This window comes from Chiloscyllium punctatum, chromosome 44, assembly GCF_047496795.1.
Source record: "Chiloscyllium punctatum isolate Juve2018m chromosome 44, sChiPun1.3, whole genome shotgun sequence".
Taxonomy (NCBI): Eukaryota; Metazoa; Chordata; class Chondrichthyes; order Orectolobiformes; family Hemiscylliidae; genus Chiloscyllium; species Chiloscyllium punctatum.
The window spans coordinates 57,086,423-57,230,601 of NC_092782.1; the positions used below are offsets into that span (position 1 = coordinate 57,086,423).

The 144,179-nt window shown below is 41.5% G+C and overlaps 1 protein-coding gene across 1 annotated transcript; it reads left to right on the forward strand.

The window, feature by feature from the left end:
• The first annotated feature begins 1,016 nt into the window (after positions 1 to 1,016).
• Positions 1,017 to 62,902, forward strand: itih5 (inter-alpha-trypsin inhibitor heavy chain 5). Its single transcript, XM_072563002.1, has 13 exons — positions 1,017 to 1,136; positions 1,429 to 1,473; positions 14,377 to 14,540; positions 17,492 to 17,584; positions 24,608 to 24,855; positions 30,662 to 30,825; positions 33,238 to 33,354; positions 39,698 to 39,869; positions 48,006 to 48,851; positions 49,509 to 49,562; positions 51,871 to 51,987; positions 55,084 to 55,461; positions 62,242 to 62,902. The coding sequence occupies exons 1-13, from the start codon at positions 1,032 to 1,034 to the stop codon at positions 62,547 to 62,549; spliced, it is 2,811 nt and encodes a 936-aa protein (XP_072419103.1). The 5' UTR covers positions 1,017 to 1,031; the 3' UTR covers positions 62,550 to 62,902.
• The last annotated feature ends 81,277 nt before the right edge of the window (positions 62,903 to 144,179 follow it).

A 144,179-nucleotide genomic window follows, 5' to 3' on the forward strand; every position in this document is an offset into this window, starting at 1 on the left:
ATTTATTCATTTTGTGGGAAGTGGGTGTCACTGGTTGGGTCAGCATTTATTGCCTATCCCTAGGTGCCCTTTGAGAAATTCACCAAAGATCCTCACGCAGCACCTTCCAAACCCACAGCCATTTCCATCTAGAAGGACAAGGCCAGCAGATCTATGGGAACACCACCATCTTCAAGTTCCCCTCCAAGTCCCTCGCCTTCCTGATTTGGAAATACATTACCATTCCTTCGCTATCGCTGGTTCAAAATCCCGGAAATCCCTCCCTAAGGGCATTATGGGTCTACCCACAGCACATGGGCTGGAACAGTTCAAGAAGGCAGCTCATCACAACATTCTCAAGGGGTAACTAGGGATGGACAATGAATGCTGGCCTAGCTAGTGATGTCCACACTCCGTGAGTGAATAAAAAAAAATTGAAAATGAAATTAGATGGTCATCTGAAAAGGAAGAATGTGCAGGATTATGGAGAGAAGATGGGAGAACATGCACTAAGCAGATTGCAGATTCAGAGAACTGGTGCAAACATGATGGGCCAAGTGGCTTCCATCTACACTGGAAGGAGGCTGCAAAGCCTCCATTTGCCCTTCCAGTTTCTGAGGAGACACTGGCTGATTGAACTATTCTTCCTGGTGGGGACCAAAGAACCAGACAGGACAGAAGGCGACCATTTGGCCCATCCTGACTGTACTGGTTATTCGAAATAATCCCAAATACTGCGGCTGCTGGAGAATCGAAATAAAATGCTGGAGAAACTCAGCCGGTCCGGCAGAGAGAAACACAGTTAACGTCTCCAGTATAGTATGAATTTATTTCAGGACATATCCATTTTACTCCTCCCTGTCTACAAGATTATCTCTGCAAACGTTTTGTTTTTGAAAAATAAAAACCAGCCTTCACACATATTTTAAACTCAGCATTGCATTTTCCAGCTCGGGGAGTGAATTGGACTGAGACTGGGGTCCGTGACTCAGTGAAAACTGGAGCTGCCCAATGTCATTCTAACCATTTATCTCCAGCAGAGAAGGTGCGCAATGATCGGTCTGCTGCTCGTTTCCTACTTTTCTCTGGCCGTTTGGGGACAGGAGTTTGGGGATTTAAGGGACGATGTCGATTACTTGGACCCAGATCCCCGTTCTGTAAGTGAACAACTTTTTGTCCGCATTTAAACGGATTTACATTAAACTTTGAACTCCTGAGAATTTACTGAGATAATTAAGAGCAACGGGAACTCAGTCAAATATCAGCAATGGGGGGGAAAACAGTAAATATTTAGGTCATGTGTTAAATTTATTGTTTGCAGGTTCTGTTACTTTTACATCTAATGCCATTTATAAAAGCAAAAGTTTCGTTATAGTTACACAAAGCTCGGAAACGCTGACAAAATGACTCGATGAGCCTTGTTCTGATCTCATGTGGTTTCACTTTAAGGAGTTTCTCCGCGTTCCGAGACAGGTTATCACGTCGCAGAGATCGGTAAGTGCCCAAAGTTTTATGTTGTTTCTTGCGGTTTTAAGGAGGGAAATCTGCCGAGCTGGTGCAGAAATTTGCAACCCTTGCCCTCAGCTCCGAGTGGTTTACCCGAGAACCCCCCCCCCCCCCCCCCACCACCCTTGGTTTGCAAATACTTCATGAGAAATTGTTGACCTTACACTGTCAGACATCTGCACCAACAGTTCTGTAGGAGCCCACAGAATATTGCCTTACCTGTATCCAAGACATGACTTGGAGATGCCGGTGTTGGACTGGGGTAAACAAAGTTAAAACTCACACAACACCAGGTTAAAGTCCAACAGGTTTATTTGGAAGTACAAGTTTTCGGAACGCTGCTCCTACATCCAAATAAAACCTGTTGGACGATTACCTGGTGTTGTGTGATTTTTAACTGTATCCAGGCATCATTGCACGTTTCTTCATCTTTTTGTTGCTCGGGACCAACGCCATCTGCTGGATGATGCCAATTCAGAAATAGTTAAAAATCACACAACATCAGATTATAGTCCAACAGATTTTTTTGGAAGCACTAGCCCCCACAACCTGGGGACACAGACAGACTTTAACCTCACACCTTGAAGGCATTGTCTGAGCTGAGATGGCAACTATTGTTAAAAAAGCTAAAGCTATTTTGAGAATGTAACCTGAAAGGAGTTCTGGGATTTACATATTAAAGAACTGGAACTATCATTCCCCATTCTAAAAGATGAAAGACTTAATCTGAATTTGTTTAATATATCATTACAGCTCGATGACACTGTAACGCTTTTGGTATAAATTCTGTATCTTATGATTCTGCTCCACAACCACCTGATGAAAGAGCAGTGCTCTGAAAGCAAGTGCTTCCAGATAAACTTGTTGAACTATAACCTGGTGTGAGATCTTTAACTTTGTCCAACCCAGTCCAACACCGGCACCTCCAATTCAGAAATAAGTAGCATTGAAATCTCTTGGATATGATTCAGATCTATAAGATTATCATCAGGGGTATAGATGGGGGAGACAGGAAGAAGCTTTTCCCATTAAAGGAGGGATCAGTGACCGGGGGCATGGATTTAAGGTAAAGGAGCAGGAGGTTTAGAGGAGATGTTTTTCTTTCAACCAGAGAGTGGTGGGAATATGAATTTCACTGTCTGTTAGGATGGTGGGAGACAGAAACCCTCATAACATTCAAGAAGTACTTAGGTGTGCACTTGCGATGCCACGGTTATGGGCCAAGAATTGGAAAGTGAGGTTAGAATAGGTGATTGTTTTTGACTGAAATGGGCATGATGGGCTGAAGGACCTTTTTCTGTGCTGTTGATTTCTCTATCTCTAAGGCATTCAAAAATTTTGAAAGTGCAATTGTTGAATTATTTTTTATAGACAAGTTTAGACATACTTCAAGTCCCTTCATGTCACTGGGTTAAACATAAAGAAGTGGGCCATTCAGCCTATTTGATTCCAGCCTCAAGTGACCATCTGTGTGGAGGTTGCATATTCTCCCCGTGTCCGTGTGGGTTTCCTCCAGGTGCTCCTGTTTCATCCCACAGTCCAAAGATGTGCAGGTTAGGTGGATTGGCCATGTTAAATTGCCCATAGTGTCCAGGGATGTGCAGGTTGGGTGGATTAGCCATGGGAAATGAAGGGTTACAGGGAGGTGGAGGTGCGTGGGTCAGTATGGACTGGTTAGGCCAAATGGCCTGCTTCCACACTGTAGGGATTTTATGATTCTGTGGTTGAGCCTGCCCTACTCTTTCAACATGATCATGGCTGATTGAACAATTCAATACCTTTTATCTACCGCATTCCCATGCACCACAGGTAATAAAAATCCAAGAATTCCCCACCCAACAAGGAAGGGAACACCATTACAACAGAAACTGGCATGTGTCACTATTTAACTGGAAACATGCTCATGTGACCCACTGTTCTACAAGCCATCACAAAATGTGAGATGTTCCAATGCGATCACCAAAATTTGCTCTGTTGACTGATAGTCAGGATAAAAGCAATTCACACGAGGTTTCATTCATAACAGAAAATAAGTATTTATTGTTTCATACATAACTTTAACAAGACCAGTAAGAAAGAAAGTTTTCTAATTTATGCAACTTACCTATACCCTTGCAAAATCCCAAACATATTCACATACTCGATCATGATTAAGGCAAACAAAAGCGAACAGTTTGAAACATACCATGAGTGGGAAATGAATACAAACAAAATCCCAAAGATCAAAAGTCCAGCCAAGAAGGCAGAAAGTTATTTTTCGCAGTGTTTTTGATTTTCATGCCAAAAGATGATATGCTTTTATCAGTTGTGTGGCTTTTGTCTTTTATTTCGACGGTCAATCTGGTGAACTTGGGTATTTTCCTGTATGAATGGTCTCTTTGTAGCTTGCTTTGTTTTTGCTGTCTTTATCCCACATGGAAAGAGCAAGAGAGTGAGATGGATGTCTTCTGTCTGCTGGCTCTGGATGTTTCTTTTGCTGCACTTGCCACTTGGAGCTTTTAACTCTATAGCTCAACCAATCAGAAGGATGTTGTCAAGCAGAATTTAGTCATAGAGTCAGCAATATACAGCATGGAAACAGACCCTTCGGTCCAACTTGTCTGTGCTGACCAGATATCCTAAATAAATCCAGTCCTATTTGCCAGCATTTGGCCTATATCCTTCTAAAACCTTCCTATTCATATGCCCTTCCAGATGCATAATGATTCTTGGTGCTTCAAATTCTTTTTCCTCCAGCTCCCGAAAAGCAACATTGTATTGTACAGCTACGTGATATGCAACACTTGATTTTCAAGTTCTGAAACTCCCCTGATTTTCCAATTATAGCAGTCCAATGTCCATTTCAGTTTTTATTAAACTATAATTGGAAATTTTTGTTCATAATGAAAGGTATGTGGTCTCTTACAAGCTGTTCAAGGAGTCAGCTCACCGCCAACTACTTTGGGTTGGGTCGCAAATGCCACCCATTTCAGTGGCAGTGATCCCCACAGTCTGGGAATTATCAGCTGTAAAATGTAGCCATCTTAGTACAGCAAGATCCCAGAAAGAGCAAATAAGAGGAATGGCTAATAACTTGTATTGATGGTACAGGTTGTGAAAAATTGAGGCTGACACTCCAGTGCAATATGGAGGAAGTACTTTACTGTCGGAGATGCTACCTTTCAGACCAATCTGTATGCACTGATGGACGTAAATGATTCCTTGCCATTTCTTCAAAGATTCCTGATGAAGAGCTATGCTCCAAACATTGACTCTCCTGCTCCTCGGTTATTGTCTAAATGGCTGTGCTTTTCCAGCACTACACTCTTCGATTTTTTCAAAGAAGAGCAGTAGAGATCTCTCTGATGCCTTGGTCAATATTTATTGTTAAATCCACATTACAATAGAACAGATTATTTGCTTATTACCATATTTCTGCTTCTGGAAACATGCCCTGAACTAACTAGTCGCCATGTTTCCTGCATTTACAATATGGATGGCATTTTATTGGCTATAAAGTACTTTAAGAGATCTGGTGGTTGTGAAAAGTGCTTTGAAGTCTGCCTTTCTTTCTGTTAATTATGAATTGTTATTCATAGAGTCATAGAGATGTACAGCATGGAAACAGACCCTTTGGTCCAACCTGTCCACGCCAACCAGATATCCCAACCCAATCTAGTCCCACCTGCCAGCACCCGGCCCATATCCCTCCAAACCCTTCCTATTCATATACCCATCCAAATGCCTCTTAAACGTTGCAATTGTACCACTTCCACCACTTCCTCTGGCAGCTCATTCCATACACGTACCACCCTCTGCGTGAAAAAGTTGCCCCTTAGGACTCTTTTATATCTTTCCCCTCTCACCCTAAACCTATGCCCTCTAATTTTGGATTCCCCGACCCCAGGGAAAGGACTTTGCCTATTTATTCTATCCATGCCCCTCAAAATTTTGTAAACCTCTATAACGTCACCCCTCAGCCTCCGGCGCTCCAGGGAAAACAGCCCCAGCCTGTCCAGCCTCTCCCTGCAGCTCAAATCATCCAACCCTGGCAACATCCTTGTAAATCTTTTCTGAACCCTTTCAAGTTTCACAACATCTTTCCGATAGGAAGGAGACCAGAGTTGCACGCAATATTCCAACAATGGCCTAACCAATGTCCTGTACAGCCGCAATGAACAGCTGAAACAATAAAAGATCAAAGCACCAAACTAGCTTCTTCTGGAGATTGGTATCACCTCAATGTTTGGAGTCTTACCTGATCTTTCCTTCTACCCAGGAATAGTTCTGCAAAGCTTCTCCCTGGCCTCAGAAGTAAATTAAACAACTCTACAGAATTCCTATCTGTCCATCATACACTCTGAATGGGTTGCCTTATATTTCATGATATTTCCACAGGATTAGAATCTCAGTAACACCCATCACCACAGACATTTCATCATGATAGGTGGAGCCATAAATTGAGCAGCTATAATGGGGCCATAGTAGAGTTCTTGTGCCAAGGGCAAATCAAAACCACAAAATCAAACTTATGTCTGTTTTCTTCCTGGTGGATAAGTTTAAGATCCCCATTCCCTCACATCCAGAGCATTTGTCTATGCTGGTATCATCGTCAGTAATGATAGGAGAACTAGAGATTGTCCATTATGTCCAATTTGGACTCCATCAAGAAGCGACTTCAGCAAGACTTTATGGAATATATTTTAATGCAAGGAGCCTGAAGAACATGCTAGATGAGCTGAGGACAGAGATAGGCACATGGGAGTCTGATATCATTGCTATGACCAATGTTTGGCTGAATGATGGGTTGGATCAGCAGCTCAATATTCCTAGTTATAGGGTATTTGGATAAGGTGAGAGAGTGGATAGAAGAAGGGGTCACAGATAAAACCAGGTCAGAGCAGGAAATAGGAAATTCAAGGAGGAAATAGTGAGAGTACAGGGCACATGTTCCTTAAAGACAAAGAGTGGGACACTGCTAGAAAACTGAGGTCAACGAGGGGCATAAACATTGGGATTATGGGAAAAAGGGAAACTTATGGGAGTTACTGAGGGCTCAATACAACAGAATTCCTTGAAGAATCTAAAAAGTGCTGGGGAAGACAGTGCTTATAAAGGAAATTAAGAAATCAAATGAGTGAATGAGAAAGCACTGGTGAGCTGAATAAAGGATTGTAGAAATTATACAAAGAACAAAAAAAAATTAGAGAAAGAGTAGGGGCCATTAGGGACCATAGAGCTTATCTTTGCATGGACACAGAAGACATGGGCACAGAAGACATGGGCACAGAAGACATGGGCACAGTCCTCAATGAATGTGTTACTCTTCACAATGGAAAACGACAATACTATGGACAGAAGGGTGGTGGACTGTGAAATATTAAAAGTAATTAACATTTTAAGTGGAAGGAGAGGAAGGAGAGGAAGTGGATGGAGCAGCTATAGAAGTGGATAAATCTGCAGGTCTGGATAAGGTACGTGTTAAGCTAATGGGAGCAGATGTTAGGGTCCTGGCAGTAATCTTCAAATAATCTCTGGCCAAATTGGCCCACTATTAAAGTATGGAGGAAACAATAGACCAGGAAGTACAGGCCAGTCAGTTTAACCTCAGTGTTGAGAAAGAATTCTGAGGGACAGAATATATTTGCACTTGAAGAGAGGAGATTAATCAGGGATAATCAAGATTAATTTGTTAAGTGTAGGTCATGTTTGACAGCTGTAGTTGAATTTTTTGAGAACATAATGAGAAGTGTTCATGTGTTTAATGCATTTGATGTTATTTACATGGATGTTACCAAAGCTTTGATAACGTTCCTCATGGCAGCTGATCAAGTAAGAGCTCATGGGAACCAAGGCAAAGTGGCATGTTGGATCCAAAGTTGATTGAGAAGCAGGAAGCAGAGGGTGATGGCAGAGGGATAGTTCTATGACTTGAAGTTTGTTTCCAGTGAAGTTTGTTACCTCAGAGTCCAGTTCTGGGGCATTTGCTATTCGTGGAGCACATTAATGATTTGGACTTAAATGTAGTGTCTGTGAGCAAGAAGATTGCAGAAGAGAGGAGTCAAGAGGGATCTGGGTGTGAAAGTACATAGATCCCTCAAAGTTGCCACCCAAGTGGATAGGGCATATGTTAAGAAAGCATATGATGTTTTGGCTTTCATTAACAGCTCTACAAGTCCCTGGTGAGACCACACTTGGAATATTGTGTCCAGTTCTGGTCGCCCTACTATAGGAAAGATACAGAGGCTTTGGAGAGGGTGCAAAGAAGGTTTACCAGGATACTGCCTGGAGTGGAGGGCTTGCCGTATGAAGAAAGGTGGAATAAGCTTGGACTTTTCTCTCTGGAGAGAAGGAGGAAAAGAGGAGACCTGATCGAGGTGTACAAAATAATGAGAGGAATAGATAGAATCAATAGCCAGAGACTTTTCCCCAGGACAGGATTGACTGGTATGAGAAGTCATGGTTTGCAGATATTAGGAGGAAGGTATAAAGGAGACATCAGAGGTAGGTCCATTACACAGAGAGTTGTGAATGCATGGAATGCATTGCCAGTTGAGGTGGTGGAAGCGAAGTCATTGGGGACACTTAAGCGACTACTGGACATGCACATGGATAGCAGTAAGTTGAGGGGTGTGTAGGTTGTTATTATATTTTACATTAGGATTAAGTCACGGCACAACATTGTGGGCCTAAGGGCCTGTTCTGTGCTGTACTTTTCTATGTTCTGTAACATGAAATTGGAAGGGTGGTATATAGTGAGGAAGATAGCCTTAAACTTATAGAGAACAACAACAGTGGGTATTGCAGTGACAAATGAAATTCACCTTGGGAAAGTGTGAAGTGATGCACAGAAAGAGGGCTATTAAAGCAGGTATGACACTGTGAAGAGTACAACCTTGGATAGTACCGAAGATCAGAGGGTCCTTGGTGTGCATTTCCACACATCTCTGAAGGTAGCAGGGCAGGTAGGTGAGATTGTTGAGAAGGCTTATGGTACAGTTTCCTTTATTAGCCAAAGCATAGAAACTAGAGGTTCTGCTGGAATTTAAAAAAATGTTGACTAGGCCATAACTAAAGTACTGGGTGCAGTTCTAGTCACTGTAAAGACTGTTCATTTTTCAGAATATTTTGATCGTGGATTGAAATGGGAAAAAAAGACCACTTAAAAGCCAAAGATTGTTGCACTTTTTAAAAGCAAGTCATTCAGTGTAAGTACTGTTTATTCTGTTGATTGTTGACGATGTTGGGATATTTTATCTGCAGTTGAGCAGGAGCCAAGAACTGTGTATTAATGGAGGCTTCGCTGGCAACAGTTAGCTGATTGGTCTGGGGAATAGCGATCCTTTGATGATGACAAAGACCTTTTGCCTGCCAACTACTTTGTGATTGGCTTCCAGGGGGCTGATCAGTTTGTGGGTGATCCTTCCACATCTGACAGAGATTTTCCTGCACCTCCAATCACCTCTGCTCCTGTGTCTGTTGCTCTCGATGTGGTCTCCACTACATTGGGGACACAAGACACCAACTTGCTGAATGTTTCAGAGAACATGTCCGGGACACACCCCCAATCAACCCCACCACCCTGTGGCTGAACATTTCAACTTCCTGTCCCACTCTGCCAAGGACATGCAGGTCCTGGGCCATCTCCACCACCAAATTCTAGCCACCTGACACCTTATCTTCCACTTTGGTACCGTCCAACCACACAGGATCAATGTCAATTTCACCAACCCCACCTTAACCCAGATCCAACACTCCAAATTGGCACTACCCTCTTGAACTGTCCTACCTGTCAATCTTCCTTCCCAATGATCTGCTCGACCCTCCTGTCCGACCTATCACCATCACCCCCATTTTCATCTAGCTATCACATTCCCAGTTATCTTCCCCACCAGCTCCACCCCTCTCCCATTTATCTCTCAGCACGCCTCCCCCCCACACACGCGCATTCCTGATCAAGGGTTTATGTGCGAAACCTTGACTGTCCTGCTCCTTGGATGCTGCCTGACCAGCTATGCTTTATCAGCACCATACTTTTTGACATTGTGGATGTGAATGTTTGGGTTAGAAGCCATTAGAACTCTGGAAAGGAAGGAGCAGTTAGGAAAAAGCACCCAAAGCCTGAAGAAAGGCAGTTTATATTCTCTCATCAGTTGCTAAAAACTGTGGCTTTTAACCATACTTTCGAGACTTTATAAGTTGTGAACCAATCACCCTGTGCCTCCTGCAAACAAGTGAAAGTACTTGGAAAAGGAAGGTCATGGAGTAGCAAAATAGGCAAGAAAGGATGATCTCAGTGCACACAATAAACAGGGACGATTGAACTGCCTTCCCGATCTTTCCCACAGCTAATAATGCCCATGTATTTGTGTGTATCTGTGTTGGCATGTGCATGTAGCAGGCATATATAAGGGGGTTAAGCATTTTGATCAGGAGAGTTATATGTCAACGGTTCGAATCCACTTAGTTGTCATAAATAGTCATTCTTGTTCCGTAAATAGACCTGCTCTGTGCTTACTGTTATCCTGGGTGCAAACAGACAGAACAACATGGAAGTTTGTGTGGTCTTGCAAAATCTTTAACTTTTGTTATGATTCTGGGAATAGCAGGTCTTGGTTTCCAGTGGTGTAACATCATCATATTGCAGGAATGATGTGATTGCATGAGAGAAAGTGCAGGGGTGATTTGCCAGGATGCTGCCTATGCTAGAGGTGTATGAGCTGTGTGGAAAAATTGGATAGGGTGAGGTTGTTTTCCTTGGAGCAGTGTCCATTGAGGGACACTTAATAGCGGAAGATAATCTTATGAGAGGCATCGATCAGGTGGATAGGAAGGTGCTTTTTTTCATTAGTAGTGGGGTGAATAGTCAAGGCCATAAATTAATGAAGTAGAAGGCAAAAAGGAGAGTTGAGGAGAATGTTTTCACCCAGAGGATGGTGGGGGTCTGGAACTCACTGCCTGAAAGTGTGGTTGACTCCGAAACTCTCGTAGCATTTAAGCATTAGTTTGATATTCACTCCTGTTGCTGTAGTATCCAGGGCTATGGTCCAAAAGCTGGAAAATGGGATGGGTGTAGCCAGATCTTTGTCGACTAGGATGGACATGATGGACCGAAGGGCCTCCTTATGTGTTGTAAATATCCATGAGTCTATAATGATAGAAAGACATTTAAAGTAATGAGAGTACCAAAAGGTTCATTCATTTCTCACAAGAATGCAGATTGAAATATTTGCATTTCACTGACATTTGTTTTGAATATATTTCAGTTTTAACAACAAAGGGGTACACAAAATTCCATTGCAGAAATATATAGTAGGTATACATAATAAACATATTGATGTAGAATCATTGAATTTTACAGTGCAGAAGGAGACCATTGAGCCCATTGAGCCTGTACCAACTCCCAAAAGGGCTACCAGCTAGTCCCACTCTCCAACAGTGCTCTGAATTCATCACTTTCAAATAGCTATCTAAGTCTCTGTGGAATCTGCCTCCATCATTCTCCCAGGCAGCACATTCTAAATCCGATTAACTCTGAGTAAAGAAGCTTCTCCTCATCTTGCTCCTAGCTCTCTTGCTGACAGTCATGACATTTGACTTTGTTACTGACATGCCAACGAGTGTCACTGTCAGACTTGTTCATAATTTTTAACATCTCAATAAGGTCTCCTGTTAATTTTTTCTGCTCCAAGGAGAATAACTCCAATTTGTCTAATCTTTTCTTGTGTCTACAATCTCTCATTCCTGATATTATTCTAGTAAATCTCCTTCACAGTCTCTTCAGGGCTTTAACATCCTTGCTAAAATAATATTCCTCAAGTCAGCTTTCACCTATTCTTTCTTTGAGTGAGCTCTCCAACTCATTCACATCTCCTACACTTTCCTCAGAGCCATGAAAATGTTTCCCTTCCTAGTATTTATCCAATTTACTGCTGTAATATCTTGTAATATTCTTGCTTCTGAGTCAGAAAGTTATTGTTTCAAGCTTTTGGATTTAAGTACTTAATGTAGACTGACATTCAGACCCAGTCACGAGAGTTTGTTTTATTTATCAAGTGTTTAACTGAAACCATTGCTAAGTTTGACTCAACACATGGTCCCAGGACATTATTCCGGGAAAAGGAGAATGCTAATCTATTTTCGAGTCCAAAAGTCTTCCCTCAGGAGACTAACTAGCCATTACTTTTATTGCTGATGTTACCTTCTGCTGTGTGCAAAAAGCTGTCCACATACTAAAGTCATTGCATACTTCAAATAGAATAGAATCTCTTAAGTGTTGAACCGGACCCTACAGCCCAACAAGTCCACACCAACCCTCTGAAGAGTAACCCACCCAGACCTATTCCCCTACCCTATATTTACCCCTGACTAATACACCTAACCTACACGTTCCTGAACACTATGGGAAATTTAGCTTGGTCAATTCACCTAAATTACACACCTTTGGATTGTGGGAAGGAACAGAATACCCAGAGGAAGCCCACACAGACACAGGGAGAATGTACAAACTCCAGACAGACAGTTGCCTGAGGTTAGGATTGAACCCAGGTCCCTGATGTTGTGAGGTAACAGTGCTAACCACTGAGCCACTGTGCCACCCCAAAGCTGGAGATATCTTTGAGATGTCCCTGTAAAAGCATGATGTGGAGGTGCTGGTTATAGTCCAGCGGGTTTACTTGAAACCGCCAGCTAGCTACCCGAGGAAGGAGCGGGGGGATCCAAAAGTTAGCGGTTCCCGATGATCTGTAAAAGCAAACCTTTTGTCTTTGTTCTGAGATGTATACTATGCTGTTGTGAGGACCTGGTGGTTAAATATCAAAGTTACTGGCATGAATATATAAACCATTCAGTTCTGAATACAGCGTTCTATGTGACCCAACCTATTCACTGAGAGGAAAATACAATATGGCAATTATTGTGATAAGCAAATTAATTGCAAGTGTAAATGAACATCTATTCTATTAGGAACATACTGAACAGCAATAGGTGCTCAAGCATGCTTTGACATTTCACTAGATTATGACTGAATTGTGTTGACCAGGCTTGGCTTTATTTACCTCAATGTGCATTACTCACAAAATATATTGATTTTTAACATTCTAATTGTTGTCCTAACATCCACAACCTATTGGGAAAATGATTTCCAGATTTTCATTGCTGTTTGTGTAAAAGAAATGTCTGATTTTGTTCTGAAGCTACAGCTTTAATTTTTGAACTAAATCCCTACAATAGCAAAGAGTTTTCAGACATCTGTCAAAACTTTTGATACATTTTGATGAAGTCTTCAGTATGCCATTTGATAATGCTGATATTTGCTTAATATTTACTTAAACATTAAAGGCGGTTGCAGTATTTTAGCTTTTTAGAGGATTTCCTATACATTTTAAAACTCTTTTAGGTACAGGTTCTGCAGTCATAAAAATCAGCTCAGATAAAATAACTCCATCTTCATGTAAAGTTCCAACCATTAGATTTATAGCTCTTTGGTGAGATCCTGGAGTATATTTAAATTATATAATAGACTCAAACAGGCTGAAACCCATTTATGCAAAACGCAAAATCATTGCCAGTAAAGTAGATCTAGATCACGATACAAAGTTGTGCCGGTTGTAGTAAAAGTACTTGTTCGATCGTAAGCATTTGTCAGCATTTCATTTTCAAAGTTAAATCCTCATGGCTAATATTATTAATTTTGAAAGTTGGCAAAATTGTCAAGCTCTACTGGTGAGTTCTCACTGTCAGAACCATTCAGAGTTAAGAAAAATTGTGGGCGGCACGGTGGCACAGTGGTTAGCACTGCTGCCTCACAGCGCCAGAGAACTGGGTTCAATTCCCGCCTCAGGCGACTGACTGTGTGGAGTTTGCACGTTATCCCTGTGTCTGCGTGGGTTTCTTCCGGGTGCTCTGGTTTCCTCCCACAGTCCAAAGATGTGCAGGTCAGGTGAATTGGCCATGCTAAATTACCCATTGTGTTAGGTAAAGGGTAGATGTAGGGGTACGGGTGGGTTGCGCTTCGGCGGGGCTGTGTGGACTTGTTGGGCCGAAGGGCCTGTTTCCACACTGTAAGTAATCTAATCTAATCTAAAAAATGTGCACCTGCTTCTGTTGAGCCGAAAAGCTTTGCTTGCTCATTTACTAGAGACCACCTCAAGGTGAAGGTGAGATTGTGTTCGTGCACTGAGCTGTCTAACTTGGTAATGAAGGTGAGAACTATCTAATGTATAATTGCTTTCTGTCTATTCTATCTCACAGTGAAGGTGTGATATGACAGACAGACATTTTTATATGTTTTCTGATAGACTTCATTGTAACACGGAGAAACCGTTGAAACCCACAGCTAGGACTGTAGTGAGCATCTGAAGTAGCAACCCTACATACTTAAAAAAACCCACATATTTAATCTTGGCCTTTAAATGCTGACTGATACCGTAAAGAAAAATAGAAACATAATCTATCTCTCTAATTGCCATCACAAATTGCCATATGAATATTTAGATCAAAACAACATCCCTAAGTTGCAGATCAGGTCAGAAATGAGGAAAGTACTCAAAAGTTGTGAATACATTTTAAAATATTTTACAGTCATCATTGCTCGTATTGAGAAGCTGATGATTATTGGTAAAATAGACCTGAATCAAAGTAGAAAGTTGCCCAACAGGCCATCTGAGAACCATCTTGATTGCTGAATGCACTACCAACTTCCAGCACATTAGAAAATTAACAAGAAAGATTGTTATATTTCTGATGTGGGGATGCCGGCGTTGGACTGGGGTGGACCAAGTTAGAAGTCACACAACACCAGGGTATAGCCCACTATAATCTGGTGTTGTGTGATTTTTAACTTTGGTATATTTCTGTTCAGGATGTGTCAGGGTACTAAAGCTTTGCTCTTGTGGTTTCTCTCTTTTGCAGGACAGAAAACCCCATGTGACAGATTTCATAGTGAAATCCACTATCTTCTCTCGCTATGCGTTCACAGCTGTTTCCTCAACTATGGTCAATCGAGCTTATCAGCCCAAAAATGCTGTTTTCCAGATGCAGATTCCAGCTCGTGCCTTCATTTCTAACTTCACAATGTGGGTAATTGTGCAAACCTGGTTGCATTTGTCAGTGGTTGCAGCTTTTGAGGTTCTGGAGCAATTTTACCAGAATGATCAATGATGAGTGAGATTTTGATCTAAAGGGCCATTGTTATTAGTTACACACGTCATCCAGGAACATTTTTGTTCTCTAAGTTTCAAGGAGTGTGAGTAGAAAACATCACAGTGAGGGAAACAGTGAAAGCACCAGGGTATTTTCTTGTCCCTTACTGTGTCCCTCATGATTTTAGATACCTGAATAAGATCACTGCTCATTGTCCTACATTCCAAGATATGAAGTCCTATCCTGGCCAACCTCTCATTATAACTCATCCTGGTAACATGTTCATAAATCTCTGTTGCACTCTTTCCAGTTTCATTATGCCCTTCCTTTAACAGGGTGACTATTACTTATATATAAGTAATTCCTGATGAAGGGCTTTTGCCCGAACTATCGATTTTCCTGCCCCTCGGATGCTGCCTGACCTGCTGTGTTTTTCCAGCACACTCTAATCTTGATTCTGATCTCCAACATTTGCAATCCTCACTTTCGCCTATAAGTAATGACCACTCTATTCAGCCAGTAAATTCATGCTCAGAGTTTTGAGTTGTGCAGAAGATCTTTAATTTGTGTTTTATTTTAGATACACTAAATAAAACTGGTTTTTCATACTTCTGTTCTCACTGTCAGCTTGCTGGAAATCCACCATTTTGGTTTCACAAACAAAGTAAAAAAAACTGATCTGATGTGATTGCAGGGAGCTTGTGTTTCTCCCAACACTGTTACTGTTATAATATGTTCTGGCATTGCTTGTCCCAGATGTTATTTGTGAGGAAATAGTGGGACAATATAGACTGGCTGAATGCTTGGCTCATCCCTGTATTTTTTCATGACCGACAGTAGGTCCAAGTTCAGATTAGAATTATTTGCAATTTCTACCAATTCTGTGTGGTTCTGTGTCCACTCACAGTTCTGTATTGGGGGATTAAGAAAGATCTGTCACCACATTCCAAAACCATTTGATCCGAGTTGGACCCATTCTGTTCTATTCTTAGATGGAAGTTTAATGGCAATTAACACTATGTCCCAGTAGCAGTCAAAATGAAAGGTTTGACTAAAAATAAAGAGTGATTATAAAGAAACATCCATCTTTGATTCTAATACAATCCAACACATATTCTGACATTCAAAAGCTTGAATGAATTACCTACCAGTCAATCGACCTAGCTCTGTATGATATGCTATTTTATCATGGTTCACTCAGAATGGAGAACTCATGTAAGGAACCCATCTAATACTGTCCCATCATTCTGCAAAACGTGCTTTATGTATATTTTACTAAGACAGAGAAAAGGAGAAAGTGAGGACTGCAGATGCTGGAGATCAGAGTTGAGAGTGTGGTGCAGGAAAAGCACAGCAGGTCAGGCAGCATCTGAGGAGCAGGAGAATCGATGTTTTGGCATAAGCCCCTCATCAGCATCCTGATGAAGGGCTTATGCCCGAAACATCAATTCTCCTGCTCCTCAGATGCTGCCTGACCTGCTGTGCTTTTCCGGCACCACACTTTCGATTAAGATAGAGGAAAGACATGGATTTCATTTTAATTCTTTTCATGGTTTCTGAGCACTGCTGGTACAGCTAGCATTTACTATCCATTCCTAATTGCCCTTGAGAAGATAGTGGTGAGACCCCTTCTTGAATCTTTGCAGCCCTTGTGGGTGCACCTAGCCCCCTCCCACCAATGCTGTTAGGAGGATGTAGTGATTGGAACATTGACTATATGGATCTCACTGAGTATGCGATCCATGATTGTGGTTGTTAACCTGGGCCAGTCAGGGATCTCGTATTCATTGAAGTTGAGGGGGGACCTGATTGAGGTCTTTATCCACCTGGCTCTCATTCCGATCACTACAGAAGGGAACCCTGGGATTTTAACTCAGCAACAGTGCAGGAACATCAGCAAATCAGGATGACCTGAGACTGGGAGGGCATCCTGCAAGTGGTGCTGTTCCTGTGTGTCTATTGCTCTTGTCATTCTGTGAGGTGGAGGTCACATGTTTGGGAAGTTCGGTCATAGAGATGTACAGCACGGAAACAGATCTTTCGGTCCAAGTGGTCCATACTGACCAGATATCCCAACCCAATCTTGTCACCTGCCAGTATCTGCCCATATCCCTCCAAACTCTTCCTATTCATATACCCATCCAGATGCCTTCTAAATGTTGTAACTGTACCAGCCTCCACCACTTCTTCTGGCAGCTCATTCCATACACGTACCACCCTCTGCTTGAAAAAGTTGCCCCTTAGATCTCTTTTATATCTTTCCCCTCTCATCCGAAACCTGTGCCCTCTAGTTCTGGACTCCCTGGAAATGTAGCAAAATGCAGTGTCGCATGTAAATGAAACACTTTGGTACTGTGTCAGTGATGGAATTTTAAGTTATTGGATGAGATGCTGATCAAGTGGGCTGTTTGGTTCTGGATTTTGTCCAGACTTTTGAGTGTCATTAGAGCTGCACTCATGTGATGCATAAATATACAGATAGGAATTACTTCTTGTTCAATCATTATTCTTGAGAATGATTAGTTAGATCCCCAACGCGATTTCCGCAGCTTTAAATTAGAGAAAAGTTATTGTTGTCCAGGTTTGATGGTGAGCAAGCCTTAGGTGGCAACCATGCATGAGAACTTTGTACAAAGTTCCTTTCCTTTGAAGTGAATTATAAAGTAGAACTAAAAGAATATCTGGCAGCATGCAATGAAAAGTTTCCCATCCTGGGCTTGTCGTGCAGAGAGCCTTACTTAGGCTCTCTGTCCTGTAATGAGATTTATGGGAGACCTGTTAAACACTGGCAGTTATTCAATCGTGGAACACAGTCCCAGAAAACAATGATAGACTTTGCTGTGATTTAACAATCATTCAGTTTGTTCTTCTTGTTTCTGTCCAGGATAATTGGCAAAAAAGTACATCAGAGTGAGGTGACGACCAAAGCAAAGAATTCCAAAGACAAAATCAAAGAACAGTCTGGAAAAAATAGCAGGTAAGTATTTTTTTTTTAAATCGATATAATGCAAGACTTGAACATTTCAAGCAGGTACCAGTTAATTAATTAATGGGTATTTTGCACTTAGAGTCGTAGAGATGTACAGCACGGAAATAGACCCTTAGGTCCAACTTGTCCATGTCAACCAGATATCCTAAATAAATCTAGTCCCATTTGCCAACACTTGGCCCATCTCCCTCCAAACTCTTCCTATTCATTTACCCATCCAAATGCCTTTTTAATGTTGTAATTGTACCAGCCTTCACCACTTCCTCTGGCAGCTCCTTCCATACATGCAACACTCTGCATGAAAATGTATCCCCTTAGGCCCCTTTTAAATCTTTTCCCTCTCTCCTTAAAACTATGCCCACTAGTTTTGGACTCCTCCACTCTGGGAAGAACACTTTGTCTATTTACCCTATCTATGCCCCTCATGATTTTATAAACCTCTATAAGGTCACCCCTCAGCCTGCAACGCTCCAGGGAAAACAGCCCCAGCCTGTTCAGTCTCTCCCTATAGCTCAAACTCTCCACCCCGGCTACATCCTTGTAAATATTTTCTGAACCCTTTCAAGTTTCACAACATCCTTCCTATGACTGGGAACCTAGAATTGAATACAATATTCCAAAAGTAGCCAAACCAGTGTCCTGTACAGCTGTAACATGACCACCCAAATCCTATACTTAATGCATCAACTAATAAAGGCAAGCATACGAAATGCCTTCTTCACTATCCTATCTACCTGTGACTCCACTTTCAAGGAACTATGTTCCTTGTTCTTCATGTAATGTGAATGGTTTCATAAGCTATTAGTGTTAAATAACAGTGAGTGTGAGCAGCATATCAGAATTCAGTCACAGTGACCGCGTCTTTACATTAACACCCAAAGGAAAATAAATGGCCCACTATTCAAAATAATTGCTTTCATCTTCAAAAGACTGGTAGAAGAGACAGCTGTAGTCACCATGTAAAACAATGGAACCCAATGCGGAGGATGACTAAACTAAACTACACGTTTTGATTTTGCCCCTGTGCTTCTCTCATAGTGAATTGCCAATCATAGATGCGCTCCTAAGATGGGAGGCACAGGGTGAGAACAAATCCTCATTGTCATAGGTACAGAGAAAGGGAAACCAATTGGTGAACTTGGTCTATCCTAGTGACTATGTGAAAACTGCAGTCACAGAGCTTTTACAGCAAGGAAAAAAACCTTTTGGCCCATTTTGTATGTGCTGGTCATTAAGCATCAATCTATTCTAATCCCATTTTCCAACAGGTGGCCCACAATCTTGTATAGTACGGTGTTTCAAGTGTTCATCAAATCCAAATATTTCTTAAATATCTTGAGAGTTCCTGCCTCAACCATCATTTCAGGCATTGAGTTCCAGATTCCCACCTTTTGCCTCAAATTCCCTCTAAACCTCCTGTTCCTGACCTTAAAATTGTGTTCCCTGCTTATTGACCCCTCTACTAAAGGCTTTCCATATCAATCCCATCTGTTTTCCTCAGAAATATGTACTCTTCAATATGTACTCATCTCAACTTAAAACTCTAGCTTACTCTCTCTCCATGGATGCTGCCTGACCCTCTGTGATCTCCAATATTTGTTGTTTTCAGTACAGATTGCAGCATCTGCAGTATTTTGTTCCTAAACTGTGCCTCCCCTCAGCCTTCTTTGCTATAAGGGAAACAACTAATTTTCTTCAAAGCTGAAACACTCCAGCCCAAGAAACATCCTGATAATCTCCTTCACACCTTCTCTGATACAATCACATCCTTCCTGGAGAGTGGTGGCTAGAACTTGAGTTGAATGTAAATAAATCTGGCATCCCTTGAATTGTGGCGTTACATTATGCAGACCAGACCAAAAGAAGACTGCCTCTAATTGGATAACACAGCTGTCAATAATAGGGAAGAAGAAGAAGTTCAAAGTTTGGGAGAAGATTTGCAGCTCGGGTGCTCGTTGTTGTGGTTCTGTTCGCCGAGCTGGGAATTTGTCTTGCAAACGTTTCGTCCCCTGTCTAGGTGACATCCTCAGTGCTTGGGAGCCTCCTGTGAAGCGCTTCTGTGCTGTTTCCTCCTGCATTTATAGTGGCCTGTCTCTGTCGCTTCTGGTTGTCAGTTTGAGCTGTCCGCTGTAGTGGCCGGTATATTGGGTCCAGGTCGATGTGTTTGTTGATAGAGTCTGTGGATGAGTGCCATGTCTCTAGGAATTCCCTGGCTGTTCTCTGTTTGGCTTGCCCTATAATGGTAGTGTTGTCCCAGTCGAATTCATGTTGCTTGTCGTGAAGTGCAAGAAGAAGAAGTGCCCAGTTTCAATGACACTTGAAGCACAGACTTTAGAAAATACAGGGCCCTCTTCTGATGTAGTGGTAGCATCTGGACCGAGAGACTCAGGTTCAAGTCCCACCTACTCCAGAGATGTGTAATAACATCTCTGAACAGGCTGATTAGAACAAAAAATAGGTTTAATTAAAAGAAAATGTGAGCAACCTGCATCAGGAAAGCAATTGACAAATGTGGCCATTTGATAGCGCTGTCCCCTCTGAACTCTCAGGTTTCATGATGAAACTCCACTCCTGTGTCTGCACACATGACACTCTCCAGCGCAGTACTGATGGAGCACTGCACGTCAGATGTATGATTGTTTGTGTAATCTATAAAAAGCAAGGACTTGTCTTCCAATCACAGAAGATGTAACATTTTGAATACACGTACAAATAGATTCAAGAACAGCTTCTTCCCAACTGTTATCAGACTTTTGAACAGACCTCTCAAATGTTTATTCTGATTTATCTTTCTGCACCTTCTCTGCAGCTGTAACATTGTATTCTGCACTCTGTTCTGCTACCCTGATGCACTTTGTATGGTATAACACACAAAACAACATTTTTCACTGTATCTTGGTACATGTGACAACAATAAATCAATCAATCCTGCTCATGTGTGTGTAAGAGATCCAATGTTACTGTCTTAAAGTAAGCAGGGGAGTTGATCTCCTATGTTCGGGCCAATACATACTTCTCAAATCAGTGAAACAGGTGAGCTAATCATGATCATGGTCTTAAAAATATTCATGGTAAAATAAACTGCTGGCAGAATATGGATGTTAGTCTGTGATATTGATGCAACTAATAGGAAACAAATAAACCCCCCTGAATTTTCTGCTTAAAACATCTGTTTATCTGCATCTGTGCAAACTGCCACAGTTGTCAACAACAAGAGTTTGCTTTTGCATCTTAATGAACTGTGGCTCAGTGGTTAGCACTGTTCACAGCACTAGGGACCCAGGTTCAATTCCTGCCTTGGGCGACTGTCTGTGTGGAGTTTGCACATTCTCCTCGTGTCTGCGTGGGTTTCCTCCGGGTTCTCCGGTTTCCTTCCACAATCCAAAGCTGTGCAGGTCAGGTGAATTGGCCATGCTAAATTGCCCATAGCATTAGTCAGAGGGAAATGGGTCTGGGTGGGTTACTCTTCGGAGGGTCGGTGTAGACTGGTTGGGCTGAAGGGCCTGTTTCCATACTGCAGGGAATCCAATCTAAACTGTTTACTTTCTGAGAGATGTGACTGTATTATCTGCATTTACTTGTCAAAGACACCAGTCAGCTGTGGAGGAGCTTGGTTAACTGATTTTGTCAACAGAAAATATTAACAAGTGGCACTAGCCTTCTCAAGGTGATCCCAGACAAATAACGTCGCACAGGCAAGAATGAACAGTGCTGGGAAAAGGTCCATGGGCAGAGCGCATTCAGGGAAAACTCAAAAAATTCCAGTCAGATGTATTTCTTCAATTTGCCAGAGGACAGAGTAAGTGGCGATGTAATGCTGTGGAAATGCCAGGCTTGGATATTTAGACCCTGTGACATTTCAGAGGAAGGGAAGATTAAAAAGTTAGAACATTTCATAGTTTTGATAGAATGGAATGTGATTGAATAGAAGCATTGTAATGGGGTAAGATGTTGGGGCTGCAGAGTGGCTCAGTGGTTAGCACTGCTGTCTCACAGCACCAGGGATCTGGGTCTGATTCCAGACTTGTGCAATTATCTGTGTGATGTTTGCATGTTCTTCCAGTGTCTGCTTTTGGTTTCCTCCCACAACTCAAAGATGTGCAGGTTAGGATGGATTGGCCATGCTAACTAAATTGCCCATAGTGTCTAGGAATGTGCAGGCTGGGTGGATTAGCCATGGGAAATCGAGCGGTGGGTCTGGCTAGAAGGATTGGTGTGGACTTGATGGGCTGAATGGCTTACTTCCACACTGTATAGAATCTATTTTATCAGTCTTGATAAGGAGACAATGGTGTAGTGGAAATGTCATCAGACTAGTTCTGGATTACTAGTAGCAGATAGTGAAATTTGAATTCAATAAAATGCTGGAATTAAAAGCTGGATGACCATGTGATTATCACTGATTATTGTAAAAGTCCTTCTAGTTCATAAAGTACTTTAGAAAAGGAGATTGCTGTGGGTCCTAAGTCACATGTAGGCCAGGCCAGGCGAGGATGGACAATGTAGCTGACTCTTAACTGCTCTCTGCGCAAACAGGCAAAAATGCTGGCCTTGCCAGTGATGTTTTAATTCTATAAATGAATAAAAAACAAATTAGTGAAGGATGGTATAGGATGCAGCTCAGAAAGATCGAGAGAGGAAAGCTTGGAGGGAGGTATGTACAGTGCAAATGGGCAGGGCTCAGCAGAGGAGGTATACCAAGGTCCAATGGCTGGCGCACAGGAGGTACGCCAGGGTCAAGTGGCTGTGGCACACGGGGTATAGCAGGGTCCAATGGATGAAGCACAGGAGGTACACCAGGTTTGAATAGCTAGGGCACAGGAGGAAAACCAGCGTCCAGTGGCTGGGACACAGGAGGAACACCAGGGTCCAGTGGTTGGGGCACAGGAGGAACACCAGGGTCCAGTGGTTGGGGCACAGGAGGAACACCAGGGTCCAGTGGCTGGGACACAGGAGGAACACCAGGGTCCAGTGGTTGGGGCACAGGAGGTACACCAGGGTCCAGTGGCTGGGACACAGGAGGAACACCAGGGTCCAGTGGTTGGGGCACAGGAGGTACACCAGGGTCCAGTGGTTGGGGCACAGGAGGAACACCAGGGTCCAGTGGTTGGGGCACAGGAGATACACCAGGGTCCAGTGGCTGGGGCACAGGAGATTCACCAGGGTCCAGTGGCTGGGGCACAGGAGATACACCAGGGTCCAGTGGCTGGGGCACAGGAGATTCACCAGGGTTCAGTGGCTGGGGCACAGGAGGAACACCAGGGTCCAGTGGCTGTGGCTGTAGTGGGTCCACTGAGCTGGGGTCAGGGAATGGAGAACAGGAACAGGAGGGTGCCTGTTCTTTCTGTCAATGCCACTGCAAATGGGTAACCTACCTGTCTTTCCTTCCATGCCCTTTAGGGCCTGTTGGTATTTATCTGTTTTGCAAACTGATTTATCTAGTGCTCATTTGGGGGTGGGGTTGGAGACCCAGAGGAGGTGAAGTGCTTTCTAACCGTAGAAAAGGGGCTATACTCTTACATGAGATGTTTTTTGACTTTGTGAAGATCTATGTTTTTAAGTTCAGGACAGCCAATATTCCGAAAGAATGTTCCACTCCTTTTTTGCATCTCTTAAACATTCCACATTCCCACCCTAGTTCCTCACAAACAATTTTTTTTAAAAGAAGTAAAACAGCACAGCTGATAAAAAGATTTTTATTGGGTCTCATGCTGTACACAGCAGCTGCAACACAATCCTCACTCACTTGAGTTTCAAACCCATGAGAGTATCCACTCCCTGAGGGAACATTTATCACAGTCTGGCCCACGGAACAACTGATCATCATATTATCACTCGGCAACTCGTCAACTTCCTGTAACCGATCAGTAACCCGCCATTTCTCACTGGCTGAGTGAGTTCATCCAATGAGTGGCTAAGTTATCGAGGTTAGGAAAGCTCCAGGTCTCGGGTATGTGACAATAGGTGGTGTGTCAAGTGAGGATGAGATAACTTTTGACTGTAAAACCATTAAGAAAGCCCAGAAAGCTTATCAACTTGTGCGCTTGAGGCCAGTTGGTTGAGGTATTAGCAATGGCCTGGGCAAGGTGCGAAGGAACCCAGAAAATCTTCAGTGCTTTCATAGAATCATAGCAGTGAAGAAAGCAGATCATTCGGCCCATCGAGTCCACACCCCGCTCCTCTGAAGAGCATCCCATCCAGACACACCCCTTACCCATATCCCCGGAACCCTCATTCCCCATGGCTAATCCATCTGATCTGCATATACGTGGACACTATAGAACAATTTCATATGGCCAATCAACGTAGACTGCAGATCCGTGGACACTATGGGCAAGTTAGCATGGCCAATCCACTTAGCCTGTGCATCTTTGGACTATAGGAAGAAACCAGAGCATCCAGAGGAAACCCACACAGACGCAGGAAAAATGCGCAAATTCCAAACAGTTAGTCATTTGAGGGTGGAATCGAACACAGGTCCCTGGTGCTGTGAGGCAACAGTGCTAACCACTGAGTAGAGACAAAAGGCAACATTATCTACATGGAATATCTGTAGCTAAACCTTGCATTTTGGTTGGATTTAGCTAAGTTTGTCCCGTGCGATGTTTTATCTCATTGACAAATGTAGGCTGTTACTTTGACCCTTTCCTGGTTACTTTTTAAAATTCTAATTGTGTTCCGCCATTTATCTGACAATTGGCATTGACGTCTTAGCTGCATTTCTGTCTCCAAATCAACAGTGATCCTATTGATTCTGTTAACAATGAAATTATCCCAGATTAATAGTTAGTCAAGAAATCATTAAAACACAAAATGTACTGATTGTGATATGGTCTGTACAAATACACTTTAAATTATTGTGGTCATAATTTCTACTCACATGATAACACAGGATAATCTCTGTAGTCTTCAAGCAAAATCGTTAATCATTTCATAGTCCAATGCTACAAAACAATGCAAGGCTCAGACTGTAGATTATGCTAACATATACTGTTTTGTTCCCTAACACAGGGACAATGAAATGGAAACTTTCTCTGTTACTGTAAGTTTGCCTGCAAGGACCAAAGGACTATTCCTGTTGACTTATGAAGAACTGTTGGAGAGACGTCTAGGACAGTACAGACACGTGATCAGTGTCAGGCCCATGCAGATCATTCTGAAACTCCTGGTAGAGATCCATTTGACAGAACCTTCTGGGATCACTTTTCTGGAAGTTGCACCACTCAGAAACAGCAAGAAGAACAGTCAACTCCTTGAAGGTACAGAGAATCAAGGAAGGATATTTACATCTCAGTGACAAGTTTGAAATGAACTTTTGTTAAGTGACGTGTATTAGATTTATATTCAAATTCAGTTTAATTATTGCATTTTGCCATAATGTTTGTAACATCTAGCTGCTATCATTTTTCTGAAAGCTGTTTAGTAGGTTTCTTAATCTGTCATGTATTCTCTATACTGTTTCCTGTTGAGATCCTGTGGTGCAGTGGGTATTGTCTTTAACACTGAACTAGAAACTCCAGGTTTGTGTCCCACTCCAGGACTTAATGGCCAAGGAACGTGTTTTCATTATGCAGCCAAATAGGATGAGTGCAGACTTGAAACTCTTTCTGACACACACCACTGACAGGCGGTTAGACTGGGAGAGATCCCTGTTCTATCATGTAGTCGAAAAATATTAGAATGTTTACCATTGCTATTCATACTCCAGACTACAACATGCAGTCAAACAGGCAGAAGTGGGTACTGCAGATACTGGAGATTAGAGTCAAGATTAGAGTGGTGCTGGAAAAGCACAGCAGGTCAGGCAGCATCCGAGGAGCAGGAAAAATCGACATTGGAGCAAAAATCCTTCATGCAGTCAGACACCCACTTCTTGATGAGGGGATGGTCAGTGTGGAGCATGTTGGTGTGAACAGCATGAATGAGATTCTGGTTTCAGCCGGGGTGTATCTGGGACCAGCTACCTTGCCCTATCTGGGATGGAGGGTGTGGTACTGTCACTTGGACCAACCTTCAACTAGACAATGGAAATCAAAGGATTTGATTTCCATGTCCTTCAAGACTTAGGCTTGCTCCAGGAATGCAGTAGAGTATGCAGTGGACACCCTGAAATGTTAGTTGCCAGTGGGTACAGTGCAGCTCTGTTAATTTCCCTCTTCTTTGCTAAGCAGCATTGGTTGATACAACAAAGTAAAAGCCAATAGGAGTGATTGCAAACCTATTCCTCTGAGTATTTAACCTCTCTTGATTGCTAATATGCTAATGTTTGGCAACACAGTGCAACTTCTCTGAATGGTCCACCTGAATTCAAAAGAGAATATATTGTGTGAGGCACAGAGCTAGTGACTTACCCTGGTCCCATCCGCACTCTTGCAGCGCCAGGCATAGACGTCAGCATCCAATTTAGCCAGTATTTTGAAGATTTTACCAGCATCATTGATGTCAGCAGCTCATTGGTTTTGTGTTGGTGAAGCCTAATGGTCAAGTGTTCATTGAATGTCATTGGACACGTCAGAGACACTGTATGTGGATTTCAAATATGAATTACTTTGTCTTGGAAGCCATCATTGATCTTGATGCAACAGTGCAATAATGAAAGAGTGCTGCACTGTTGGAGGTGTTGTCTCACAGATGGCGTGTTAAGTTGAAGCCCAGTCCACAAGCTTAAATGAATGCAAATGATCTCCCAGCAGTATACAACCAAGAATAGGGAAGACATCTCAGTGTATGTTCTTCAACCTACACCACTTAACATACATTTACTTTGTCACCGCCTTGTTGCTGGGATTTTGTTGTTCAAATTGGTGGCATGTTCCTACATTACATCAGACACTTCATTTCAGAAGGAGTTCATTGGCTACAAAAGACTCTAGTGATGTGAAAGACGCTAAGTAAATGCAATTTCTTGTTGTCTAGAAATCTAAATGGTTAGTTGGAATATTCATTTTGTCAGCCAACCGTTAACAGCTGATTTCATTTTAAAAAAATGTTTTATTGTAGACTGACATATGGGTAAAAGAGATTGAAATGCATGTAAGTGGGTTAATATTCAAATACAATTCAAACAGAGAAAATAGAAAAATAATAGGAAATTATAGATGACTATCTGATCTCATTAAACAGTATTACAGTTAACTAAACAGAGTACTGTGCCAGCAAATGTAACTCATTTTGCATCAATTAGTATTGTGAGAAGTGACTTACATGTACATTGTTCAGAAAAGTGGTTCAGAGTTATTGAGGTGGTAATAAATTTATAATTTACAATGGAGTTAGCAAAGTAGTGTTAAGATCATCAAAAGGAAGGTTCAGCCATTGAGTTAGTCAGGCACTTTGTAAGGTTGTTGAAATATTTATCTGGTCTTAAGTTTGCTTCTTCTCATGAGCATTATTTCATGTTTCAAATACTTGAGGATAATTAATTGATGGTCCTTAGTATTTGAATGTATTTATCATACTTCCTTCCTCCTTTCCTTTTTTTATCATTTTTTAGACCTTTCCTATATTTTGGAGAATAAGCAATAGAATAATTTTTGAAATAATTGGTCTTTCTCCTCCATTCAAACTGCAGGATGAACAAGAGACTTGATATATTTTAACCAGAGCTGTGACTTTTGTGTCATCACCCCTAGACATGGTGTCATGGGGTCCTTTGAGCTAGTAATCCAAAGCTTAAGACTAATGTTCTTTGGACACAGATTTTAATTCCAACATGGCAGGTGGTAAAACTTGAATTCAATAAAATCTGGAATATAAAATGAATAAAAAGCATTTGGCTCATTAATGCTCTATAATGAAGGAAATCTGCTATCCCTGACTGTCCAACGTGTGACTCCGGACTCTTAGGAAGTTTGATATTTTTTAATCAAAGGAGTGACTTTTGTGACACCACCCATAGATATTTAGGAGCTGCATGTGACTCCAGACCCACAGCATTGTGACTGACTCTTTACTGCCCTCGGAAATAGTTGAGATAGCCACACTAATGGATCAAAAATCTCCATGGCTACAAACACTGCCTAGCCATTGATGCCCATAATCCATGGATGAATTCTCTACTTCCTCAGGAGGCTAAGGAAATTCTGTATGTCCACAAGAACTCTAACCAATTTTTATAGATGCACCACAGAAAGCATCCTATCTGGATGTATCGCAGTGAGCTGTGGAAACTGCTGTCCCCGAGACCACAAGAAACTGCAGAGGGTCATGAATGCAGTTCAGTCCATCATGAAAACCATCCATTGACTCTACCTATATGTCCCGCTAGGTTAAAAACAAGGACTGCAGATGCAGGAAACCAGAGTTTAGATCAGAGTGGTGCTGGAAAAGCACAGCAGGTCAGGCAGCATCCAAGGAGCAGGAAAATCGATGTTTCGGGCAAAAGCCCATGATGAAGGGCTTTTGCCCGAAACATCGATTTTCCTGCTCCTCGGATGCTGCCTGACCTGCTGTACTTTCCCAGCACCACTCTAATCTATATGTCCCACTGCTTTGGGAAAGCAGCCAATATAATCAAAGACTCCTCCCACCCTGGTTATACTCTCTTCTACCCGCTTCCATTGGGCGGAAGATTTAAAAGTTTGAATGCACATATGAACAGATTCAAGGACAGTTTCTTCCCCACTTATCAAACTTTTGAATGGATCACTCAAATGTTAATTCTGATCTCTCTGTCTCTGCACTCTCTCTGCGGCTACAACACTGTATTCTGCACTCTGTTCTGCTGCCTGAGGTACTTTGTATGGTATGATCTATCTGTATAGCACACAAAACAGCACTTTTCATTGTATCTCAGTCCATGTGATAACAAATTAATGAATCAAAAATAAAGGAAAGTGAAATACATTTGGAAGAATGAATTGTCGTTTAAATTTTGACTGAAAAATGTACTGGAAAAGCACAGCCAGTCAGGCTGCATCAGAGGAGCAGGAGAGTTGATGTTTCTACAAGCATAAGTTCTACGTCAGGAATGTCTAATGAAAAATTTATGCTCGAAATGTCGACTCTCCTGCTCCTCGGGTGCTGCCTGACCAGCTGTGCTTTTCCAGAACCGTACTTTTTGACTCTGATCCCCAGCATCTGAAGTCCTCACTTTCCCCCTAAATTTTGTCCAACCTATTAGAAAGAGTATGCTTCATGGGACCTGTCTTGTCCTTGAGCCTGCATTTCACCCCATTTATATATTTGTATGTAATTCTTCTGCTTTTCTATCTACTTGTTTTCAACTGAAAACAGACAGCATCTGATTACATGTGAAGCAATAAAGCAAAAATAGAAGTTGCCAGAGAAACTCAGCAGGTCTGGTAGCATCTGTGGAGAGAAAAACAGTTAATGTTTTGAGTCAAGTGACACTTTTTAAAATTGAAAATAACTGGTAAGAGTGATATTTATGCTGATAACAGGGCAGAGGGGAGTAAATAAAATACATGAAAACCAGGCCCAGAGAGAGAGTGAGAGAAAAAAGGAACAGGTAAACAAAGAGATTGCCGATGATAAGCTGAGGGAAAGAGAGAGAGAGAGAGAAAGAGAGGGAGAGAGAGAGATAAAGAAGTATAAATGATTGAAAAAGGTTGGCTGTATTGGGAGAAACCCATACAAGATAGGTCATAAGGATGTGGGAGATGGTAATGAATCTGGAGGAAGGGTATATAATTGTTATAAGGTATGACTGTACCTGGGATAATGGTGCAAAGGCTGTTTACACTGGTACAAGCAAAGTTAGGCATTACAAATGAACTGGCAATGATGCAGGATAATTACCCAATCTTCTTTGTTATCTATGATCTCTTCAACCCTGCATTCAAGCTGTATACTGTATATTAGTGGTATTCATCTCCATTTTAATTGTAAAGTCAAATTCCTCTTACCAACAAGAGAAAAGAAAACAAATTGCATTTTCTATACATTTTAGGAAATAATAGAAAGCCTGCTTTTGGGTCCCAGATCTGAATGTTCATGAACAGCTGAGCCAAGACCAGTTAAATATATATCTCTGATTGACCTATCGTAATGTGGAGGCGCCAGTGCTGGACTGGGATTGACAAAGTTAAAAATCACACATCACCTGTTATAGTCCAACAGATTTACTTGGATTTACAAGCTTTCAGAGTGCGGCTTCTTCATCAGGTAGCTACTTGAGTGTGGTAGCTACCTGACGAGATAGACAGAAAAACCAAAGAACTGAGGATGTTGGTAATCAGAAACAGAAATTGCTGGGAAAACTCAGCAGGTCTGGCAGCATGTGTGAAGAGAAAACAGAGTTAACATTTGGGTTTTCCAGAACAGAAGCGTCACTGAACCCGAAACATTAACTCCGCTTTGTCTCCACAGATACTACCAGATCTGCTGAGATTTCCCAGCAATTCCTGTTTTTGTGTCTGAGGTAGACATATTTTTGATCAGTGAGGGACTCAAAAGTCAGAAGTCACGCAAGATCAGGGTATAGTCCAAAAGGCTTATTTGAAATCACAAGCTGTCGGAGCGCTACTCCTTCATCAGGGATTCTAGAGTTATTGGGAAAAAGCAGGATAGTGGAGTTGAGGATTAGCAGATCAGCCATGATCTCATTGAATGCTGGAGCAGAATTAATGGGTCAAATGGCCTACTTCTGCTGCTACTCTTGTAGTCTTATTTGAAGAGTGCCTCATTTGACAAAACTACATTCTACTGAGTGGATAGGGTAAATTTTCACTTTAATGCAACTCAAAATTTATTCTATGTAACAAAAATAATTCTATTTCACCTGTATTTAACATTATACCTTGAATGTATGAGGTTTAATAAATTCCATAAAATAATTATTGGTAAAAGAAGGATGAGATATTTGCCTGTAAGTTTTATGATATCAAGATAAATGATGATCATGAAAACTTCACAACTTTAAAAGCATTGAGAGTTGAGATCTCACATTTTGGAATGTGTACATTTAGATGTTCACATCCTCAAATCAGGAGACGATTAATTTTCATTTTCTTTTCCAGAATTGCGCTACTGTTACACAGATACACATTTCAAGTTATAAAGTGAATTTAAACTATTCTATATTTTTCACCTGTCCTGTTTCAGCCTCACCCCCACCATCCACCAAAATCAACCGGACCACAACAACAGCCCACATCAGATTTGCCCCAACAATTAACCAACAAGTAGTAATTGCTGAGAATGGAATTCTGGGCGACTTCATTCTGAGATATGATGTAAACAGAGAATTGGGAGTTGGTGATATTCAGGTAATACTCTTAATGGCTTCCTGATTTTGTGATCACCGTATCCCAAGAGTGTACGTTTTCATTCATAAAACACTCCAGAGAGTCTGCTTTCAGCAAATTTCTATAGTGTTGTTAGAGGTGTCATTTAAATCAGATAAGTTCACTTTAACTTGGTTCTCTGCTTCAGCTGATGTTTATAGATCTTAAAACAAACATGTGTACCTTGCATCTGCAATGCCTCACCACAAAAGCTTGTTTTTAAATTAGTTTTAAATTAAATTCCAAGCATCTTTGACTTGTGTTTACGTACCCCGCCCACCCCCCACCACCCCCCGCCAAGCTCCCAGCCAGTCTATTTTCTGAAATCCCAGTAAGAGCAAATTGTCCTCATCTTCACTTTCTTTCTACTTGTTTCTCCTCTTCTTATCTGTTTTCTTGTCCTCTCACGAAGTCATTGACTCTTTCTTGAAATTGGTTAGCCACTGTTCCGATGACCTTCTGTTAATGTATCCAGATGGACATTCTTCAATGGGTTACAGTGAAGCCCAGAATATTTGGAGTCCCATTTTCACAATAACGGTACTAAAATTTACACTCTGCAAAGGTTTCTGATGTGAACTTGCTTTTCAACAACACAATGTATTGTAACCAAAACCAGCTGTGTTCCCATTGATAACTTCAAAACCACTTCCAGCAGGAACTTTTGGATTGTGATTGTAAGCAGTAAATATCTTGCTCATCTTCACGTCAAGGCCACTATTGCTGTAACATACCCTTCTCTTCCATCCTTCCTAGTAAAATCAGTTTACTCTATCCTGGTTTGGATGTTGATGGTGCCATTTGTAAATAAATGCCATTGCGCCAATATCAGGAGCTGGTTGATTTTGGTAAATGGTTTCTTTTGCCCAAAAGCTAATCACATGAAGTTTCCTCATCAAAGTTTAGCAAGCAGTGTGAGTCAGCATAAATCTCAGCTCACCATCTTAGCTCTAGAAAGAAATATTCAAATGTTACAGCTGAAGTTACTATTTATAGACAATACCTTTGTCATAGAACTCCTGTTGTAATCATCAAGAATATCAGAGTCAGGTCAAAACAGTCAAATTCTCAACTCTTCAAAAGAAACGTACCTCAACTTGCAAATTTAAAAGGGAATGTTTATTATCTCCAGCTGTGATATTTTATATTTCACATGTGAATGTGGCTCATGCAAAGGAGATTGTCAATTGTGAACAAGTTAACAGATAGAGATTATAACATGAAATATATATATATATATATATACACACACACACACAAGAATGTTAGCATTCTTGATAGAAGACACAGATTCATGTCCCACCTGTATCATAACACCTATGACAGTAGAGTCATAGAGATGTACAGCATGGAAACAGACCCTTAGGCCCAACTCGTCCATGCCGAACAGATATCCTAAATTAATCTAGGCCCATTTGCCAGCGTTCAGCGAATATCCCTCTAAACTATTCCTGTTCACATATCCATCCAAGTGCCTTTTCGATGTTGTCATTGTACCAGCCTCCACCATTTCCTCTGGCAGCTCATTCCATACATGCACTGTGTGAAAATTTGGGCACACCAATACTCTGCTTGAAAGAAAATTGCCCCTTACGTCCCTTTTACATTTTACCCCCCTCACCTTAAACCTATGTCCCCCAGTTTTGGACTCCCCCACCTGGGGAAAAGACCTTGACTATTCAGGCTATCCATACCCCTCATGATTTTATAAACCTCGATAGGATCACCCCTCAGCCTCTAATATTCCAGGGAAAACAGCCCCAGCTTATTCAGCCTCTCCCTGAAGCTCAATCCCTCCAATGCTGGCAACATCCTTGTAAATCTTTTCAGAGCCCTTTCAACTTTCACAACAGGGAGACCAGAATTGTACAGATTGATGAGACAATCTTTATAAAGGGATGTGTTGTAACCTACTCCAAAACTATTGCCCATGGTTTCACTGTGCAGCATCCATAAGGTACACTGCAGCAACTTAGCAAATCAGCTTCTACAGCAGCTTCCAAACCTACAACCTCAACACTTAGAAGGAGAGGGGCAAAAGGTGCAAGAGAATACCGCCCGCATTGGCGGGTCAAAATATTGGAACTCATCCCTTTCAGCAGTGTGGGTGTGCCCAAATTATAGAAGTTGCTGTAACCCAAAAAGGTGACTCCCCAGTACCTTCACAAAGGCAACTAGAGGTAGACAACAAATGCTGAGCTTGCCAGCAATGCTCAGAACCCAGTGAAGGAGAGCCATTGTAATGATTGTAAATCCATAGGTCAGTAGGTATTTTTCAACCCATTGTCACCAACACAGGGTTACTTGTGTTACAAATGCAGATGATGCAAAAAATTACTTATGTTTGCTATTAATCATGTCAAGTGCTGAGATTTTATAATTTTTTTTTTACAGATTCAAAATGGGTTTTTTGTTCATTACTTTGCACCCAAGGATCTGCCTCCAGTTCCAAAGAATGTGGTCTTTGTGATAGATACAAGTGCTTCGATGGCAGGAAAAAAAATCAAACAGGTATATTTCTTTACCTTAATGATTGTACTTAAACAGAAGCTGCTTATAGATGTCTGATCATATCATTCACCCATTACTAACATGCAGCTAATGATAGAATCACAGAACTTTACTGAAGGAACTCTTATCCCATTGCAAATTCCAAATTGTAACCTCCTCAAAGAATTCTAATAAGCTTGTCAGCCATGACTACTTCTTCATTAAGTCTTGATAATTCTCTGTGGTTATATTATGTATTTATATTATTATTTTCACATGCTATTTTATAATTGAGCAAGGTTCAATACCATTCATGATTCTGCAGATATCGAAGCAGTATACAAGAATAATATTAGGTACAGTAGATAATAAAGAAAGCAAACGGAAATTTGACATTTATTGCAAAAGGAATAGGCAATATATAATTAGGGAACTTTTACTGCAACTGAACAAGGCTTTGGACAAAAACAAAATAAAACTATAAAGGAAACCCAATATCTGAGATTAGTACAAATTCCCATGTTTGGTAATGCAGTCCAATCTCTCAAGGTGCCCACTGATTAGAATCGTGGAATTATACACAGAGGAACCTCGATTATCTGAACGAGATGGGCGGGCACTATTTTGTTCGGATAATCGATTCAATGCCTTTCCTCTGGGCCTTGGAGTTTTTTAAAGTCCGCTCCCCGTTCAGGAGACAAGGCAGCAGCACATCGCTTGCGAGCCGCTGCTCCTGCCCCGATCCCACACACCTCCTGCCCCAATCCTGTCCAACACCACCCCCTATCCCATCCAATACCGCCCCCCACCCGCTCTCCACCCTCCAACCCCGTCCAACACCGCCCTCCAGCCGCCCCCAACCCCGTGCACCCCGGTCCCCCCTACCCACTCCGCAACCCGGTCCAACCCCGCTCCCCAACCCCGTACAACATCCCCCCGGTGTACACACCTCACACACCCCATCCATCCCCACCCCTCTCCGGGGCAGCTGGACTGGACATCAACAACTAGACTGCTGCTGCTGCCTTTGTGGATAAGCCTCCAAATAGCACACATGTACACACACACACATAAACTTTTTACTGCAACTTTCTGATGGATTCCACTTTTGTCCTGTGCAGGACAATGTTGGAAAGCTCATCTGGGGAAAGGGGTATTGAGGGTACACCCCTCTGTAGAACTCCAGGGAAAGTGTGGGAGAGAGAGAGTGTGGAAGGTCTGTGATTTGGAGATGGTGCCTGTTTAATCATTGTAAACAAAAGATGTGATCAGTGTTGGAAACACATCCTTGATGTAATGTTTCTATCGGGACCTCGAGATCTCCTTCGGATAATCAGATATCCGGATAATCAGATATTTGGAGAATTGATATTCGGATAATCCAGGTTCCTTTCTATATAGTAACTGTGGAAAGTTTCAATTGTTCTGGTGGACACTGCCCCAAATGGCGATCTCCTGTTCTGTTTGCTCCTCTTTGCACCAGGTAGCTAAACAACAGGGTCATTTGACTCAAACGTGATCTGAAATTGGGGAGCAAGCCCAGTCTGATAATGGAAGAGGGTCTGTAACTCTCACACTCTCTAGAAATGTGAAACCTAACCTCTTCCAGTGTAGATGTTACAGGTAGTTTGGGAATCCTGACATTGACTTAATGCTGCATTGTCCTGGACTGCTCTATGCAACAGGCCCATTCTGGTAAGCTGCCAGTAAACACGTGCCCTGCATAATATGATATTCTAATAGATCATAAATTCTTTGTAATAAGGACGATGTAGTAATTGTAATGAGGTCAGCCAGGTGGACCTCATAGAATATGAGTTCTCTTATTGGACCAGGTCAACGTCCCCAGTCAGGGTCCCCAGGCTGACAGATAAGAACTATTGTATCTCCAACTCTATTTTGATTTAGTCCTTACAGTCTCCTTTGCTTTCTTTTAGGGAAGCATTGCCTTTATCAGGCTTTGCTTGTTACTGTTTCATTAGTGACATGGTTGTTCTCCTGGTGGTGGAGAATATTGAGTAAAGTTCTTGCACAATGGTGTGTTTTTCAGTGGGTCACTGCACATACAACCACAGGTGATGTGGGGAAAATATAAACACTGAACAAAAAATAGTTCAGGACAATCATACATCCTACTCACTCTTGAGAGCTGACTCTGAGGGAGGTCAAAGGAAGATAAAGGGTGTAGATTAGATTCCCTACAGTGTGGAAACAGGCCCTTCCTTCAGCCCAACAAGTCCGCACCAACCCTCTGAAGAGCAACCCATTCCCTTATATTTACCCCTGACTAATGCATCTAACACTACGGGCAATTTAGCATGGCCAATTCACCTAACCTGCACAGCTTTATGACTGCGGGAGGAAACCAGAGCACACAGAGGAAACTCACACAGACATGGGGAGAACGTGCAAACTCCACACAGACAGTTGCCCGAGATGGGGATTTAACCTAGGTCCCTGATGTTGTGAGGTAGCAGTGCTAACCACTGAGCCACCGTGTAGATAAAGGGTGACTTGGTGATGGAATACCATTCTCTGTAGAATTATTTCAGATGACACTTTGAGCAATTTTTCATCCCAGCTGTTGGAAACATTTAAATTATGTTGCATTTTGAACTCAGAGTGAATTTTTCCATTGTACTCAACTCCTGATTCCTTGGGACCCAAACCAGCACTTTTCTGATTGAGCTGGTCATCTGAATGTGAAGTCGAGCTGTATACTGATTGACCCAAAGTCCCATTGTACAGCTCTCCATTCATTGACCCAAAGTCCCATCGTACAGCTCTCCATTCATTACCATCAAACCAAAAGCCAAGATTCAGAGATTATTTTGCGTTGAACTGAGAAAAGAAGAGGGTCAGAGCAGGCCAATTATCGGCCTATTTATTCCAGTGTTTGTTGGCATTTTCTGATGCATGACTCATTTTCTCATAAATGAAAGACTGTAAGAGGAGCCTGGAGCATATGGGTGCCAGCTCATGAGTCTTTGCTCAACAAACGACAGCTGTTTCACCAATTCAGAAAATAAACTGCTTAATTCAAGTAATTGAAAATATGGCATTTGCAATATTTTGTCATCTGTAAATCGGAACGGGTACACAGTGCTGTCAGGTTGACTTGAATTGATTGTCACTTTTAATAGGGATGTAATTATAACATAAACACAAGCATCTGCAATAAATAGTCTTCGATGTACATTATAAAAGGATGGCCGAGCAGGATTTAGAATTATCATGTCCTGTATCCAGTGATGAAACTAATGTAATTTTATTCTTTACGCTGATATAATCATAACATGTTTTGATATTTCCTTTGCTGCATTCTAACAGAAAATTTCACTTGTCACCTGTGATTAAAATGTTACAAGCTCTTAGCCTCCTTTGTTACCAAAAGAAATTACCCTAATTCACTGTAAAGTGTGGGCAGCACAGTGGCTTAGGATAACAGAATAGGGGAATGGGTTTGGGTGGGTTCCTCTTCTGAAGGTCGGTATGGACTTGTTGGGCTGAAGGGCTTGTTTCTACACTGTAGTGATCCTACGTAGCAAGTTCCTTGAAGATGTTTGATTGTCCATTCTACGACCGCTTAAGTTTGACAAATTGCTGTGGGCATTATGTGAGCTTTGCTAAACAAGGACACAAAGGCTGTTAAAAAAACACACAATTCCAGTCTACTTATCATCATCAAATTACAGGTAAGTGGTTTCGGCCTGTCTTGGAGCTGAAGTCTTTAATGAGAAAGAATACCATGTCACAATCTTAAACCTTTCATATGAGATGCATTTCTAATGCTGGTGTCTTGGGGAGAAAAACACCCCTGGAGTGGCTCATGGAGTCAATTGTTCTTGGAAGGCATGGTGGAGTAAATGAATGGTGGAATAAGCCTACTGTTGTTTTGTACATCAGCTAGAGACAGATACTGCATATCAGCAGCAACAAATGAACTTTTTGATTGAATTATTTTAAAAAGACAAATTTCCTTCACAGGAGGAACAATGGCAGATATTTCTGGGTATAATGCAGAAGATGCAGGATCAGTTCATTCCAAAAAGGAAGAAAAATCCTATGAGGAGGCAGGGGTGGCCGTGGCTGACGAGGGAAGTTAAGAAACATATAAAGTCAAAAGAGAAAAAGTGTAACATAGCAAAGTTGAGTGGGAAAATGGAGGACTGGGAAGCTTTTAAAGAACAACAGAGGATTACTAAGAAAGAAATACGCAGAGAAAAATGAGGTACGAAGGTAAACTGGCCAAAAATATAAAGGAGGATAGTAAAAGCTTTTTTAGGTATGTGAAAGGGAAAAAAATGGTTAAGACTAAAATTGGGCCCTTGAAGACAGAAACGGGAATATGTTACGGGGAACAAAGAAATGGCAGAAGAGTTGAATTCGTACTTCAGATCTGTGTTCACTAGGGAAGAACAAGCAATCTCCCAGAGGTAACAGTGGCTGAAGGACCTGAACTGAAGGGAATTTACATTTGCCAGAAATTGGTGTTGGAGAGACTGTTAGGTCTGAAGGCTGATAATTCCCCAGTGCCTGGTGGTCTACATCCCAGGGTACTGAAGGGGGTGGCTCGGGAAATCGTGGATGTGTTGGTGATTATTTTCCAGAGTTTGATAGATTCAGGATCAGTTCCTGTGGATTGGAGGGTGGCTAATGTTGTATCACTTTTTAAGAAAGGAGTGAGGGAGAAAGCCGGAAATTAGAGACCAGTTAGTCTGACCTCAGTGGTGGGAAAGATGCTGGAGTCAATTATTAAGGCTGAATTTACGACACATCTGGATAGCAGTAACAGGATAGGTCAGAGTCAGCATGGATTTATGAAGGGGAAATCATGCTTGACTAATCTTCTGGAACTTTTTGAGGATGTAACTCTGATGATGGACAAGGGAGATCCAGTGGATGTAGTGTACCTGGACTTTCAGAAAGCCTTTAATACAGTCCCACATAGGAGGTTAGTGAGCAAAATTAGGGCGCATGGTATTGGGGGCAAAGAACTGACTTGGATTGAAAATTGGTTGGCTGACAGGAAACAAAGAGTAATGATAAACGGTTCCCTTTCAGAATGGCAGGCGGTGACCAGTGGGGTCCCGCAGGGATCAGTGCTGGGACCGCAGCTTTTTACAATATATGTTAATGATATAGATGATGGTATTAATAGTAACATTAGCAAATTTGCTGATGATACAAAGCTGGGTGGCAAGGTGAAATGTGAGGAGGATGTTAGGAGATTACAGGGTGACCTGGACAGGTTAGGTGAGTGGACAGATGCATGGCAGATGCAGTTTAATGTGGATAAATGTATGGTTATCCACTTTGGTGGCAAGAACAGGAAGGCAGATTACTACCTAAATGGAGTCAAGTTAGGTAAAGGGGCAGTACAAAGAGATCTGGATGTTCTTGTACACCAGTCAATGAAGGTAAGCATGCAGGTACAGCAGGTAGTGAAGAAAGCCTATAGTATGCTGGCCTTCATAACAAGAGGGATTGAGTATAGAAGCAAAGAGGTTCTTCTGAAGCTGTACAGGGCTCTGGTGAGACCACGCCTGGAATATTGTGTGCAGTTCTGGTCTCCAAATTTGAGGAAAGACATTCTGGCTATTGAGGGAGTGCAGCGTAGGTTCATGAGGTCAATTCCTGGAATGGTGGGACTACCTTATGCTGAAAGACTGGAGCGACTGGGCTTATATACCCTTGAGTTTAGAAGACTGAGAGGGGATCTGATTGAGACGTATAAGATTATTAAAGGATTGGACACTCTGGAGGCAGGAAACATGTTTCCGCTGATGGGTGAGTCCCGAACCAGAGGACACAGCTTAAAAATACGGGGTAGGCCATTTAGGACAGAGATGAGGAGAAACTTCTTCACCCAGAGAGTGGTGGCTGTGTGGAATGCTCTGCCCCAGAGGACAGTGGAGGCCCAGTCTCTGGATTCGTTTAAGAAAGAGTTGGATAGAGCTCTCAAGGATAGTGGAATCAAGGGTTATGGAGATAAGGAAGGAACAGGATACTGATTGAGGATGATCAGCAATGATCGTAATGAATGGTGGTGCAGGCTCAAAGGGCAGAATGGCCTACTCCTGCAACCTATTGTCTATTGTCTATTGTCTATTGATGTTGGGATCACTGGTGAGGCCAACATTTATTGCCCACTCTTACTTGACCTTGAAAAGGCAGTGTTGAGCTTCCTTTTGGAACTGCTGTAATTTGTCGGATGGAAATGCTGTCACAATGCTGTTAGGTGGGGAGTACTAGGACTTTGACATATTAATGACATTTGCTCAAGGAAGAATGGTGTATGACATGATGGGCAACTACAGCGTTGTGATTGGTTCTCATATGCTTACTGCCATTGTATTTTCAGACTAAAGATGCCCTCTTTACTATCCTTGAAGATCTTCGAAGCAATGACCACTTCAATATCATCAACTTCTCTGGCCGTATTAAGGTCTGGCAAAATGGAAAACTCGTCCCTGTCATGAGGGAGACTGTGAGAGATGCCAAGAAGTACATTTACCTGATGTCACCTTCAGGAGGTAAAGGGATATGTGTTTTATTTCCACTCCAAAGCCTTACCTTCTGATCTCCAATGGAAAAGCTTGTCTTTCAGCCTTTAGAACATTGTTTGAATGAAGGTCTCTAGATTTGTCTGACATTAATAACGAGGTTGTACTGTGCTGGTCCCTTGTTACTTGTATGCCCTATTCCAACTACAGAAGAATTATTATAATTTACCTGCAGTAAGTGTACAGACTTAGTGAGACTTACTTGGTGATTTTTCCTGTCATGCCACACACTTGTGAGAAAGATTACCGCTCATGGAGTAAATGAAACAGTAGCAACGTTGATTCAAAATTGACTGAGGGGCAGGAAACAGAGTTAATGTATATTTTTCAGACTGGAGGAAGGAGTACTAGTGGAATACCTTGGGGATTGGTGTCAGGATGCCTTCTTTCCCTGATGATCTAGATCCTGGAGTGCAGGAGAAAATTTCCAAATTTACAGAAGACAGAAATTTTAGGCTTTGGGGACAACAGTGTAAAAGTGTAAAAGTACAAGAAGTCCTTGGCAAGTTGCTGGACTGGGCAGCTTGGTGATAGATGACATGTGAGGTGATATATTTCAGTAGAACAAACAGAGGTACAGCAGAAAATAAAAGGGGAACCCCAAAGCAAGTGCGAAGAGCAGAGAGACCTGAATGTTTTCTCATTATTCATTTGTGGGATGTGGATATTGCTGGCTGGGCCATCATTTATTGCCTGTCCCTAGATGCCCTTGAGAAGATGCTGGTGAGCTGTCTCTTAAATTGCTGCAGTCGCTGTGCTGTAAGTAGTCCCTCAGTGCCTGTATGGGCAGATTTCAAGGTTTTTGACCCAGCGACAATGAAGGAATGGCGATAGATTTCTAAGTCAGGATGGTGAGTGGCTTGGAGGGGAATTTGCGGGTAGTGGTGTTCCCACATATCTGCTGCCCTTGTCCTATATAACAAGTCCAGTTTCTGGCCAATGGCAACCCCCAGGATATTGATTTTGGGGGTTCCTGTTGATGCCATTGAATGTCAAGGAATGGTGGTTAGATTTTTTTTTCTTTAAGGAGATGATCATAGTCTAGCATTTGTGTTACTTGGCACTTGTCAGCCCAAGTCTGGATATTATCCAAGTCTTGCTATATTTGGACATGGAGAGTATCTGAGGAGGAACCTGTTTATGGAGCTGACCAGACTAAGTGCCAAGGCCCAGTAACATTGGAGCTTTGGTGTCTCATATTAAAGTTTGGGCTCTCATCTGAACTTGGAAAGAATCACTGTCTGGATGACGTACAGGAATGATATTTAGCAATCCTTTGAAAACTACAGGGATGGTCCCTGACATTGATGTCAGGAATAATTCTGCAGTGAAAGGAAGAAAAGTCTAGAGCAATGGAGGGATTGTAACTCCCAAGAATGAGTCATGTTCATGGAATGAACAATCAGTAGAGTTCGAGACATACAGCATGGAAAAAGACCCTTCGGTCCAACCAGTCCATGCCGACTATGTTCCTAAACTAAATAGTCCCATATGCCTGTGTTTGACCCATGTCCCTGCTAGTCAAGATCAGAGTGGTGCTGGAAAAGCACAGCAGGTCAGGCAGCATTCAAGAAACAGGAAAATCAACATTAATGGGCAAATCATTTCCTGATAAAGGACTTTTGCCCAAAACATTGATTTTCCTGCTCCTCGGATGCTGCCTGACCTGCTGTGCTTTTCCGGCACCACTCTAATCTTGACCCTGATCTCCAGCATCTGCAGTCCTCACCTTCGCCATGTCCTTCTTAATCTCTCTTAATGGGTTCTAAGGACCTAAAAAGTTAACTTTGATTTCCCTGCATGGATGCTGCCAGACCTGCCGAGGTTATTCAGTAATTTCTGTTTGCATGTGAAAAATGAGAAATGTTCTTGTTTGAAAAGTTATTACCATATATGTCATTTTAAAACTTTTTATTGATAGAAATGAAATGGTTTCATGAAAGCAGCCCCATTTATTATTTATCCTCCATTCCTTAAAGTAACTAGGTACTGTATTGGGATGATTATGAGGGGGGTTGATAAGGTGAATGACAAGGGTCTTTTCCCTAGGGTGGGGAGTTCAAAACTAGGGGGCATATTTTTAAGGGGAGATGAGAAAGGTTTAAAGAGACATGAGGGGCAATGTTTTTACACAAAGAGTGGTTCGTATGTGGAATAAATTGACAGAGGAATTGTTGGTGCAGGTTACAATATTGTAATCTCAAGAGACATTTGGATAAATACATGAATAGAATCATAGAGTCATATAGCACAAAAACAGACCCTTCGGTCCAACTTGTCCATGCCAACCAGATATCCTAAACTAATCTGTCCCATTTGCCAGCACTTGGCCCTTATCCCTCCAAACCCTTCCTATTCATATACCCATCCAGATGCCTTTTAAATGTTGAAATTGTACCAGCCTCCACCACTTCCTCTGGCTTCTCATTCAACATGCACACCACCGTCTGTGCGAAAAGGTTGCCTCTGAGGTCACTTTTATATCTTTTCCCTCTCACCCTAAACCTATGCCCTCTTGTTCTGGACTCCTTCACCCCAGGGAAATGACCTTATCTTTTTTCCCTAACATGCCTTTTATGATTTTACAAACCTCTATAAGGTCACTCCTCAGTCTCTGACGCTCCAGGGAAAACAGCCCCAGCCTATTCAGCCTCTCCCTACAGCTCAAACCCTTCAACCCTGGCAACATGCTGGTAAATCTTTCCTGAACCCTTTCAATTTTCACATCCTTCCAATAGGAACGGTTTGGAGGGATAGGGGCCAAACACAGGCAAGTGGGACTAGCTTAGTTTGGGAACATGGTCAGCATGGAATAGTTGGCTCGAAGTGTCTGTTTCCATGCTGTATCATTCAATGACTCTACTGATTGCAGGAAGAATTTTATTATCTCACATCACGTCTTCTTTTGCAAATTATCTTATATCTGTGATATCGTGTTCTTTATCCTTATATGACCATGGATAGTCTAGCCATCCCCTGAAAACATTTATTGTTCATCTAGGACTTCCCTGTTTTAAGGAAAGTGGTCTCAACCTCTCCAATCTTTCTTCATCGATAAAGTTTCTCGTCCCTGGAACCATTCTTGTAAACTTCTTCAACACTCTTTCCAATTCATTTTCATCTTTCCCAAACTGTGGACCCAGATGTGACAATAATACACCAGCTGAGATCTGACAGGTATCTTTGCAGAACCTCCTTGTTTCTGGACTCCACCTGTCTACAAATAAAATTTCAGATACAGTATGCAGTATTAACTGCTCACTCTGCCTATCTTGCCACCTTCAGTGCTTTGTGCACACATACACATACTAGAGCAGGTCAAAGGTTAGGAAGACTGTGGCAAGTAATTCCTGACTCCTCAAAGCCTGTCCACCATCCACAAGGCCCAAGTCAGGAGTGTGATGGAATACTCCCCACTTACCTAGATGGGTGCAGCTCCATCCAGGACAAAGCAACCTGCTTGATTGACATTACACCCACAAACATCCACTCCCTCCACTGCCGACACTCAATAGCAGCAGTGTGTACTATCTATAAGATGCACTGCAAAAATTCACCAAAGATCCTCAGACAGCAACTTCCAAAACCATGAACACTAACAGCTGGAAGGACAAGGATAGCAGATATGGTCTGGAAAGAGAGATCGCATCGAGGGTGAGACACAGCCCCGTATGAGTATAAAGTTCGGAGAATTTGGAGGCGGTGTGGGAATGCGATGCAATGGGGAAGAGGTGCTTTTTTGCTTGTTTTTTTTTGGCTTATAGTTTGGAAGGTTTTTTAACAGGGTAAATTTAAGCCTAGCACAAAAAAGTTACATCACAGATAAACCGTAAGTTCATTGGTTGCTGATAACTATAACTGTTTATAGATCACTTTCTGATTGAAGGCAAATAAGGGAAGTATTTACTGACTACAAACTAAGAGACCAACATGAAATTTTTAAAAATCAAATTAAAGTAGGGATGTCAAGCAAGGCGATGTGCTGTAACTGCATGTTGTGGGAGCTGGTGGCCCCCATTGTGGTCCATAGTGACCATATCTGCAGCAAGTGTTGGTTGCTTGAGGAACTCCAGCTTAGAACTGATGAGCTGGAGTCTGAGTTTCCAACACGGCGATACATCAGAGGGGAGGACAGCTACCTAGACACTGTTTCAGGAGGCAGTAACACCCCTCAGATTAACTACCTTGAATTTGGTCAGTGGTCAGGAACAGGAGAGTGTGACTACCAACGAGGCAGGCAGATGGATCTAGGAAGTAGTGATGAAGGTCAGCCTCAGACCTTGTGCTTGTCTACCAGGTTTGCGATTTTTGCTCCCTGTGTGGATGAGAGTTGGGTTGTAAGGAAGATGAACAAACTGACTATAGCACCATAGTACTGGGAACCATTCAAGAGGAGAAAAGAGAAATGTCATTATGATCGGGGATAATGTAGTCAGTGGAATAGACACCAGTATCTGTGATCAAGAGTCCTGAAGGCTATGTTACCTGCCTAGTGTCCAGTTTCAGGATCTCTCATCTGGACTGCAGAGGAACTTGGAGAGAGGTGGGGGGGACGATCCAGCTGTCCTGGTCCATATAAGCACCTACAATATAGGTGGAAAGAGGAAAGTGATCCTCCTAAGGGAATATGAGCAGCTAGGGGCTAAATCAAAAATCCTAATATGGAAAGGGTCAGGAATCTAACTTCAGGCACAGCAGATGAGGAGACAACAATGAGAAAGGGGCAGTCAATGCAAGGCTAAGGGTGTTGTACTTAAGTGAATGCAGTGTACAAAACAAGGGAAGTGAATTGTAATGCAGGTTGAAATTGGCAGGTACGATGTTGTGGATATCGCAGAGACATGGCTGCAAGGACATCAGGGATGGGAACTAAATACCCAAGGATACACATCCTATTGAAAGCACAGGCAAGTGGATACGGGGTGGGGTTGCTTTGTCAGTAAGAAATGAAATTAAATCGATAGCAAGAAGTAATATAGAGTTGGAAGGCGTGGAATCTGTGTGGGTGGAGTTGAGGAACTGCAAAGGGAAGAAAGACCCTGATGACCCTGAGTTTTGTATAAACCTCCTAGCAATGTGGGGAAGAAAATAAATCAGGAGATATAAAAGGGAATATTACAAGAATGGGGACTCCAATATGCTGATGGACTGGGAAAACCAGATAGTGGTGAATCTCAAAAAAAAAGGAATTCATGTATGCCTACACGATGGTTTTTTTGGAGCACTTGTGGCAGAGCCCACTGGGGAACAGAGAATTCTGGATTTGATGATGTGCAATGAGGCAAACTTGATTAGGGAGCTTAAGGTGAAGCAACCTCTTGGGGTGGTGACCATAATATGATAGCATTCACCCTGTGGTTTGAGAGGATATAACAGTATTACAATTAAATAAAGGTAACTATATAGACATGAGGGAGGAGCTACAGGGAAGATGCTGGAGCAGCAATGGAAGCAGTTTCATGGGGCAATTTGGGAGGCACAGCAGAAGTTCATCCCAAGGCACAGTGGATCAATGGTCAGCACTGCTGCCTCACTGAGCCAGGCACCTGGGTTCAATTCTAGCCTCAGGCGTCTGTCTGTGTGGAGTTTGCACATACTCCCTGTGTCTGCTTGGGTTTCCTTTGGGTGCTCCTGTTTCCTCCCACAATCCAAAGATGTGCAGGTCAGCTGAATTGGCCATGCTAAGTTGCCCATAATATTCAGGGATATGTTAGTTAGGGACAAATATAGGATAATAGGGCAGGGGAATGGATGTATGTGGGTTACTCTTTGGAGGGTTGCTGGGCTAAAGGGCCTGTTTTCACACACTAGGGATTCTTTGATTCAAGGTGAGGATAAACCAACCATGGCCGATAGGGGAAGTCAGGGACAGCATTAAAACAAATGAAAAGCTATACAGTGTGGTGGAGGTAAGTGGAAAGCTAGAGGATTGGGAAGCCTTTAAAACCCAGCATATGATAATTTAAAGAGCAAAAAGAGGGAGGGGATGAAATATTAGGGCAAGCTAGCTAATAATATAATAAAGATTGCATGAGGTTTTTAAATATCTAAAAGGTAAAAATAAAAGGAAGATTGGACATTGAACTACTGGAAAATGAGGCAGGAGAAGTAGCAGTTGGGAACAAAGAACTGGTTTGGTGTTTTGCTTCAGTTTTTACAGTGGAAGACACCAGTAGCATACCAGATCTTCAAGAGAGTCGGGGACAGGGATTATAGTGGCTATCGCTGAGGAGAAGGTACTGAGGATGCTGATCAGTCTAAACGTGGATAAATTACCTGATTCAGATGGATTACACCCCAGAGTTCCAAAGGAGATAGCTGTTTAAGAAAGGATGGAGGCAGAAGACAGGGAACTATAGGCCGGTTAGCCTGACGTTGATTGTTGATAAGATTTTAGTGTTCATATTAAGGTTGAGATTGCAGGGTACTTGGAAGTGCATGTTAAAATAGAATTTAATCAGCACAGCTTCATCAGGTGCAGGTCATGCCTGACAAATCCATTCAAAATCTTTGAGGTAACAAGTGCATGAGACAAAAGGGAGCCAGTGGGTGGATGTGATCTATTTGGATTTCCAGAATGGCTTTGACATGGTGTCGCACTGGAGTCTGCCAAATAAGATAAGAGCCCATGGTGTTGGGGGCAAGGTACTGGCATGGAGAGAGGATTGTGACTGGCAGAAGGCAGAGAATGGGAATAAAAGGGGTCTTTTTCAGGATGGCAGCCAGTGACAGTTGAGTTGTCCAGGGATCAGTGTTGGGATCACAACTATCCAGGTTATACATTAATGATCTGCGTGAAGGAACTCAGGGCATTGTCAATAAATTAACAGGTAACACAAAGGTAGGTGGAGGGATGAGTAGTATTGAGGAAACATAGAAGCGCAGAGGACTTGGACAAGCTAGGAAGATGGGCAAGGAAGCAGCAGATGGATATCACGAAATGTCAGAACTGAATTGAATTGAATTAGCTTTATTGTCACATGTATTCAAATGAGTATAGTGAAAAGTTTACAGTGTGGGAAAGTGTGCAGTTATGCACTTTCCATGGAAGAATAGTGATGTAGACTATTTTCTAAATGGAGAAAGGTTTCAGAAGTCTGAAGCAGAAAGGGACCTGGTAGAATAGTTCAGAACGCTATTAAGGTTAACATGCAGATTCAGGAAGGCAAATGCACTCTTAGTATTCATTTCCAGAATGATAGAATACAAGAGCATAAATCTATTGCTGAGGCTGTCTAAGGCTCTGGTCAGACTATATTTGGCATATTGTGAGCAGGTTTGGGGCCCTGTATCTAAGGAAGGATGTGCTGGCGGTGGACGGGTCCAAAGGAGATTTCTAAGAATGATCCTGGAGATGATGAGCTTGTCATATGGGGAAGGTTCAGGTCTCTGGGTCAGAGAGACCAGGACCCTGGGACACAGCCTCACAATGAAGGGACAGCCCTTTCGAACTGAGAGGAGGAGGATGTTGAATCTGTGGGACTTATTGCCACAGAAGGCAGTAGAGGCCAAGTCATAGAGTGTATTTAAGACCGAGATAGATAGGTTCATGATTAGTAAGGGGATTAAGAGTTATGGAGAGAGGGCAGGAGAATGAGTTTGAAAAACATATCAACAAAGATCAAATATGTGGAGCAGCCTCAACAAAGCAAATTGCCTTACACTGCTCCTATATCTTAATGTCTTCTGATACATGGGGACACCATGCCCCCACTTGGAAAGAACCATTCCTTTAGTTCACTGGTAACCCTTAATTATTTCCTTCACGAAATATCAGAACTGAATTGAATTGAATTAGCTTTATTGTCATGTGTATTCAAATGAGTATAGTGAAAAGTTTACAGTTGACTTTACAGCACCATCTTAGGTATAAAAGTATCCAGGTACGGATACTTAAAATCAAATTCTTAGAAATATTAATGCAGTGGATGAGTGTTAAAACAAGAAAAGTGTTTGTTTAGAGTTGTTAACTCTTTCAGAAAACCTCAGGCACATTGGTGACTAAATAGTCTTCTTCTGTCATTCTGAAACAATATTTTCCAAGATATTGTTCAAAAATTGTTTGAAATTCAAAAACTTTGTTCAAAATTCTACTTTGTTTCCCAGGTACCAACATAAATGATGCCATCCAAACTGGATCGAAATTGTTGAAAGATTACATCGCTCAGCAGGACAAGAGTGTACGGGCGGTGTCATTAATAATATTCTTGACAGATGGGCGCCCAACAATTGCTGAAGTTCAAGCTCATAAAATCCTAAACAACACGAGAAAGGCCGTTGAAAAGAAGTTCTGCATCTTCACCTTGGGAATAGGAAGAGATGTGGATTACAAGCTCCTCGAGCGAATGTCACTGGAGAACTGTGGAGAAATGCGAAGGATCAACGAGGACTCAGATGCCAGCACCCTGCTGAAAGGTTTCTTTGATGAAATAGGGACTCCACTCCTCTCAGATATTCGTGTTGATTATTCAGAAGATTCAGTGGAGTATGTGACGCAGACTGTCTTCCCAAACTATTTCAATGGATCCGAACTTGTGATTGCAGGGAAACTGAAAAATAAGACCAGCGATAACCTTCATGTCCAAGTTACTGCAAGCACAAGTGACAAACACCTCATGCTGGAGGCAGACGTGAAAATTAGTGACACAAGGAAAACTTCAAATGATTTCAAGGCTAGATCCAAAGATGCTAAGTTAGTCCAAAGGGCGTGGGGCTACTTAGCAATAAAAGATCTGCTAAGATCACGACTAAAGAGCAGCAATAGCAAAGTGAAGGAAATTCTTTCAGAGAAAGCAAAAAATCTTTCATTGGAATACAATTTCTTCACACCCCTCACTTCACTTCATGTGAAAAGGTCAGATGAACAAAACCATGGATTCACACAGAGTGTGGTGAATGAGTCTGAAGTGAATGACGAGAGAGCACAGAATTTACAGAGAGTAACTAAACCAGGTAAAGCAGATTAATACAATGAGCACAGTTGTAACTTACTGAACTCCTTTTCCAAATATTTGTACCCTCAGTACCTTTTGTAGTAAATGAGATTCAAAGAGCAATATGCTAATAACTAGACTGTACAGTTCGTGAAGTCAGATGATGTCAGATCATATGAAGCTGACACCTGATGCAAGAAGGTTCTCGTGAAGTCCAGGTCAACCATGCTTCTGTGGCTAGTGTAAATAGTTAATAAGTGTTTGCCAGTCTGCACCAGTATGGTATTCAGCTCTCAACTGCTTAGAGCTCCCTGAACCTCTTTGTGATGTTCATACACCTTCACAGGATTATCATTTTGATTCTTTCTTAAAATGGAATTTAAACTGCATTCCCATTTCAGTCATTTGATGTTGGCACTGGGTACTTATGCATTGATAAGAAAAAGATGCGGGGAGTCAATCCTCTTTATTTGTTTTAATGATGGGGCATTATCTGGAGTAAACTCATAAACCTCTTTAAATAAAATGAATATTTAATGGCCCTTAATCCCAATCCTCTCCAATTCACAAAGAATCTATTTTAAATATTCACAAAAAGACAAGTGCAGTTAATTGCCAAATGTTATTCGGGCAGAATTAAATTCAATAATTTTAACTCTGACATTTCTTTATCTAGAGAGCACATCTTTAAGAAAGACAAAGAAAACAGTAGTAGTTTCAAAAACATCAGGTAAGTGCAACAACTTTGAACTTCCTCACTAAAGGCCCTTCAACTCGATAGTTTGACAAACTGTAGTAACTCATAGTGAGGTCAGAGATGACAGCATCTGGCTCATTATTGCACCACACTGCTAACTACGCAGGGTTCAGCTTTTTAAGTGCAGTGTGAGAAGATTCTCAGAGCTAGTTAAAAGCACAAACCTGTTACTGTATGGCTAATTGACCAAATTATTATGATTTGAAAAAGGGAAAACGTCAATAGAATTTTTTTTTCTTTTGGAGAACTATTTCTTCTTCCAAAATGTATGGTTAATGATATAAGGCCTGAAATAAAGCTGTGTATACACAAACAGTGGAATAGTGAATGGATGTTTTTATGGAATCGTTATTACAGCTATGTAATTAGAAATTACACCCCTTAGAATCAAATACTGCAAAAGCTGATGCATTAAAGTTGAACCATTTTACACAAATCCAGTCACATTTACACACTGACAAAATCAATGTGCTTATTTGATTATTTGTAAGCATGAGCCAAATTTTACTTTTAGTCCTATTTCATATGGTATATATGGTTTTTTATTCATTGTCACCAAATTGTTTTTGGGTAGATTGGTGTGAAAGAAAATAGTGAAGCAGAGATTGTGGTTTCACAGATAGTTAGCTGAAGATTGAAGAATTCCGAGCATTGAGGCTGGTTCTAAAAAATGTGACATTTACTTTTGCCTTCGAGGGAGGGGTTCACAATGGGGATAAAGAAAAGGACTTTATTGGTGATGTCAGGGCATTCCACTAAAGGCAAGGGGCAGCTGAGTGGGAGGCAAACTTTTATTCCCTTTGAAAGAGAGGGAGCTTGAAGGAAAATATTTGAAGTCAAACTACTAAAGTTGCAAGGGCCATGTTTACGACAGGCGTGTCATGTGAAGAACTTTCAGCTAGTACTTTTTTTTAAAAAGGGGGACTTAACCATTCAGTGAATAATATGACTTTTGGCATTTAGAATATAGATATTATCAAGTCTCCAAAAAATCCCTAATTAAATACGGACACGAGTAAGGGTACCTCCCAGCTATCAGTTAAATTCACACGTCTCTGGGTGGATTAATGTAATGTCAAAATAGTCCTAAGGACCTTGGGGCTGCTCTGTCATTACAGAGGATACCTGATGGTGGCTTAACGGGAGGGTCACCACATCTCAGGCAAGGGGAGAGTTTGAGGAAGAGAGCCCTTCAATGATAGTCTCAATGGTGTGGGAATTGAACATAGCAGCAAACGAGATGTCCAAACAACTGAGCTAACTGACCACTCACCTCCCCCCCCAACCCCAAGTGGTTTAAGGATGGGCCAACACCTCAGGATCATATGGTTATTGACTGCTTGTGCCTCATATGGGTGGAGAAAGAAACATTATACTCAAAGATCACCATTAACCTCACACTGCACCATGTTGGCCTCCTCCATCTAAAGAAGACTGGGTTTACCTCAGAAGCATTAACCCAACAATCTTGTGATTGAAGCTGTTTTTAGGACGACACGCTTATTATCCGTATTTCCCAGAGGATCCATCATAAACATCTTTCATCAGACAGTCTGAGAAGCAATACAAAAAGGAAGACAAAAGTCCATGCTGTTTAGACTCTTTTGGCTGTTCTCTAGTCATAAGGTTTTAAGTTGAGATGACTTTGTTTAGTTGTAATTTTGGGCTGACAGTAGAAAAGATTGTAGTTATCATTAAAGTTCTCAGTTCTCCAAAGTTTCTGACTAATCAATGCTATCTCTGGCAGTTTTCTTCTTAAGAGATAAGAGAGGACCTTCTCCAGTCCATGTTCAGTCCAGAGTCCTTAGTTTCTTATAACCAAAGAGAGAGGTCCTTGAGATAGCAGCTTGTTGGTACATTATGTCTATGTTTACGTATAAACTCTATGTTTTCATAGGCTCAGTGAACATAGGTCATGCATCATCTCCAACATGTGAAGATTCTTGTAGTGGTGTAAACTGAAGAAGAGATTGCAAACTTTTAAGACTCCTGGTTGGGTGGGGTAGTGGGTGGTGGGGGAGGGGTGGGGGAGGTGGTTGGGTTATTTGGTGCCTGACTGATTAGTTTTATTGTCCTTTGATAAGAATACTGTCCCAGATTTTCCAGTGTGCAGACTGGAACTGTGCATCAGGACCCTTTTAAGAAAAAATGAGAAGTGATAAATAATTAGCAACAATTGCAAACCAATAAACTCAAGGTACTCTTGTTCCAAATATGTCTAGTCTTTTCATTGACCATTTAATATGGTCTGTATAAACTGTGGTATTTGCTTGTAATGCAGCTGACGGTGATCCCCATTTTGTTGTTGACTTCCCCTTGGGCAAGTTTTCCATCTGCTTTAACATAGATGGTGAGCCTGGTAACATACTGAGATTGGTGTCTGATCACGAAGGTTCTGGTGAGTAGCAAACTGAACAAGTTTTAAAAGATTGAAATATTTTTCGTTCATCATGATGAGACTTGTAACTTGATGCTGCTCAGAATAAGACCATTTGGCCTATTGTGCTTAGGCCATCTCTTTGTTAAAGCTATCCAATAGACCTCACTTATCTGCTTTTTCCTCAGTTATTTCCTTTCAAGTATATACCCGATCCTCTTTTTTATGCTAGCACTGTACCTATACCCAGTACCCTGTTAGACAATGCATTCCAATGCATTCATAATTCACTGTATAAATACACGTTTTCTCAATTTGCCTCAATTTTTTTTCCATTAAATCTGTCTCTTCTGGTGACCAAACCTCTTGCCAGGAAACTGCTTCTTCTTAGTTACTCTGTCAGAACCATTCAAGATTTTGTGCACCTCCGTCATATATGTCCTCTTTACCTTCTCTATTCTAATGAGGTCAACCCCAACTTCTCCATTCTCTCATCATAATAGGCATCTCTTATTCCTGTTTCCATTCAAATATATTTCTTCTCCAACATCTCAAAGGATTTGACGTCCTTCCGCAAAGGCAGTGCACAGAATTGAACACAATATTTCGGGTGAGTTATGAACATTAGAAGTCGAAGCAGGAGACTATTCGGTCCATTGAACCTGATCTGCCATTTAATGTTGTCATGGCTGAGCTTGGCCTTCAACTCCACTTTCCCGTCTACTTTCCATATCTCTGGATTTCCTGAGAGACCAAAATCCTCTCTGTTTCAGCCTTCAATATATTCAACAACAGAGTATCCATAAGCCTTTGAGGCAAAAAATCCCAAAGATTCACAACCCTTTAAGTGAGGACATGTCTCATCATCTCAGCCCTAAATGATTGGCCACTCATCCTGAAACTACCTTCTTATTCTCGATTCTATGGCTGAGGGAAATGCTTCAATATCTTCCCTGTCAAATTCTCACACAGTTTTAACAGTTCTAATTAGATAAACCTCATTTACTGATCATAAGTCAATGGTCTCATCACAATATCCAGTCTGGTGCACCTTCACTCTACCACCAGTAATGCAAGTATATTTTCAAGAAACTGAGATGGTATACAGTAGTTTGGCTGTGTTCACACATACCTAGAACCCTATGCAATTGTAGCAAAACCTCTTCATTCTTGACAGAAATTGCTGGAAAATCTCAGCAAGTCTGGCAGCATCTGTGGAATAAAAACAGAGTTACTGTTTCAGGTCCAGTGAACCTTCTTTAGACCTGATGAGTTTTTCCAGCAATTTATATTTTGTTTCTGATTTCCAGTATCCACTGTTCTTTTGGTGTTTTGCTTCATTCTTGTAATAGAGGCCAAAATTTGTCTTTCTAATTTCTTGTTATACCTCCGTGCTAAATTTTTGTGTTTCTTCTAAAAATGCACCAAAGTTTCTCTGAACATTAACTTTTGTTAATGTGTCACATTTTAAAAGATATTCTACTGTTCCAATTTCACAACCAAAGTGAATGTCCTCACACTCCCCCATTAAGCCATCGTGCTGCCCACCCACTTAACCTGTCTATATCTCTTTGCAGCCTCTTTGTGACTTTCTCAAGCTTGAATTCCCACCTAGCTCCATGTAACCAGCAACATTAACATCGTATCCTGTTTCACGATCTGATTATTCAGATGGATTGCAAACAGCTGAGTACCAAGAGTTACCCCTTGTAGCACTTCATGAGCCACAACCCGCTAACTTGAAAATACCCTATTTTTGACTATTTTTGCTTCCCATCCATAATAATCCTCTTGCCATACTCATATTGTACCTCAACTCTCAGATTTCTTATCTTCTGTGACACCTTATTGAATGTCTTTTGGAAATCCATGTGTACTACACCTACTGTTTACCCTTTATCCATCTTTCTATTCATATCCTAAAAAAAATCAGATCCCTTTCATGTATAGCCCATGAATTACTAAAGGATTTTTTTTATGAGCAGTTAATGGTCCAAACAGTAATTTGTCATAACTATTGTGAAAATTTGGGGTAATAAACATTTAACAGTTTGTCTGGGTTTAAGAAGTGTCTTAATATTCTCCAGTACTGTAGGCACCTCCCCAGCTTGAGTAATATGGGATTCCTCAATGATTTAATTCCATTTGGCAAACCTCAGAAATGACTGAATAAAAATGTCATAGGGCTCAACATGGATTTCCTTAATTGCATCAGTATAGCTACTGGCTTCTCCATGCAGAAAAAGACTTGTATCCCTGTTAAAAACCTTGTAAGGTCATGGAGAGTGTTGCTGAACAGAGATTTTGGAGTGCAGGTTCATAGTTACTTGAATGTGGATAGTGAAGAAGTGTTTGGTATGCTTGCCTTTAATCGTCAGTGCATTGAGTATAGGAGTTGGGAGGTCATGTACAGGACATTGGTTAGGCCACTTTTAGAATACTGCATGTAATTGTGGTCTCCCTCCTATAGGAAGGAGGTTTTGAAATTTGAAAGGGTTCAGAAAAGAGTTACAATGTTGTTGCCAGGGTTGGAAGGTTTAAGCAGTAGGGAGAGGCTGAACAGGCTGGGGCTGTTTTCCCTGGAGCATTGGAGGCTAACGGGTGACCTTATAAAGGTTACAAAATTATGAGGGGCATGGATAGGGTCTTTTCCTCAGAGTGGGAGTCCAAAACTAGAGGGCATAGGTGAGCGGGGAAAGATTCAAAAGGGACCTAAGGGGAAACATTTTCATGCAGAGGGTGGTGCATGTGTGGAATAAACTACCAGAGGAAGTGGTGGAGGCTGGTATAATGGCAACATGTAAGAGGACGGGTAAATGAACTGGAAGGGTTTAGAGGGATATCAGCCAATGTTGGCAAATGGGACTAGATTTATTTAGGATATCTGGTTGGTACGGATAAGTTGGACTGACGGGTTTGTTTTTGTGCTGTTTATCTCCATGACTCTGTGACATGCAATTGAAGTAAAGAATGATCTATTATTTACTGCTTTGGCACTAAACCACGCTGATAAGTAATTTCAAAAGACATTGTGGTCGAGAGGATTTTTTTTTCAGCCATTGTAATGACTTAAATATTGAAATGCCTAATAGTAATAGTATCTTCGGTTTTTGGCAGGAGTGACGGTTAATGGTCAGTTGATTGGAGCTCCAGCACCTCCCAATGGGCATAAGAAGCAACGCACCTATTTCAGTGCCATTACTATCATTGTCAGTAAACCCTCCCGCTCTTACATCGAAATCACACCACACAAGGTCATCTTCGACAGCCGAGATAGATTTATCTTATCTTGTGATAAAACCATAGAGGTAGAAAGTGAAGGTTTGGTGGTTTCTGTCACTGCCAAGTCTAAGGTCACCGTGACAGTCCAGCAATGCATCTCCTTTGTCATCCTGGTCCATCAGTACAAGAATCCAGCACCCTATCAGAGAGATCATCTGGGATTCTATATTCTTAACAAGAAGGGACTATCCTCCAGTGCTCACGGACTCTTAGGTAAACAGCTTGTTCTCTTTAAATAATACATTTTGACAGTAGGTGTTATTGTTAAACCTTTTATGAAATTTAACAAGTTTGCAATGTTTCTTCTGCATTGCTTTTTTTGGTTACATGATAACATGGATCCTAACAAAATTATTTTTTATCCTATGGGGTTGTGGTAGTAGAGTTCCAGTGCTGCTGGACTAACAAGTTAGAGACCTGGACTAATCATCCATAGAGATGAGCTCAAATCCCACAATATCAGTTGGGGAATTTAGACTCAATCAATGCAATAAACCTGAAACAAAAAATTGAGTCACTGGTGGTGACCATGACTGGATACTAGAATCTTGTAAAAGCAAATTCATTTCAAAATGAAATGTACTGTCCTTTCCTTGTCTGTCTTATCCATAGCAATGGGGTTGCTCTTAACTGTCTCTACAATGATCTAGCTTCTAAGTCTCAGAGTTATAGAACTGGGAAATAAATGCTAGTGGCGCCAAGATCCTATGCAGTGGTGAGACCTTTTGCAGGTGCTACATTTTGAGGGATGATCCTTTTCAGAGGGTAGTTTAGGTTTTGCACTTTTACAGAGCCTAGGAGTTAGAGGTGCAGGTTGTTGAGGGAGTTCAGAATCCCCCTTTTATATGTCATTAACCAAGATTATCATTTGGTCTTAAAAGTCCATTTAAGGAATCTGACGTTTTATCCAAAATTACACCCTCAACCCAGAAAGAAAGTGATCAGTCCCTGTTTATGGGACTTTGATGCAGTTTGTATTTGTTGTCATAACACTGATCTGTCACAAGTGGAGCAATGTGAGACCTTCCTGAAATAGATATGGTTTAAATTCCAGTGTTTCCTTTTGAAATTAGTTCCACTTATGCCACACTCAAAATAATTTGTGTTATATCACAGCTAAGTAAGAAAGTGGTACAAAGCAGACCACTGTGAGTCTATGTCAAATAAAATGCTTGAAAAATACTCAGCAGGTTAGGAAGCATCTGAACAGACAGGGGAAAACAAAAGAGGATTTTTTAAAATTTGATTTGATTTATTATGATCACATGTACCTAGGTACAGTGAAACGTTTTGTTTTGAGTGTAGCACAGGTAGATTAATTCTGTCAAAGTGTATGAGAGTAACAGCACAGAGTAAGGAATACAGTGTTACAGTTGCAGAGAAGGTGCACAAACAGCAAGATCAAGTTTAAGTTTAAAATTTGAGAGGCCTATTCAGAAGTCTAATAACAGAGGGGAAGAAGCTGTTCTTGAATCTATTGGTAAGTGTGTTTGAACTTTTGTATCTTCTACCTGACAGAAGAGGTTGGAAGAGATTATAACTGGGATGAGAGGAGTCTTTGATGATGTTGGCTGCCTTCCCAAGGCAGTGAGATGTATAGATGGAGTCAAAGGATGGAAAGTTGGTTTGTGTGATGGTTTGCTGTGTTCACGACTCTATAGTTTCTTATGGTCCCGGGCAGAGCAATTGCCATACCAAGCCGTAATAAAACCAGATAAAGTTAAAAATCACACAACATCAGGTTATAGTCCAACAGGTTTATTTGGAAGCACTAGCTTTTGGAGCACCGCTCCTTCATCAGGTAGTTGTGGAGTATCACCAGCATCTCCAAATCATAAATCCTGATAGAATGCTTTCTATGGTGCATCTATAAAAATTGGTAAGAGTTGACGTTTCAAGCCTGTTACCTTTAATCAGAACTGGGCAGCTGGATTACGAGAGCTGCAATTGGTTTTGAGCAAGAGTGGGGTGGGACAAGGACAAAAGGAAGCTTTGTGAGTGGTTGGGAAATGGAAGAGATTGGATCACTGGTAAGTAGTCCTCCAGGGTCAGAGTGATTGTGGTGGGACAAGAAAAGAAACAAAGGGAGAACAGGTTTACTTTTTTGTTCACATGACATGGATATTGCTGACTAGACCAGCATTTGTTACCCATCCTTAATTATCATAAGACCATAAGACATTGGAGAAGAAATTAGGCCATTTAGCTCATTGGGTCTGCTCCACTATTCGATCATGGCTGATATGTTACTCAACCCCATTCTGCTGCTTTCTCCCCGTAACCTTTGGTCCCCTTTACAATCAAGAACCTATCTATCTCAGTGTTAAATATACTCAATGACCTGGCCTCCACAACCTTCTGTGACAGTGAATTCCATAGATTCACCACTCTTTGGCTGAAGAAGTTTCTCCTTTTCTATGTTCTAAAATGTCTTCCCTTCGTTCGAAGGTTGCACCCTCAGGTCCTAGTCTCTCCTACCAATAGAAATATCTTCCCAACACCCACTCTGTCCAGGCCATTCAGTATTCTGGATGTTCCAATTTGATGCCCCCTCATCCTTCTAAACTCCATCGAGTATAGGCCCAGAGTCCTCAAACAGTCCTCGTATGTTATGCTATTTATTTCTGGGACCATTCACGTGAATCCCCTCTGAACACACTCCAGGACCAGTATATCCTTCCTGAGATATGGGGCCCAAAACTGCGCACAATACTCCAAATGTGGCCTAACCAGAGCCTTATAAAACCCCAAAAGTACATCCCTGCTTTTATATTCAAATCCTGTCAAAATAAATGCCATCATTGCATTTGTGTTCTTAATTACTGACTCAATCTGCAGGTTTACCTTGAGAGAATCCTGGACTAGAACTCCCAAGAGGGAAGTCAACCACATTAAGTGGGTCTGCAGTCACATATGAACCAATAGATTTACTTTGCCGAGAACCAGATGGGCTTTTGTAACGATCTACAGCAATTACATGGCTGTCATCAGACCAGCTCTTCAGTTCCAGATTTTAATTGAATTTACATTTCACCATCTGCCACAGTAGGATTCAAACCCATGGCCCAGAGGTTTGGCCTGGGACTCTGGATTACTAATCCAGTGACATTACTGATATGCCACTGCCTCCCAGGTGTACTATTAATTGGAGGAAATGAAAACCAAATGAAGGAAAGGAAACAAAATAAGGAATAGGAATGGCCTGTTTCCACACTGTAGGTAATCTAATCTAAAAAAAATTGACATTGTTGAATTCAGTATTGAGTCAGAGATGTTAAAGTGTCTCACTGAAAGATGAGGTGCTGTTCCTGGAGCAAATATTAGGACAGTGGGACAGGGCACTAGGGGCCAAGGACTGAAATATCACGATAAGAAACTATCTCATATCAGTTATAATTAACAGACCTATAGGTAAATCACAGAAATTGTTCAGTAGTTTGCATTTTATTAGTTTTAAGGATGTTGGCTTTCCTATCATTTCACTTGAGGAAAGAGCTTGTGATATAGTTAATAGCATCCCTAGCTCTGGTCTATAGGTTTTCAGTTCAAGTCCTGCTCCAGGACCCAATGATCTCAGAAAGTGCCTTTGTGTTGCAACTCAACAATATAACAAAAAGCTCATCATTCCAACACTTCCTGACTATTTCCCAAAGGAAAAGTAGATACGAATATGATGATATGAAATAAAGAACTTTTTAAAGAAGGTGGTAGTGAGCTTTCCTCTTAGTACAGCTGATTTCTGAGGGAAAGTAAGAGTGAACAATATTGCTACGGTTCTGGAGTCACATAGACATATGTCCAGGTAATGATAACAGACTTCCTTCACTCAAGGACATTAAAAAACAAAATGGATTTTTGAAACAACTCTGGAGTTTAATGGTCACCTTTTCAGATACTAGCCTTTCAATCCAGATTGATTTAATCAACATTCCCTCAGCTGCTGTGGTGGGTGTGTACTCGTACTGCTGGATCATTAGCTCAGGTTTTTGAATTTCTCATTGCACCATGCGACTATAGCTTCCTCCTTTAGAGATGACAGAAATCAACCATCTGTGTAGAATGGTGCTCAGGAATTGCTTCGGTGGGTCCCACAAAAGAGGCTATTACAACATATTAATCCTGACGGCTTGCTTTTTCTCACCTTCATTTGTGCCTTAACTTTGTAAACACGTGGAATTGAAGATAATAGAGTGTGGTATTTCATTAGATCACTGACAGACTCAGTGCTTTATTTAATTCCCACGGACAGCTGTCCTTGCTAGCATGCAGAAATTTGGCCTTTTCACATCTGTAGGATTCCGAAGGGTGGGGGCGGGGGGAGTGACTGTATGAGTCATGTAAGCTAATAGCTAGTTAAGGATATGTTATGTACACAGTAATAAATGAAAACTGGGTAAGTTTTATTGAGTTCTGCGCAGGCAGTGGGGTCAGTTGAAAACCAAGCTGCAAGAGCGAAATCTGAACCTTTTAAATATTAGCTCATTCAATCACAGCAGACTTCTGCTAAGACAAAGTACAATTTAGGGGAAAGAACGCACCCCCCATTTAAGTTTACTTTCACATCATTAATAACTACTGCCAGAAGTAATGAAAGAAAGCTTCTAAACCCTATGGGTTCATTAGGTTCATGCTAATGCTGAGGATTATAACCATTTTCTCTTTATTCACAAATTAAATTTGGGGTAAAAGAGGAGGCGTTAATCCTTTTATCAAATTTAAAAGTCACAAAACACCAGGGTACTTGGAAGTACTTCCAAATAAACCTGTTGGACTATAACCTGGTGTTGTGTGACTTTCAACTTTGTCCATCCCAGTCTAACACTGGCACCTCCACATCATGGCTTTCATCGAGTGTTAGTGATGAGCACTTCCTTCTTGGGGACAGTAAACAGAGGTAAGATCTATCTATTACATCTCAATCTGCTTCAATTCTAAACCTCAAGCGGGCAGAAAAGATATTAAAGTGACCTAAGGGGCAACCTTTTCACGCAGAGGGTGGTACGTGTATGAAATGAACTGCCAGAGGATGTGGTGGAGGCTGATATAATTGCAACATTTAAGAGACATTTGGATGGGTATATGAATAGGAAGGGTTTGGAGGGATATGGACCGGGTGCTGGCAGGTGAGACTAGATTGGGTTGGGATATCTGATCGTTTACGGGTTGGACCGAAGGATCTGTTTCCATACTGTACATCTCTATGACTCTATGACTCCTTGGAATACAGGTAAATATGGTTATTTTCATCATGGTAGTTCTTCAGTTGCTGCTAGTTGGGGAATATACTTCTCACATATGCCAATAGCAGATAATAAGCGAGAGTCAAAATTTCTTGAAACTCACGCTGGTGAAGTTGGGCATTTGGCATTGTCTCACTCCTTACCCATTCAATCTCACTGCATAGGAGCTGAAGAAAAAGGATCTGGAGTAGACCATTCAGCCCGTCAGGGCTGCTTTGCCATTTAACGTGCTGGAATTCTAACTCACCTCCAACTTTCCTGTACAATCTCATTAGTCCTTCAGCACCTAAAAAAAATCTATTGACATCAGTTGTAAATATTCTCAATGCCTGAATATCCACAGCTCTCTGGATTGGAGAATTCCAAAGATTCCAGCTCTGAGTGAAGAAATTTCACCTCATCTCATTCCTGAATGTCAGACAACTTATTCTGAGACTGTGACTTTGTGGTTTACAGTGCCCAGCCAACGGACATTTTTCTCTCTCTTTCCCTTAAGTTGTCCACCTAATATGTTTCATTTCAGTGTTCAAATCAGGAATAAAATCTTTCACCTTTTCATCTTGAGCCAGTAAGAAATATAGGTTCAGCAGTGGACCATGCAGCCCCTCAAAAATCCTTCTAACATTAGAATGGTGGCAGACCTGTACCTTTACCTATTCATCTATTGTTGACGCATTGCTTTTGATACTGTCCCAACAAATATTCATGATCTGAGGCTTGAAAATTTCACTGGACCCTGTATCTACAGCCTTGATGGTCTGAGATGGAAGAAATCAGTGACTAATCTAGACTTTAACCTGAAGTTGCAGACAAAAAAAAGTACAATTTGTTTTCCCAAAAAATATGCTAAATATCTAAGGTGCAACAATATATTTATATGTTCTGATCCAGAATAAGAAGTAACTCAGACAGTATTTAGGGTGGCACAGTGGCTAGCATTGCTGCTTACAGCACTAGGGTCCCAGGTTCGATTCCAGCCTCAGGCAACTGCCTGTATGGAGTTTGCACATTCTCCCAGTGTCTGCGTGGGTTTCCTCCAGGTGCTCGGTTTCCTCCCATAATCCAAAGATGTGCCAGTCAGGTGAATTGGCCATGCTAAATTGTCCATAATGTTAGGTGCGTGAGTCAGAGGGGGTGGGTTAAGACCCTCTTTGAAGGGTCAATGTTGACTTGTTGGGCCAAAGGGCCTGTTTCCACACTGTAGGGAATCTAATCTAAAAGAATTTGACAGTTCTTCCCAAAACATTTATTCCATTTGAAATAGAATGGGATAAAGTTTGAGGTAGGGCATTTATACAACACTCTTAAAAGTGTTCCTGTTATCAAGTGGCCTTTGCTTAAAAATATTTAAAACGCTTTAGGCATGGTCAGTATTGGTTTACGCTAAAATGTGTCCCCACTACTGACCTATGAACACAGGAGACTGACACTCATTGATGACAACATGTGGGATCACATATGAAGCATTGCCAATTGAGTGAGGCACGAGAGGAGAGATAGGCACGCTTAGAGACTTCACCACTACAGAATCAACATGATCAAGAAAGAAGAGAGAGCATTGCATGAAGAATGTTATAATTCTCATGCTCTTTCAAAACCTGTCGGTGGTTCTGCACCTTGTGTCATTTTTTTAATGATGAAACCCATCCCCAGTCGAATTGACATATCCTGATCTTTAATGGGTTAAATTCTGTGCACTGTTCCATATTTCTTTCCAGGACCAGACATTATTCTATCAATATTTCTCCTGCAGGTCAGTTCTTGTACAGTGCTGTGCAAATCATAGAAACAACAACCAATACAACTAGACCAGCAAGACATCGCAATCAGACAGAAGCCTGGAGAGAAGGAAGCGAGGTGTCCAAGGGGTCAGCAATTGTGTTACATATTAAAGACCGCCTCGTGCCTGTGGTGAAAAAGCAAAGAAGGATTTACAATGGGCAACACCAGGTCAACTGCTGGTTTGCAAAGAATAATGCCGTCAATCTGATTGATGGATCATATAAAGACTATCTTGTGTCACATCTCTTTCAGACAACAAGGAGTGCAAATGAACATTAGCGCGTAACCACTTTTTGTTATAAAGCAATATTTAGTTGGCTTTTGCACTGTTACAAATGTCATGCTTTGTTTCCCTGGTAACCACATACTTTGTAAGATTCCATTGCAGATGCTCTCCTGAGATTTCCGTAGATTGGAAACATTGAGAGCTCAGTTTGTATCCAAGATTTTTGAAATCACTGTCCAAAGATTACTTTGTTTTTGCAAATGAGCAAACAGTTTGTCTCCAGGGGCCAGCCTCAAATAAGTTGGTGTTGCAGCTTTTGGCAAAAATAGTTGGTCCCCATTGAAACAATAAAAATAAAAGGCTTTACATGTTTAAACCCACCCATTATCATGTCTCCTTCTCCATCTTCACTGTCAATTAGAGCGAAACTGGGCTAGATCAGGTATTATCTTCAGTGATATTTTTCAAACAAGACTTCCTCGTTCTGTCCGACTGCTGTTCCAACTGGATTTCCAAAATGAACTAACAGACAAGTGGCCTTAACATGAAAGATCAATGAGACTTCTGCATGGGTTTGCAGTTAGAATGCATGCTCAGCAATTAGATTTGGAGGTATTAGGGGCAGACCTCTAAGCATATTAATATAAATTGCTCCAGTCGCAGCTTTAACAGAGGGCATTAAGCCAGTTGTTTTAAATGTACCCATAAAGACTAGAACAGGAAAAAGCCACAGAGACACAGTAAATATTAATCTGCTAAAATCTTTAAAGTTAATTTCTGAGTCTCTAAGTTATAACATACAGTTCGCTGCCCTACAAGACCAGTAATGAAAGAATATGTCAGATACACACTGGGTGTCGCCTCCATGGCATTTACGAAAAACCATTTTTAGGAGGGTCAGGAGCAAGTGAGAATGGATTTCAGATGGGAGGTCTGCACAAATTTAGTGAAATGTAGCCATTATAAGTTGATGAAGCTTGTATATACACAATAAACTAATAAAGTACAGCTGGTGGAATGTTCAACCATAGAATTCTCTGATCAACAAATGCAGTTCTTGAATGTAGTTTGAATTATCCAAACTGAGAACTATGTGACCACTGGCTATTGAATTGAATAATGAGGAATATGAAAGAAATTTAGACTTCTTTTGAGCAGAAATGATGGTGTGACTTTATTTAAAATAATAAAAGATAGAAAAGAAAATTCCAAAACATGATTTCAAACAAAACCTTGGCAGTAAATAGAAAGGATAAACTAAAGATTATAATAGGCAAAAGTGAGTACTGCAGATGCTGGGGATTAGAGACAAGAGTGTGATGCTGGAAAAGCCCTTCAGCAGGACTTTTGCCTAAAACACCGATTTTCCTGCTCCTCGGACGCTGCCTAACCTGCTGTGCTTTTCCAGCATCACATTCTTGGCTCTAAAGATTATACTTTCCAACCAAGCAAAGTGAATCATCCATAATCTGCAACTTCAGTTGGTACTGCTTACTCCACCTTCCTCATTTCCCCTCCCCCCACCTTTTCTCAGTCCCAACCCTAGGACTCAGCACCGCCCTCTTGACCTGCAATCTTCTTCCCGACCTCTCCGCCCCCAACCCCTCTCCGGCCTATCACCGTCACCTTAACCTTCTTCCACCTATCGCATTCCCAACGCCCCTCCCCCAAGTCCCTCCTCCCTACCTTTTATCTTAGCCTGCTTGGCACACCCTCCTCATTCCTGAAGAAGGGCTTATGCCTGAAACAGCGATTCTCCTGCTCCTTTGATGCTGCCTGACCTGCTGTGCTTTTCCAGCAACACATTTTTCAGCACTGCTTACTCTTGACCAGTCTTTTTATTAGATTGCATTAGATACACTTTTCCTTTTACTTGCATTTTATCATCTGCAAATGTAATCAAGGATGGGGGCAGGATGGGAGTGTTTGTTTGATTTGACTGCTCGTCTCTCTTTGCTGGTTACATCTACCCCTGGAAAGTGAATATACAATGCCCATCAATATCCTTAAGCCCTTCCATGACTGATGGGCACTGTAGGGCATCAACTAACCCCACAAAAATGATATGTGAGTGGACATTTAACAAGTTCACTTTGAAGGTTTTTGATTTTGCCACAGTGCCCCTGTAAAAGGCTGTCAATTAGCTAATTGGTTTATTTGTTTAATTGAAAGCATGTAATCCAGGCTGCCCACTAACCACGTGAATTAGAATAGGAAAAAATCCTGACAGTGTGGAAGATGGCCATTCAGCCCATACCACCCCTCTGAAGAGCAACCCACCCTATCCCTGACTTTCCCATGGCTAACCCACTTGCCTGCATACAATAGACAATCTTAGCATGGCCAATCCACCTAATTTGCACATCTTTGGACTGTGGAAGGAAACATGAGCATCCAGAGGCAACACACGCAGACACGGGAGAACATACAAATTCCACACAGTCACCCAAGGGTGGAACTGAACTGTGGTTCCTGGTGCTATCACGGAGCAGTGCTAACCACTGAGTCACCATGCCACCTACTTGCTGTTCAAATCCCAATGGTCTAACCCAACACTTGGTGGAATGCCACATTGGCATTATTGATAGTTAAGGTATTTTGGCTAAACTGTCAAGGAATATTTTGCTTTTTGAAAGCTTTATTGCACTACTTTCAGGCCAAATCTTACTGTTTTACTTTTACAGTAGGTACATGTTTTGAATCTATACTCATCAGTTCTTCGCCTTGGATTGTGCCAAGGATTGTACTCAAGAGCTACAACTCAGTTTGTTTTGTCTTGGAACAATGTGCTTGTGAAATCTGTTCATTATTCAATAATTAGAATCATCCCTTTATGCATCATCACTTAAATTAGTTCATTTTTGTTCATCAAACAGAGTCAAATAATGTACTCCCATGTGGCAGCCATCTTCCCATAATCTCCCATTTATACTACCAAATATAGAATAAAAATAGCATTTTTTGATGTTCATTCGCTTAGATAAACATTGCATCTTTGAATTAAATTGGTTCCCATCCCAGTTTCCTAAGGAAAAATCCACACATGCTACATCGACATTCTTTAAATGAATGGTAGGAACAAAAGTTGCCACAGTCATGAGGATTTTGTGAAGCTCTGACTATCTAATGCAAGCAATTCAAAGTGTGTACATTTTCTGCATGACTTAACCCCTTTCCTGCATTTGCCATCTTTGATCGGGAAGAGAGAGTTTAAGTCGTCCCCAGCCACTTCCTTTATCTATCAATGAGAATACGTTCTGAAGCTGTTGAAAATGAACTCTCTCCACTCCTTCCAAGACTCAACGTGATCCAGTGATCTCTGGGGAACCATACACTTGAGAAGCTTCCTTGGTCACTTTGACTGTGCCTGTTTGGATAGATTTTGCTTTGCAATAATTTTATTATATATTTTGGGGCAGCAAATTGAATGCAACCTTTTTATTTTACCACAGGAAAATATGTTGAATTTTTGAGAAGATTTGTAGCTCAGGTTGATGATAAGTCTGTAAGTTAGCTCGCTGAGCTTCAAGGTTTGTTTTCAGATGTTTCGGCACCATACTAGGTAACAACATCAGTGAGAGTCTCTGGTGAAGTGCCAGTGGTATGTCCTGCCTCTCTATTTGTAGGTATTGGTTTCTTAAGGTGGGTGATGTCATTTCTGGTTCTTTTTTCTCAAGTGGACGTAGATAGGATCTAAATCGATGTGTTTATTGATGGAGTTCTGGTTACAGTGCCATGCCTCTAAGAATTCTCGTGTGTGTCTTTGTTTTACCTTCCTAGGATGTGTGTGATGTCCCAGTCAAAGTGGTGTCCTTCTTTGTCTGTATGTATAGAAACTAGTGATAGTGGGTCGTGTCTTTTGGCCCCCATTGGTATTCGTGTACCCTGGTAGCAAGTTTCCTGCTAGTTTGTCCGATATAATGTTTTTTTTAAAGTTCTTGCATGGTATCTTGTAGATGACATTAGTTTTGCTGGTAGTATCTAATTGATCCGTTTGGTTCATTGGTTGCTGTTTAAGTGTGTTGGTAGGTTTGTGAGCTACCATGATGCCAAGGGATCTGAATGGTCTGGAAGTCATTTCTGATATGCCTTTGATGTAAGGTAATGTGGCTACAGGTTTTGGTTGCGTTATGTCTGCTTTTTTGGGTTTGTATCTGTGGAACCGGAGGATTATGTTTATTGGGTACCCGTTTCCCAAAATGTTAACTCTGATTTCTTTCCACAGGTGCTGCGGATCTGCTGAGCTTTTCCAGCAATTTCTGTTTTTTGTTTTGGCTTTTGTTCATAGTTTCTTTGGCTGATATAAAATTATCCTTTCCTAATTTATTCCCATTTGCCAGTCTTTGGCCCATTCACTTCTAAACCTTTCCTATTCATATACCCATTCAGGTGCTTTTTAACTGTTGTAATTGTACCAGGCTCCACCATCTCCTCTGGCAGCTCATAGCATACATGCACCACCCTCTGTGTGAAAAAGTTGTACCTCAGGTCCCTTTTAAATCTTGCCCCTCTCACCTGAACCCAATGCACTCTGACAGTGAAGAAATATTGAGTTCAATAATAAGTCTTATTACTTCTGATCAGTGTAAGAAGGAGGTGTAATGAAACGTTGTCTGTGTTGGACCGGCTTTTGACTGGCTGTTGGAGCAAGTCTCGCCTTCAGGAATACACTTCGTCATAGTTGGCAACCTATTTTGCCAACATTTCACAAAACCTGAATTTCCTGATGCAACTGCCTCAGCCAAGTGTGGGAGTATTGCAAGTAAGTCAGCCTTGAAACTTGTGGAATTATCTGCCAAGACATTGTTAAGATACTTGCGTCCCTATAAAACAGTTCCAGGTTTTGTAACTTGTAAAATTTGGGATATGGTGCTCCATCACAACAGATAATATTTACCTTTCAAAAGAAAATGTATTGAGGAATGAATAGGCAATAAAATAGTGACTTCCCAAAATGTTGTTCCTCTCCACTATAAGATTGTTGAAGAAACATTCTGTCACAACTAAGTGCTGATTTCTATAGGACTGGATGATGGAGACCAGGGTGTCAGAGGCTCAATAGAAATGCTGTCCTTAGGAGTAAAGAGTTGTTGAATAGAGTTCAGATCTCCAGATGTTTACATGTATTTGGAAGCCAGTGTACAATGAAAGTATTGTCACAAATTATCCAGCAGAAGAAGAAAATGGAAATTGTATGCACATAATTTAAATGAAAAATAGGTTTGCCTTTGTGCAAATATCACCAGCATTTCCTTCCTTCTTAAATATTGAAACTGTAAACCTTGAAATCAAGGCTTTCAATATGTGTTTTTTCTGCCAATATCTTATTTAACAGACTACTGAATTAATCTACAACATCAGACAGGGATTGATCGAAAGCAAAGCTTCCCAAGGTAGGGGTCAGAACCTTAAGAGGGGTTATGAACTTAAAGCCCTGTTGTCGTGAGCTCAGAGGCAGCAAATGGTCACCTGCTCTCTCCGCGCTCTCCCTCTCTTTCTTAGAGGCCTGATGTCTCAGGTTTTTCCAGTCCCATCCTGCTCTCAGTTCTCACTGAGGGGGGGTCACAACAATTTTCAAATCTCACAGTGGGGAAAGGTTTTGGATACCTGCTCATATATCCTGTATTTGTGCAGGATGTATATTTCAGTGGAACACACAACTGCGCAGAAAATCTACAGCCGAGTCCAAATGACTTTTATCGGCTACTGAATAATGAAGACCTTACAGGTTTTCTCCTATGTGTATTACTTTTGCTGAAAACATCACAACATGAATATTCAATTTTTCTCATTAGGTGGATTTGAAGATTTTGTGTTAATTTAAAACATAATTGTTATGCTATGTATTCCTTTAATTATCATATACTCTGTGATATCGTGCTCATTACTATAATGTCATACAGAATTGTTTCTTACCATAAATACTCATAAAAAGGTTATCATCTCAAGTGTAATTTCATAAGAACCCACAAGCAAATAACAATATCCTTGCATTCTTAAACTGGGATTCTATGTGCTTACATTGGTTAACTTAGGTAAGTTAATTTAAACAAAACTTATCTGTAGCTATATTTTAAGGGGTTGGTTAGCTCAGATGGCAGAACGGCAGTGTCAAGTGTTGGGTTCAATTCCCCCACTGGTTAAAATTATCATGGAGGGCCTTCTTCTCAATCTCTCCCCTTGCCTGAGGTGTGGTGACCCTCAGGTAAAACCACAACCAATTGTCTCTCTAATAAGAGAGATTGCCCTCTGAGGCCATATAGCTTTTTAAATATATTCTCTCCTGAGATAGTTTTGTAGACCGAAAGCTCTTGTGGATGAGAAGGATTCATTGTACACTGCAGATTTGGTAAAGCTGATTAAGTTCCATTGAGGTTTTATTCCTAACAATAAATTAAACTGAACAGGTTTACCTTGCTGGAGGTAATGATAGAACAGTTGACATGTTTGCAAGAAGAAAAGTGAAGCGTGAATCTTAGCCCTTTTTGCAGTTTCTCTGACAATGCTCTTTTACTGATACATGAGATCAAACCTATTCTTGTTGTAAGTGATATAATTAGTCTTGTGGAATTCCTACTTCATGCCAACATTAAAAGACAAATGTAAAATATTATTTCAGATGTTTCATATAAAAACTAGTGTAGATTTTATTCCCTCTGCTCTATTTGGATATTCTGTCATACCCATAAGCATGACCTCAATAGAAATTAAGAATATATATCTTTACCTTTATACCAATTTATTTGGTAGGTATGTGCTGCAATAACTCAAGTGAATGCATCCTGTAAGATAATGAAAAAAAATAAGAAGCTTTGACTCAGTTTTCCAATAGTATGAAGTCTTATAATCTCTGTAGAGTCATAGAGACGTACAGCACGGAAACAAACCCTTCGGTCCAACTCGTCCATGCCGACCAGATATCCTAAATTAATCCAGTCCCATTTTCCAGCACTTGGCCCATGTCTCTCTGAACCCTTCTTATTCATGTACCCATCCAGATGTCTTTTAAATGTTGCAATTGTGTCAGCCTCCACCACTTCCTCTGGCAGCTCATTCCACACATGCACCACTCTCTGCGTGAAAAAGTTGTAGAGATTGACAATTCCCAGTGACTAACTCAAGGGAAATAAAAGGAAAACACTACAGACATTGTAAACCTGAAATTAAACAAGGAAGTGCTCGAGGAATGTAACATCAGTGGGCAGAGAAATAATGATCATTTTTCGAGTCTGATTTGACTCATTGGAATTGAAAATTGAAAATAGGTTGGAAAATTATATGTTCTTTTGTTTTTAATTACCATAATTTCAAAGTGTGTTCGCTCTTCAACAACTCTACAGCTATAATAGAAATGCAGCCACATTGTGGAATCAGGTACAAAATGGATGAAATAATTTCACTCTGTTTTACATCAGATAGTGCTCAATGTACATTAAAAGTAGTTTTGCAGTGACATTAAACAGAAAGGGTAAATGTAGGAGTTTATTGGAGGCCTATTACAAACATATAATTTATTAAGTAAATCTCTTCTTAAACAGTATAAAATTACATGGCAGTTTTAAAAATATGATTTCTTTAATAGTTCATTCATGTTATTTCTACTTAGGGCTATAACCAGCTAGTCCTGAGATAATATTTCCCAAGGCGAAAGTGAGGACTGCAGATGCTGGAGATCAGAGTCAAGATTAGAGTGGTGCTGGAAAAGCACAGCAGGTCAGGCAGCATCCGAGGAGCAGGAAAGTCGATTTTCCTGCTCCTCGGATGCTGCCTGACCTGCTGTGCTTTTCCAGCACCACTCTGATAATATTTCCCATTCCAGGGGAAGGGACACTACCACTGCTCCACATTCGCATCACTTCCTGCGTAAAGACTCTTATTGTGAATTCCCTGTTGTATTGCTTGCTGACTAGTTACACTGATAGGCTCCAGTTTCACTCTTCTCCACAAATGGAAACATTCTTGTGAATCCTCTTGATTAAAATATTTTTAATTTTAAAGACCTCTACAAGCTCACCCCTCAGTTCTCTCTTTTTGAGGTCTGTCTTCCTCAGAGGTATAATAGTTTCACCCACCAACTGCCTATAATGACCAAGAACCTCCAAATCCCCTTCATAATTAAATGTGTTTTGTAAGGGAGTTAAATCCAACCCCCATGGTCTTTGATGAGTACCTCTATCCTGTGACAGATTCCTGACTCATCATGCTTCAAGGGGACATCTGTCACTCATGACTAGTCACTAGTCAATAGACCAATGTTTTGTTGCCAACCGAATGTCTACAACCTCTTGACTCCACTTTGCCTGCAACTCAGACTAAGAGTGCTGCTTGTTCAAACAACTGTCAACATAATGCTTGCAATGGGTGTCAGAATACTTGCTTTTCAAGATGCCCTTTCAAATCCAGGCTTTAAAACAGCCCTTCCTCATTTCAGTCCATGGTATTTTTTTAAAAAAACACAGAATAAGAAGGCACAGAAACAGAACTTGCTGGAAAAGCTCAGCAGCGGCAGCATCTGTGGAGAGAAATCAGAGTTAATGTTTCGGGTCTAGTGGCCCTTCCTCAGAACACAGAAAAAGACATGCTTCTTACAGAGCTAATTGTGAATTTATAGCATAAGGGAGGTATGGTGGCCTCACAGCTCCAGGGACCTGAGTTCGATTCCCACCTCGGGCGACTGTCTATGTGGACATAGAACATAGAACATAGAACAATACAGCACAGAACAGGCCCTTCGGCCCACGATGTTGTGCCGAACTTCTAACCTAGATTAAGCACCCATCCATGTACCTATCCAAATGCCGCTTAAAGGTCGCCAATGATTCTGACTCTACCACTCCCACGGGCAGCGCATTCCATGCCCCCACCACTCTCTGGGTAAAGAACCCACCCCTGACATCTCCCCTATACCTTCCACCCTTCACCTTAAATTTATGTCCCCTTGTAACACTCTGTTGTACCCGGGGGAAAAGTTTCTGACTGTCTACTCTATCTATTCCTCTGATCATCTTATAAACCTCTATCAAGTCACCCCTCATCCTTCGCCGTTCCAACGAGAAAAGGCCGAGAACTCTCAACCTATCCTCGTACGACCTACTCTCCATTCCAGGCAACATCCTGGTAAATCTTCTCTGCACCCTCTCCAAAGCTTCCACATCTTTCCTAAAGTGAGGCGACCAGAACTGCACACAGTACTCCAACTGTGGCCTAACCAAAGTCCTGTACAGCTGCAACATCACTTCACGACTCTTGAATTCAATCCCTCTGCTAATGAACGATAATACTCCATAGGCCTTCTTATAAACTCTATCCACCTGAGTGGCAACCTTCAAAGATCTATGTACATAGACCCCAAGATCCCTCTGTTCCTCCACCTGACCAAGAACCCTACCATTAACCCTGTATTCTGCATTCTTATTTGTTCTTCCAAAATGGACAACCTCACACTTGGCAGGGTTGAACTCCATCTGCCACTCCTCAGCCCAGCTCTGCATCATATCTAAGTCCCTCTGCAGCCGACAACAGCCCTCCTCACTGTCCACAACTCCACCTATCTTCGTATCATCTGCAAATTTACTGACCCACCCTTCGACTCCCTCATCTAAGTCATTAATAAAAATTACAAACAGCAGAGGTCCCAGAACTGATCCCTGCGGAACTCCACTTGTAACTGGGCTCCAGGCTGAATATTTACCATCTACCACCACTCTCTGCCTTCGACCGGTTAGCCAGTTTTCTATCCAATTGGCCAAATTTCCCTCTATCCCATGCCTCCTGACTTTCCGCATAAGCCTACCATGGGGAACCTTATCAAATGCCTTACTAAAATCCATGTACACTACATCCACTGCTCTACCCTCATCCACATGCTTGGTCACCTCCTCGAAGAATTCAATAAGACTTGTAAGGCAAGACCTACCCTTCACAAATCCGTGCTGGCTGTCCCTAATCAAGCAGTGTCTTTCCAGATACTCGTAAATCCTATCCCTCAGTACCCTTTCCATTACTTTGCCTACCACAGAAGTAAGACTGTAATTCCCGGGGTTATCCCTATTCCCTTTTTTGACAGGGGCACAACATTCGCTACTCTCCAGTCCCCTGGTACCACCCCCGTTGCCAGTGAAGACGAGAAGATCATTGCCAACGGTACTGCAATTTCCTCTCTTGCTTCCCACATAATCCTAGGATATATCCCGTCAGGCCCGGGGGACTTGTCTATCCTCAAGTTGTTCAAAATGTCCAACACATCTTCCTTCCTAACAGGTATCTCTTCTAGCTTATCTGTCCATTTCACACTCTCCTCTTCAACAATACGGTCCCTCTCGTTCGTAAATACTGAAGAGAAGTACTTGTTCAAGACCTCTCCTATCTCTTCCGACTCAATACACAGTCTCCCACTACTGTCCTTGATCGGACCTACCCTCGTTCTCGTCATTCTCAGGTTTCTCACATACGCATAGAATGCCTTGGGGTTATCCTTGATCCTATCCGCCAAGGATTTTTCATGCCCTCTCTTAGCTCTCCTAATCCCTTTCTTCAGGTCCCTTCTGGCTATCCTGTATCCCTCCACTGCTCTGTCTGAACCCTGTTTCCTCAACCTTATGTAAGCCTCCTTCTTCCTCTTTACTAGACATTCAACCTCCCTCGTCAGCCAAGGCTCCCTCACACGACCATTTCTTTCCTGCCTGATCGGTACATACATATCAAGGACACGTCGTATCTGCTCCTTGAAAAAGTTCCACATTTCCACCACATCCTTCCCTGACAGCCTATGCTCCCAACGTATGCTCCTCAAATCCTGTCTTACAGCATCGTAATTTCCCTTCCCCCAATTGTAAAATCTTCCTTGTTGTGCGCACCTATCTCTCTCCATAACCAAGGTGAAAGTCACAGAATTGTGGTCACCATCACCAAAATGTTCACCCACTAACAAGCCCACCACTTGTCCCGGTTCATTACCGAGTACCAAATCCAATATGGCCTCCCCTCTGGTTGGACACTCTACATACTGCGTTAGAAAAGCTTCCTGGACACACTGCACAAACACCGCCCCATCCAATCTACTTGATCTAAAGAGCTTCCAATCAATATTTGGGAAGTTGAAGTCGCCCATGACTACGACCCTGTGGCTTCTGCACCTTTCCAAAATCTGTTTCCCAATCTGTTTCTCCACATCTCTGCTGCTATTGGGGGGCCTATAATAAACACCCAACAAGGTGACTGCACCTTTCCTATTTCTGACTTCAGCCCATACTACCTCCAGAGGCAGATCCCCCTCAAACTTCCTTTCTGCAGCCGTTATACCATTTCTAATTAGCAATGCCACCCCCCCTCCTTTTTTACCACCCTCCCTAATCTTACTGAAACATCTGTAACCAGGAACCTCCAATAGCCATTCCTGTCCCTCATCTATCCATGTTTCCGTGATGGCCACAACATCGTAGTCCCAGGTACCGATCCACGCCTTAAGTTCACCCACCTTATTTCTGATACTCCTTGCGTTGAAGTATACGCACTTGAGCCCATCTCTGTGTCCGCAAGTAGTCCCTGTCAGTGCTACCTTCTCCACAGCCTCCCTACAGTCTTGGGCATCCTGACACACAGCTAGCTTACTTGCTGGACTACAAGTCCGGATCCCATCCCCCTGCCAAATTAGTTTAAACCCCCCCGAAGAGTGCTAGCAAACCTACCCCCCAGGATATTGGTGCCCTTCTGGTTCAGGTGCAACCCGTCCTGTTTATACAGGTCCCACCTTCCCCAGAATGCAGTCCAATTGTCCAAATATTGGAAGCCCTCCCTCCTACACCATCCTTGCAGCCACGTGTTCAACTGCACTCTCTCCCTATTCTTTGCCTCTCTGTCACGTGGCACCGGCAACAACCCAGAGATGACGACTCTGTCTGTCCTAGCTTTTAGCTTCCAGCCTAACTCCTTGAGCTCTTGAATGACCTCCCCACCTCTCTTCCTACCTATGTCGTTGGTGCCAATGTGTACCACGACTTCTGGCTGCACACCCTCCCCCTTAAGGATTCTGAAGACACGGTCCGAGACGTCTCGGACCCTAGCACCCGGGAGGCAACAAACCATCCGAGAGTCTCGCCCCTGTCCACAGAACCACCTGTCCGTCCCTCTAACTAGAGAATCCCCTATAACTAGCGCTCTCCTCTTCTCCCCCTTTCCCTTCTGAGTCTCAGAGCCACAGACCCCTTCACTGCAGCTTACACCTGCAAGGCTGTCCCCCCCAACAGTTTCCAAAGCTGTATACTTATTTTTTAGGGGAACGACCACAGGGGAACCCTGCACTGCCTGCTTCTTCCCCTTCCCACCTCTAACTGTTACCCAGCTACCTCTGTTCTCCGGCGTAACTATGTCCCTGTAGCTTCTATCGATCACCGTCTCAGCCTCTCGAATAATCCTCAGCTCATCCAGCTCCAGTTCCAGTTCCCTAACTCGTTCGGTGAGGATCAGGATCTGACTGCATTTCCTGCAGACGAAGTCGGCAGGAGTATCGGTGGTCACCCCTACCTCAAACATCCTGCAGGAGGAACATTCCACCACCTGCGCTGCCATGACTGTACACTTTGTCTCCAAAAACAAGAACACTGAGTCAATAACCTGTGGACTTTAAAGTTAGGTTAGAGGAGGAGGGTGGGAGGGAGGCCCTACGGAAGTAGGACCTGGGGTCTAGAACACACCCACTCAAATACTAATCACTTACCTTCCCGTCCAGCTATGCGCTCCAACCTCACTTCCGCTTCCCACTACAGGTAAGTAATTTTGAAACAAACTGTCTTACCTTAGCTGTAGTCTCCCGGGTTCGCTTTTCCTCGGCCGCTGCTCCCACTCAAATGACCGTTGGTGATTAAAGGGTGAGTATTTATACTCACTGTTCTCCTTCCCGGCTGCCCCTCAGTTTGCCGTCACTTCCTCTGCTGCTCCCGCTCTTTTTGTGAAGAGAGAGAAGAAAAAAAACACCGCCGCCCGCTACAGGTAAGTAATTTTGAAACAAACTGTCTTACCTTAGCTGTAGTCTCCCAGGTTCGCTTTTCCTCGGCCGCTGCTCCCACTCAAAATTTGCACATTCTCCCCAGTTCTGCATGGGTTTCCTCCCACAGTCCAAAGATGTGCAGGACAGGAGAATTGGCCATGCTAAATTGCCCATAGTGATAGGGGCATTAATCAGGGGTAAATAGAGGGAATAGGTCTGGGTGGGATACTCTTCGGAGGGTTGGTGTGGACTTGTTGGGCCAAAGTGCCTGTTTCCATGCTGTAGGGAATCTAATAATTCCACAATTTCTTGTTTACTTCACATTTCTTTCTAATATATCACTTGAAGGGACATACTGCACTCAACAGACTTGGCTGCTGGAGTTAATGTGATCCTTCCATTTATTAATGGCAATCTAGATTTTTAATTTCCTCAACTGATGTTTTTATGACATTCAATACTTCTCACTTTCTGTCGTTTGTAGCTTGTTCAATTTATTCTAGATTTTCTTATTGTGCTCCTGAAAAATATGATTTTTTCATTTCTATACATGTCACAGGTTTCACATTATTTTAAGAAATGCTGGTATCAGATCTCTAAATATATAGTATATTCCAGATGTGTTCTTTTGCTAATATTTTCTGATGTGGTGTGCTGTCTGTGAAATAACTGTTTCATCTCAAGACAAGCAGGGAGGTGAGAGAGACAGAAGCAGGTTAATTTACAATAGCAACATCTACATTACCTTCCTTTATTTTAAAAATACACTTTATTCATAAAACAATCTTTGTAAATGTATATAGTCACAAATACAGTCCGGATTGGTACAGTAGCATATCAAGTAAACATACAAACATAAGAGTTTGACTCTATTCAAATAACCCAAAGGTACATTACCTTCATGGGAAAGGTGGGTTTTACTGCCCTCTAGTGAAGAATGGGAGTGTATGCATAGATGAGTAAAATATTCCTCAGGTTCCACTTAGGAATCACACAGGTTTTTTATTCATGAATCAAATATTTAACACTATTATTTTAGGAATTGCATGGTTAGTGTTGTTTGATCTTACATACAGTGTCACTCTAAATTATGTATGCTAAGAGAAAAAGGAGTTTGCATATTAGGAACATCTCAAATTTGTTAAGACCCTCCTGACCTATAAAATGAATTGCAAACATGTCATAGTTTTTGCAAAGATATGTGCTGAGCTCCACCATCAATCAGTGCATATGTAGGAACTAAACTGAGGAAATATTGGAAAGTCATAGATCAGAGAGGCACCTTTGAGAGAAGGAAAGATGAATGTTTTGGTGGTGATCAGTCACCTGAATTGACAGGCTCAGGATAAAGAAACCCCCTTGATATGTTCTTCCTCACTGTGGAAGGAATGAATTTACTTGACTGGCAATTAGTAGTTTCCTACTCAATGGATTTGTTCAATTCAATATTTTTGGTTTAACCACGTTGAGATTACAGCCTAAAGCTCCTGTCTTCAATGTCATTTTATAAGAAATAACACAGTATCTCTGTCCTTTCTGTTTAAATTATGCAAGTTAACATCTTTGTTAAAATAAACAACAGGGGATTTGATTCCCATGTAGAGTATTTTATAATGACATGACCAACAGTAATTTTGAATAAAACCCTTGCAGAATGTATAACAATTCTTAAAATTAATGATCCAAATGTCGATACTGATGCACAGGTTAAAACACAACCAGTTATCTTTCTAATGAGAGAGCAGCCCTGTGGGTCTGGTAGGACTTTAGTGACCTTACCTTTACTAATGTTCCCAGTATCACTTGACAAAATATATGAGTTACAGGCATATTAAAATAAAGTCCCCACTATGTCACATATTAGATTAGATTAGATTACTTACAGCGTAGAAACAGGCCCTTCGGCCCAACAAGTCCACACTGACCCGCCGAAGCGTAACCCACCCATTCCCCTACATTTACCCCTTTACCTAACACTATGGGCAATTTAGCATGGCCAATTCACCTGGCCTGCACATCTTTGGACTGTGGGAGGAAACCGGAGCACCCGGAGGAAACCCACGCAGACACGGGGAGAACGTGCAAACTCCACACAGTCAGTCGCCTGAGGCGGGAATTGAACCCGGGTCTCTGGCGCTGTGAGGCAGCAGTGCTAACCACTGTGCCACCGTGCCACCGTATCTTTCTACATTGGATGGATCAGTTCGACATAACCATGTTGGGGTGGCACGGTAGCTCAGTGGTGAGCACTGCTGCCTCACAGCCCCAGATTCGATTCCAGCCTCAGGCAACTGTCTGTGTGGAGTTTGCATATTCTCCCCTGGGTGCGTGGGTTTCCTCCAGGTGCTCCAGTTTCCTCCCAAAGTCCAAATATGTGCAGGCCAGGTGAATTGGCTGTGCTAAGTTACCCATAGTGTTAGGTGCATTAGGGAAATGGGTCTGGGTGGGTTACTCTTCGGAGGGTCAGTGTGGACTTGTTGGGCTAAAGGGCCTGTTTCCACACTGTAGGGAATCTAATCATATTAAATGTTATAAAAGTATATTTAACTTCAATCATTAACATTTTATGTTGTTGATACAATGAGTGATAAAGTTGCTAAGAGACAATGAATTTGGCATGTTTTGGATGGTGTTCCAATTAATGACATTAAAGTGTTTTTTAAAAAAATGAAAGTACTGCAGATGTTGAAAATCAAAAACAAAACAGATTGCTGGAAAAACTCAACAGGTCTGGCAATGTCTGTGTGAAGAAATCAGAGTTAATGTTACGTTTTCTGAAGAAGAGTCACTGGACTTGAAACATTAACTCTGATTTCACTCCACAGATGCTGCCAGACTTTGAAATGGGTGATATTATCTCAAATAGATGTTATATTTTGCACTGAAGTCATTGAAGACGTTGAATGTTGTGCAGGTTCTTATTAACAATTTTTTAACAATCAAAACAGACCTCAGCCTAGTCTTATGATGAAGGATGCAGACCAGAAGAAAACGCTAAATAAGCAAAGATTCCTGTGACAAAATTGGAAAAAACAAAACCTGCCAAAAAGTTTTATTTGCATCTTCTTAAAAAGCCCATTAACATCTGTTCAAGTCATAAAGTTGACAGTTCTCCCAGCAACTGACGAATCACAGATGGCTGACCCATTTCAAACTATTCTCATTTCATTTGGTCAGAAGAGTGTTACTCTCACTATTATCCTGAATGAACCGGATCCATCGGCTGTGAAACAACTGATTGTTATGGGATCTTCTGGCAACTGAGATCATTCTTTGAAGACTTTATCAGAACTTGACTTGACGTGGCAAATATTAGCCAAGGTGAAACAACCGGTGTTACATTGTGACCTGACTCTATCCGTGGAGAACTGCCTTCTCCTGAGACCAGTGGCAGCTTCCCTTTCACTGCCTGTCGTCACTGCCCCACGTTATGTGAAACACGAAATGAAAGAACACACATGGGTTTTCATCAACTTCTGCTCTACACTATTTCATCTGAAAGTTTGCCAATTTCATCTGGAACAGGTGGAATTGTAATCGGAGAAAGGATCTGCCTATAGACAGAAAAGCCTAGAAAATTAGGAAAAGCTGAGCAGTGGAGTAAGTTTTTAACTAGAACAGCAACTCACAAAAACCACTCTGAATGTGGCCTTATAACTACGATAGCGACTAAATTTACAGGAAAATCGGAGAATGTATACTATATTTATGACATGCACATGTGAATTAAGAGCAACCATAGGCCAATCAGCCTCTGCAACCAACTCCACCAGCAATGATGTCACAGATGATCAGATGGTAGCCTCAAAGGGAGGCCATGATCTAATGCTATTATCACTGGGCTGTTAATCCAGAAACCCAAATAATGTCCCAAGGTTCGTACCCTGCCAGGGAATTTGAATTCAATAATAAATCTGGAATTAAGAGTCTAATGATGACTATGAAACCATTGTTGGGAAAAACCTACCTGGTTCACCAATGTCCTTGAGAGAAGAGATATGCCATGCTTACCTGGTCTGGCGTACATGTGACTCCATACCCATAGCAACGTGGTTGGTTTTTAACTTACATCTGGGCAATTAGGGATGTGCAGTAAATGCTGGCCTGGCTGGTGACACCCTCATTCTATGAATGAATAAAGACTACACATTCCCAGCTGTCTCTGATACTCTGACTCCTTTCTTGTCCAGAATCTCTGACTCCACCTTATGTTATATAATAAATGTGATTTACATTTAGTAACAATTATTGTAGGCTTTGCTTGATATTTTTGAGTTAGTAACCTATGTTTTTCTGTGCAGCTGGAGTAAATAATTAACTTGTAAGCACTTCTGTAACCATGGAGGATTCTTTTCAAAACACTTTTAAAGTCTGGCTTCAGAAGAGAATATATTAGTTTGCACTGCTTATAGCTTATTTTTGTTTCTCTCAGGTTGTTTTGTGACTCGGCAAGCTAACTGATTAGATTAGATTACTTACAGTGTGGAAACAGGCCCTTCGGCCCAACAAGTCTACACCGCCCCGCTGAAGCGCAACCCACCCATACCCCTACATCTACCCCTTACCTAACACTACGGGCAATTTAGCATGGCCAATTCACCTGACCTGCACATCTTTGGACTGTGGGAGGAAACCAGAGCACCCGGAGGAAACCCACGCAGACACGGGGAGAATGTGCAAACTCCACACAGTCAGTCACCTGAGGCGGGAATTGAACCAGAGTCTCTGGCGCTGTGAGGCAGCAGTGCTAACCACTGTGCCACCGTGCCGCCCACAAACATTGATGTTCCCTCAATGTCTTTTTTAGAAACTTCTGGAACTTTATTTTTGAAGGTTAGGTGAAACACTCATAGTTTAGACAGGGAGACTTTTAGTTTCAGCTTTACTTTGAGTTTTGGGCAATCCTATGAAGTCCTTGTAATGGGATGGCTAGATGGCTCAGTGCTACAGAGAAGGGAAGACCATATAGTGAATTAGGTCACATTAGGGTGAAGGTTTCGTATTTGTCTTCAACCAGATGCATTAAGATAAAGCCTGAAAGAGTTTGCTTAAAGCTGATTGAAGCCCCAGTGTAAAAGAAATAAGTTTTGTATAATACTCAAGTCATACCTAAAGTACAGTACATAGAACACCACTCATTAAAAACTCACACCAGAGTCCCTGTACATACATGTCAGGAGGTTTAAGACACTGGTGATTTCAGATTTTAGGCTGAAACTACCTATAATTTCAGCCTAAAATCTGAAATCACCAGTGTCTTAAACCTCCTGACATGTATGTACAGGGACTCTGGTGTGAGTTTTTAATGAGTGGTGTTCTATGTATTGTATTTTAGATATGACTTGAGTAGTATACAAAACTTATTTGTTTTCTTTTCAATTTATGAAGGAGTGTTTTGAGATTAATGTGCTTATACTTTTACTGTGTGTTTAAAAATACACACATTTGTATTATAAATAAATGGTTTGGTTTATCCTCGTGTACCTTCATTTCTTTTCTCAGAATATAAGATCAGGGAGCAATTGTAGGCCCTCTGGCCCCTCGAGCCTGCTCTGCCATTCAATAAGATCATGGCTGATCTTTTCATGGACTCTGCTCCACTGACCTGTCCCTCACCATAACATTTAATTCCTTTACTGGTCAAAAATATACCTAACTTTGCCTTAAACACATTCAATAAGGTAACTTCAACTGTTTCACTGAATAAGAGGCAAACAAGCTGCAGATGTTGGAATCCAAGGTAGACAGGCAGGAGGCTGGAAGAACACATCAGGCCAGGCAGCATCAGGAGGTGGAGAAGTCAGTGTTTCGGGTGTAACCCTTCTTCAGGACCGGGGGGTGGGTGCAAGGGGAGCACCGAGGACCTGGTGATGAGGTGGAAGGAAGATCTGGTTGGTCAACAGGAGGAATGAACCTGGTTGGTGGCTGGAAGGAAGGCGAAAGTGAGGACTGCAGATGCTGGAGATCAGAGTCAAGATTGAAGTGGTGCTGGAAAAGCACAGCAGGTCAAACAGCATCCAAGGAGCAGGAAAATTAATGTTACGGGCAGGAGTCCTTCATCAGGATTTCTTGATGAAGGGCTCCTGCCCTAAACGTTGATTTTCCTGCTCCTCGGATGCTGCCTGACCTGCTGTACTTTTCCAGCACCACTCTAAGCTAGGCTGGAAGGAAGGGTCAATGAGAGGAATGGAAGGGAGGGGGAAGGGTGGGAAGGAGTCAGGGGATAGGAAAGGAGTTTATTTGAAATTGGAGAACTCAATGTTGAGTTCTCCGGCCTGGAGGCTACCCAAGTGGAAGGTGAAGTGTTGTGCCTCCAATTTGGGGTCTGATTCACTGTGGCGATGGAGGAGGCAAACGATGGTCATGTCGGAAAGGGAGTGGGAAGGAGAATTAAAATGGGCGGTAACTGGGAGGTCCTGCAGACCCAGCTGCGATGCTTGCATGTCCGAAAGGCATATTCCCACTTTTACTTCTTATGTTCTTAACAGAAATCTTTAGTCAGCAGCTCCACAGATGGCAAACTGTTTTAGTGGTTGAACAGCCATCTTCAATTGAATATAATACATCATGAACTTCTCAGCACAGCTGAGCTCAGAGGAACAGAATGCTGTGTAGGTTTGAGCTTCAACTGCAGTCTGCATAAAGCAATCTGATAACCCATTTAATCTCACCATCTGTATAAATAATCAAAGTCTCTGTAATTGTTCAAAATTGCTGTTGCACATTAATGAGTTGGTGAGGGGGATATTCACTGGAAAGCAGTCATTGTGAAGGTGCTCACTATGTGCACACATAAAAACTAGGGGCTTTCTTTTCTAATTCTGTAAAACAGTGCAGAGGAAAAAAGTTGTGGCTTGGATAATTGGACCCTTTGGTCAGCTATACTACATACTTTGTATCAATACAAAGTTGGTTAGTTTAATACAGTGCATAAGAATGTTAAAGCTCTGGAGGGAATTCAAAGGAGATTTACTAGAATGAAGGATTTTAGATTCAAAGAAAGATTTGAGAGATTGGGCTTATTCTAATTGTAGCAGAGAAGATTAAGAGGTGACCTTATCGAGGTAATCAAAATTATGAGCAATTTTGACAGGGTAAAAGAGGACACTCTCCTTCCACTAGTCAGGATGTCAGTAACAGGGGTCAACTTTCAAAATTGTCAGCAAGAGAGCTAGGAGTGAGATGAGGAGATGCTTCCTTACTCAGAGTTGTTCGGATTTAGTATACACTGGCTGAGAGACTGATGCGGGTTGATTGCATGGGAGATTTCAAAAGACAGCTGGATATATATTGGAAAATGATTAATTTCGAGGGCTAGGGAGATAGGGCTGGAGAGTGGGAGTGGCTGAGAAAAGTTAGTTCTTTCCATGCAATTTTAAATAACAGTCATCGTGTTAAGGTATGGCGCCAAATAAGAGATTGAAAGCAATGTTTCTGAATGAAAAGTTGGTTGGTTCATATTATCAAGAGACCTCGATGAACGCTTTTTAAAAATGATTATTCTTTTCTGATACAATTGCACAGAGGTGGGTATCCTGTCATCAAGCCATCCTTTATTTACATGTACACAGTGCACAGGCCTTGACCCACCAGCTCAGAGTCAGTCCCTGGACAGAGGAAACTCTCTGAACCTCTTGTATATATCTGTTGGCCAGGGCTCCCTGATTGGCCAGATTAACAACCCCAATCAGGGATCTCATACGTGATGAGATCCACCTGGCCTTCATTCCAATCTATGCATTTTCCAAAGACAATCCTTCTTCTTCCGAAGATACAACCATTGCTAAGCTAGTCTATGTTTGTTTGGTCAGCTTCCCATCTTTCATTCATCGTTAACTTGACCGTAGCCTAAACGCTGAATGTTTTTACAGTAGTGTGAAAGTTCCTGCAGCTCATTGTGTCCTTGCCTATCTAATCTGATCACATTTTCCTGCTCTTGGTCCATAATTCCGTATGCTATTGCATTTAAATTATTCATCTAAATAATTCTTAAACGTGTTGAAGGTCCCCCATCTCAAATACCTTTTTTTTAAGGCAGTGGTTTCCAGATAGCCACCAGCCTGGGCAAATAATGTTTCTTAATTCCCCTTGAAACCTCCTGATACTGTAATTGCTTCCTTGTGCCTGCCTCATTAACAGGCTGTTCTCCAGCTCATAACAGAGACACTGAGTTAACCAAAGCTGAGTTCAAACCAAAGATATGAGCCAGTCACATGTTCCAAGATGCAAAATATGATGAACATGGTTTAAAAGAGGAATTCTTTTTATCAATTGTTGTGTACTCTCTTTTCAAATCTGACCAGTCTTCACATGAAGCTCAGAATGGTGACGTGAACACAATTGTACAGCCTTCAAGGCCAAAGTGAAATGAACACCAGCAGCCTCAGTCAAATTCTAGTCGGAGATGGACTTTCAATACAGCACTGCTCATAAATTGCAAGAAATTATATGAAACCAATGGTTGCAAAGAAATCTGGTGTAGGAAGCGGACATATGGCACACAACATAGGGAAAGAATAGAAGGCAGCTATCTTTGTGTTCTACATGTGTGCTATTCCCATCAACATAGGATCAGGAGGAGGCCATTCACCCCCTCACGCCAGTTCCATCATTCAATGAGATTATGGTTGACCTGTGGCCTAACTCTATATACCTACCTATGGTCCAATACCTTTGTTTCAGAAAAAGTCTATATATCTCAGGTTTAAGACTAACAGCTGATCTGGTATCAACTGCTATTATTGGAAAAGAGTTCCAAACTTCTCCCACCCTTCGTGTGTAAAAGTGCTTCCCAACATCTCTCCTGAATAGTCTGGCCCTAATTCCCAGACAACACCCCTGGTTCTAGAATCCCCAACCAGAGAAAGAACTGTTTATCTTTATTTGCTCTGTCTTTCCCTGTTCATATCTTGAAGACTTTGGTCAGTTCACCCCTCAAGCTTCTAAAAGATCAAATTGTTGATGCTGGCAAACACTGACAGCAAAGCAAACCTGATTGTATGAAAAGCTGCTGGTCTTCAGGAAGTCAAAGGTTAGATTGTAGCTTTTCCACAGATGGTGTGTGGTCTGCTGAGTGGTCATAAAGTCATAGAGATATAGAGCATGGAAACAGACCCTTCTGTCTGACTCGTCCATGCCGATCAGATAACCTAAATTACTCTAGCCCCATTTGCCAGCATTTGGCCCATACCCCTCTAAACCCGTCCTATTCATATATCCATCCAGATGCCTTTTAAGTGCTATAAGTTTGTCCCAGCCTCCACCACTTCCTCTGGCAGCTCATTCCATACACACCACCACCCTCTGCGTGAAATAAATTGCCCCTTAGGTCCCTTTTAAATTTTTCCCCTCTCACCCTAAACGTATGCCCTCGAGTTCTGGACTCCCCCACATCGACTTGTCTACTTACCCTATCCATGCCCCTCATGAACATCCTCGGTTTTTCTGTTCCATTTTCAAAACAAGCAGGACAGGGGCTGTGAGGCAGCAGTGATAACCACTGAGCCACCGTGCCGCCCATACCTAATTGTCTTTGAGAAGGTGGGGGTGTAGAATGTGAAAGAATTAACCTTTATGCCGAGAAGGAAGGAGTTAACTGAAAGCCTGAACTCACAGAAACATAGAAAATAGGAAAGCAGTAGGCCATTTAGACCTGCGGGCTTACAGCTCCAGTTGGTATGATCATGGCTCATCATCCAACACAACATCCCCTTCTCGCTTCTTTAATCGCACACTTTGATTCCCTTTGAGCTAAGAACTACATCTAATTCTTTGTTGAAAACATTCAAAATTTTGGCCACCCCAGCTTTCTGTTGTAGAGAATTTCACAGGCTCACCACTCTCTGAGTGTAGGAGGAAGTGAGAACTGAAGATGCTGGAGATCAGAGTCAAAAGGTGTGGCAGTGGAAAAGCACAGCTGGTCAGGCAGCATCCAAGGTGTAGAAGAGTCACCTTTTCGGGCATAAACCCTTCATCAGGAATGTCATCTCTAGTTGCCCGTGAGAAAGTGATGGTGAGCTGATTTCTTGAACTGCTGCGCTGCATGTGCTGTAGGTTGACCCATAATGCCAGTGGAAAGTGAATTCCAGGATTTTGACCCTGTGACAGTGAGAGAACAGCAATATATTTCCAACGTGGATGGTGACTGGCTTGGAGAGGAACTTGCAGATGATGATGTGATCAGCCTCTGACCTTTTATAGACACTGTGTTGATATGGACAGTCCAGTTCAGTTTCTGATTAATGATTGGCCTCTAGAGGCTGATTGTGAGAGGTTCTGTGACACTAATGCCACTAAATATCAAAGAGTGGTATTTAGATTCTCTGTTGCTGGGGACTATAATTTCCGGGCACTGCTGTGGAATAAATCTGCCACTTAATAGCCTGAATATTGCCCAGGTCCTTATGCATACGGACAGATTCAATGAGTTACAAATGTTACTGAACATTGCAAAAGTATCAGTGATCATCCCCACCTCTGACCTTATGATAGAGGAAAGGTCCCTGATGAGGCAGCTGTAGATTGCAACCTGAGGAAGTCATATTGTGATGCCTCAGGATTGGGATGATTGGTTTTCAACCACAACAACAACCTTTCTTTGTATTCAACATCACTCAAATCAGCAGAGAGTTTTCCCCTTGATTCCCAATGATTTCACTTCTACCGGATTTCTAGTTGCTGCACTTGATATCAAGGGCAAACACTCTCACCTCACCTCTGAAATTCAGCTGTCTTGCCCATTTCCAGCGTAAGGCTTTAATGAGATTAGGAGCTCGATTCCCTTGGGGGGGAATCCCAAACTGAATGTCAGTGTGCGGGTTACTCTGCCAACAATCCCTCCCATCACTTTGCTAATGAGAGAGACTAGTTTCTGATGTGGCAGTAATTGACTGGGTTGGCTTTGTCCTGCTTTTTATGAACAGGACATACCTGTTTTCCACATTACTGGATGAATGCCTGCACAACATGCACAGTATGCTGGAGCTGCTCTGATTAAAGTATGTCTTATGATCCTCAATACCCTTCTGAGCTGTGTCCAATCTCATTTCTTGTTCTTTCACGACAGTGTTTGGCAGCGATCTGGCTTTCCAATTGCTCACATCTGTCACCAGGGTAACCATTCTGCCATCTTTGCTGCTTCCATAAGTTTTAAACGTTGTATTTTCAGTGTTTGATTAGTAACTTCTTTTGTGAATGTAACTGGAATAGGGCAAGATGCATGGTTTGTTCTGAGTACAAATTTTCAACTTGATAGCCAGAATGGGGCCCATAGCCTGTGTAATATCCAGACGGGTCATTTCTTCAAATTATACTTTCAAACAATGTTCTTGATAACAGAAAACATCCCACGCTGCTATTAGCAATGAGAGGGTTATATGGTGTCCTGGTCAATTTGTTAAACTTTAAACACCATGAGTAAGGTACAAGGACTGTGCTGCTGTATCCTCAAATTATTTGGATTAGTGCAGGCTCGATGATAATTTAAAAGCTCAAGTCACACTATCCAAGACAAAGAGCATTTCTTGAGTCACACGCCATCCAGCAATTTCATCATTTTTTACTCTTTCAACTATAAACCGACACTCGCAGCAGTGTGTACCATCTACGAGATCCTCTGTAATAACTAACTAAGGCTCTTTCGATAGCACCTTCCAACACTACACCCCTACCAATTAGAAGGAGAAGGGCAGCAGATATATCAGAGAACTATGTTCTCTCGAATTTCTCCAGCCATGTGCAGAACTCTGAGGTCTGTACACAATAGTGGTTGAACTTAAAAATGAATGCCATGGCATAGGTTTGGCACGCTGATTGACATGTCTGGACCCTTGGAGTGGTCAAACTTGGGAATAACTTTGTCAGAGCACCACAGCTGTTCTGGAATGCTGTGCGCAGTTCTGGTCACCCTGTTATAGAAAGGATATTATTAAACTGGAGAGAAAAGGTTTACCAGCACATTGCTAGGAATGAAGGGTTAGAGATATAAAAATAGACTGGAAAGGCTGATAAATTTTTCATTGCAGAGTAGGAGGTTGAAAGGGTGACTTTATTGATGTTTAATAACATCATGAGGGACATAGGTAAGGTGACTGACAAATGTCTTTTCCCTATGGTGGGGAAGTTAAAAAGTAGGGGGCATATTTTTATGCTAAGACAGACATGAGGGGCAACTTTTTTTTAAACCAGAGAATGGTTCGTGTGTGGAATGAGCTGCCAGAGGACGTAGTGGATGCAGGCACAGCTACAATGTTTAGAAGGTATTTGGATAAGCACATGAATAGAAAAGGTTTGGATGGCCAAGTGCAAGTGGGACTAGTTTAGTTTGGGAACATGGTCAGTCTGGACTGGTTGAACTGAAAGGTCTGTTTCCATGCTGTATAACTATGACTCAAGAATCCACCAATTCCCCTCCAAGTCACACACTACCCTGATTTGGAACTTTCTTGCTGTTCCTTCAGTATTGCAGGCTCAAAATCCTTGAATACCCTTTCCAGAAGCACTGTAGGTATACCTACATCAGACAGACTGCAGCAATTCACCTTCTCAAGAGCAAAGTTAAAAATCACACAATGCCAGGTTATAGTCCAACAGGTATACAGTATTTGGAAGCACTAGATTTTGAAGTGATGCCTCCACATAAACCTATTGGACTATAACCTGGTGTTGTGTGATTTTTTAACTTTGTCCACTTCCGTCCAACACTGGCTTCTCCAAATCATGATTCTCAAGGGCAGTTAGGGATAGGCGATTAAAGAAGGATAAGGATCACATCCCAGAATCGAATAGTGAAAAAAAATTATCCTCTTTTGTGAATCAGATTGACTGTTAGCACATCAACAGTTTAATTATGCGGGATCTTCCCTAAACAATTGCTGTAAATACTTGGAGGTCGAAGAGGTAGTTTTCAATGTGTTTCAGAATGATTTGTGGGAAATGAGTTAAATGTTTACTGAGGAAGGGATAGGTGTGCAGTATTGTCACTTGACTATTAATTCAGAGACCAAGGTAACTTGAGATAGATAAATTTTTTTGTAAAAAAAAGATATTAAGGGATATGGGTGAAAAGCAGCCATATGGAGTGGGACCATGATTTCAACGAATGGGAGGATAGTATTGAGAGGCTGAATGGTCCAATCCAATTCCTGCATTCTCGTGTTCCTATGTCATGTTCTGGAGACTTGGGTTTGAATCCCCCCATGGCAGATGGTGGAATTTCAATTTAATAAATTAAGAGTCTAATGAGGATCATGAAGCCATAGCAGACGGTTGTGAAAAAAAGCCCCATTTAGTTCATTAATCCCCTTTAGGAGAGGAAACTGTTGTCCTTACCTAGTCTGGCCTACATGTGACTCCAGATCCACAACAACATTTTTGACTCTTAACTGCCCTCTGAGCAAACAGTGATGGGCAATAAGTGCTGGTCAAGCCACTGGCACCCAGTGGATTATATTAAAAAGTGTACCTTAGTTTGTATTGGGTAAAGAAAATGTTTAACTTGCTCTCAGTACATTGGAAAACTGATATTTTTAAAGATTTTTTTTAAAAAGGAAGTGCTAGATTATAAAGAGCTCTGTACAGATGTGCAGCTACATATTTAGGCTAAAAACAAATCTAATTGCCAGAATCCTTCAGTGCAGCAGGGAATTGTCCCTTGGAATGAGCCAAACACAAGTACTAAATCAACATAATAAATATGTCCCTACACATGCATGACTTAGAAATGTTTTAATGGCACATTAATTATTCCCTTCCTCTGTACAAATGATTGTTCATCTCGTTTATTTGGGTCCAATATTTACTTTGCATCATGCTCTGATCTGTTTAAACTCTTTATTGTACATTCATTGTTGTAGTTATCATTGTTGTGTAGTTATCTAAATTCTCAGTAAAATTATCATCTTACACATACATGCACGCACACACATACGCAATAGCATTCATTTGTGTAAGTACACACACAAACACACACACACACGGATGTACTCATGCCTGGGTGCACTCAGATTTACTGTTGGTTCTGTTATATCGTGTGTGTTTTTTCAACGGGAATTGGCTATAACACAATTGAAGAATTTAAACCATTATTAGTAGGATGCGAACTTTCTTTATCTGTATTGGTTATAACGTTATTCCAGCCCCACTGGTGCTGCTATTAAACAATTTTCTTATAACGTGGGGCCACACGGGATTGGAACTATCGCATTATATCAGAACCAACTGAATGGACTTTCAGACTTGGGTTGCTTTTGTCCAGCAGGAATGAATAGCACGAAACTGACCATTAATTTTTGAAGGCCGTGTTATGCAGATGAACAAGACACTTTGTCCTCATTGCAACATGAGGGCAGCCCCCTGTAAAACGTAAAGGTACAGGGGAGTTAATTCACAAGCTTAACTAGAAAGATGAGAGGGGGATCTGATTGAAACTTACAAAATACTGAGAGGCCTGGATGGAATGGATGTGGAGATGATGTTTCCACCAATAGGAGAGACTAGGACCAGAGGGCACAACCTCAGAATGAAAGGATGATCCCTTAGAACTGAAATCAGGAGGAATTTCTTCAGCCACAGGGTGGTGAATCAGTGGAACTCATTGCCACAGAAGGCTGTGAAAGCCAAATCATTGAGTCTATTTAAGGCAAAGATAGATGGGTTCTTAACTATGGGCGGCATGGTGGCACAGTGGTTAGCACTGCTGCCTCACAGCGCCAGAGACCCGGGTTCAATTCCTGCCTCAGGCAACTGTCTGTGTGGAGTTTGCACATTCTCCCCCTGTCTGTGTGGGTTTCCTCCCACAGTCCAAAAATGTGCAGGTTAGGTGAATTGGCCATGCTAAATTGCCCGTAGTGTTAGGTGAAGGGGTAAACGTAGGGGAATGAGTCTGGGTGGGATGCTCTTCAGAGGGTCGATGTGGACTTGTTGGGCCAATGGGCCTGTTTCCACACTGTAAGTAAGTAATCTAATCTAACTAATAAAGTGATGAATGTTATGGGGAGAAGGCAGGAGGATGGGGTTGAGAAAGATCTCAGTCATGATTGAATGGCGGAGCAGACTCGATGGACCAAATGGCCTAATTCTGCTCCTGTATTGAATGGCCTTTTGGCTTGTGCCTCTAATCCATGCAACCATTCCCATCAAAGTGACCAAGAGGATCAAGGTCAAGTGAAGAATATTGCTTTTATCACAAGCCATGTTCAAATGGAATCCCCAATCTCACACCATATTGGAAGCAGCAGTAGCACAAAGCCTACAGTGATGCCAGTAAAAGGTCCATCACTGCCACCATCTCATCGCAGCAAGGGCTGGTACCAAATACAACCTTCTTGACATTGCAGTGAATACAACCTTTCCAGAATCGCACTTGTCCACGAAATAGACTCAATCTTTCAACACCAGCAATTCGAAGAAATGCTAATAATGCTACTCAATGATGACCTCTCAAGAAACTGTGTTTGAAACTCTCGGGTTTTCCTCTCACTCTGGACTTTAACGTTTCACCATCAATGAGATCAAACCCACCCAGGAACTGACAGCTTCTACTTATTGAGTATAAATACCTGCAGGAGATGGAATTATGACTACCTCATGAGATCGTAAAAGAAATATGACGTACTCCAGAACTATAGAAAAGGTACAACACAAAAGAGGCCATTCACCCTATTGCTTCTTGCTGCCCGAATAAACTGGCCACACATTTCAATCCTATTTTCCAGCACCTGGTCTATAGTGTTATAGGGGCCAGTGTTTCTGAAAAGGATCCTGAATCTATTAATACGTGTTTCTGCCTAAAACACTGAACTGGACTGTGAGTTCCAGATATCCACGATCTTTTGGGTGACTAAGGTTTTTGTTAGGCCCTCTCTAATCCTTCCCTCAATTACTTTAAATCTGTGCCCCCCCTCTCGGCAATTGCCAATGGAAACTGGTCTCCCCCATTTACTCTATCCAAATGCCTTTTTCTTTTGTGAACCTCAATTAAGCCTCAGCCTCTTCTAGACTAAGCAAGGTAACAAGCTAACCAATCTGATGGTTCCTCATACCTGCAATTTTCAAGCTTTGGTAACATTCATGGAAGTCTCCCCTGTACACTCTCTACAGCAATTATGCCCTTCCTGTGATGTGGTGAACAGAACTGTACACTCGTTGTACACTCCAACTGTGACCCAACCAGTGTCTTATATAGTTCCAGCAGTATATCTGTTCCCTTGTATTCAGTAGCTTGCACACTGAAAGAAAGTAGTCCATTTGCCTTCTTTACCATCAGGGGCCGGTGGACATGCACTCTAAAGTCTCTCACATCCTCAACCCCTGTCAATTCCCTCCTATTAATTCCCTTGCTCCTTTTGCGTAACCTCATACTGCTACCGATTGAGTTTCATCTGCTACTTCTCGGCCCACTTAAACAAACCATTAATACCTTCCTGTTGCCAACAACCATTGTCTACTCATGTTTTATTTGTATGTTGTAGAACCTTCAATATAAACAACAATAGTGTTATTTATCGCTTTGTGAAAACCATACAGGACACTGAGAAAACTTTTCTTAATGTCAGTATAGGCCACATGGATTGGAAATTTATGTCAAAACAGGTTCATCCAAAAATCAGACACTTGAAAAATTCATGATGAAAATGAGAAAAACTCTCCTCATTTCCAAGTTTGCAAAATGGTTAATTTTCTGATTGAATATATTTCTTTCTCAATTGAGTTGTTCCCAAATGCCAGTCTGTGTTTTATAGTAACAAAAGCAAAAATTGAAGGGATTTCAATGACACAGAGCCTATGCCATCCATTGTATGAACTGCCTGTGTGTTTTATAAAGCATTATTGTGCACTACTCAGCATTATGCAAATAGTCGGTGTCATTCTGTAATGCCAGAGTTCACTTTTTGAATATTAGCAAAAGGCTTTTCCACAAAAGTTGTTTTTCTAGTGGCTTCAATAGACTACATTACTGTAATGAGAAAGAGGTCTAGAATTTATCAAGGAGCATATAGCGAATTTTCCAATCAATCAGTGTCAACTGTAGAGCTATACTGAGGTGAAAGTTGCTAATATTCCAGTGTAAAGAGTTGTCCTTGACTGGCTTTTGCTCAAAGCTATGAAAAGACCTTTGGTCTATATGTTCAACATGTAATGAGTATGATTTAATATGATTCATTATTGTCAGATGTACAGAGATACAGTGGAAAGTATTGTTTTACATGCTGACCAGACAAAACATGTCTTCCAAAAATACATGGAAATAGAACAGAACGCAGAATATAGTGTTATAGCTACTGTGAAAGATAAACTCTCATATACAAGTTTGTTTATAAATCTGATAGCAGAGGAGAAAAAGCTGTTCTTGAATCTGTTGGTACATGTTTTCAAACTTTTGTATCTTCCTCCTGATTGAAGAGTGTGGAAGAGAGTATAAGTGGGGTGGGAGGGATCGTTGATTATGCTGGCTGCTTTCCTGAGGCAGTGGGAAGTGTAGACGGAGTCAATAGAAGGAAGACTAGTTTGTGTGATAGTACATATGAACTGTAAATGTAATTGTTGTGAGTGATACACCGTACTGATGAACCTGATTGTGTTTGTACTTTGAACTGTCACGAAATGTACTTTTGTAACTCTTACGAACAAAACAAAATTTTTTTAAAAATAAGAAATCTGCTGAGCTGCAAGCACCAAGAATAAATGAGAATGGATGACCACTTGAAGTCCTATTGGGATGTTCCGTATTGTATTTGCCATGTGAGAGCCCCTGGGATGGAATGGACTTCTTATTGGGAACACACCAAAGGTGAATGAAGGAAGTAAGAGGAATGCCCAGTGCAGCTGTAGTTTTGAAAGGGAAGTCATTACTCAATACAGAAAGACTGATGATCCAAGACTGGAAACATCTTGTTGAAAAACTATGCTGTAAAGCCTGAAAAGAACCTCAGGAGATTTGCTTCTGGACAACTATTCCTTCATAAAGGAATATTGTTCTATTTGCATCCAAAGCAAAAACAATCCATTGAATTTAAGAAACATTGGCACCAAGAGTCAATCCAGCACTCCAAAGCACTGCGAAAAGAGCAAGAAGCAACTCCTATTGAGCAAGATAGTTGGGCAGAAGGAGAACACTACTATCTGTGAGATAATGCATTCATCCCACTTCAGAGTTCAGAACCATTGGTAAAGCTTGGAAGGACATTAGTAAACCAGATAAGATTTTTCTGACAATCAGCAATGGTATCATGGTCATCAGTATGTTCTAAATTCCAGAATTATTTTTGCTGAATTCAAATGAATAGGATTTTGCAAATTTAACACCAATAATCAGAAATAATTCACTTTGAAATGGCCATATGCACAGAGTCACAGAGTCCTACAGCATGGAGACAGGCCCTTTGGCCCAAACCGGTCCATGCCGACCAAAATGTCCATCCACACTAACCCCATTTCTCTACACCTGGCCCAACCCTGAAAAGGTTAATTTAAAGAAATAGGTTAAATTTAAAAAATCAAAAAGTAAAAATCTTGAGACCTCGTTTCAAAATAATACTGCAGTTGTCTTTCATTAGACTTTTTAAAGTTGCACTTCGTTGCCATTTATTTGATGACATTTTTAAAATGTGATTGGAATACATTTTGTCTTGTCTTAAAGATAACAATACAAAGTCTTCTGGATTGATATTTCTATAGTCTGTTTAAAAACTGTTGCCTTGATATTAGTGCTAAATGGAATGAAATTAAATTTTTGCATATTGGAGGGCTCTTCAAATCTGTGGCGGCACGGTGGCTCGGTGGTTGGCGCTGGTGCCTCACAGCACCAGGGACCCAGGTTCAAGTGGAGTTTGCGTGTTCTCCCACTGTCTGTGTGGGTTTCCTCCGGGTGCTCCGGTTTCCTCCTACAGTCCGAGGATGTGCTGGTCGGGTGAGTTGGTCATTCCAAATTGCCCGTAGTGTTGGGTGCATTAGTCAGAGGGAAGTGGGTCTGGGTGGGTTGCTCGCCGGAGGGTCGGTATGGACTTGTTGGGCTGGAGGGCCTGTTTCCACACTGTAAGGAATCTAATCATATCCTTCTAATCCTTTCCTATCCATGTATTTGTCTAAATGCCTTTTAAATGTTTTTAACATACCCGCCTCAACCACTTCCACTGGCAGCTCAATCCATATGTGTACCATCCTCTGTGTAAAAAAGGTTGCCCCTCAGGTTCCCTTTTATTCTTTCCCCTCTAACCTGAAATTGAAAATTGATGCCCTCTACTCCTCAATTCCCCAATCTCAGGAAAAAGACTGAGTGCATTCACCCTATCCATGCTTCTCATGATCTTATACACTTCTATAAGGTCCTCCTTCAATCTCTTATCCTCTAAAGAAAAAAGTCCTAGCTAGTCCAACCTCTCCCTATAACCTAGACCATTGAGTTCAGACAACATCCTTGTAAATTTCTTTTGCACTTTTTTCCAGTTTAATAACATCCTTCCTATAACACGGTGACCAAAACTGAACATGATACTCCACGTGCGGCCTCACCAACGTCCTGTATAACTGCAGCATAACTTCCCAACTTCTATTCTCAATGCCCTGACTGATGAAGGCCAGTCTGCCAAAAGCCTTCTTCATTGCCCTGTCTACCTGTGACTCCACTTTCAGAGAACTGTAAACCTGAACTCCAAGGTACTATACTCCTTAAAGCCTTGCCATTCACCATGAAACTCCTACCTTGATTTGACTTTCCAACATAAAAAACCTCACACTTATCTATATTAAACTTCATTTGCTATTTCTCGGTCCACTTCTCCAGCTGATCATGGTCCTGCTGCAGTTTCTGATAACCTCCCTCACTGTCCATCATATTGTCTATTTTAGTGTCTTCAGCAAATTTACTAATCATGCCTTGTACATCCTCATCCAAATCATTGACATAGCTAACAAACAGCAATAGAACCAGCACCTACCCCTGAGGCACTCCATTAGTCACAGGCCTCCAGTCCAACAAGCATCCTTCCACTATTACCATCTGCTTCCTACCATCAAGCCATCTCTTGTAATCAGAAATTCCTAATAGACAAATCTAATTGGATGTTGAAAATATTTTATTCTTTTGGCTCAGTCTTTACGATTAACTACCATATCACTCTCAAAGTAACAACCAAAATGTGTGTTTCCAAGTGCCTACTGCCTTTGTTCTTCAGAGTGGTGAAGATAATGTGTAAGGAAGGAGCATTGGTGAGCTACTGCTGTGCATCTTGTACTTGGTACACTGCTGCCACAATGCATGGTAGGTGGAGAGAACGAATGCTTCTTGTGTTAGATGATGTGCCAATCAAGTAGGTAGGCAAGTTGATATTTGATACTTTAATATGCATGTTGGTTATTACTCAAAGAGATGACTTTGTTGAGTATTGGTGTTAGATTAATTTAGAAGAGTGAGGGATGACTTGATTGAGGGTGATGTGTTTGAGATTCTGAAAGAACTTGGAAATGTAAACAGGCAGAGGATAGTCCCTGTTTTGTGTGAATACCAATCAGGGGACACAGTTCACAAATTAGAGGTCACAGGACGGAGATGAGGAGAGACAGTTCCTCTCAGAAGATTGTACAACTTTGAAACTCTCTGCCTCAGAAGGAGATTGGGGTGGGATCATTGAATATTTTTAGGACAGAGGTGGATAGATTCTTATCAGGCAAAGGAGTCAAGGATTATATGGGAATGTGGAATTCGGAATGCAATCAGATGAGCCATGATCTTATTCAATGGCAGAGCAAGCTCGATGGACTGAAGGGTCTACTTCTGCTGCTATTTCCAATGTTTGTAGATTCCAGACATAAGCAATTCATTTCAGATCAAACATCATGAAAATATTGCAATTTTTTAGTAAGTAACTAAAAAAAGTTTAATTACCTACATGTGCCTCCTGTTGAGAAAAACTTAATAAAATACTGGAGAGCCCTCTGATTACAGAGAAATCTCGATTAGCTTAGTTATCAAACATCGGGACTTTGCGATCTTGTTTGGATAATCCAAAATTCGGATAATCGAATGCTGGATAATTGAGGTTCCTCTATATATAGCAAACAAAGTAATGGGAACAACTTTATAATATCATGAGAAAGCAGATAGGTCCTCTTGTATATGATGGGTTGTGGCGTGATTGTATTTTCTATAATTTGTGAACGTTTTGCTTGCTGTCTCAAGTTCTGTATCTTGCCTAATTTCCATTCAGAACCTTGTGGAGGCGACTCTGTCAGTTGCGAGCTGCAGAGAGTGAGCAAATGTCCTGTATTGCCTCTCTCCAGGAAAGTGCTGCCACACTTTATTCAACTCAGGCACTTGACAAGCCCGTGGTGGGAGCTCCTCACTGTAAAGGACTCTTTTGGGGCAGAGGTTCAACCCACAAAGAGCTACTATCCAATCAGAGATCAATAGCTCTTTTGCACTCAGCAGTGCCACCAGGCCGTGCTGGCTGGTGCTGGTAGCACACTGACCCAAAGCCCCAGATCACAGAGGGATCTAGTCTGTGAGTGAGTGATGACAGAAAGGGAATCATAAGAATTAGGAGCAGAAGTAGGAAATTCAGCTTCTTAGCCTGCTCCACCATTTACTGTGATTATAGTGAAGAAGGTGTTTGGTATACTTTCCTTTATTGGTCAGAGTATTAGGTACAGGAGTTGGGAGGTCATGTTATGGTTGTACAGGACATTGGTTGGGCCACTGTTGGAATATTGCGTGCAATTCTGGTCTCCTTCCTATCGGTAAGATGTTGTGAAACTTTAAAGGGTTCAGAAAAGACTTACAAGGATGTTGCCAAGGTTGGAGGATTTGAGCTATAGGGAGAGGTTGAATAGGCTAGGGCTGTTTTCCCTGGAGCGTTGGAGGCTGAGGGGTGAAGAGATTTATGAAATCACAAGGGGCATGGATAGGTTAAATAGACAAAGTCTTTTCCCTGGGGTGGGGGAGTCCAGAACTAGAGGGCATAGGTTTAGGTTGAGAGGGGAAAGATATAAAAGAGACCTAAGGGGCAACGTTTTCACGCAGAGGGTGGTAAGTATATGGAATAAGCTGCCAGAAGAAGTGGTAGAGGCTGGTATGATTGCAACATTTAAAAGGCATCTGGATGGGTATATGAATAGAAAGAGTTTGGAGAGATATGGGCCAGGTGCTGGCAGGTGGGACTAGATTGGGTTGGGATATCTGGTCGGCATGAACAGGTTGGACCAAAGGATTTTGGATTAGTGGTGCTGGAAGAGCACAGCAGTTCAGGCAGCATCCAAGGAGCAGCAAAATCGACGTTTCGGGCAAAGGCCCTTCATCAGGAATAAAGGCAGTGAGCCTGAAGCATGGAGAGATAAGCTAGAGGAGGGTGGGGGTGGGGAGAAAGTAGCATAGAGTACAATAGGTGAGTGGGGGAGGGGATGAATGTGATAGGTCAGGGAGGAGGGTGGAGTGGATAGGTGGAAAAGATGATAGGCAGGTAGGACAAATCATGGGGACAGTGCTGAGCTGGACGTTTGAAACTAGGATGAGGTGGGGGAAAGGGAAATGAGGAAACTGTTGAAGTCCACATTGATGCCCTGGGGTTGAAGTGTTCCGAGGCGGAAGATGAGGCGTTCTTCCTCCAGGCGTCTGGTGGTGAGGGAGCGGTGGTGAAGGAGGCCCAGGACCTCCATGTCCTCGGCAGAGTGGGAGGGGGAGTTGAAATGTTGGGCCACAGGGCGGTGTGGTTGATTGGTGAGGGTGTCCTGGAGATGTTCCCTAAAGCGCTCTGCTAGGAGGCGCCTAGTCTCCCCAATGTAGAGGAGACCGCATTGGGAGCAACGGATGCAATAAATGATATTAGTGGATGAGCAGGTAAAACTTTGATGGATGTGGAAGGCTCCTTTAGGGCCTTGGATAGAGGTGAGGGAGGAGGTGTGGGCGCAGGTTTTGCAGTTCCTGCAGTGTCAGGGGAAGGTGCCAGGACGGGAGGGTGGGTTGTAGGGGGGGCGTGGACCTGACCAGGTAGTCACGGAGGGAATGGTCTTTGAGGAAGGTGGAAAGGGGTGGGGAGGGAAATATATCCCTAGTGGTGAGGTGGCGGAAATGTCAGTGGATGATTTGGTTTATGCGAAGGTTGGTAGGGTGGAAGGTGAGCACCAGGTGCGTTCTGTCCTTGTTACGGTTGGAGGGGTGGGGTCTGAGGGCGGAGGTGCGGGATGTGGATGAGATGCGTTGGAGGGCATCTTTAACCACGTGGGACGGGAAATTGCGATCTCTAAAGAAGGAGGCCATCTGGTGTGTTCTGTAGTGGAACTGGTCCTTCTGGGACCAGATACGGCGGAGGCGGAGGAATTGGGAATACGGGATGGCATTTTTGCAAGAGGTAGGGTGGGAAGAGGTGTAATCCAGGTAGCTGTGGGAGTCGGGTCTGTTTCTCTGCTGTACATTTCGATGACTGTATGTTTATGGTTCACCTTATTTCAGCTTCAACTCCACTTTCCTGTTGCTCCTTATAACCCTTTAACTCACTGCTAATTATAAATCACTCATCTCCTCCTTAGATTTATTCATTGTCCTGGAATCCACTGCACTCTGGAGTGGTGAATTCCACAGGTTCACAATCCTTTGAGAGAAGTAACACCTCTTCGTCTCCTTTAAATCTGCCACCCCTGAGCCTAAAACTATGACATCTGATTCCATGTTGTCCACACGAGGAAACATCTGTTTTTTAATTCACTTGTGTGACCTGAACATCATTGGCTGGCCAACATTTATTGACTGTCCCTAGTTGCCCTTGAACAGAGACGTTTGCTGGGCTACTTCAGAGGGTAGTTGCTATAGCTCTGGAGTCACATGTTGGCCAGACCAAGTAAGGATGGCAGATCTCTCTCCCTGAAGGGCATTAGACAGGTTTTTCTGACAATCGGCAATGGCTTTGTGATTACCAGTAGATTCTTAATTCCAGATTTTTAAAAATTGAATTCTAATGGGTGGGATTCAAATCTGAGTCGACAGAACACTAGCTGTGTTTCTAGATTAATACTGTAGAGATAATATAGCTAGACCATTGCCTCCCCTAACCCAGTCAATTCCATTTGTCATCTCATCTACCTCAATGAGACCTCCTCTCATCCTTCTAAACTCTAGTGAGGATAGGCCTACACTGCTCAATCTCTCTGCACTAGACAAGCCTCTGGAGTCAATGAAAATCTTGAGTCACTAAACTGAGGTAGAGAGGAGAATGGGAGGGGGTTCAGCAGCAAGGGCAGGAGATACCTCATAGCCTTCCTCAGCCTCTCCCTCCTCTTCCGTTGCTCAGCTCTTCATTCAGGCACTTGCTGCCAGAAATTGTGGGGTCCACCTGGCATTCTGCAAGGAAACATGCCACAGCACTAGCCAAAATCTGGTGGTTCCAAATAAACCTGTTGGACTATAACCTGGTGTAACATGATATTTAATTTTTGTCCACACCAGTCCAACAACAGCACCTCCAAGTCATGACAGTTTATGCATCACTCTTCCTGCATGATGAGACACAACCCCCGCTGCCCTGGATGATGCCAGTGCCCAGCAGGATAAGGTCATTATGGGGACACCAACTGCTCACTTAAGGGTCTCAACTGGAGCTGGAGCAGGAATACCTTCTGTGTGCCTGCCCATCTTAGTCTTCATTAGGGCAGAAGAGGAAACCAGCGGGATCATCACTTACTACCCTTCTCCCTGATTAGGTGCCTTTGCCATTAAACTTGGCACAAGAAAGGTCACTAGCTACCTATCATTGTGTAGTTAACATGGGGTTGACTACTTGGTTAGGTTAGTGGGGCTGGGGAGAGACCCAGGCTCAATTCCTGCCTCAGGCAACTGTCTGTATGGAGTTTGAACATTGCCTGTGTGGGTTTCCTCCGGGTGCTCCGGTTTCCTCCCACAATCGAAAGACGTGCAGGTTAGGTGAATTGGCCATGCTTAATTGCCCACAGTATTAGGTGAAGGGGTAAATATAGAGGGATGGGTCTTGGTGGGTTGCTCTTCAGAGGGTTGGTGTGGACTAGTTGGGCCGAAGGGCCTGTTTCCACACTGTATGTAATCTAATCTAATTGTTATAAGGTGTTCACTCAGAGCTAGCCCAAACTAATGTTCCAGCTTCAACAAGATGGAGAGAAGGATTTCCAACCACTTGGAAGTGAAATTCTCCCAGTTTATTCATTTTATTCTTTGGAGAATATTTGCCCTTGTCCAGGTGAATGTGTCAGTGCTCGACTTTAGATATCTTCCGCTTACAATTCGAAACATGGAGCACCAGAGGTCAGATATAAGTTGGACAAATGAGAATCAAAGCTCTCTCTACTCAGCAATATGCTGAGCTCCAAACACTAATGTAGGGTCTGATACTTTCATGTCCAATTCTTCTAATGATGGCTTCTATTGAGGAAAGCTACCAAACCCATCCATACACAGTGTAGATTGGCTGAGATCTTTCCCTTCCGGCAGTGACAGGGAAATTGGTAGGAAGACCAAATGATTGGGTGTATTGTCACCAGAGAGCTACTTGTTCCCATCCTGCTGGGAATTATTTAGTTTAATTGGAAACCTTTCATTCTGCTCTCCTTTGACTGAGGAACTCGACCCGAAGACCGGGGAGGGTAAATTACCGCCTGCCCTTATTTTTGATCCCTCTTTACCTTGCGAGACACATGTTCCCCTCCCCTATAACACCAACAACCAATGCTTCCCTTTCCCACCTCTGATCCTCCTCCATCTGGTGATCTGGGGTGTGCTTGGGTGGGAGTGGGTGTGAGTGTGGGTGGGATCACTGTCCTGAGGTAATGACCTCTGATTGACCAACAACTCCAGGCTTGTGAGTGGGTCTTCCTAATCCAGCCTTTTAATTCCTGCTCACAGCCACAGCTGCTTTGTAGACTTTCTTGTCCAGAAGATAATCTAAACAAGATTGGCTGTGGGCGGCTCTCCCCTAAACTCTCCCGCTCAATCCAAAAGTCCTGTCCCTAATCTCTCAGCACAGCAGTTTCCCCCTGGTTTTGTGATGGACAATACTTTGGTCATTGTGAACCAACTCAGAAATTTCTGGAGAAATTCAACATCTGTGGAGAGAAAACGAAATTAAGGTCTTGAGTCCAGTGACTTTTCTTCAGAACTAGAAGCAACTCAGAAAAGGTGGCATTTATGTGGATGACTGGGATTGTGGGAGATGTAAATGAAGGAGTAGATGGTTGGGGAGGGAGTGTAGGGAGAAAGAGAAAAATGGCTAGGCAGGCAACGGAATTGTTGACAGTAAACCAGGGAGGGAGAGAAGCTCGGTGGGTGATAATTGGGGACTATGACTAGTTCTAAATGGTGCTTTAGTTGTTATTCAATCCTGACAGTCCTTCCTAATCCACAATCAATTCCATCTAGAAGGACAAAGGCAGCAACTAAATAGGAGCACCAACAATTGCAAATACAATCCTGATTTGGAAATATTCAACACAGTCCTTCTATTGCTGGCTCAAAACCTTGGAATTCTCAGCCTAACAGCATCATGGGTGTCTCTATATGAAATGGACTGCAGTGGTTCTAGAAGCAATCACCTCCTCAAGGGCAGTTAGGGAAAGGTCATAAATGATGGCTCATCCCATGACACCCACCTCCCATGAATGAATATGTATAAAAAAAATCTTTCCTTGGCAATAAACCTGACACTCCAGTTCAGATATCTCTGATAGAGACTGCTTCCTATTAACGTCTATTGAACAGAGCAAAGATACAAATGCCAATCTGTGATGTTAGTTGCTGGAGAAGTTATAAATCTGCTCCAGTATTTCCTTCTGTATTGATTGTGCTTCTGATCAGTTAAAGGCATGGACATCTAGCGATATGCAGCATCAATCTCATACCACACTGTGTGCCACCTTACACAGCAAAGTCGCTGTTTGTTATTGTAAGCAAATGGCTCTGTCTCACAGTTTAAGAGGAGTGATCCCTAGTGAAGTACGGAGATATACCCATCATTCAAGGAGTCCTGCGACACATAGCCAAGGGCAGTTTCCAATATCAGCCCAGCATCTTAGACACAGTTATCCAGTTACTTCTGGTGGTCAGGTCAAGGTCTGGGTCAAGGGTCAAGATAGCTTTCTCTTATGGGCTACTGATCCAACTAATGGGCACATCACCCATCTTGGCTCTTTCTGCCCGATTCTGAACTGGTTTCTCCCGGACTGAGAGAAAAGGAGGGATTGAGTCAAATGAAAGTGGGTAAGGCAGATGTTAGTGCTATTGCAGGGGAGGGAAAAGCAGTGAGGTGTCCTGAGTGAGTGATTAGGCAGCACAGACACCATGTGGGTTTAGAAGTGTAGGAGGAGAGGGAGTTGGGTGGGTGAGAGTGAGTGAAGGAAGATATGACATGTGACAGTGAGGATAGTAGAACCTGAGCCTCGGTGGGAGGTGGGTGCAGTAGCAGAGAGTGAGTGAGTGTGAGGTAGCAGAGTGAAAGTGCTAGCACTTACATTGGCAGAGGAGGTAATTGATCTTCTTTATGGGCATTCCTCCAGATGATTTACCAATCTTGGACCATGCTGGCAGGATGGTGTCATGGCATCCCCTGGCAGTCCTGTGGGAAGAGGATATCCCTCCCCAGCAGCACCTTGTCAAGCAGGACAGACAGGCCTCTATCTATAAAGCAGGGCACGAATTTCCCTTTGTCTGCCATGTCAGGGGCAAATATCACAAACTGTGCAGGGCAGCTCTGGATTGACAGAATATGATCAGGTACCTAGATGGCATGGTGGCCAGAGATCCCAGGGTATTCTGGGATATCTTGGCTACAGCAAGTAGGTGTTTTAGCCAGTTTTGGATGAAGGGGGAATCATAGAAGCCTGGAAGGTAAATAATGAGGAATGTTTGAGAAAATAGCCCAAGAAAATGCATGAGACCTTGCGGAAAGAAACCTCCTATGTGACTTGATGAAAATGATAGTTCACCAAAATATCCTGATACTGATTTTGTTGTAAACTGGGGATTACGTTTTTTGGAAATTGTCAGGGCTGGGTTTTTCCATTTTCTTATGCCAGTGGGAGGTCTTTTAAAGGTCATCTTGGGGAAACAATTTCCGAAGGAACAATTTAAAAAAGTACAAAGAAGTTACGTAACAAAGGTTTTGTTACGGATGGGTGTCAACTGCTTCCCAAAACTCATGAGGAGCAGGAGTAATAGTTGAAACTTCCCATCTCCCCTGTAACTAGGGAATACTGGAAGATTATGGCAAGCCCTTCAGCCATCTCCATTCCCTTCTTTGTTGAACTATCTGGGATACCAAGCTTTTGGACGAGACAGCTTATCCCCTTAAGTAAAGTCAGTGTCCACTCTCCAAGACTGAATAGAGCTAGATCATTCACAAATAAATGAGTGTCACTTGGTTGTGCACCAAGTATGACACCACAAGTGTATCTGTAAGAGAGAAGGAGATGGTAAAGAGGAAAGAACTGGCGGAAAAGAACTTAGGAGGGATGGGACTGATTGAAGTGAAGTTGCTGCATTGTGCAAATTGCATCAGGAGAGGGAGCTCTATGCCTAGTGGCATGATTCAAACACTTCTGTTCTAATGGAATGCCACATTATGGATTAATATCTCTCCCAACTTTATTTATTTATGGAGGATACAGGAACACAAGAACTTAGGAATTGGAAGAGGTCATTAATGATGTCACTTTCAATGGAACTAAAGAAAACAGTGTAATATCATGACCGCAAAATTTGCATTCTGTGTCAGAGAGCAAAACTACTGTCTTGTATATTTTTATGAGAAGGTAAACATGCTTCAAAATTGGGTTCAACAAGAAATATCATCTCTATGCCAGAAGGTTTGTTAAAATGAAACTGAAGTGGATTTAAAATGGACAAACCCTTTTAGAGGTGATCCTGAGATGCACTTGAAAAGGACCATGGCATTTTGCCTGATGTGTAAGATCAATCACAGATAAAGACTTAGTTCCAGGTGACAATCAAATCATGCCTGGCCAATGAAATAACATGACAAAAGCTGGTATCCTGCTTCTAAGTCACCCTTTATTTGCATGTGTATAGTATATGCCACTGGCCCAGCTAGTGCATAGCTGGCTCTTAAATTGAACAGAACTGCTGACACTGCTGTTTATGTATATCAGCCAGGACTCCCTGATTGGACCAGGTAAATTGCCCCAATCAGGGAACTCATATTCTATGGTAACTACCTGGCTGACTGTGTTCTAATAGACAAAGTATTAACAAATCCGACAGGTTTATTTAAATAATTGTTTTGTCAAGTTATCCTTCTTTGATGTTGAATTGTTCATTTCAATTTCATCGAGTGACAGCACTTTCTCTCAGAAGGTTGTGTGCCTTTGGACTACCCTTCCTCAAAGGCAATGGATGCAGAATCTTTAAATATTCTTAAGGAAGTGGTGGATAGATTCGTGATTATCAAGGGGATGAAAGATTATTGGGAGTATGCAGAAATGTAAAGTAAAGGTTAAATTCAGATCAGCCATGATCTTATTGAATGGTAGAGCTGGCTCGAGGGGCAGAGTGGCCTATTCCTGTTCATGTGCATTTTATTTAATGGCCTTTATGAGGGATAAAGGCTGGCTGTTTTGCTGATAAAGGCTGGACGTTTTGCTTATGCCATTCATTGACAGGACTGTTGAGATGCTGATCAGGATTCATGTCCCCCATGTATGCCCTCACATTAGGATGGTGATAATTGTTTCATTACATCCCAAAATCAGTGCCTAGAGAGAATGCAAAACATTGTTTCTTAATATCTGTGATAACAATAGATCAAATCAGATCAAAATCTGAAGATATTCTAATCCTCTGTGGGATGAATCTGTCTTTATACTTTTCAGAAGATTAAAAGCATTGTTGTGGAACATGGTCTCTGCCTAACTAGTTTGGCAATAAAACTTTTTGACTGAAGAAAATAGTCTGACACCAAACTGCCATTTGAAAAGCCATCCCAGATGGCATTTGGTGCCATGTAAGTTACTAAAGGGACAATTATTGTAGACAGCTTCAATAGGATGAAGGGGCCTCTTCTGTACTTTATGAGAATTGCTTTCCTAGTCATAGTGTAGTTACGTTCTTAATTCATGGATATCTCAGTCTGTTTGCAGAAGATATTCTTCCATGTAAGCACAATATAAAAAGAATTCTTTATACATCCATGGTATGTTGACATCTTATGGAAAATCAGCATTTATTGCCAATCCTTAATTGCCCAGAGGGCACTTAAAAATCAATTACATTGCTTTGGATCTGGAGTCAGAGTTGGGAGAATACTCAAACTACTCAAAATACTCAAGCTCAATCAGTTCTGGGGTTACTCTAGATCACTTATCCATTGTTTTGCCAGGTCAATTATGATTGATTTGCTTCTTTGTACTTCAAGCTATTCAAGTCCCATAATGTGTGCCTTCCATTTTGAGCACTAATCCTTTGGATAAAGATAATATTTGTTGAGCCAAGTTGTTGTACAAGAACACATTTCAGGACGAGAGAGAAGTTAGGTCTCCACAAAACCTGTTACACCTACCTTCTCTCAGATCCGGTTCCAATTCACTGAAAGGCTTGGAAAGGTGAAGATCAATCCCCAGTCAGGGGTAGAACATAGAAACTGTTGGAAATACTCAACAGCACCAGGAAGAGAGGCACAGAGTTAACATTTCATGTTGATGGTCTTAGATCAGATCTTTGGGTGCAACCCAGTGTAGTTATTTCAGTCAGTGATTTGAGGCAGAGGGGAGATATGGGATTGGGGTCAATCAGAAAAATGCATTGTGAACCCTCTGCCCCTTGCTGAAATGAATGTCCTGGAAGGCCTTTAAATAGATTCCAGAGTCAATCCCACCCAAGGCAGACATGCAGTTAGTTATGTAGGAGGTTACATGCAGTCTCCTTGAAGTCATTTCTCCAGCTGCCGATTTGAAATGATATGCCTAACCATCTAAATTTGGAAAGGAATAATGTTAGAAATCAGAGGTTTCCTCTTTATCTACCTTCCCTCCCTTACAGGGTCGATAAAATGTGGAGCTGGAAAAAGCACAGCAGGGACAAAATAATTGAACTTAACCACCTACATTAAAGAAGGGAAGATAAAAAAAATCTGGATTCCCAAACTTGATCTTAATCCAGGCATGAATGTTAAGTGACAATAAGGTTGGGTTAGTACTTGATGGTTTCCCATGATAAGGCAAATAGTGAGCCATCACTCACCCTCAAGTCTCATCCATGATCAACAGTTACTGCGGTGAGTATCCAGAAAAGCAGCGGAAACTAGCAAAGGGGTCAACACTTTGAGAAAGGATGAGGAGAAAGTTGATTGGGAAAAGGAAGGTGCAAATAAAAACTATCCTACTCTATGTACCAACTGCTTCTTAATTCAGAACAAGGGTCTTTGAACCCAAAATGTTAACTCTGATTTCTCTCCATAGATGCTGCCAGACCTGCTGAGTTTTTTCCAGGAATTTCTGTTTTGTTTCTGACTTCCAGCATCTGATGTTCTTTGGTTCTTTTGTTTCTCTATTAATGTCTTGACAGTTCGGACATGCCTTGGCCCAATATAGAACAAAAGAAAACAAGTTATGTAAAATGTACCAGTCAAACATTGGCAGATATTAATGTGAAACCAAAAGAGAAAAATGGAATTAGACAGGATACAATTGTAACCATGTTTAGGGATAGTTACATGTAACATGCTATAATGGACAATATGAATGGTGCTTTTAACTTTAAGCAGTAAATTAGGAAGACAGGTCGGTATGGTTGACCCATAAAATCTGAATAAGTTTGTTGATACTAATGCGTTTCTCCTCAGAAGAAACTCTGAGCTCCTAGATGTGGGATCACTGCAGCCATCCATCATTAACTTAGATGTTCAGAATGCACAGAATTCTTTCGCATGGGCCCCTTTGCTTGGTTGGTGCCTCTCAGCTGCTATTTCCAAATATTGTTGTTGGACATCAAAATGAATGGTGGTGTAATGATGCAGATATCCTTGCCTGAAAATCACAAGCAAATCTGTTGAGTTTTTGCAAAATCTGATAGTTTCATGGTGTTAGAAATTGGGGTCCCTTTACAAGTGAATTTGTCTGGTATTTTCTGTGTAGCATGAGATTCCATTTAACTATTGTTGTAGCAGCTATGTGTTTTCCCGAACATAAATAATTTCTAATAAACAGGGCAAAAGGAAGGTTGTAGTGAATACCACTGAGGTACCACCTGGTAATATGTGCCAATTTCTTTACCCAGAAATCAGTTGAGGCCAAAACATCGTATGATTTCTAGAAGCAATTGGACAGGGCACTTAGAATCAAAGGATATGGGGGAAAACTAGGAACAGGTTACTGAGTTGGATCATCAGGCATGATCATAATAAATAGTGGAACAGGTTACTGAGTTGGATCATCAGGCATGATCATAATAAATAGTGGAACAGGCTCAAAGGGCTGAATGGCCTACTCCTGTTCCTGTTCTCTATGTTTATATGCACTATATTATCACAGTGGTTCAGTGGTTAGCATTGTTGCCTTACAGCACCAGGAACCCAGGTTCAATTCCAGCCTCGGGTGACTGTGTAGTGTTTGCACATTCTCCCAGTGTCTGCATGGGTTTCCTCCAGGTGCTCCAGTGTCCAAAGATGTGCATGTTAGGTGAATTGGTCATGCTAAATTGTCCATAGTGTTCAGGGATGTGTAGGTTAGGTGCATTATTTAGGGGTAAATATAGGGTAATAGGATAGGAGAATGGGTCTGGGTGGGTTACTCTTTGGTGGGTCAATGTGGACTTGTTGGGCCAAAGGGCCTGTTTCCACACTGTAGGGTTTCTAGAGATTCAAAACAGTGTTTCAAAATGTAGTGTTGGCTTTAAAATGCGATAGTCTTTAAGGGGTAATTGGACATGACCATGCGCAATTGAAGATGGTGGCAATTTACATTGGAAAGCAGGCATAGTGCAAAAAAACAACCTGTTTTAGGTAGAAGGTAACTGTACTGACCCTCCCTGGAGCTTGTGAAACAGACTTATTGTGCAGTTAACACAGCGACATAGAACGCCTGGGAAAGTACTGAAAATAATAAGAAATAATAATTCAACATGTACCATTCGATTCAGAATAGTATTAGTACCAGGGACTTTGCTCCATGCATTGGACTTTCACTACTGGGCTAGAACTTGTGAGACCAGTACCATGGAATTTGAGATAGAATTCCAAGGGTCACTATTGCCAGTTCCCATTGAGTCAAAAGATAGTGAGACTTGTTAGTTTTTATATGTATAAAGTTGAATAAGCTAATGAATTGGAGGACACATGATTTCTTGTTTTCATTTTAATCAGATCTTAAAGAACCCATTTGATACTGTTGTGAAGTTGAAGGTGTGTACTGTATCTTTAAGAGATAGTGAATGCTGTTCTCTACTGAGATTACAAGCGCCTGTGTATATAACTCAATGGCAGTCCCAGACTGTACTGGAAAATTGAAAATATGTAACATTTGGCTGTGAAATGGATACCTGAATTTTGGTTGCTGTTTTGACAACAATTTGGATTTAACCAGTTTAAATTGTTCCCCAGGCTACTAAAACCCAGTAGAGTTTGAATTTATTGTTTTGCCAACATCAAATCAATGAAACAATCCAACGTTGGGGTTATAAAAATACAGGCATTTTGAAAATTGGACAGAGCAATTGCCATCAAGAGAGAGCCAAGAAATTAGGAAACTCTCTCTACCAAAAGATACCTTTTCACGTGAAACACATTTGCAGTAGAAAGAAAGACAATGACACAGGGAGATCTTCAGTTGGAAGAAGAAAGACACCGAAGATGACAGCCACTGTGTGGTTGTGAAATTATATTGATGTAATTTTAATGTGTCTTATTGGAACAGCATATCGTTCTAGAGTTGGTGGCAGATAATAAGCAGTTAAGAGAAGGGGGAGGTGTTAGAGCTGTGAATAGTTGTTGTTTAATGTTCACTTTTAGAATTAAAGAGTAAATTGATGTTATTTTCCTTGAATAGTGGAATTTGGGAGTTCTCTGTCACTCATACGTTAACAGATTGTGAGATGAAGTGAGCTTTTCTGGGTGTTTGGCTTAATTAACAGAGGGTTTCACCACTGTGTTGTAATAGTACTTTCTGAAATAATTCCACAAAGGCCAATATCCTGTCACCGAGTCACCCTTTATTTACATATACATTGTACATGACACTGATCCAGCTAGCTCAGAACCTGCTCTCAGAGTGAATGCACCCTCAGATACTCCTGTTTCTATCTGCCAGCCAGGGCTCCCTGAGTGGACCAGGATAACAGCCCCAATCAGGGAACTTATATTCTATAAGATCCAACTGCCATATCCCACTCTGATCCCTACACTTTCAGCCTAACAACACAAGAAAATAAAAGTTTAATCCCAAAAAGAATGAGAAATAGCCTTCAGCTGAGCAAGGGAATAATGGTTATTGCGACATTGTCAGTATCTGTCCATGCTCATTGGCTAAAAGGGTTCAGATGAGCATAGATTGCCAACCCAGAAGTGGGTACATCATCAAGTGCTCAGAGTTAGAGGGGTGTCCATCCTAGATGGCATTCCTCACCTGACAACTGGCTCCTTCAGATGGAAGATGGAAGATGGGCGGCACGGTGGCACAGTGGTTAGCACTGCTGCCTCACAGCGCCAGAGACCTGGGTTCAATTCCCACCTCAGGCGACTAACTGTGTGGAGTTTGCACGTTCTCCCTGTGTCTGCGTGGGTTTCCTCCGGGTGCTCCGGTTTCCTCCCACAGTCCAAAGATGTGCAGGTCAGGTGAATTGGCCATGCTAAATTGCCCGTAGTATTAGGTAAGGGGTAAAGGTAGGGGTATGGGTGGGTTGCGCTTCGGCGGGGCAGTGTGGACTTGTTGGGCCGAAGGGCCTGTTTCCACACTGTAAGTAATCTAATCTAATCTAATCTAATAACAGGACAAAGATGACCCACAAAGCCCTTCAGTTGGAAATAAGGATGTAGCCTCCACCACTGCAATCTGTTATGGGTTGTTTTCTGGCAAATTAACTCATGCATCATCTCTAAACTATTGCTTCTAAACTCTCTGAAAATTCCCTAGGAAGGGTCTACTGCCTCTACTAAGAAACTGTGGCCATGACTCTAAAATCTAACAACGATCAACCAATGACTGACGCCAATATTTATTTCAGATTTATATAATTCGTTGAATTTTAAATTCCATTCTGGAATTTTTGGGACTAGAATTCATGTCTAAAGGTCGTTACCCCAGACCTGTGGATTACAATTTAACTAACAAAACCACTATGTCACCTTGTCCACCACATAGCACTTTCCAAAGACATTGCTGCAATCTTCCAGCCCTGAAGTTGAATTTTTCCTTTGACTTAAATGTTGTCATTTGGCAAGAAAGAGGAATTGGGAATGACTTATTAAATGCAGATATTTTCATGTCCTTCACACTTGCGGAGGCAAGATCATTTTGGCCAACAAGTCGACATTTTCAATCAATCATTCAGCTTGGTTCATGTGAGACCAGATTTTCACCAGCTGTCAAAATGGTGCAATGATGCCACTCCTCTGTTTCCATGGCAACTCATCAGTGAATGTATCACAGACAGTGTCGATTTTATGTAACCTTTCATTATCTCATACTGTTCCTGTCACACCATTCGTCTATCATACAATCCAACAACATGAATGTACAGGCAAATACCACTCTACTACTTGCTTCAGATATCTCAATGTTAGTGTTTCACTTTTAGTAATATATTGGCCGTTCCAGTTCGAGAAATATATTTTAGGTCAGCGGAATATTTAACATGATCCATAATCTAACTGTTCATCGCGGTACAAACTGAGGCTTCTTCTGCTTTGATATCCCTTTTTTGTTGCCCTCTGCCAAGCCACGTTGCACATTTCTAGGTTAGCTTTAGTACACAGATGGGCTTGATACAACAGGGTTTCAGTTTCAACACAAACTCTGCAGTGTAATTCATCCAAAATTCAATTAGGCCTCTGAAGGCAATCTCATATTACACTGACAGGGAGCAGTTTAAATTTAAAGACTTATTAAACTTCATTTTGAGTCTTTTGGGATCATTGCACCTTTGAATTTGAATGGTAGTGAATAACAAGCATCCAAGCAGGGGCTTTATATTTCCAAAAGCAACAGTGATGTGAGAGCTGCCAGATCAGACCTAATAGAAATAAAGGAAAGTTTCCACATTTGTATAGGACTGTTCATTATTCAAAATGTCTCAAAGCGGTTTACAGCCAAATAAGTATTTTTTGTCGTGTAGCTGTTTTTGTGAAGTGGGAGATGCTGCCAGTTTGAACACAGCAACCTGCAACAATTAGCAAGTGATAAATGACCTTGTAATACATGTCAATGATGTTTATTGAGGGATAAACATTGGCCAGCACACTGGTGGAATGCTACTTGCGCTGCCAGAGAAGGTGATCTTGTGCACCCATGTGAGGGGCCAGACACTTGATTGGACATTTTATCCAAAAGGTTAACAGCATATTCATTAAGTATAGCCCTTGAGTATTAACAGACATTCTGTGCTGTTAAAATGGACCTTGAACACTCAACCTCCCAAAATGGAAATCAGGATGCTAACCTTGAACAACAGTTTACATTGGAGATCAAGACAGGGCAGTTAGCTGTTACAACAAATTTTAGGAATTCATTCATGGGATGTGGGTGTAATTAGCTGGGCCAGCATTTATTGCCCATCCCTGGCTGCCCTTGAGAAGATGGTGCTGAACTATCTTCTTGCCATCAGGGAGGGATTTCCAAGATTTTAACTGAGTGGCACTGAAGGAAGGAACAATTATAAATTTTCAAGTCAGGATGGTAAGTGGCTTGGAGGGAAACTTGTAGGTAGTGACGTTCCCATGTATCTGCTGCCCGTGTCCTTCTAGATGTAAGTGGTTATGGGTTTGGAATGTGCTGACTAAAAACCTTTGGTGAATTCCTGCAATGCATCTTGTAGGTAGTATACACTGCTGTTCCTGAACATCATTGGTGAAGTGAATACATGTGATACCAATCAAGTAGGCTGTTTTGTTCTGAATGGTGTCAGCTTTCATGAGTGTTGTTAAAGCTACATTCATCCAGCCAAGCAGTGAGTATTCCATCACACTCATGATTTGTGCCTTCTGAATGTTGAACAGTCTTTGGGGAGTCAGGAGGTGAATTACTCACTGCAGTTTTCCCAGCCTTCTGATCTACTCTTGTAGCCGCAGTGGCTAGTCTCATTCTGGTCAATAGTAAACCCCAGGACGTACATAGTTAGTCAAACAGTATTTATATGGCTAGTCTCATTCAGTGTCTGGTCAATGGTATATACAAATACACACACTCGCAAATGTTTCATGTCAAATGCAAGCCTGATAGCCTTAAAAACTCAAATAAGCAGTAAGGAAGGTGGTCCAGTGTTAGACAATAAATCACCTCAAACTTATAGTGCTTGTAGTAATTAAGGAAGTGATTGGAAGGCCTTGTAGCATACCAATTGCGGGCCCATCTACTGGTATTTATTGTAGCCTCAGACAGTGTGTCATTTTCCATTAGATTGCACATTCACTGTAGTAACAAGAGTTCAGGCGAGTAATAATCTACTATGATAAACTAACCAAAGGGGCCAATAAGTTAATGGAGTGCTGCCCACTGTCATTGAGCCCTGTCATGGCTCATTAGACTTCCAAGGAGGTATTCAAGACCGTGTAATTGCTGTTTATAGAGACAGAGGACCTGTTGTGCATGAGATGAAGGCTGGCATGATGCAGAAATAATTAACAGTTTGAGACCTCGCAATACAGTGAGGCACACAGGCCATCTTTGTACTGCATGAGTTTTGGACCATTGCTTTTGCTCTGCGTATTACATTAAAATGGCACAAATTTTTTTTGATAATGGATTGCATTCAAAAACCAAACAACAGACTCACAAATTTTGAAACATTTATATGACTTGCAAAATATACATTTCGTGACCACTGAATTCTTGACCAGCCAGTAGATTTTTTTTCCCTTTATTGTCAATATTTTAGCTGTCAAATGTAACTCCACAGACTTTGTCTCTTATAATCAGTCAGCTGTCCAGGGCACCACTTACTTCTCAAAATTGCCCAATGATGATGGTTAGTTAAAAAATAGTCATTTGTTCATTCAGAATTTGAGTATTGCTGAAAAAGAGATACATTTTGTTGTTGCTTTCATCAGGACAATTTGCAAGAAATACCAAAGTAAAAGGAAAACAGCATTATACTGAATAATGAATGGTTAGCAAGTGAACTCTGATTATTAGAGACATTACCATGGAAAACTGATAGCTAACACTTATTTTGAAAACTAAGGTCCTTCAGCAATGGAATGATGGGTAGGTAGACTATCAATCAAACCACAAACTCTCCATCATAGAGTCATAGAGATGTACAACATGGAAACAAATCCTTCGGTCCAACTCATCCATGCCGATCAGATATCCAACCTAATCTAGCCCCATTTGCCAGCACTTGGCCCATATCCCTCCAAACCCTTCCTATTCATATACTCATCCAGATGCCTTTTAAAAGTTGCAATTGTACCAACCTCCACCACTTCCTCTGGTACCTCATTTCCATACACGCACTAGCCTCTATGTGAAAAAGTTGTCCCTTAGGTCCCTTTTGTATCTTTTCTCTCTCACCTTACATCTATGCCCTCTCGTTCTAGACTCCCCCACCCCAGGGAGAAGACTTTGTCTAATTACCCTATCTATGTCTCTCATGATTTTATAAACCTCTATGAGTCATCCCTCAGCCTTCAACAGTCCAGGGAAAACAGCCCTAGCCTATTCAGCCTCTCCTTATAGCTCAAATCCTCCAACCCTGGCAACATCCATGTAAATATGTTCTGAACCCTTTCAAGTTTCACAACATCTTTCCAATAGGAAGGAGATCAGAATATTCCAAAAGTGGCCTAACTGATGTCCTGTATAACCGCAACATAACCTCCCAACTCCTGTACACAATACTCTGACCAATACAGGAAAGCATACCAAATGCCTTCTTCACTAGCCTATCAACCTGCGACTCCACTTTCAAGGAGCTATGAACCTGCACTCCAAGGTCTCTTTGTTCAGCAACATTCCCCAGGACCTTACCATTATGTGTGTAAGTCCTGCTAAGATTTGCTTTCCCAAAATGCAGCACCTCACATTTATCTAAATTAAACTCCATCTGCCACTGCTCAACCCATTGGCCTATCTGATCAAGATCCCACTGTAATCTGAAGTAACCTTCTTCGCTGTCCACTACACCGCCAAAAAACCGCCTCCACCACCACCCTCTGTCTTCTATCTTTGAGCCAGTTCTGTATCTAACTGGCTAGTTCTTCCGTATTCCATGAGATCTAACCTTGCTAACCAGTCTCCAATGGGGATCCTTGTCAAACACCTTACTGATATCCATGTAGATCATGTCCACTGCTCTGCCCTCATTAATCCTCTTTGATACTCCTTCAAAAAACTCAACCAGGTTTGTGGTACATGATTTCCCATACACAAAGCCATGTTAGCTATCCCTAATCAGTCCTTGCCTTTCCAAATATGTGTAAGTCCTGTCCTTCAGGATTCCCTCCAACAACTTGCCCACCACCGACGCCAGGCACACCACCTTTCTTAAATAATTGTACAACGTTAGCCAACCTCCAGTCAGGTTCACTTTAAAGATAAAATAAAGTGCAACAGATCCTGGACATATGAAACAAAAGCAGAGAATGCTGGAAAGACTCAACATGTCTGGCAGCATCAGTGGAGGGAGAAACAGGGTTAATCTTTCAAATTCAGTTTGATTCTCCTCTGGTTACAAAGATGAAACAAATCAGACTCAAATCATTAACTTTGTCAGAAGTCAGGCCAGTCAATTTAACAGTAAGTTGGATTTGAGATAGACATTGGAGATTACTGAACAATCCCAAAATGCGTTAAAACCAATGACATACTTTTTAAACATGTAGTGACTACAAAATATGGGAAACATAGTACAGCAAGATGCCACAAGCAGCAATCTGATAATGACAAGATTATTTCGACATTCAGTCATTTTAATTGTGGGCGGCACGGTGGCACAGGTGGGTGGCACGGTGGCACAGTGGTTAGCACTGCTGCCTCACAGCGCCAGAGACCCGTGTTCAATTCCTGCCTCAGGCAACTGATTGTGTGGAGGTTGCGCATTCTCCCTGTGTCTGCGTAGGTTTCCTCCGGGTGCTCCGGTTTCCTCCCACAGTCCAAAAATGTGCAGGTTAGGTGAATTGGCCATGCTAAATTGCCCATAGTGTTAGGTGAAGGGGTAAGTGTAGGGGAACGGGTCTGGGTGGGTTGCGCTTCGGTGGGCCGGTGTGGACTTGTTGGGCCAAAGGGCCTGTTTCCACACTAAGTAATCTAATCTAATCTAAAGTAAAAAAAATATTGACCAGGACAGCAGATATGATGCCCTCATGTTCTTCTAAATGTTGTCATGAGCTCATAGAATTATGGAACCCCTACAGTGAGGAAGCAGGCCATTCAGCTCATCAAACTCTAAAAAAAGAATAATTTTATAAGCATGTTGTCATCATTCCTTCAAAAGAAAATAAATGTTAGAGATTTTTTAGTTCTTTTTCAGTTTCTGTCTCTCTTGTCTTTCTCCCTTCAGCTGTCTGAATTTCTCAATCATTATTTTGTCTTCCACACATCATTTAAGTTTATTTTATTGTTCCACTTCATGGTTTGGACATTGTGTGGTTCAAGGAGGATTCTTTAGTTTGAATTGGCTAAAGAGCTTTGTTGTTGCAATTGCTTGCTCATTCACATTATTGATCTCACTTCAAAGGTGAGGAAGCTGAATTAGAAGAAACTTGTTACTGACAAATCTGGAAAGTATTTCTGGGCAGCTCTCAGGAAGTCTTATTTGATTTCTTAAAACAGGGCAACAAGGACTGAGGGATTCTAGACTGAGGACAAATAAACTCCACTATGACTAACATCCCCCAACTTTCACCAACATATTTCCTTCTCTTTCCTTCTCTTCTCATAATGGAACGGGAAATATACTTGAAGAAACAGGTCCATTTATACAACCATGCCTAACCATCCTTCCGGGACTCTTCCTCTGTTTCGATGTATTCAACCACACTTTTCTGAGTGTTAGCGCTACATCACAAAATCTAATTCTGAGCAATTTGGCCTTTTCTTTTGTCATTCAAACACAGGATGAAGCCTTTTAAGAGTTAACATCACTGTGGGTCTGGAGTCACATGTAGGCCAGATCAAGTAAGGACGGCAGATTTCTTTCCTTGATGGAGGTTAGTGAACCAGATAAGTTTTTGCAACAATGTAATCAAACAAAGAACGGCAGATGCTGGAGATCTGACCCTGCCATCTCTCATTCAAGGAGGAAAACAGCCACCAGTAGAGTAGAAAGAACCAAGATGGGTGGTGGGCTGCCTAACATTTGGCTCCTCACCCCTTATGTGAACACTGTCTCAACTCTGACCATCTATAGAGACTGACTGACTGTGTCTATGCCCCTGGACTACAGTCAGAGGCTGACCTTGACTTACTGCGCTGGGGGGGTCCTCTACTTTTTGTCATTTATACAAATGATTTGAATGCGAGCATAAGAGGTATAGTTAGTAAGCTTGCAGATAACACAAAAATTGGAGGTGTAGTGGACAGCAAAGAAAGTTACCTCAGATTACAACAGGATCTTGATCAGATGGGCCAATTGGTCGAGAAGTGGCAGATGGAGTTTAATTCAGATAAATGCGAGGTGCCGCATTTTGGGAAAGTAAATCTTAGCAGAACTTATATACTTAATGATAAGGTGTCAGGGCGTATTACTGAACAAACAGACGTTGGAGTGCAGGTTCATAGCTCCTTGAAAGTGGAGTCGCAAGTAGGTAGGATAGTGAGGAAGACGTTTGATATGCTTTCTTTTATTGGTCGGAGTATTGAGTACAGGAGTTGGGAGGTTATGTTGCGGCTGTAAATGACATTGGTTAGGCCACTGTTGGAATATTACATGCAATTCTGGTCTCCATCCTATCGGAAAGGTGTTGTGAAATTTGAAAACGTTCAGAAAAGATTTACAAGGATGTTACCAGGGTTGGAGAATTTGAGCTATAGGGAGAGGCTGAACAGGCTGGGACTGTTTTCCCTGGAGCGTCGGAGACTGAGGGGTGACCTTATAGGGGTTTACAAAATTATGAGGGGCATGGATAGGATAAATAAACAAATTCTTTTCCCTGGGGTCAGGAAGTCCAGAACTAGAGGGCATAGGTTTAGGGTGAGAGGGGACAGATATAAAAGAGACTTAAGGGGCAACTTTTTCATGCAGAGGATGGTATGTGTATGGAATGAGCTGCTAGAGGATGTGGTGGAGGCTGGTACAATTGCAACATTTGGATGGGTATATGAATAGGAAGGGTTTGGAGGGATATGGGCCGGGTGCTGGCAGGTGGGACTAGATTGGGTTGGGATATCTGGTCAGCATGGATGTGTTGGACTGAAGGGTCTGTTTCCATGCTGTACATCTCTATGACTCTATGACTCTAAACTCAGCAGGTCTGACAGCATCCATGGGAAGTAGGTAGAGTTAATGTTTTAGATCTGGTGTTTTGGTTGCAGGGGATGGGTTGGGTTGAGGAAGAGACAGGTGAGAGGTGGGTGGAGATGGAGGCCAGAGAAAGGTATGAAAGGGGTAGGTAACCAAGATTATGGATAACAGAGCAGAACATAATAAATGCTGAATAAGAGATAGTAAGAGCCAAGAGAGAGAAAATGGGCTAGCTGCACTGAATATAACCCATATAATGGAATACTAAAACAGGTGCTGCTGGAAAGGTTGGCGCTGTTTTCCCCGGAGTGTCAGAGGCTGAGTGGGTGACCTTATAGAGGTTTATTAAAATCATGAGGGGCATGGACAGGGTATATAGCTAAGGGCTTTTCCCTGAGGTGGGGGAGTTCAGAACGAGGGGCATAGGTTTAGGGTAAAAATTTAAAGGGGACCTAAAGGGCAACTTTTTCAAGCAGAGGGTGTATGGAATGAGCTGGCAGAGGAAGTAATGGAGGCTGGTACAATTACAACATTTAAAAGGCATCTGGATGGGAACATGAATAGGAAGTATCCAGAGGGATATAGGCCAAGTGCTGGTAAATGGGACTAGATTAGTTTAGGGTATCTGGTCAGCATGGACGAGTCGGACAGAAGGGTCTGTTTCTCTATGACTCTGCACACCACCTGTGCAGAGAAATCAGAGTTAACATTTTGGGTCCAGTGACCCTTCCTCAGAACACTCAACCTGAACATTAACTCTGATTTCCCTCTACTCTCCCAATCTGCTGAGCTTTTCCAGCAATTGCTATTTTTCTTTCTGATTTACAGCATTTACAGTTTTTTTCAGTTTTTTATTCCATATAATGTGATAGTGGGCATGGAGTATGTGGGAATGGGTGACTGTATTAAACATAACCCATTTTCTCACTCTGACCTCTTATGATTCTTATTCAGCTTTTCATTTGTCCTGACCTGCTGTCCATAATCTCCTTGTTTCCCTCCCTCTTTCATATCTCATTTTGGAGTCTATCTCCACCCACCTCTCTCCCAATTTGGCTTGTGTCCAGCTACTCACAATCCTGAGGAAGGGTCACTGGATTTGAAATGTTAACTCTCTTCCATCCCACAGACCAGCTGAGTTTCTCCAGCAATTTCTGTTTAGGATTTTCCAACAATTGACAGTGATTGTTTAGTTGTCATTTGGCTAACTATTTATTCCAGGTTTCTATTGAATTCAAGTTTCACCAGATGCCATGTGCAGATTCAAACCCATGCCCTCAGAACATCAGGTTTGGGCTCAGGATTATTAGCCCAATGACATTACTGTTACATCACCCTTCAACTCCAATTTCCAGTCATTCAGACTCACGTAGTCACCCCTTAATTTAACCTTGAGTATTTTTTGGTAATGAGCAGCCTGTTTCCATTGTGGATAATGTGATGACATAGCAGAATGCTGACTAGGGTGACAAGCATTTGAAATTCATCAACTGATCACCAGGTAATAAGGCATCAATGTGCAGAAGCTGAGCAAAGCTATACATCCTTAACACACAATATTGTTTCAGTTTCTTGGAAAAATACACTGGCACTTGACATGAATCCAGTCTACATAAAGGTTCAACACCTCAAGAACCAGTAGCCATTAATCTGACCTTGAAAGAAACAAAACTACAATAACTGCAATCCTTGAAACAAGTCTTTCCATTTCAGCAATCTTATTATTGGAAACAAAGTGGACTACTTGTTAAATTACCTTTCAAAAGCTGCAATTTTCACCTGCTACAAAATTATTACAAAATGCCAGCATTTATAAAAACCACAGCATAATCTCAGGGTTTCTTAAGTTCATTTCCAGGAGACAAGATTTATACATTAACATTGGATAGTGCACCAAGTTATAGAACCAAACTGCTCCCTTGTGGCAGTGGAAGTTACTGAACTGAGACAAATCAAAATATCACTTCATGCTGACAGAAGTTATATGTTCTGAATATCAAGATACAAAAAAGCAAAGGGAAATGGACAATTGCAGAAAAGAAAGTCAGGGATAATGGATAACACTACAATCAACTTTAAATCATGCTTCTGATTTAATTAGAATCACACTGCTACTGTTTCACAAAGACGACAGTGATCAATTTGTAATATGGTCAAGATCGCCTGTGGCCAGGATTTGTATTCAACCCGTGGCTCACATACAGAAACCTATGATTACAAATATCTTTGACCTGTTTAATGTAAATGCCTGATTAAGTTTGGATGCTCTGGTTTCCCCCCTAGTACAAAGATGTTCATATTAGGTGGATTGGCCTTGCGAAAATTACCCCATAGTATCCTGGGAAGAACAGGCCTGGTGGAGTACTTGTGGGAAATGCAAGGTTAGGGGCATTGGATAATGGGTCTGCATTTGATGTTCTTCGGTGGATCGGTATGGTCTCGATAGGCCGGATGGTCTGCTTCCAGACGGTAAGGATTTTATGATTCCAATGGCAAGGCCTTATATCAATCACAAATAGAGCACATGTTCTCCGACAACAAAATAAACACCTCACTCACTCCAGGTTGCAGCTATTCTTCATTTCCGTTACACTTTTACAATGTGGATGAAGATGCAAAGAAACATAGATTATACTTTGCAGAGTGAGACACAAGTAATTTGGAGCCTCTGAACCCTTCATTTGCCTGTCTTCTTTGTGATTCCAGTCGACCACATCAGTTCCCACCCAACTTTTTCAGATTTTAAAAAACAAAAGAACTGTAAAACAGAAACAAAACCAGAAATTGCTGGAAAAGCTCAGCAGGTCTGACAGTAGCTGTAAAGAGAAATCAGGCTTAATGGTTCAGGTCCGGTGTCTAGATTAGAGTGGTGCTGGAAAAGCACAGCAGGTCAGGCAGCATCCGAGGATTAGGAAAATCGACGTTTCGGGCAAAAGCTCTTCATCAGGTCTGGTGACCCTTCCTCAGAACAGTTCTGCCATTAATTTTGATTTTTCTCCACAGATGCTACCAGACCTGCTGTGCTTTGTTTCTTTCACCCACCTATTAACACCCACCTATTTTCATGGGTTACAATATTCCCTCTATGATTCCACGAATACTACTTTTGTGAGAGTTGGAGATATTTCCCAAGCAGGCCGGTCACCATTTAACTGGAATGAATCTTTCAGAAGAACAATTTTTAAAAATCCACTTGTCAGAAAAAATGCCAAGTCAGGCTATTTGATCTTGAACTTAAACCTGAGAATAATGAACTCTACACTTAAAGCCTATCTGACCATACAAACCTGGTGAAGCCTGATTCTCAGCAGGTTAGAATAATTTATATAGAATCCCTACAGTGTGGAAACAGGCCCTTTGGCCCAACAAATCCACACAGACCCTCCGAATGGTGTCCCATCTAGAACCATTCTCCTACCCTATCACTCTACATTTACCCCTGACTTACACACCCCTGAACACTATGGGGCAATTTAGCATGGACAATCACCCTAACCTGCACATCTTTGGACTGCGGGAGGAAACCGGATAAAACCCATGCAGACACGGGCAAACGTACAAACTTCACACAAATGGTCGGCTGAGGCTGAAATTGAATCCGGGTCCCTAGCACTGTGAGGCAACAGTGCTCATGATTGAGTCACTGCGCTGCCCCAATGTCATTTTCACTAATGGCACTTTTATATCTCAAGCGTTGGTCTGGAGTGGAGAATGCCATCTCACCTCATGTCTGCAGCAACTGGAATTCTGTCAAATGACACACTTAGATGGAGCGTGTTGGAGGCAGAGTGTGAAGATTTGCAGAGTAATAAAACAAACCAGTATGACCTTAAAAGGGCAATTTTAACCAGGCAATGCAGTTTTTTTCTAACTATATACGGTTTATAACATTATCGTAACACATGTCCTGTTTTCCAAGCCTCTATACTTGCTCTGGTATGTAAGACAAAAAAATTATTTCAGAAAACGCTTGCAATATTTCTTGTTATTGCGTTGTAACTTGACTTGGATAGATATTTTGACCAGGGCAGCAGAATCCCTGGAGAAAGTGAGGACTGCAGATGCTGGAGACCAGAGTTGAAAAATGAGATGCTGGAAAAACACAGCAGGCCAGGCAGCATCCGAGGAGCAGGAGAATCGACGTTTTGGGCAGAAGCCCTGGGCTTCATTTAAATTTTGTCATGGAATCATAGAATCCCTACAGTGTGGAAGCAGGCCATTCAGTCCATCGAATCCACACCGACCCTCTGAAGAGCACCCCACCCAGACCCACCCTCTATCCTATAACCTTGCATTTCCCAATACCAATCCACCTCATTTACACAGCCCTGAACACTATGGCAATTTAGCATGGCCAATCCACCAAACTGCACATCTTTGAACACCTCTCACACATTCACTGGACTCTGCTTTAATTCTTGTTTTCTCTTTTACGCAATATTGTGTTTGAAAATTAGTGTCAGTTCCTCAGGCTTGAGCTGTGTTAACATAGGCAAAAAGGGAGTTGAAAAGCCTTGAATGGTATCTTCTGAATTATTCTGAATTAAAGCAGAAACCTCAAGTGGTGTCTATAGTATTAGCCAATTACAATTGTAGGCTCGGAATCAGAGTCTAAGCCTTCATCAGTAGCTCCTTTTAACATTTTGCAGAGAGTAACTTTCTTGAAACTGCCATATCTGAAGAAAGGAATCCTATCTAATAGCGCTGAACCCTCCCCTTTTTATAAGTTTAAAAGGGCGAGATCCACTAATGTATAGGCCAAATGTAATGTCATTAATGTATAGGCCAAAGGGACCCATTCTCTAGTTAAACATGGTTCAAATAACTAAAGAGAATTTGAGTTCAGGATAATTAAAATTATAAATAAAAAACTGGTATCCAGAAAAAGAAAGTCGCCAGAAAGCGAGAGATTTTTGGGATATTGCAATTGGTTTACCAATGTCCTTTAGTAAATGGAACCAACCATCTGTATCAAAATACTAAAATAGAGCAAAGAACTGTGCCAGAAAACTGAAGCAAAAACAGAAATTGCTGGAAAGACTCAGCAGCTCTGACAGCATCTGTGAAGAGAAAGCAGTTTTAATGTTTCAGGTCCAGTGACTCTTCTTCAGAACATCTGTAGTATGTCTATGTGCCTCCTGCCACACACCAAAGTCATGGCCAAAGAAGAGAATAAGATAGAATCCCCTTTATAGGAGTGAACAGAGACTGTATAAAAGGTAGCATTGAGTACACAAATTTAATCTGAAAATTTAGTGGAGCACTGAGGGGATTGCTGCACTTTTGGAAGGGCTGCCATTCGGATGAAGTGTTAAAACCAAGGACCTCTTAGATTTCTCAAGGTAGATGCAAAGGGATGGCACATTGGCTCAGTGGTTAGCACTGCTGCCTCACAGTGCTTTCGACCTGGGTTTGATTCCACCCTTGGGCGATTGCCAATGTGGAATTTGCATATTGTCCCTATGTCTGCGTGGGTTTCCTCTGGGTGCTCTGGTTTTGTCCCACTGTTCAAAGATGTGTAGTTTTGTGGATTGGCCATGCTAAATTGCCCGCAGTGTTCAGGGATGTATAAATGAGGTGGATTGGCATTGAGAAATGCAGGATTATAGAGTAGAGGGGTGGGTCTGGGTAGGTTGTTGTTCAGAGGGTCAGTGTGGATTTAATGGACTGAATGGCCTGCTTCCACACTGTAGGGATTCTATGATTCCATGACAAAATTTAAATGAAGCCCAGGGCTTCTGCTGCCCTGGTCAATAGTTATTTCACAATTAGTATTACTGAATACCTATTAAAAAAACGTCATTGTCAGATTGCTGTTTGTGACAGCTTGCTGTACTGTGTTTCCCACATTACAGTGGCGACTACATGTCAAAAAGTATGTCATTGATTATAAAGCATTGGGATGTCTGCTGGTTGTGAAAGGTGCTGCATGAATGTTGATCTTCCCTCTTTTCTTTTTCAAATTATTCCTTTAAGGACGTAGATAACAGTGTGTATAACACAATTTGTAACAAGCTTGCAATAAAAGACACAAATGCAGTTTTTATTAGCATGCATCAAATTTAATAGGTATCTAGGTAACACAGAAATATGGCTAAAGGAAGCATTGATTATTTTTCAGTCAGTTGGATGTGAGAATCTAATTAGCTTGAGTCAGTCAGTCTCTATAAACTCAGTTCAACAAAGTACAGTCTCCTTCATCAATCAGCGAAGAGGTTTTCTGCCAACAGTGGATAATTGGAAGACATTATATTTAGACAGCGCTGTCAACGTTGGGCATATCCTAGGTGCGAGTTTTTCCAATTACAAGCTTTATATCTGAGATGTACATTCACAAGAAAAAACATTAACATGGCCAAAAGCAGCAAGTCTCATCACTCACAGAGACAGCAGTGGATGGATGTGACATTAATGTATTCCTTCCTATCCTTTACAATAATTGACATGTTTTTGTCTTCTATCCCTCATTCTCTTTTTCTCACATTCTTTGTCGGCTACTTGTTCTTTTTCTCTTTCTCTCTTTTTGGTCTGCCTGGATGTCGGATTTACATGTGTTTTCCCTTTTGGTTTCCTTTCTGGAGTTCAATAAGATATGACTCCATTTATGGGAATAATGCAAACTCTCTAGTGAAACCAACCAATCTCCACAGCATGAAGGGATAACCCCCCTCACCCCACCACCACAATCCTGTGTACAGACCTTCATCCTTGGTCCATACCAAATGAGCTCATCTTAGTCAGGATAGCAATTTTGGTGTTTCAGCTGGTTTAATTCCCTCAGGTATAGATTGAATTAGGAGCCAATCTCACTGCCAATCATTAACTGGTCATATTGGATGTTCCAGTTTATCTGCAAAGTATGTCGAATTGGCTGATGATTTGCAACCCAACTCAAACTAATATCTCCATGGAAGGAGGCAGTCACCTTTTGTATCAACCTGCCATGAGGGATCTTGTCAAAGGCCTGCCATATAGACAACATCTACAAACCTGACCTCATCAATCATTTTTGTCACTCCCTCAAAAGACTCAATCAAATTTGTGAGACATGACCTTCCTCTCACAAATCAATGCTGCCTATCACTAATAAGCTCACAATTCTCCACATGTAAGTACACCCGATCCCTAGGAATCTTCTCCAATAATTTCTGTACCACGGACATAAGACTCACCAGTCCTACTCTTAGAGAGGGAGTTGCAGGATTTTGACGCAGTGTCACTGAAGGAGCAGTGATATATTTTCAAGTCAGGCTGTGAGATGCTTGGAGGGGAACCTGAAGGGGATGGTGTTCCCATATATGTGTTGGTCCTAAAGTTGTGCTTGTATTTGTTTCTTCATCCATGTTATAGTAATTAAACCTGACCAGACCTTTAATAGGAAAAGTCTTCCTGAACCTTCTTATTGTTAAATACACCTATTATTTCTTGGTTCTGGCATGGTGGGTCAAGTGACATTCTCGTCAAATATATTCACATTTATTCACCCACCTTTTGAATTCAAATTGAAAGAAGGAAGGAAGGGATAATTTGAAGACTACCTTCACTATATGAATTATTGATCAGTAATTGGTACAAGTTATGTTGGGATTCATAATTGACCTGTGTCTGGATTCAGTACATAAGCATCGCAAAATAATTCTTATTTACTTTTCATATTTTAAAACATGTCTTTTTAAATCTTATTTTGTGATTCAGTTACTAGTAATAAAGTTCAGAGAAAAAAATGCTTGTGAGCTTGCAGTGAGATTTTCCATTCTGCCAACATAAAGCAGCCAATCCCCTTCCAAACATCACTATGGTTGGACTGACTGGTTCAAGGAGGCATTCACCAGCAACATCTCCAGGGCAATTAGGGATAAGTCATGAATGCAAGTCTTTATGGCTGTGCTCAACTCCCACATGAATATAATGCCATTAAATATTAAACCTTGAAAAAAGTGAAAACACCAACCCAAGTTTCATTTAGGAATATTGGAACTGGTCTAGGCCATTCAGCCCCTTGAACTTGTGGTACCATTCTGTAAGATCATGGCTGATTTGTAACCAAATTCCAGCTTCCTGCCTTGGGCCCATATCTCCTCTTTACAAAACAATCATGCTTCTCAGATTGAGAACTAACAACTGATTCAACATCCACTGCCATTTGTGGAAGAGAGTTCTAAACATCTGCCAATCTTTGTGTGTAGAAGTGGGGAAGTGATGGCCTGGGATATTATCACTAGTCTGTTAATTTAGAGACCCAGATAATGTTCTGGTGACCTGGGTTTGAATCCTGTCGTGGCAGATGGTGGAATTTGAATTAAATAAATATCTAGAATTAAGAGTGTAATGATGACCATGAATCAATTGCTGGAAAAACTCATTTGTTTCTTGAGGGAAACAAACTGACATCCTTACCTGGTCTGGTCGACATGTGTCACCTGACCCACAGCAACGTTGTTGACTCTTAATTGCCCTCTGGGAAATAAATGCTGCCTAGCCAGTGGCACCCTCATCCTGTCAATGAATAATAAAAAAAAGTGCTTCCTAACATTGCTACTGAATTGTCTGGCCCGATTCTCAGACTGTACCCCCTACTCCTAGAATGTCGACGCAGTGGAAATAGTTTGTCTCGATCTATCCTGTTTTTTCCCTGTTAATAATTTGAAGACTTTGATCAGATCACACCTTAGCCTTCTAAATCCTGCAGAAAACAAGCCTAATTTCTCCTCATAATTTACTATCCTGTATCTGCATGGATTCTGCCATCTCTTAGCTCTGAAGTACAATAATTCCTAATGTGTAAGAGTCAGAATAATTTGTTAATAACATTAGTGAAAGAGCTAAGGATATCAGTCAAGGTAAATGTTAGCTCATGCACTTCTTTTTTTTTGCATTAAAATTTAATTTACTGCCTTTACGTACCAGATCTTTTATTTGCTATGATATCCATATGATCTCGAGGAGGTTGTAACATAATCAAACAATGGCAAATATATTCCCTTGGTTCCTGAATAGATTGGCTGGAGACACATTGACCAAGGAGACTCAACATGAAATCACCAAGATATTTTCCAAATCAACCTGTTCAGAGATATTCTTACTATCTCTGGCGTAGGCGGGTTTGTACCTGGGCCTCTTGGCTCAGAGAAAGGGACACTGTCACTGTATCACAAGAGCCCACAAGATGCAGTTGCCAATGAATGTTGAGTTAATTCACATCAACTGGAGCGACAATGCTGCAAGCGTCCAATCACCTGGACCTGTAGAATTGAAGGGACAGATCAAACCAAAGCTGCACTGCTGATCACTGTCAAGTGGCATTCGCAAGAAAATAAATAGGTGAGATGATGGGATAAGGACAGAATGAGGCATCATTGTGTGACTGTACCAAACAACATCAACCTATTTTATTGTATGCCTTCAACATAATGAAATGTCTTCAGTCTCTTTTAAACACTGTGTGTTTAACCATGAAGTATTACACACAGCATTAATGGTGATATTAAGTCAGATGTCCAAAAGATTGTCATAAGATTTAAGGAGTGTCTTAAAGGAGGAAAGTGAGGTGGAAAGGTTTAGCGAGGGAATTCCACAGCTTGTTCCTCAGGTAACTGGAGGTACCAGAAATGGAGCAATTAGAACCGAAAAGATTCAAAAGGCCAGATTCAGAGGAGTGCAGATATTTGAAAGGTTGTTGATTGGAGGTAATTACAGAGATAGGGAGGCGCTGATGCCACTGAGGGATTTGAAAACAAAGCTGAGAATTTTAAAGTCAAGATGTTCTTTGATCCAGAGCCAATGTAGGTCAGCGGGCTCAGGATTGGTGTGAATTAAGACACAGGCAACAGAGTTTTGGATGACCTGAAGCTTATGGAGGGTAGAATGTGGAAGGTCACACAGAGTACATTGGAATAGTTGAAACTAGAAGTACCAAAGATTTCAGAAGCAGATAAGCTGAGACAGGAACCAGGTCAAACAGTATTAAAGGGAAGTATTCATTGATAGTGATAGCAGATATATGAAGCCAGAATCTTACCTCATAGTCAAACATGACACAAAGGCTGCAAACAGATTGGCTTAATCTCAGATTATTGTCAGGGAGCAGGATAGCGTCGTGACTAAGAGATGGAATTGGGATCGATAATAGAAAGCAATGGCTTCAAGATCCTAATATTTAATTGGAATTTAATTTCATTTTCACTAATCTAGAACTGGAATGTTGAATAATTTAGCAAAGGTGGAGCAGATGAGAGAGAGGTGGTGATGAGGCAGAGCTTAGTGTTGTGAGCGTACATATGAACATTAATTCTGTGACTTTGGCTCATGTTGCCAAGAGACAGTGTACAGATGAGAAATTTCATGAAGTTGTCCCATTGAAAGGTACAATTGAACCTGTTTCCACCTACATTCTAGAGCGTAATACCACATTCAAAAATAAACCACATCTCCACTGATTCTTTTGCTAATACCTGAAATTTCCAAATTTAATTTCATTCTTTGAAAATGTTAACTGGTCGTGGTTTAACTCTGTGTTACAGACATGCAGTATCAAGTTCACTCCAATAATAGATTGGCCTCTAAAACTTAGTTTGGTTGTGTTAGAATAAGCCGCTTCCTGGAAAAGTCAGGGGAAAAGAATGAAATCCCATGTAAATAGCTCTCATGCACCCACTAGTGGCCATTTACATATTAGCCTTAGCTAGCATACAGCATCATTTGAGAGACAGGGCTTATTCTGTATCTGCAGTGATCTGATCCCAGCTGATTTACAACTGACAGGTCAGATCAAAGAATGAAATCTGACTTGACAGATCAGTGTTTTATACTTTAATGTGGTTGTCATTTGCTGAAAGATAGTTACTTGAGGCTGTAACCTTTCTTAAACAACAAAGCAGGAATACAATGTATACACAGTTTATTTTGTTTGTTTATTTTTTCTCTTTCTAAATATAGACAACAGAAAGATCTCAAGACACACAGCAAAACAAAATTTTCAAGCAATATTCCAAAAACATTACTTTATAGCTCCACATCCAGAGAAGTTACCCTTCTATCTCTCTTTCAGTTCCACTCAATTGATTGTCCCAGTTCATTCATATGAAGTGTGAAATCTTCTTATATGATTATTCATTCAGCTTAAACTTTCTCATCCTTCAATAACTTTCCAATTTCTAATCAAGCACTCCTCACCTGAGTTACCCAAGATAACTTTCTACCAAAGTAAAGATTCCCTGAACTGTTATATGCTCCTTTCTAAGAGGAAAACCATACACTGCTTCAAACCCCAATTAGGTCTCACCCAAAACTGCTGAAAAAAATTCAAACTTAAATTAATCCATGATTATCTGAAACAAAAAATAAATAAGATAATGGCCGTCAATATTTACACTCCTGGTTGTAAACTCAGCACAATGCACACCATCTTCTATTAACAATCCAGGGTTCTCTGCTCTCTGATGCACACTGGATTAACTCAGTGCTCCAAGAGAAATGTCTGACCCAGTTATTTTCCTTCAAAACACTTCATTTAACCCCCAAGCAATAACCATGAGGTACTTTCTACAGTTATAGCCAATTAATTTGGAATTCTATCCCATTGCAAACTGATATTACCTGAGCAGAAATAATAGAGGAAATGCATTACACCTATCTATTATGCCACATTGAATTTACACTGAAGTGCATTCTTTCTGTCTGTGGTCGCACATATTCTGTTATATTTTTTGTCGCTTCCGGTAATTCCTGAAATAACTCTGCAGAGGCTGGAAACCAATTCCCAAGTTACCCTTAGTTGCACGTGAACAGTCATTAACTACAGTACTGTGTTATACCGAGTCAGCCACCATATCTCTGACACTCAACCTTTTAAGAAAACTAAGGCTCCTGATTGGACTAGATCAACAGCCCCATTCAGGGAACTCATATTCTATGAAGTCCAACTGACTGACTTAATCACAATCGCAGTACTGCTTATAATTCTTCTTGCTTGAAATGTTAAGGATCATGTAGTTTTTAAAATATTTTCTGTGCCTTCCATAGAATCATAAGAGTGTGGAAGTTGGCCATTTGGCCCAATATGTCTGCACTGACGTTCCGAAGAGCATCCGACCCCATCCCTGCAACCCTGTACCTCCCATGGCTTTTACACCTAGCCTACACATCCCCGAATACTATGGGCAATTTAGCATGGTCAATCCACCTAACCTGCACATCTTTGGATTATGGGAGGAAACCAGAGCACCAAGAGGAAACCCACGCAGACACGGGGAGAATGTGCAAACTCCACACAGACAGTCAGTCAAGAGTAGAATTGAACCTAGATTCCTGGTACCACGAGGCAACACTGCTAACCACTGAGCCACCATGCCACCCCAAAAACAAAGAATAGAAACCTTACATTTAAGCAGTGCTTTTCATGACCTCAGCACAGTCCAAAGTGCATTATAGATAATGATGCAGTTTTAGCCAGTCGTCAGTGTTTCAGGGAAATGTGGCAGCCAATTTGTTCATGGTAAGTGGTGATGTGATGGAGTAGAGATATTGTTGCTGGACTAACAATCCAATGATTCAGGTAATGTTCTGGGAATGTGGGTTAGATTCCCAGCATGGGAAATGGTGACAGTTGAATGAAAGAAAAACAATCGGCTGATATTTTTCATATCAACTAACACTTCTGAGAGCCAACCTGGACTCTCACCTTCTGCTTCTGATTTGTCTCTTTCTTGGCCTTTCCTCGCCTCTGTGATTGATCAATGCCACTTTTCCTGTTGTTCTTCTGAAGCTTCGTTCCCTCTTTGAGATTCATTTGCGTCATCTTATGTGGTTAGCCTCAATGTTTTGAATTCAAGGTTTGTAGAACAATCTTCTATTTAAGAAAATATTTCCCACAACGTCAAAGTCCTTGTATTACTCAGCACCAAGGCTTGCAAGGCTATGGGCCAAGTGTTGGAAAGGGGGAAAGAGGGCGGCACAATGGCTCAGTTGCCTCACAGCACCAGGGTCCCAGGTTCGATTCCAGCCTTGGGCGACTGTCTGCGTGGAGTTTGGTTTCCTCTGGGTGCTCCGGTTTCCTCCCACAGTCCAAAGATGTGCAGGTCGGGTGAACTGGCCATGCTAAATTGCCCATAGTGTTAGGTGCATTAGTCAGAGGGAAACGGGTCTGGGGTAGGTTACTCTTTGGAGGGTCAATGTGGACTTGTTGGGCTGAAGGGCCTGTTTCCACACTGTTGGGAATCTAATCTAATCTCAAAAAACAGGTGACTGTTTATGCCTAACTTGATGTGGAAGTACTGGGGTGGACGAAGTCACTAGGTTATAATCCAACAGATTTATTTGAAGCACAAGCTTTCGGAGCTCCTTCGTCAGGTGTAGTGACTAACCTGGACATGATGGGCTGAAGGATCTTTTTCCTGGCTGTAGATCTCTATGATTCTATGGCTCTTAACTTGCTGATACAATCTACAAACCTACCAAGTCCTTCGCATATTGATTTAGTTCATCTTTCCTATTTGTTCATCATTTTGCCTTGGTGTCTCATCCAAATTTCCCAATGAGGACATTCAGAGCTTTAATCAAATGGTACCTTTTGCTTTCCAGCATCTGAGGAACAGCAACCACACCTAATTATTCCTATCCTTGCTCCTGTGACTGCAAGTACATCCTTGACTCTGGCCACAAATAATAGGTTAGCAATTGGAGACTCCAATCTGTGTTTTACAGACAAAATCAGGGAAAGACTTGTCCTGTGAAGCACTTCACCTTCATCTACTTACCTGTCCTTAATTCCTCAATGCTGACCACTTATCAAATCCTGGACTTGGCCGAGCTATTAATAATGAAATGTATATTGAGAATCACAGTGCTTCTGATATATATATATAGTGTGTGTGTGTGTGTGTGTGTGTGTGTGTGTCCAAAAGAATTTTGTTTAATAAAGTGATGAGTTAAGCCAATTATGTTGAATTGCTCATAAGGGGATGGAGGCAGGTTCATTTCGAACATGACAAAATGATTGTGAGATTGATTCAGATCACTGATTCATCCTGTGGATTAACATCAATCAGATGGATGAATCCCAGCTTCCCTACAATTTACTTTGATGCTTCTTCGGCATATATCTATGGCTGTAATAAATCTAAAAATAATATAAAACACGTTTTGAGAAAACAGTATGTTCTAATATGATAAAAAAAGGATCTGTAAAATACTTTAAACAATAATTAGCTCATATGTTTCTGCTAAAATACACCACATAACTCATGCCATATTTTTGCTTACATTGTAGTTATTGGTAAACAATAATAAATGGTTTTCATTGCAAAACTGTATTGCAGGGTATCTATCATTTTATGCAAAAATAATGTACAGTTAAATTGGTTCAAATCTTTGATACAAATTACTGAGATGAACAGAACAAAATTGTTAGCCAATTGTTAGCCACGAACAGTCCCCCATTAAAAGCTAATCACCCTCCCAGTCAAAACATCATCAACCCCTTTGTCTGTCTAACTGCTCTTCTCTCTTTCTCTGGGCCCTATCCCTACCCATCTTTTACTCCTCCTCCCCTCCCCCCACCCTATCTTCTGCATATAAACCAACATTTTCCTAGCTACCATCAGTTCTGAGGGCGGGTCACTCGACACGAAACATTAACTCTGATTTTATTTCATGGATGCTGACAGACCTACTAAGCTTTTCCAGCAATTTCAGTTTCCGCTTCTGATATAAATTACAGAATTTGGACACATATTCAATCAATCAATTGTTAGCTCCACTAAACAGGTATTTTATAATTTGGTGTTGGCTGGGTTACAAGTAGGGATGAACAATGAACTACAGTGGAATCCCTTCTTGGCTGTTGTCTGTGGTCCAAGACATTTTACAATGTGTGGATAATAACAGACAAGCACAAGGCTCAGCTAATGTGTAGCCTTGCACCTTTCCTAGAAGGAAAGCTAGGCAGTGGTCAGAAGCACACACTAATTTGCCCTAATTTGCCCTCACCCAATTTTTACAACCCACTTAACTGCACTGCCCAACTGCTGCTTGATAGGCATCAGTCAAAGCAGCACAGATACAGCAGTCAAAGGCAGAACCTTTCCAGTTTCCATATCTAAGCTGATAACACTCCAGTCACGGTATTGGTTCACTTCATCATTTGAGAAGAGCCAACTGTGTGACTGTATCTGCGGCTTTTCTCCCTTCCTATAGCTGCCATCCATCACACCCCCTTCCTCTTGTAAATTCTTCATTGCTCCAATCTGTTGCTCCAATCGATCCATTTGACCTGATAGGATTCACAACTAACTGCATTTATTGCAGATAAATCCTCAGTAACCTGTAAACTCTCCCTAAACTCCCACATCCAACAAGAAGAGCGTATCACTCTACTAAAGGCCATTTTTACTTCTTTCAATCTTCGACCCAGAAAATAGCACTGTCTGATTCGTCTACAAAACACTGCTCCAGGCTAACTTAATACTTATGGCTTATATTTTTAATTTTAATTAAGAGACATATCTCAATAAAACATATAACCAAGAAAGCACCCACTCTACTCACTACTGCAGACTTATAGTAAGGCCGCACTTAAAACTGTTCACTTATCTGTTTCTGTGCTGTGACCTCTCCCAAACAGGCTCCTCCAAGATTAGTTGTGAATTTCACTGTTTGTTAATTTTCCTAGATGAAATCTGATGTCCAGCGATACATGAATTCAAACAGCAAAGACAGTAACTGTGCAGGTTTACTGCTGTATCAGTTAGCAGTGTGGGTTTCTTTCTCTCTCTCTCTTGCACTGACCCCACCATGTGCTTCCTTTGTCTGTTCCTCTCCCTTTTAAAAGTGCTATTGTTTTGACTTCTTTTTTTCTGAAGTTCCAAAGCAATGCAACAGCATTTAAAACAGTAGTTGCTGCTCCAGGAATTTGAGGAAATCACCACTAACACCTAAAATACCTCAAAAAAGGAGCAGCCTGTTACAGCCAGAAATTTTTCTCATCCTCCATCTTGGATTACCCGGTCGATCTCCTCAAATTTACTACTTATCCCAACATCCAATATATGCTGGGCCTCTCAATTCCACCGATTCATGACCACTTGAGAAGTAATTTCTCCTCAACTCTTTTAAATCTGCTATCCCTTATCCAAAAATTATGACCTCGTTCTAGATTGCCCCATGTGAGAATATATCCTTTCTCCGTCTACTTTGCCAATCCCCTTTTCCACCTTGTATGTCTCAATTAGATCTCCTCTCATTTCTCTAACTCCAGTCAGAATATGCCTGAACTACTCAATCTGTTTTCATAAGATAAGCCATTCTCATCTGGGATCGATATAGTGAAGCTGTCGAGTGAAATTTTCGTCCCTTTGTTAGTCCTCCATCTTTAACAGAATTATGGTAGCAGCTGCACAATAGGTAGCAAACAGTAAGTTGATTACAAATGCTATCTAACTGTTTTCTGACAAGTAGAAAAGACTTCCTTAATTGTTGACATCATCAATACAAACTGTATCTTGATTCCAAAAAATCTTGGAAAAATTCTTGATAACCAATATTCAATCAGGGTAAAACTGATTTGTTTGGAAGTTCTTTATACAATATTATAGATTTTGCTTTTATATTGAAAACAGCATTTATTTTTATTAACTTGCTATATACAGTAACTACAGCTATTTGTGGAATTTCGCAAATGCAAAAGTTTTAATTGGCAGTCATGTTTTATAGTGTGATTCAATGGGATTGGTTCCAACGATCCACAGTTTTAATGACTCTGACAGTGCATGAGAAAACTAGGGAAATAGTGCATTAAAAAATGTGTCAAACTGACCCTCTCAACAGTCTACCGGTCATGTTGGTGGAGTTTAGAGTACAGAGACACACTGTGCAACTTTGTGGGTCATGTGTGACATGACAGTTTGCACACTGCCATCAATACATGCTTTCTAGACCTCACAGTAGGTTAATTGGTCTAGATTTTCTGCTGTTTGTTTCCTATTACAACATAAATGGGAGTTGAGTATGGAGACACTACAGAATTGAAGGAGTTTCCTGGGAACTGCACCTGGAACCCTCCAAAGCTCTCTTTAAACAGATAATTTGGAGGGTTCCAATGAAATTATGTAAATACAGCGACTTTTTATGAACTGGCACCTATGGGACCAGGAATTTGCCAGTTAATCAAGCATTCCAGGTAATGCAGAGGTTCACATAACCACAGTACAAGCCCTGACCAAGTGAAGCTTCAAGCCATCAACATCCCTGAAAAAATCTATGCAAAACATCACACCTAAAATCAATGTGACAACACAAGAAGTAATAGAAACTTAATGAAGAGGGTATACACATCACTATTATAATTTATTTACAGCATAAATATTTGAACACTGTGGTAGATTGCAATATTTAATAAAATCATGAGAACAGGGATAGGATAAATAGATAAAGTCTCTTCCCTGGGGTGGGGCACTTCAGAACTAGAGGGCATAGGTTTAGGGTGAGAGGAGAAAGATATAAAAGAGACCTAAGGGGCAACTTTTTCACACAGAGGGTGGTACGTGTATGGAATGAGCTGCCAGAGAAAGTGGTGGACGCTGATACAATTACAACATTTAAAAGGCATCTGGATGGGTATATGAACAGGAAGGGTTTAGAGTGATATGGACTGGGTGCTGGCAGGTGGGACTAGATTGGGTTGGGATATCTGGTTGGCATGGACGAGTTGGATGGAAGGGTCTGTTTCTGTGTTGTACATCTCTATGACTCCCTGTCTCTATGTCGATTCACTTTTACTCATAGCATCCCTACATTGCAGAAGCAGGCCATTTGGCCCATTGAGTCCACACTGACCCACTGAAGAGCATCCCACCCAGACCCACCACTCCCACAGTATCCTTGTATCCCTGCATTTACCATGGCTAACCCATCTAGCCTGCACATCCCTGGACACTATGGGCAATTTCCCATGGCCAATCCACCTAACCTGCACATCGTTGGACTGTGCAAGGCAACTCCTGATGAAGGGCTTTTGCCCAAAACGTCGATTTCGCTGCTCGTTGGATGCTGCCTGAACTGCTGTGCTCTTCTAGCACCACTAATCCAGTATTTGGTTTTTAGCATCTGCAGTGATTGTTTTTACCAAGGTGAGAATGTGCAAACTCCATACAGACAGTTGCCTGAGGCTGAATTGAACCAAAGTCCCTGGTGCTGTGAGGCAGCAGTGCTAACCACTGAGCCTATTGTTGTTCTCATTATGATTATTATACAATTATACTGTCTTTTATGTGACAAATAGGAAAATAAGCAACTGGGATTAAATTATTTGAGCTTTAATAATTCTTTGATGATTTAAACATTGCATAACATAACCTGCTTTACAATTCAAAGGGTTAAGAATGAGTTTCAGCCCATTTTCAGACATAAAATGGTTGAAAGCTGGGCATCTATGTGCCAGATAAACTCTGGGGTTCAAGGCCCATCTAAGATCAGGGCTTCGTAAGACTTCTGGTGATTTGCAGATACCATGGTCATCCAGAGGGAGCTCATCTGTGTATAGGTGACCACTCTGAGAAATATCTCATTGGCACTAGCTCTCTGATATAAATCTTTAGAAGGTATAGGCAGTGGACATATTGTGAGCTGGCAGAGAACTGCATGAGGTGAACTTGCATTTCAGGATGTTCCAAAGTCCTACACAGCCATTGAATAAGGAGCCATAAGAGACAGACATGTCCAGAACTCTTGTTTCCATGGAAACTGCCAGTATACAGTCTTCCTCTTGCGGTTTGATGTCATTTTCACATAAATAGAAGTTTGGCTTTATTTAATTGTTTGAATTACACAATGTGGGAATCAACACATTCTTTTCAAACTGCAATGTTGCCCTTGTCACTTAGTTTGGAGCTATATTAATCATTAACAGAGTAAACTAATACTACTTTAATGCCAGTCTGAAAATTCAGGCTGAAGGGTTTATGGTTTGTGGTGAGGAATTATTGGTACATGTGTTCACAATCATTTTCAATGATGAGAAGTAATGCTCTGGCAATCATGTTAACAGATGAACAAATAAATATTAAGCTATTATATTTTTAAAAAACCCTCAGGCCTTGTTTGTAGGCAGTGCTAATGGTAACAGGCCTGATTTCAGAAGCAACGTCATGATAATAATTGTAAGTTTCAGTCTGCATTCATGTCCAAAAATAATTTTGTGGGTATGGTGGGAGAATTGAGGTGAGCCCGATCAGGATGAGGGTGAGTGAAAGTGAATTGCCCAAATAAAAATAAATTTCTACATACTTTGGAGATCTGATGTGCAGTCTGAAATAGGGGAGGCAACATTATCGCTAATAGATTAATTCCCAGGTAATCCTGCCATGGCAAATTGTGGAATTTGCATTCAATATTTTAACATATGATCTGGAATTAAGAGTCTAATGATGATCATGGAATGGTTGTAATAAAAAAAACCCACCTGGTTTATTATTACCCTTTAAGGAGGGAAACTGCTGTCTGGTTTACAAATGACTCCGGACCCACAGAAATGTGGTTGACTCTTAATTGACCTTTTGACAATTAGAAATGAGAACAAATGCAAGACAACAAAGCCCACATCCTATGAATGAATAAAATGTCACTGGACTTGCAACACAATTCTGTTTCTCTCTCCACTGATGTTGCCAGACCTGCAGGTTTTCCCTAACACTTTCTGATATTGGATCCCAGTTGTTTCATGAAGCCAACCAGAGCATTCCTCCTACTCTTGGACCCTAACAAATAATGAAACATTTTACAAGTGTAGGGCCTGATGTGAAGTTCTGACTTGAGGGGAATTGATTCTGGTATATAAACAGAAAATATTGGAAAAACTCAGCAGCTCTGGCAACGTCAACAGAGAGAGACAGAGAAATAGAGACAGAGTTAACGTTTCAGATCTGGAATGACCCTGATTTTAAATTCGTTCAGGTGTCCAGGTCTGACATGAGAAGAGGTGCCTCATTCCAATATTAAAATGTTGCTTGTTCTCATCAGGAGGCTACCGAGTCACCTGAAGAAAAGAGATCCTCAGGAATTTAGCAGGCACTCAAACTCCCATGCATATCAGACGAGGTCTGTGCTTTCCTTAATCTGTTATTGCTGAGTCTTTTCTGGGCTCCTGAAAGGATGTTACTATGTTAAATGTAAACCTCAATACTCCATGATTGTCAAGCTCAGGATGTGATGCTGTTAGAGCCTTTTTGCCTTACTGAAACGTAATAAACTTGTTGGATTAGGGCCAATTTACAGTTTATAAGAGTCAGCGCGATTCACTGACAGGTTAAACACACTGTCACAGCTCCTTTCTGGAAACCTATAATTCTATATTGCTGAAGTTAGCTGCTCATACTGTAACTCTTTCACAAAATATATTCCACTTGAAGAAGTGTATTGTAAAATTAGTTCCCTGTTTCACTGAGCAGTCTTCATTGCTGACCCAAAATTCAAACTGGATACAAAATCCTTTTTTTATTTATTAAAGTATTTATGTTGTGCAACATTACTTTGTGATCTGTGTGTTTCATTTTTGATGAGGCAAAAGGTCTTGCTATCCACTTTACACACAAATCTCTATCGGACAAAATGAAATCCATGGGTCCTTGTTATTCTGAACTGCTGGTTATCCATTATGTAAAGTAAAATATTCATCTGTAGTTGTCAGTCTCCTTTGCTGACCCTATGTTGGGATGACATATACTTATTGCATGTTTTTTTTCAGGGCTGTAGGTTGTCACTCATATTGCCCATCCCAATTTCCCTTGAGAAGTCTGGAGTGAATTGCCTTCTCAAACTGCTGCAACCTGCAGACGCACAATGACTTGAGAGTACTACATTAGCTGTGTTGTTGGCTTTCGGATCAGACGGCAGTTCAAGCTGGAAGATTCCTGTTACAGCTTCTCCAGCTCTGCATTGGGTCTGTACTCCTTCTTGTTAAAAGCTGCTGAATTCTTAAAGAGACACTTCCTTCTTTAGTATAATACACTTCTTCTCCCCTCTTTTTGGCTGGCTGTGGATTCTTGCATTGCTGATGAAACAACTCCCAAGGCATTGCTGCCATGTTGTGAGAGACACCTGTTGTTGGCATTGGATTTGGTAGGATCCCCTTTGGATAGAAATATTGCCACCAGTCCTTGTAATCCTAATCTATAGGGATTCCTAGTATTGAGTGGTGAAGGATTATTAAGTCTTCAGCAGAAAAGGCTCATATTTTGTTTTATTCATTCACAGGATGAGGACATCACTGCCTGGCCAACATTTGTTGCCTAGAAGGCTGTTATGTGTCAACCATATTGTTGTGCTCTGGAGTCACGTGTCAGTCAGACCAGCAGTTTCCTTCCCTCTCGGACAGTAGTGAACCAGGTGGGTTTTCCAACAATTAGTCATGGTCATGGCCTTCATTAGGTACTTTGTTGAATTCAAAATCCAGCATCTGCTAGGATGAATCTAGATCCCCAAGACATTACATGGGTCCCTGGATTAATACTCTAGCAATAATATCACTAGACTATCACTCCTTTGAATTGAACAAGTAGTTTACTACATACTACTAAGATAACAGATTACATTAACATTCTGAAGAAAGGTCACTGGATTCGCAATGTTAACGCTGATTTCTCTTCACAGATGCTGCCAGACCTACTGAGCTTTTCAAGCAATTTCTGTTTTGGTTTCTGAGTTATAGCGTCCACAGTTTTTTTTTTGTTTTTTATTTGTATTAGCATATAATTGGTTAATTAGGCTACAACTGGTAAGAGACATCAGCATTTCCAAAGAGATACTATACTAACCTCAGATATGTGGTTGCTAACAGTAGAAGTAAGGTTACAAGACTGGAACAGACAACAAGAACTAGTGAACACCTCTTCTATATCTCAGTGAGTGGAGTCATTCACTAGCTTCAAAATTAATCTTTCAGACCAATTGCTTCACACAACAGTTCCCACAGTACCATTTAAAGAAGGTTGCTGGTCAGCATTCCTCAGAGAACCAATAAGATGTCCAGATTCTTCATCTTAATATCATTTATAGGATATTTTGAGTGAAGAATAGTTTGATTGTTTCTAAATTATTATTTTAAAAAATAAAATAATTGTGCAAAATACTTGGTACACACTGTATAAATGCAAGTAACTTCTCTTTATAAAAAGGATTTCAACAGTCATAACCTGTTTTCATGTTTCAATTTCTTCACAACTCTTTATTTCTTAAACTTAAAAATGATTTTCTGACTGATATAAAAACCCAATTTAAATTTTACAAAATGTTAAAATGCTAAACATTAGAATAGTTAACAAAAAATATCTTTGTGAAAAAGAAATGTTTGGCCAAAAGAGAGCAAAAGAGCATTTGTTCGTTTGTGTCTTGTCACACAGAAGTAATTCTTTGGTATGTTTGGATGCAATTAGTGTCAGCAAGTTATAGATTGCAAGCAAGAAAAAGGATTTGAAATGAAGACTTTCTGTCTGTGATCATTGGTTGTGCTTGTTTCTCAATAGCTGTAATTACATTACATTCATTTTATTCAAAGAAACCATGTCACAATCAGAAACATAGAAATTGCTTTAACGCGAACTGTGAAGAGTCATCAAGGTTGTAAGCAGATCATGTAAATCGCCAGATCAATATCACGGTAACAATATAGCCTTCAAGTCCCTTTTAAGTTATCCTAATGTTTTCACTCCTACTGTCTTGTCTAGCAAATTACTCCAAACATTTTTCAGTCCAATATTCATTGCACATGTTTTTCCACCAATTTAAATTTAAGGCCCAAATATTTATTCCAAGGTCAGGTGTACAGAGGTAGGGGAAATACCAGCTTTGCAAACCTAATTGTTAAAAACAACTGTCCTCACCTCCCCTAATGAGTATGGGCTGGGTTGGAAGTTGGGAAGAGTAGAGGAAACTGCCAGTTCCCAAGGAGACCTGGGGAGAAAGTCCATCTGGGGACTTCCTCATCCTTTCATTACCCTCACTCTGATGTCCCATTCATGCCAACCTAGGCCATTTAATGCCCTATACCCACTTACATGCCCTGAAAAGTCTCCATTCTTATCTATACCCCACACCCTATAATTGCCTCTCATACCCCTGTGCCAATCTAGGTCCTTGTATCAACACCCCCATTGCCATTCATCACCTTGTGCCTCCAATCATCCACATGGCATTTCATAGCCTCCCCCTCCATGTTAACTCAGTGCCAATTCAATACCTGCCATTCACCACGGGGACACTTCAGGAAGTGTCCTGACAGAAGATTAGCATGTGTTCACTAATGACGTTTCCATTGAAATAAAAACAAAATCTCGCTCAAAAATAACATTGATATAATGGATGCAGATGAACATTTCAATTAAGGGATTATTCTAATTAATGCTTAGTCCCTTATGGAAGCAAAAATTTCATTCTGTAAATGCAACTGCTCATCAGAATGCTCATTAATAGGTACCTCATTGTGAAAATTACAATTTGGGAAGTCAGTTGTACACCATAAATTCCATAATTGCTTATGTCTTTAGGAATCCTGAGATCTAGCAATTTTTTTCAAAATCCATGCATTTTTTGGACACTTCCTTGACAACTTTGGCAGACCCAAACAATATCCAAGTCATCAGCAAATTGATGCTTAGCAATTACCTGTTCACTAACACTAGTTTGGGCTCTTTCAGAGCTACTTAGGTCTTGGTTCATTGGAGTTTGGTCCAAATGCAGGTAAGAGCTAAGCTCCAATGTCATGTCTCACAGTCAGTAAGACAATATATCTTTAAATGGCACCAGGCATGTGTCCCAGGCACTAAAAAGTAAAAAAAAACACTAGCCCTAAAAATGCAAAGAGGAATGGAATAGAAAAAGAAGAATGTTTTGTCACAACTGTATCATGTTGGAGAGGCCCCATAAGACACAGGAACAAAAATTAGGCTATACAGCCCATTGAGCCTGGTCCGCCATTCAATCATGGCTGGTAAGTTTCTCAGCCCCATCCTCCTGCTTTCTCTCTGTAACCCTTGATCCCCTTGATAATCAAGAACTTATCTATCATTCACTGCTGGGCCTACCCATCTGGGGTATTGTGTACAGTTTTAGTCATTTTTCTTCACTGGTGGAACATGGAGATCACTGGCTGGATCAATGTTTGTTGCTCATACCAAGTTGCCTTTGAGAAGGTGGTGTTGAGCTATCTTCGTGAACTGCCGCAGTCCATGTGCTGTCGGTGACCCACATGCCCTTAGTAAGGGAATTCCAGGATTTTGAAGGAACAGCAATAATTTCCAAGTCAGGAAGGTGAGTGGCTTGGAGGTGAACTTGCAGATGATGGCGTTCCCATGTACCTGTTGCACTTGTCTGGAAGTGTTCATGTTTGGAAGGTGCCGTCTGAGGATCTTTGGAGAATTTCTGCAGGTCTAAATAAACTTTGTAAATAGCTTAAGATCAAAGCCCTTTGTTTCAACACCACTCCAAATGTGGATAGTACACTCTACCAAGAAGACACAAGTTGGCCTATTCTTAAACAGGTTGTGTACATTCTTATTCTATTATAAAATCTATCCCAGAAATGTAATCACCTGAAGAAATGTGCTGCTTGACTACTTACTGTCTAATCCAGCACTTGTATGATCTCAAATGATGCTACTGTGAAATGTAACTGATCTAATTGGGCTGGGGTTAGTAGCATCAAGTATCACTGGGAGCTGTTGGTGCACACCCATCACAGAAATTGTTATATTTCTAATGCTATTGGTATGATGATGCATTGGAACTCTGAAATACTGAAGGCATTTTTCACATTAAACTGGAAATACAATTTTTAAAGGAGGGCTGCTATGGAGCCAAAATAATTGCAATCAGTGGCTAGCAAAAGCAAATCTGTGATCAATGGAATGTAGCACCTTAAAGAAACTTCAAACAGAAGGAGAGCAACTTGTGACAGTGAGGGGACTGAATATCCCCTCCCCTTCCACAGCAGAGATGCACCTTTCACTGACATTTTTGTGGTTACCTTTTCCTGGAATATACAAAAGCACATTAAAATAGAGTTTTAATGCTGGTGAGACTAATATTATTAGCCTGCTGTGGGCTAGAATGTCTCTAATATGCCGTGGAATTTACAGCTTGAGCATAGCCAATAAGCACCCATGTACCACAGGTAAAGAAAGGAACTATTTAACTCAGTCCAAGTGCTAGAAACCAGTTATAAAAGGATTCAGGACAAAGGAATTTCAATAAGTCTTTAAAATCAAGGGACACAAAATTAGACTGCTCAACTGCCAATGTCAAGGATAGTGGTACAACTCAATAACAAGTGCAATAACAATTTATCTGTTTTTTATGCACAATTCAGAGTCAGATTCCCCATTAACTATATTCTTATTTTTATTTTCTTGACTCAAATCTTTTATAATAGCGCTTGGATCATTGGTACATGTAGCTCTTAAAGTGTCAAAGTGGTCACATGGTCAAATCAGATGCAAAGCTCATATTTCAGCTTAAATATCACACTCTCCCAACATTTTTCACCACACAGGAGAGAGTTTCACTTCTTGCCCCATGAACCTGATAGCTGTGCACTAATGTGCACCAGATTATTTGGATTCACCAAATTACAGAAGGGTGATTGCAGATTCAATATCCCGGGCCAAACAACAACTTGGAATACAGGCAATTATTTGGAAATAAGTGTGTCCCTGACCCTTATTCCACAGCCCATGAACTCCAGCACCAACTCCCACGCCCTAACTCCTCCCATCCATCTTCCATTGTTAATTTGAGTGCATTCTGGAGATCTTGAATCATAGAATCCCTATAGTGTGGAAACAGGCCACTTGGCCTAACAAGTCCACACTGACCCTCAGAAGAGCAACCCACCCATTACTATACATTTACTTCTGACTAATGCACCTAACCTACACATCCCTGAACACTATGGGCAACTTAGCATGGCCAATTCACCTAACCTGCACATCTTTGAATTGTGGGAAGAAACCAGGGCACCCAGTGGAAACCCACACAGACACGGGGAGAATGTGCAAACTCCACACAGATAGTCACCCGAGGCTGGAATTGAACCTGGGTCCCTGATGCTGTGAGGCAGCAGTGCTAACCACTGAGCCACTGTGCTGC

Bases quoted from the DNA above. Each gene is read 5' to 3' on its own strand.
- itih5 (XM_072563002.1), top strand. From the start codon at position 1,032: ATGATCGGTCTGCTGCTCGTTTCCTACTTTTCTCTGGCCGTTTGGGGA. The intron at 14,541-17,491 runs GTGGGTAATTGT...GTTTCTGTCCAG, and splicing joins TTCATTTCTAACTTCACAAT to GATAATTGGCAAAAAAGTAC. The intron at 49,563-51,870 runs GTAAGTGCAACA...CTTGTAATGCAG, and splicing joins AGTAGTTTCAAAAACATCAG to CTGACGGTGATCCCCATTTT.